The sequence below is a fragment of the Coregonus clupeaformis genome, chromosome 17 (genome assembly GCF_020615455.1).
Source record: "Coregonus clupeaformis isolate EN_2021a chromosome 17, ASM2061545v1, whole genome shotgun sequence".
In the NCBI taxonomy this organism is placed as follows: Eukaryota; Metazoa; Chordata; class Actinopteri; order Salmoniformes; family Salmonidae; genus Coregonus; species Coregonus clupeaformis.
The window spans coordinates 17,066,983-17,211,161 of NC_059208.1; the positions used below are offsets into that span (position 1 = coordinate 17,066,983).

Sequence of the window (144,179 nt, forward strand, 5' to 3'; positions counted from 1 at the left end):
TGTGAGGCATCCGTCTTGGAAAAGTATTTAGCTCCTGTCATTTCACTGAGTAGCTCTTCTATCTTAGGGATTTAGTAGTGTTCTCTTTTGATATTGGCATTGAGATCCTTGGGATCAATGCACACCCACAGTTTCTCAGTTTTCTTGGATTTTACACAGACCATGGAATTTACCCAGTCAGTGGGTTCCTCAAATGTTTTTATGACATTCAGTCCCTCCATGAGGCCTAGCTCTGTCCTCAGTTTCTCACGGAGCGCCACAGGAACTCTCCTGGGTGGGTGGATCACCGGTTGTGCATCTTCTCTCAGTTTGATGGAGTATGTAAAAGGTAGTGCTCCAAAACCCTGAAATACATCCGCACACTTGTGTGATATTTCCTCATGAGTCACATTTGTACTGTACTGGTGGGCACTTTGCATACAGCTTGTTTCATTGATAGTATAGACTTGTCTCACTAACCAAGTCCTCACATGCCTTATCTCCCAACAATGACTCACTATTACAAACACTAAGGGGTGAGTGCAATTGTTCACCTTAACATTCAGCCTACATGTTCCCTTTGTTTCAATGCTTTGACCATTGTATGCCTTCAATGGCACTGTCTTTTTTAGTATTTTAGGTCTCACTGAGATTCTGTAAATAACTCAGGCTTAAAAGGTTTGCTTTAGCACCTGTATGTAGCTTAAAGGGAACAATGGTGCCAGTCAACAGCAAGTGAGCTATCCAAGTTTCCGTCTGTAGGACATGCACCTCTTTTGCATTGTGCAGTTTTTGCTCACACTGAACTATTCCCACAACATGTTCCATGTTACTGATACTGAACATGCAGTGAATGAATCAGATGGCCTGTGTTTCTACCTCAATATTTGTCCTCTCAGAAGCACATTTTAGCTAAATGATTTCTGCCTTTGCATTTAGCACAGTTCTTTCAGTAGGCAGGACACACACTCTTAATTGGAGATGCCAATCGCGGTCAGGTACAGAAAAAAGCGTTGTTTGAAACCACGCCAATTTTCATCCACATTTCTGTCCAGTTGCAGGAAAGACGGCTGTGTTATTCCATCCATTACGTCCTGTTATGTGCTCCACTACTGGTACCATGTAATGTTATTTAGAAATAATCAGATTCTGACACAAGGTCATTGGAGTGTAACTTTACTGTGACCTGTCAACTACGACAACTGCCATAACACCTACTTGTTTATTAGCGGTCTTTATGACAGTTCCTGCATATCATTACAACTACTGTTTTCCATTCATCATCTCCATCTTTACGACGCGCTTCTCGATTCAATCTCGACATCCACTTCAACCATGATATCCCTCCCAGAATGCAGCTAGTTCCTTCTTTGTCAACAAAAAAAATGGTTGTTGATTTGCATGATTATCTGTGGAGCACCAGATAAGACAAGACAAGTGGACAATGACATTGAGACGAGACAATCAATCAATCAGCCAATCAGCCAATCAGTCACAACATAGCCTAGACATGAATAGGCCTGCCCTGAGTGCGCTCAAAACTTTCTAAAATGGGGAGCATGGTGAAACAGAGGAGTCCTGACCTCTAACTTGTGTAAACTGATGGAAAAGATGATAGTCAATAGATTGTCATATTTCCTGGAACATAGAGGTTTATTGAGTGAATGTCAAAGTGGATTCCGTAAAGGTAGATCTACTTTGGATTAGTAAAGGTGAGCAATGAAGTTGAAAAAAGTCTGGTCATGAAAGAAGTAATGGCTACTGTCTTTTTTGACATTGAAAAGGCTTATGACACTATGTGGAGAGAAGGCCTACTGATTAAGATGGAAAGACTTGGTATTGGTGGGAGATTATATAACTGGGTTTTGGCCTTCTCATTTAATCACTCTTTTCGAGTTAAAATAGGATCCATATTATCTGATGCCTATGGAGTTGACAATGGTATTCCTCAAAGCAGTGCTATCAGTCCTATTTTGATCAACATTATGATTAACGATGTGTGTTCGAATGTAGGTAGGGGTATTGGGGCTTCCCTATATGCTGATGATGGAGCTATTTGGAAGAGGGGAAGGTCTCTCATGTGATCAAATCTATTCAACAAGCTATAGTGGATGTTGAAAGATGGTCGAACGACTGGGGTTTTAAATTGTCAGTGGCGGTCTTGTTGTATGTTCTTCTCGAAGAAGAAAGTTGCAGATAATACAGTATATAGTTGTTTCTGTATGGACAGCATATGGGGAGGGTTTCTAAGTACAAATATTTGGGTATATGGTTCAATGAGCGATATACGTGGAAAGATCATGTCATAAATGTTGAAACAAAGTGTAAGAAGGCGGTGAATCTTATGCGCTCAGTCTGAATGGGGTGCTGACAGACAATCGTTGACATCCCCACAGCATGATGCTGCCACCACCATGCTTGACTGTGGGGATGGTGTTCTCGGGGTGATGAGAGGTGTTGGGTTTGCACCAGACATAGCGTCTTCCTTGATGGCCAAAAAGCTCAATTTTAGTCTCATCTGACCAGAATATCTTCTTCCATATGTTTGCTTATTTTTTTCTTAAAGCAATGGCTTTTTTCTGGCCACTCTTCCGTAAAGCCCAGCTCTGTGGAGTGTACTGCTTAAAGTGGTCCTATGGACAGATACTCCAATCTCCACTGTGGAGCTTTGCAGCTCCTTCAGGGTTATATTTGGTCTCTTTGTTGCCTCTCTGATTAATGCCCTCCTTGCCTGGTCCGTGAGTTTTGGTTGGCGGCCCTCTCTTGGCAGGTTTGTTGTGGTGCCATATTCTTTCAATTTTTTTAATAATGGATTTAATGGTGCTCCGTGGGATGTTCAAAGTTTCGGATATTTTTTTATAACCCAACCCTGATCTGTACTTCTCCACAACTTTGTCCCTGACCTGTTTGGAGAGCTCCTTGGTCTTCAAGGTGCCGCTTGCTTGGTGGTGCCCCTTGCTTAGTGGTGTTTTAGAATTTTCTGAAACAAGTTATTTTTTTCATTTCACTTCACCAATTTGGACTATTTTGTGTATGTCCATTACATGAAATCCAAATAAAAATCAATTTAAATTACAGGTTGTAATGCAACAAAATAGGAAAAACGCCAAGGGGAATGAATACTTTTGCAAGGCACTGTATATGCCTTCCAAAGAAAGGTCAGTGGACCTAGATTCAAAGGTTAGATAAGGAAGGATGAAGGGGTGTTTGCTCAATTGCGCTTAGGACATTGTACATTGAACTCATTATTACATCTGGTTGGCAAGCATGTGAATGGTTTGTGTCTGCAGTGAATGGTCGATGAAACGGTTAAGCATGTGTTGTTATACTGTTGTAAGAATGTTGAAGAGAGCGAAAGATTGAAGTGTAGGGTCATGGCGGTTGGACAGGGTTGGATGGGGGTTTGGAAGGGATTTGGGGAACGGGGGAGGGTCTATTAGAAGTTAGGAGGGCTCTTCTTTATTTTCTCAGAAGTACTGAGTTAGTAGGAGGATTTTGAAATTTTGGAAACTGTGATTGACCACACACTCCAGCACAGTAGGTGGCGGTATGCAGCTTTAATGTTGGTTTGTGGACCGTCATTATATCATAGAAGAACAAGAACAAGCAGAACAAGAACAAGAAACAGAGGAGTCACTTTCAGTCCTTTTGAGTTTTGAGTCAGTTTCTACCTGACAAAGTCATGTTAGGATATATCAGTTATCCTGTTAGAGCTTTTTTGTAGAATACACAGCAGTATGTAGCAGGGAGATTCCAAGATGTGGGAAGTGTGCAGGAGGGCATGGGACAGAGGATTGTGTAGTTTCAGGGGATAAAGTTGTGTGTGTCAACTGTAGGGCTGCTCATGTTGCTGGGGATCGGAAGTGTCTGGTGCGAGACAGGCAGGTTGAAGTGGCCGGAGTCAGAGTAATGCAGAAGGTGTTGCATGTTGAGGCAGTGAAGAAAGTAGAGGAGGATGGGTCAAGTATGAGGGATCCTGAGAGGATCCCAGTGAGTAGTAGATTTGTGCCAGCACAGAGGGATAGGGCAACGAGTGATTATATGCTTCAGTAAGGTTGGCTTCTTAGCATTCATAGTAATGGTTATCAACTGTACTGCAGAAATTGAACTTAAATCACAGAAAATATATGTTGTGGTGGCAGCTGCAGAGAAGTATTTGTGTATACAAGATTTGACTTCAGAAGAGTTACAGGGTGGGTTGAGGGATGGTGTCCAGTCCTCCCAGGCCGTTGGCATGGTGCAGGAGCAGATAGGGTCAAAGTAGTGGAATGGGTAGTGGGTTTTAATGTGTAGGTGGCAGCTGCAGAGAAGTACCTGGGTGTACGAGACTTTACTGCAGAAGAGTTAATGAGGTAGTGATTTTTATTTTTATGAAATAGTGGTGTATAGGTGTAGGGTTAGTTGTTGGTGCCATTTGTTATTATTTTTTTATTTTTTTTATTTTTGTAACAGGAATAATGAAGAGAAATTAATGTAGGTAGGCCGTGACTGGCCTCACACTTAAGTCGGATGCGATCCACCAACCCAATCCCGAAGAAGAAGAGCACTTTCTAAAACAATAACTGACATTGGAGTTAATTTGTATAGAGATTGTAGTGAGTGGTTGTCGGATGATATCTGTCACTTTTTTCCTAGTTATATGTACATATCTAGCTACCTCAATTACCTCGTATCCCTGCACATAGACACTGTACTTATTGTGTATCTATTATTACTTTTATTATTACGTGTTTTACTTTTCTATTATTTATCTTTTCCTTTCTCTCTGCATTATTGGGAAGGGCCCGTAAGTAAGCATTTCACTGTTAGTCCACACCTGTTGTGTATGAAGCATGTGACAAATAACATTTGTTTTGACTACCTAGCAGTTTTAGGTAGTCTAACATGCTTCATCCATGCAGTAGATGGCGCTAATAGGTGTAATTCCGAATGGTTTTACATTTTCGTTTGTGGCTGACACTGGCTGTCGTGATCAGAGGGAGCAGGCGCTCTGCGTTAAAAGAATGGGGGCAAGAGAATTGTTTTGCTCTCAAGAAAAGGGTGCCATTGAAATTAGTGATTACTGGGGTAGCGGTAAATGTGAAAGTTGACCAACTGAAGGGGAAGATTCCCAGTGTTTGTGATGCTCGTCGTTTGGTGCGACGCAGACAGGGGGGCATGAGTTTTGACACAGAAGAGTCGTTGTTCTGATGTTGAGTCTTTGCCCGACAAAGTGATGTTAGGATATATAAGTTCTCCCGTATGAGCTTTTGTGCCGAATACATTACGTTGTCAAGCTTATGGGAATGTGGCAGCAGTGTGTAGGAGGGAGGTGTGAGAAGTGTGCAGAAGTGCATGAGACAAAGAAATGTGTAGCATTGGGGAAAGTGGTTGTATGTGTTAATTGTAGGGGTTCCCATGGGGCTGGGGATCAGAAATGTCCAGTGCGAGAGAGGCAGGTTGAGGTTTCCAGGGTTAGAGTAGTGCAGGAGTTGTCATATGCTGAGGCAGTGAAGAAAGTAGAGGAAGATGGGTCAAGGGGGAGGGATCCTGAGAGGAGTAGTGTGAGTAGTAGATCTGTACCAGTACAGAGGGATAGGCCAACAAGTGATATTTGTTTCTGTAAGATTGGATTTTTAGCATTTATAGCAATGGTTATCAACTGTACTGCAGTAAATTGAGGTTGTGTTGGCAGCTGCAGAGAGGTATTTGGGTGTGCGAGACTTGACGTCAGAAGAGTTACAGGGTGTGTTAAGTGGTGGTGTCCCATCCTTTCAGGCTGTTGGCCTGAAGTAGAACTAAACAGATTTAAATAGTGGAGTAGGGTGGTGTATTTTTGGGGGGGGTGAGTGTAGTGTTAGATGGTAGGATATGTGTTTATTTACTTATTTCAAGCAAAGTATAAGGGAGTTATACTCCAATCTAGTAGGTGGCGGTAATGCAACATTTAGTGGAGGAGACTTTCCGCGGGAACTTCGTTGAGGAGAGGGATTTTTGAAATCGTTGAGAAACAAACAAACTTTACTCGGTGTGGCGGAGGTTCGGCACGGCCGTGCTGTGAATGGGTCAGAGATGGTAGGAGATAGTGATGGAGAGGAAAGGGAAGCAAGTATGGAACATAGTGGTACAAATAAAGGAGGGAGTAAGAAAGAGAAAAAGAAAGCGGGAGAGAAAGGGAGGAGGGGTATGAAGGGGAGCGAGAGTTCTATGGAACAACCTAGATTCCAACGATAGTGGAAGTTCGGAGACAGAAAGTGCAGAGGAAGGGCAAGATAAGACACGAGAGGAACATGGAGGTGAGGAGGAGCATAAAGTGATTATGAAGTTTAGGGAGGAAGGGGGGAGTTGGGGCGATGAGTCCGATAAGGTTGACGGCTGTGATAAAAGAGTTGATTGGGGAAGTTGTTAATGCTAAAGTGTTAAGAGATGGGAGCTTGTTGGTGTGCTGTAAGGACAGGGGGAAAAAGCTATCGGAGTGAAGCAAATAGGGAAGTGTAAGGTGGTGTCGAGCAGCTGGTCTGACCAAGCAGGGAAGCAGTGGAGTAAAGGGGTGATAACAGGAGTGCCTGTGAGTGTTAGCACTAAAGAGATAAGGGAACATTTGAGAGGAGGCGTTCTAGTGAATGCACAAAGATTGCAAGCAACAAGAGGTGGAGATAGGGTAGATAGCACGTCTATTCTGTTAAATTTTAAGGACCGGGTACTGCCAAATAAGGTAACAATAGGATATATGAGTTACTATGTGAGGGCTTATGTACCGAAACCTTTAAGATGTTATAAATGCCAGAGGTTTGGGCATGTGGCAACAGTCTGTAAAAAGAAAAAGAGGTGTGCCAGGTTTGGAGGGGAGCATGAGTATGGGAAGTGTGGAGATGGTGTACAACCAAAGTGCTGCAACTGTGGGGGTGCTCATAGTGTGGCATATAGTGGGTGTGAGGCTATGAAGAAGGCAGTGGAGGTGCAACAAGTGAGAGTGGAGAGAAGGGTATCATATGCTGAGGCAGTGAGGGTGGTCCAGGAGAGAAGGGTGTCATATGCTGAGGCAGTGTGTGTGGTCCAGGTCCAGGGAGATACAGGTTCAAGGGAGAGAAGGGTAGGAGCATCTAAACCGGGGATTACGGGGCAGGTGGGCAGCGATATGGTATACATAGAAAAGAGAAAGCTGGTGACGTTCATAGCAGGAGCTATCAATAGCACCGATAAAGTAGAGTCTAAAACGGAGAGGATTAAACTAATAGTGAAAGCTGCTGGGAGACATTTGAGTATGACAGGGTTGACATGGGAAGAGGTTGGAGATGACCTCAATCAGCTGATGGTGGAGTCATGTATTACTGGATCTTAGTTATGGTAGTAGTACTACAATGGAATGCTCGAAGCATGTTGGCTAATGGGCAGGAATTCAAGCAGTTCATTTATGATATGCTAGCTAAGCCAGATGTGATTTGTGTGCAGGAAACATGGCTCAAACCGAATGTGGAGTTTATTATACAGGGATATGTAGTGGTTCGTAGGTAATGAGATATAGGGGGAGGGGCGGGATGTGCCACCTTCATAAAACAAGGAATTCCCTACAGATGATAGGAAAAGGTATTGAACAGGAGTATGTGGTGGTGGAGGTGTGGCTGAGAGGAGGGGTGGTAGTGAATTACTATAATCTGTGTCAGATATTGGACGTGGAAGTGCTGGAGAGGGTGGAGGGCCAGGAAAGAAGTAAGGTAATGTGGTGTGGGGATTTTTAACGCCCACAACATGCTTTGGGGGGGAAACGGATGGATGGAAATGGACAAGTGATGGAAAATTTGATAGAAAATAAAGATCTGGTGTGCCTGAATGATGGCCGAGGGACCAGGATTGATGTAGCCACAGGGAAAGAGTCTGCCTTGGACCTCACTCTGGTATCTAGTGCGATGGCAGGAATATGTGAGTGGGAGGTATGGGAGGAGTTGACAGTAGGGAGTGATCATTACCCCATTCTATGCACAGAAGGCCGAAGGGAGGAGGTGTTAATGGAGGGAGTAGGCAGGTGGGTGTTTGGAAGGGCAAAGTGGGATCAGTTTCAGGAGCTGAGTGAGCAGGTGATGGCTCGGGTGGATATGAGAGGGGATGTAGATAGTATGAATAACTGGGTGAGAACAGCGTTAGTGGGGGCAGCTACTGAGGCTATACCTAAGAGTTCAGGGAGGAGGAGGAGGAGGAAAGCAGTCCCATGGTGGACGGAGGAATGTGGGGCAATGGTGAGGTTTAGAAACAGGGCATTTAGAGTACTGACAAGGACGCATAATTTCCAACATCTGATTCAATATAAGCAGGCCCAGGCCATGGTGAGGAGAACTATCCTTCAGGCAGAGGTCATGTTGGCATCGGTTCTGTGACACCATTGGAAGGGCGACACCTGTGGGAGAGGTGTGGGGGATGATTAAGAGGATGAGTGGGATCAGAAGGGAGTGGGATTATCCAGTGTTGACGAGTGGGGAGGATGTGGCAGTAACCGATGAGGAGAAAGAAGAGATAATGGCCAAAGCATTTGTTCAAGTGCATAGCTCAGCAAATCTGTCAGAGGAGGGGCAGAGGGGGAGAGAGAACACGAGAGAGGAGCATCCTGGAGTGCTGGAAAGGAGGGAGGATGTAAATGATGCGTTGAGTGCAGTATTTACCAGGGCAGAGGTGAAAAGAGCAATAGGTAAGGGAGGGGTTAACTTTACCTGGGAAAGATGAGGTGTGCTATGTTATGTTGGCCCATCTTAGTGATGAGGCACTGGATAAGGTATTGGTGTTGTACAACAGAGTGTGGGAGGAGGGGAAACTACCAGGCAGTTGGAAGGAGGCAGTAGTGGTACCAATCCGGAAGCCCGGGAAGGATCCAACGAAGCCAACAAGCTATCGGCCAATAGCTTTAACATCACATTTATGTAAGATTATGGAATGTATGATTACGGAGAGGCTAACTTACCTCCTGGAGAGCAGAGGGCTAGTAACGCCATATCAGAGTGGGTTCAGGAAGGGTAGAGGAACTATGGATCCAGTGCTCTGCTTAGAAGCAGAGGTTAGGAATGAACAAGGAGACTGTTGTAGCTGTCTTTTTGATGTGGAGAAGGCGTATGATATGATGTGGAAGGAGGGGTTGTTAATCAAGCTAGATATTATGGGGGTAGGAGGAAGAATGTACAACTGGATAAAGGATTTCCTGTTTGGAAGGTCTATCCAGGTGAGGGTGGGGAAGTCTTTATCAGGCAGCTACTTGGTGGATAATGGTACACCGCAGGCGAGCGTGATTAGTCCTCTGTTGTTCTCAATCATGATCAATGATGTTTACTCTCAGGTACGGCCGGATATAGGGAGGTCGTTATTTGCAGATGATGGTGCCTTATGGAAGAGGGGAAGAAATGTGCCATACATAGTCAGGAAGGTGCAGGAAGCAATTGATGAGGTAGAGTGGTGGGCACTAATGTGGGGATTCAGGTTCTCTGTAGAGAAAACTCAAACAGTGTTCTTTACCAGGAGGAAGGTGGGAGATGAGGTATGCTTGAGGTAATATGGGAGAAACCTGGAGAGGGTGGGGGCCTTCAGGTTCCTTGGGGTATACTTTGACACTAGACTGACCTGGGCAGAATACATTGAGAGAGTGGTGGGAAAGTGTAAGAAGGTGCTAAATGTGATGCGCTGTCTGACGGGCAAGGAGTGGGGGGCTGGGCGTTCCTCATTGAAGACCATGTATGTTGCATTGATCCGATCTGTAATAGACTATGGCAGTATAGCATATGGTTCGGCAGCCCGGACCTCACTGGAAAGGCTAGATGTCATACGGGGCAAGGACTCAGAATATGTAGTGGGGCGTTTCGGACGTCCCCAGTGGATGCATTACAGGTGGAGATGGGGGATATGCCATTGCAGATTAGGAGACAGCAGCTGGCAATTAAGTATTGGGTCAACCTACAGGGACATGGGGTGTCTCATCCTGGGAAAGGGATTTTACAAGCATGCTGGAACATGAGCAAAGACACAACATGAGCTTTGGGTGGATGGGAAATACCAGGCGAAGGAGATGGGACTGTATGGAAGGGAGTTTAGTCCAACGGTAGTTATTCCTGTAAATCCACCATGGTTACTCCCGCCTCCAGTAGTTGATCTACCTTCCCTTAAGTGTAATATTAAGGGAAGGCATTTATTTCAAGTACAGAGGAAAGGGGAGGGGAGGACGGCAGGAAGGGACAGAAGAGAGGAGGCAATATTTACAAGATTAAGGGTGGGACACAGCCAGTTGAATAAGACACTAAGCGTGATAGGAAAGCATCCATCAGGAAAATGTGATTATTGTCAGGAAATCGAGACTGTGTAGTCCCCTGTAGCTCAGTTGGTAGAGCATGGCGCTTGCAACGCCAGGGTTGTGGGTTCGTTTCCCACGGGGGGCCAATATGAAAAATGTATGCACTCACTAACTGTAAGTCGCTCTGGATAAGAGCGTCTGCTAAATGACTAAAATGTAAAATGAGCATGTATTGCTACAGTGTGGGCAGTATCAGAGGGAAATAGAGAGGATGAGATTAAGTATGAGGGAGAAGGGGATACAGGAAATTAGTTTAAAGAGTATATTGAGTAGAACCTCATTAGATATAGTATTTTACATTTTAGTCATTTAGCAGTCGCTCTTATCCAGAGCAACTTACAGTTAGTGAGTGCATACATTTTTCATACTGGCCCCCCGTTGGAAACGAACCCACAACCCTGGCGTTGCAAGTGCCATGCTCTATCAACTGAGCTACAGGAGGCCTGTATCACATATTTTGTTGTCTTTTTTAAGAGAAACTGGGTTGGCAGGTAGGATTTAGTTTATCCCTGTCTCTGGCCCACACTCCAGTACGGTAGGTGGCGGTAATGCACCATAACGTTGGATGCCAACCGCCGATAAACCCCCTGAAGAAAAAGAAGAAGAAGAATATTTATTGGATGCCAACCTCCGTTAACCCTCATCGAAGAAGAAGACTGGCTTCTAGATTACTTCCGTAATGACGTTCGAGTCGACAACAAATAAACAAACATGGCGGAATCCAGCTCGGCTATGTACTTTGCTGTTAGCAATATACCTACTGCCTTTCGATCTGCTAACCTAAGAAACTTTTTTAGCCAATTCATAGAAAGCAATGGTTTCTTGTGTTTCCATTACCGACATCGACCGGAAATTTTGAAGGAGCCCGAGGGCACCCAAGACAACATTTCAGACCATACAAGAAGAGAGACACAGACAACAGAAATGCCATCCACATACGTCGAGGCGGTCACTTCAAACTCTGCGGTGACAGAGGAGAGTGGTTCTTCGCCGAAGAGTATAAAAACATGTTGTTGCGTGGTCTCGGTACCTTCAAATGAGGCGGACAGATTGGTCAAAATGTACGCTGGGAATCAATGGATCGACTCGAAGGGCAACTGGCTTGCGAGGCGTTGTGTGATAAGAAAAGTAAAAGTATCACATCCCACAGGTTAGTATGTCTTTGGAGTCATTAACACTAGAAAAGTTGGGCCTCAAGGACTACCTTTCAGCCACATTCTAACAGTCTAATAAATAATGTCATATGCTATCGGAAAAATTGTTTTGGTTGTGTTTATGAAGGTCTTGGCTAACATCAGAATACGAAAAATCTATTTTGAAAAAGACAATAGAATGTATTAGTTTGTTGGTGTAGGCCAGGGATCAACTAGATTCAGCCGCCGGCCGATTTTTTTTTATTGAGCGGATGGTCAGGGTAGCCCAAAGGCCGGCAGATGGCGATATTGATCTGGTATTGATGGTTTCATTTTACCGTCCAAATGCATTGTATGCAGCCGGCAATACACTAGAATCCCCGTGGACCGGTTCTTACATAAAACATTTTCCATTCAGGCTGCAAAGTCGTCGATTTCCTCCTTAACTATATTTAATGGTGACATTTTCCACCCATGTTAGTGGCTTCTTTTCACCAATGGGTAAAATAATGTTAATTGTGTAGATAATTGGTCTACTCTAAGAAAACCAATGGTCCAAACCTCACCTCTCTATCATAATCCGTTAATTGATTGGAGTTTTTACCCTTGTAGGATGGTCAAAATTAGGGCGACTAAATCGCGTCAGCTAGGCTGGAGGCTGTGCGAGAATTATAAGGCGTTCGAAACAACTGGGAACTTGGAAAAATACTAACTCCGACTGGGAAAAATAGTTTAACTGTCATCCAACTCGGAATTCCAACTGCAGTCCAAACACAAAAGTAGACAGCCTTCCTTCTTCTTCGATGAGGTTTAAAGGCGGTTGGCATCCAATAAATGTTGCATTGCCGCAACCTACTATACTGGAGTATAACTCCCTTATACTTTGCTTTAAAAAAGACAACAAATACCCTACCATCTAACACTACACTCACATACTCCACAATCACTACCATACTCCACTATTTAAATCTATTTATTCCTACTTCAGACCAACAGCCTGAAAGGATGGGACACCACCACTTAACACACCCTGTAACTCTTCTGATGTCAAGTCTCGCACACCCAAATACCTCTCTGCAGCTGCCACCACAACCTTTATTTTCTGCGTCTTACGTTCCATCCCTGCAGTACAGTTGATAACCATTGCTATAAATGCCATAAATCCAATCTTACTGAAACATATCACTTGTTGGCCTATCCCTCTGTACTGGTACAGATCTACTATTCACACCACTCCTCTCAGGATCCCTCCCCCTTGACCCATCTTCCTCTACTTTCTTCACTGCCTCAGCATATTACAACTCCTGCACTACTCTAACCCTGGATAACTCAACCTGCCTCTCTCGAACCAGACATTTTGGATCCCCAGTCCCATGGGCACCCCTACAATTAACACATACCACTACTTTCCCCAATGGTACACATTCCTTTGTCTCATGCCCTTCTGCACACTTCTCACACCTAGGAACCTCCCTCCTACACACTGCTGCCACATGCCCATAAGCTTGACACCTGTAACAACGTAATGTATTCAGCACAAAAGCTCGTACCGGATAACTTATATATCCTAACATCACTTTGTCGGGCAAAGACTCAACGTCAAAACTCAAAAGAACAGACAATGACTCTTCTGTTTCTCCACTCACGCCACCCTGTCTGCGTCGCACCAAACAACGAGCATCACAAACACCGGGAATCTTCCCCTTCAGTTGTTCAGCTTTCACATTTACCCCAGTAATCACTCCTTTCAATGGCGCCCTTTTCTTGAGAGCAAAACAATTCACATCTCTTGCCCCCATTCGTTTAACACTGAGCGCCTCGTCCCTCTGACCAGTAGAAACACAAACAATTATCACTCGACCACTTCTGGTTACCCTCACCGATTCCACAGCACCCAACTCTGTTTTCACCCACCCTGAAACCACAAATGGATCAGCCAAAAGGCAAGGGTCCACTTTTTCCAAAAACTTCACTCCTACTGTGACAGACTTATCTTAATCCTGACCCTCGGTGCAAACCTCGGGCTCAGAGAACTTTACCACCCCTACCACCTCCTATACTTCGCCCTCATTCACTTCCATTTCTCCTCCTGTCTTCAGCTCACTCTGCTTACACTTTCTACCATTCTTCTTTTAACAAACATCTCCCTTTTTTCTGCCATTTTTAACCGACTCAAGCTCACCCTCTTCCTCCCTCTCTCTCTTAGACCTCTGCCTCTCTTTTTCCCTCCATTCCTCCTCTGTATTCCAAGTATAACGCTCCTTATGATAGTACTGCACTTCTCCTGACATACATCTTGTTCTTGCCTTGTCTAGGGACGCCATTTAACCGGCTTTCACAATCTCCGTACAATCAGCAAGAACCCCTCGGGATGTAGCGCTCAACAGTGCATCAATCAGCTGTTTCGTCTTGACGTTGTTCTTTATCAATAGCTACCACAACGCTTTTCCATTTCAAACTAGCGCGATCTCTTTCTTCCGGATTCCTCGACTCAAACCGTCACCTACAGCCCTCCGCCCTAAACCCTCAGCCCTTGAATTACATTTTACATAGTCTTCTTCTGTGGATTTTATATGGCGGTTGGCAACCAACTTTAAGGTGCATGACCGCCACCAACTGGACTGAATATTTCCCAAGCAGTTCACTTAATCCCGGCTCTTCAACCCCATTACTCCTCAAATGTAATAACAATCGCACCCTATCCCTCACATATTTCTGGCACTGAAATAGAACATGTTCCACTGTCTCCATCTCCTCCAGACAATGATCACACCTCCCAGTCAGATGTTTCCCCACCAATATCAATGTACTATTGAGCCTTGTGTGTCTCAGCCTTGTGACTACACTTTCCTCCCTGTTCTTTCGGCCTGAAGACCTCCCTGCCCCCACCTTTTCCTGGATCTTATACAGGTGTCTTCCCTTTCTCTTGACATTTGTTTTTAACCACTGTTCTTATTAACCCCTTGGCTTCTGCTTTACTGATTGACAATTACATCTCAACCTTTTACATCGTCACATCCGAGTGTACCTTAAAAGTCCCTTGCACAAGCGAGGGAGAGTGATGATCGTAGAGGCAACGTCCTTGAAGTTCTTGAAGTTGATCTTAAAAACAACCAACCTAAAGCTATTAATGTACCTAGCAATCTAACGTAGCTATCAAGCACTCCTGTCCCTGTCAGGTAGCTAGCTACCGACAGTTACCAATAGCTGGCTAGCTAGTTTTATAGTTTGGTCATTTATTCCAATACATTTCAGAATTCCCACAAAAATGTATGAAGCTAGCTACGTTTTATAGGCTCCTCACTACGAGACTAAGCCAATTTGAGCGTCATTTGCCAATGCAAAAATTAATGTCATCTATATATATTCTTTAGCAAGCTAGTTTCATAATTTTGTCTCACATGCTGAAAATGCAGCCATGTTGATTAAATTTGACACTTCGTGCCCATCGGAGTTTGACACGTCACTACAGTTTGCATTGAATTGTGGGTCATATCAACCCCACAAGTGGTCAAAATGTTCTCCACTCGCTCCCTCGAGCTAAATCGAGGGACGAGGGGGCAACGTTTGTAAATTGGACCTCGACTTAAGATGGCAATCAAACTGCATCTGGTTTCGACAGGGATTCTCCCGATGGGAGAGGGGGTAAAATGTAACGTGTTTGGACTGCAGCCCAAGTCGGGTACTCAAGCCTCTTTCTAAAGCTCCGACCTGAAGATCATAGATGTCATGATTTGACCTCTTTTTTTTTTTTCAGAGTTCCCAGTTGTCTTGAAAGCACCATTAAGGCTACCTGACAGGCTTAAAATCGATATCTATTTTACCTCTAATGTCCTCCGGATTTGAGAAAAGAGATGACGAGTTCAATAGTGAGACATGACATGTAGTATACGCTGTTCATATTAATGCGACGTTTCTGTTATTTTTCTAAAACTTCTCACAAAAACAAGCGTATCTCTGTGAAATACCAACCGAGCACTGAGCGCACCTCAAACTTTCAGCTTATGTCATTCTCATTTTGCTATTTGCGACCGGCGGAAACAACTTGGAAGACGACGACCACAAAATGAAAATCCACTAAAGTTTTTACAATAAAGCTGCACCGCTCTGTCAACAGAGCTTGGTGCTTATTATCGGATGTATTAGGTTACAAAATCAGACTTTTTGGATATAATGTTAATGATATGTTAGAGACCCCACTGAACGATTCAGAACATGAAGAATCATATTTGTCTTGGTAAAATTTATTTTATAACATAAGTAAGTGAAATGTCATCACCAAAGCGCGTTTTTACAGAGTGGGTGGACACACTAAGGGCTGGAAACATAATGACATATAACTTGTAGACTGCAAATTGACCGCAGGAAGCCCAAACATACTGTATATAATATTTGACAAAAAAAGTATCATTTCGAACCAAAATTACATTTGTATATGATCATATATATATATATATATATATATATATATATATATAGTGAGGGGGAAAAAAGTATTTGATCCCCTGCTGATTTTGTACGTTTGCCCACTGACAAAGACATGATCAGTCTATCATTTTAATGGTAGGTTTATTTGAACAGTGAGAGACAGAATAATAACAAAAAAATCCAGAAAAACACATGTCAAATGTTATCAATTGATTTGCATTTTAATGAGGGAAATAAGTATTTGACCCCTCTGCAAAACATGACTTAGTACTTGGTGGCAAAACCGTTGTTGGCAATCACAGAGGTCAGACGTTTCTTGTAGTTGGCCACCAGGTTTGCACACATCTCAAGAGGGATTTTGTCCAACTGCTCTTTGCAGATCTTCTCCAAGTCATTAAGGTTTCGAGCCTGATGTTTGGCAACTCGAACCTTCAGCTCCCTCCACAGATTTTCTATGGGATTAAGGTCTGGAGACTGGCTAGGCCACTCCAGGACCTTAATGTGCTTCTTCTTGAGCCACTCCTTTGTTGCCTTGGCCGTGTGTTTTGGGTCATTGTCATGCTGGAATACCCATCCACGACCCATTTTCAATGCCCTGGCTGAGGGAAGGAGGTTCTCACCCAAGATTTGACGGTACATGGCCCCGTCCATCGTCCCTTTGATGCGGTGAAGTTGTCCTGTCCCCTTAGCAGAAAAACACCCCCAAAGCATGATGTTTCCACCTCCATGTTTGAGGATGGGGATGGTGTTCTTGGGATCTTAGGCAGCATTCCTCCTCCTCCAAACACGGTGAGTTGAGTTGATGCTAAAGAGCTCGATTTTGGTCTCATCTGACCACAACACTGTCACCCAGTTCTCCTCTGAATCATTCAGATGTTCATTGGCAAACTTCAGACGGGCATGTACAGTGGGGAGAACAAGTATTTGATACACTGCTGATTTTGCAGGTTTTCCTACTTACAAAGCATGTAGAGGTCTGTAATTTTTATCATAGGTACACTTCAACTGTGAGAGACGGAATCTAAAACAAAAATCCAGAAAATCACATTGTATGATTTTTTATTTTATTTTATTGCATGACATAAGTATTTGATCACCTACCAACCAGTAAGAATTCCAGCTCTCACAGACCTGTTAGTTTTTCTTTAAGAAGCCCTCCTGTTCTCCACTCATTACCTGTATTAACTGCACCTGTTTGAACTCGTTACCTGTATAAAAGACACCTGTCCACACACTCAATCAAACAGACTCCAACCTCTCCACAATGGCCAAGACCAGAGAGCTGTATAAGGACATCAGGGATAAAATTGTAGACCTGCACAAGGCTGGGATGGGCTACAGGACAATAGGCAAGCAGCTTGGTGAGAAGGCAACAACTGTTGGCGCAATTATTAGAAAATGGAAGAAGTTCAAGATGACGGTCAATCACCCTCGGTCTGGGGCTCCATGCAAGATCTCACCTCGTGGGGCATCAATGATCATGAGGAAGGTGAGGGATCAGCGCAGAACTACACGGCAGGACCTGGTCAATGACCTGAAGAGAGCTGGGACCACAGTCTCAAAGAAAACCATTAGTACCACACTACGCCGTCATGGATTAAAATCCTGCAGCGCACGCAAGGTCCCCCTGCTCAAGCCAGCGCATGTCCAGGCCCGTCTGAAGTTTGCCAATGACCATCTGGATGATCCAGAGGAGGAATGGGAGAAGGTCATGTGGTCTGATGAGACAAAAATAGAGCTTTTTGGTCTAAACTCCACTCGCCGTGTTTGGAGGAAGAAGAAGGATGAGTACAACCCCAAGAACACCATCCCAACCGTGAAGCATGGAGGTGGAAACATCATTCTTTGGGGATGCTTTTCTGCAAAGGGGACAGGACGACTGCACCGTATTGAGGGGAGGACGGATGGGGCCATGTATCGCGAGATCTTGGCCAACAACCTCCTTACCTCAGTAAGATCATTGAAGATGGGTCGTGGCTGGGTCTTCCAGCATGACAACAACCCGAAACACACAGCCAGGGCAACTAAGGAGTGGCTCCGTAAGAAGCATCTCAAGGTCCTGGAGTGGCCTAGCCAGTCTCCAGACCTGAACCCAATAGAAAATCTTTGGAGGGAGCTGAAAGTCCGTATTGCCCAGCAACAGCCCCAAAACCTGAAGGATCTGGAGAAGGTCTGTATGGAGGAGTGGGCCAAAATCCCTGCTGCAGTGTGTGCAAGCCTGGTCAAGACCTACAGGAAACGTATGATCTCTGTAATTGCAAACAAAGGTTTCTGTACCAAATATTAAGTTCTGCTTTTCTGATGTATCATACTTATGTCATGCAATAAAATGCAAATTAATTACTTAAAAATCATACAATGTGATTTTCTGGATTTTTGTTTTAGATTCCGTCTCTCACAGTTGAAGTGTACCTATGATAAAAATTACAGACCTCTACATGCTTTGTAAGTAAGAAACGCTGCCGATTTTGCAGGTTATCAAATACTTTCTTGAGCAGGGGGACCTTGCGGGCGCTGCAGGATTTCAGTCCTGCAGCCAATTGTTTTCTTGGTGACTATGGTCCCAGCTGCCTTGAGATCATTGACAAGATCCTCCTGTGTAGTTCTGGGCTGATTCCTCACCGTTCTCATGATCATTGCAACTCCACGAGGTGAGATCTTGCATGGAGCCCCAGGCCGAGGGAGATTGACAGTTATTTTGTGTGTCTTCCAGATTGATTGATTTGCTTCTGTGGACAGGTGTCTTTTATACAGGTAACAAGCTGAGATTCGGAGCACTCCCTTTAAGAGTGTGCTCCTAATCTCAGCTCGTTACCTGTATAAAAGACACCTGGGAGCCAGAAATCTTTCTGATTGAGAGGGGGTCAAATACTTATTTCCCTCATTAAAATGCAAATCAATTTATAACATTTTTGACATTAGTTTTTCTGGATTATTCTGTCTCTCACTGTTTAAATAAACCTACCATTAAAACTATAGACTGATCATTTATTTTTCTTTGTCAGTGGGCAAACGTACAAAATCAGCAGGGGATCAAATACTTTTTTCCCTCACTGTATATATATGTATATGTTTTTTTGTTGTTGTTTTTTCAATCTAGTTAATGAGGAAATCACCCAATAGTAACTCCAAATACTTTCTGAAGGATTCAAATTAGGCTACAGTGCCTTCAGAAAGTGTTCACACCCCTCGACTTTTTCCATATTTTGTTACAGCCTGAATTTTAAAATGGATTAAATTGAGATTTTGTGTCACTAGCCTACACACAATACCCCATAAGTCAAAGTGGAATTATGTTTTTCATATTTTTTCCGAATTAATTAAAAATGAAAAGCTGAAATGTCTTGAGTCAATAAGTATTCAACCCTTTGTAATCGCAAGCCTAAATAAGTTAATGAGTAAAAATGTGCTTAACAAGTCACATAATAAAATGCATGGACTCAGTGTGAAAATAGTTTGACTAGAATGACTACCTCATCTCTGTACCCCACACATACAATTATCTTTAAGGTCCCTAAGTCGAGCAGTGAATTTCAAACAGATTCAACCACAAAGACCAGGGAGGTTTTCCAATGCCTCGCAAAAATGGCACCTATTTGTAGATGGGTAAAAAAAAGATGACATTGAATATCCCTTTGAGCATGGTGAAGGTACAGTATTAATTAAACTTTGGATTGTGTATCAAGACACCCAGATCCAGGAGTACTTCCTAACAGAGTTGCCAGAGAGGAAGGAAACTGCTGAGGCATTTCAGGCCAATGGTGACTTTAAAACCATTACAGAGTTTAATGGCTGAGGATGGATTAACAAAATTGTAGTTAGTCCACAATACTAACCTAAATGACAGTGAAAAGAAGGAAGCCTGTACAGAATACAAAATATTCCAAAACATGCATTATGTTTGCAATAAGGCACTGAAGTAAAAATGCAAATGTGGCAACAAAAAAAAATAACTTTATGTCCTGAATACAAAGCATTATGTTTGGGGCAAATCCAACGCAACACATTACTGAGTACCACTATTATTTTCAAGCATGGTGGTGGCTGCATCATGTTATGGGTATGCTTGTCATCGGCAAGGACAAGGGGATTTTTTTTTTTTTTTAGGATTTAAATAATCGGAATAGAGCTAAGCACTTTACAACAGACACTGGGAGACAAATTCACCTTTCAGCAGGACAATAACCTAAAACACAAGGCCAAATATACACTGGAGTTGCCTACCAAGATAACATTGAATGTTCCTGAGTGGCCTAGTTACAGTTTTGACTTAAATTGGCTTGAAACTCAATGGCTAGACTTGAACATGGCTGTCTAGCAATGATCAACAACCAACTTGACAGAGCTTGAATTTTAAAAAGAATAATGTACAAATATTTTACAATCCAGGTGTGCAAAGCTTTTGTAGAGACTTACCTAGAAAGACTCACAGCTGTAATCGCTGCCAAAGGTGATTCTAGCAAATATTGACTCTGGGGTTGAATACTTATGTTAGAATCAATTTTAATCCCACCTTGTAACACAACAATGTGGAAAAAGTCAAGGGGTGTTAATACTTTCTGAAGGCACTGTAACTTAACCATTACTCTAGTCTGGGCAATCTTGTCATGGGTTGTCAAGAGCCTGGGGACAAGGTCAGACATAAAACCATAAAATCTGCCTCTGTGTGCTATTCATAAAATGTAAGGAATCCACATTTTTGTTTCAGATGAGGATGGATTCCCCTACAAGACAAAGTCAGAGCACAGGCGCCACGTGGCACTAACAGAACGCTTCACAGAGGCGGATCTAAAGGGCTTGCCAGAGCTGAACCCGCCTTCTCTTATGCCAGCTGGTAATGTGGGTACAACAATAAAGGTATTCTTACAGCTTATTCAGTCATGCCGCCTACCCCCACGCCTCATACGCAAACTGGGCCTCTCCTTCCCCAAGACAAGCTGCAACCGGCGCTATGGTAATGTGCCCTTCCAGTACCATAACACCAGCTTGGCACCATCCACCGAGGAGAGTGTCTTCACAGCTGGTGGGCATGAAATATCAGGTCCTGGTAGTGTGGCCCCTCCCTCAGGAACCAAGGGGCCCACTGACTCAGGGGACCCTGAAATACCAGAAGTGGAAGAGGAGGATGCCCAGTCAAATGCAGATGATGTGAGTCTAAATGTGTTACTGTAAATATCCTATAACCTGTGAGCTACAGTACTTGCTGTGATTAGTTCATAAGGGAATCATGTTGAAAACTGGAAGGGCTTAAAGTGGTAAAAAGGCTGAGGCGCTGGTAAAGAAAAATACATCTCAAGGTAGAAACATCGGAGTTGGCTACATAACAATGGCTGGATTATTCTTGTTGCTGTGAACTCTGGCTTTACAGACGCATGGGCCATTTCTTTCATTGCATATGATCCCTGTGTTGTTCTGTGATGTAGGATGATGACCGCTGTGAGGAGTGGGAGCGCCATGAGGCCCTGCATGAGGACGTGACGAGCCAGGAGCGCAGCAAGGAGCGGCTCTACGAGGAGGAGATAGAGCTGAAGTGGGAGAAGGGAGGCTCAGGCCTGGTCTTCTACACAGATGCCCAGTACTGGCAAGAGGAGGAAGGAGGTATGGCGGGGGCCATAAAGATCTGCCATTCTGATTGAACATTTCTGTCTTGTAAAATTCATAATTATACATTTCCCTCCAGTCAAATAGTGATGTTGTTTTTTCTCTCCCCCTAGATTTTGATGAGCAAACGACAGATGATTGGGATGTGGACATGAGCGTTTACTATGACAAAGGTAACCTGATTTTGCATGTTTTCCTTCACAATTCAGGATCTATAGCTAGGTTTCCATCCAATTGGTGACAGATTTTAATGTGACTATTCTAAAATCTGCATAAAGAAAATATGCACATTTTCCCACCAGTGGTGTGTTTCCACCAAACGGACTTGTTGCAGATAAAAATCAGTTCAATGTGTTTCCATCGCATAGTTTTGTCACAAAAACTGTTGCGTTAAATAGCAAATGTGCCTACTCTGGTCTTGGCACGTGCGCTCTAGCCAACAGTTTGCAGATACAGTGTGGGTAGGCTGTGCTGGGAGGCTAGTCTACATGATGAGATTATGGATAAGAGCAAGAATATTTTTTTTTGTCAAAACGGCAGTCAAGCATCGATCATCATGTCAGCGGAATAAGACCCTCAACTTTTATTAGACAGGAGCATCAAGTTCATACCATGCACTTTCACCACCCTGTGAAGTTCATCGTAACTAATTTAATCTGTAACCTAATTTAAACTTCATGATTTCGAGCCGTAGTGGGAGGACCACACACCATGTCATCGTGTGACTCAAAGTTGACTTCAATATCAATATTTGCGCATAAAGGCGTTTCCACCGTCATTTCTCGCATAATACATTTTACCAACACAAAAAGATCCCACCATGTTGAACGAACAAATAATCTGTTGGCATTTTATAAAATTGTACTGAAACTTCCTGTTTCCATCACAGCTGTCAAGATAATTTTTTAAAATACGGTATGACTTTACTCGCATAAGAACTGGAGGGAAACGTGGTTGACTGATTTGAAATCCTAGTGAACTAGGTAGGCACAATGTCTTAAGACATTTGAAGGGACATTTTTTTAACCTTTTATTTAACTATGCAAGTCAATTAAGAACAGATTGTTATTTACAATGACGGCCTACCAAAAGGCAAAAGGCCTCCTACGGGGGCTGGGATTCAAAATTGAGGACAAAACACATTAAGACGAGAGACACCGCAACACTACAAAAAGAGACATAAGACAACAACACAACATGGTAGCAACACAACATGGCAGCAGCACAAACATGGTACAGACATTGTTAGGCACAGACATTTAACATTTTAGTCATTTAGCAGACACTCTTATCCAGAGCGACTTACAGTTACTGAGTGCATACATTATGTAAAAAAAATTCATACTGGCCCCCCGTGGGAATCGAACCCACAACCCTGGCGTTGCAAACACCATGCTCTACCAACTGAGCTACATCCCTGCCGGCCATTCCCTCCCCTACCCTGGACGACGCTGGGCCAATTGTGCAATTGACAGAGCCTGGATTTGAACCAGGATCTCTAGTGGCACAGCTAGCACTGTGATGCAGTGCCTTAGACCACTACGCCACTCTGGAGTAAAGACAACTGCATAAAGTGCAAAAAGGTAGTAATGGTGTACATAGAGAATTCATCTCATGGGGGCCACTCTCTCCACTCTCTCCACACAGACGGGGGTGACATGGACTCCCGTGACTACGTCCGCATGCGGTATGAGAAGAGGCTGAGGGAGGGGCTGGAGGACAGGTCTGGAGGACAAGATCAGCCAATCGGCAACTTTGAGAAGTTCACTAAGGTAGGGCAGTCCTTGTTCCAATCGTGTGAACTGAGCAGCCATGAAAATAAATAGCAGATCATATTAGATCCTCGTCCATTCTTCGGTCTTGCAGTCTGAGTCGACTGAGCAGTCACACACCAATACACATTTACCGGGAGCACTTTATAATAACTCCACTTAATGAAGCATTTATAATGGATTAGTAAATATTTTATTAATGATTACTCCATTCATAAGATGTTTAATGTAGGTTTACTAATCATTAGTTAAGTATTTTTTGCGTGGCCTTATCTAAAGTGTGGGCAATTTATACTATATAAATGTTTTGAGTGACCAGTGTAATTTCTCACCAAAAAATGGACATGCCATTGGTAGACATTTCAGCAGTACCTGATTCTCCTTAAGGTCTCAAAATAGCCTAGAGCATATCAATGGTAAAACACACAACACAGGATGTTTAAGGAAATACACTATATAACCAAAAGTATGTGGACACCTGCTCGTCGAAGATCTTATTCCAAAATCATGGGCATTAATATGGAGTTGGTCCCCCCTTTGCTGCTATAACAGCCTCCACTCTTCTGGGAAGGCTTTCCACTAGATGTTGGAACATTGCTGCGGGGACTTGCTTCCATTCAGCCACAAGAGCATTAGTGAGGTCAGGCACTGATGTTGGGCAATTAGGCCCGCAGTCGGCCTTCCAATTGAGGTCAGGGCTCTGTGCAGGCCAGTCAAGTTCTTCCACACCGATCTCGACAAACCATTTCTGTATGGACCTCGCTTTGTGCACGGGGGCATTGTATTGCTGACACAGGAAAGGGCCTTCCCCAAACTGTTTCCACAAAGTTGGAAGCACGGAATCGTCTAGAATGTCATTGTATGCCGTAGTGTTAAGATTTCCCTTCATTGGAACTAAGGGGCCTAGCCCGAACCATGAAAAACATCCCCAGACCATTATTCCTCCACCACCAAACTTTACAGTTGGCACTATGCATTGGGGAAGGTAGCATTCTCCTGGCATCCGCCAAACCCAGATTAGTCAGTCGAACTGCCAGATGGTGAAGCGTGATTCATCACTCCAGAGAACGCGTTTCCACTGCTCCAGAGTCCAATGGCGGTGAGCTGTACACCACTCCAGCCGACGCTTGGCATTGCGCATGGTGATCTTAGGCTTGTGTGCGACTGCTCGGCCATGGAAACCCATTTCATGAAGCTCCCGACGAACAGTTATTGTGCTGAAGTTGCTTCCAGAGGCAGTTTGGATCTCAGTAGTGAGTGTTGCAACCGAGGACAGATGATTTTTACGCGCTTCAGCACTCAGCAGTCCCTTTCTATGAGCTTGTGTGGCCTACCGCTTCGCTGTTGCTCCTAGACGTTTCCACTTCTAAATAACAGCACTTACCGTTGCAAGGCAGAAATCTGACGAACTGACTTGTTGGAAAGGTGGCATCCTATGACTGTCCACATACTTTTGTGTGTATATAGACCATTTAATTCACAGCTATTGTGAAAAAACTGTTGCAAGGACTTGAGGAAAGAGTTGTATTCTGAATGTTTTGCTGTTGTCAACTTCGCAAACGCAAACTAGTCATAAAACGGGGAGATGTAGCCTACACACACAGCTGGGCGGACCGGGCCAGTTTTTCTCAAGTGTATTTTTATTCCTTCATTATTACTGGTGTGATTGAGGTAGAAATGTTACATGTATGATTTGCAGGTATACATTTTACATGTATAACCTTTTTAAATGCTTCCAGTGCTAAATGCTTCCAGTGCATCTTTTAACCGCAGACTATTTTCACACGGGTTTGTTTGGCGACACCTTTACCGGGCCTTTAATGGGAGTAACTTTTTAAACATAATGGGATAGTTCAGCGAAAATATGTATTCAAATATTTGTTTCCTTACCTCGTAAGCAGTCTATGAACTGCTCTTAAACTCTGCCCGTTAACCGAATAATCTGTCACGACGGGATGGAATGCGTATGGTAACGAGCAGTAGTAGTTCCGGTGTTAGGGTTTTCATCACTGATTATTTGGATGTACCAAGATTGGGCGAAGGCGTTGTTTAAACTTCGAGTAACACTTTATTTGAATAAACCATTTATAAGGCATTTACAAACGGTTTGTTCACCATTTATTAATCATTACTTCCATATTTGTAAATGTTAGTAAGCTAGTTCTTCCCAAATATGTGTGTATATATATCCTGTGTTGTGTGCTTATTCTTTTACCAGGTACTGCTGGAATGTCTACCAATGGCATGCTCATCTTTTTCAGAGAAATTACGCTGGTCACTCAAAACAGAAATAGCGCTCACTTTAGATTGGTGCTGCAAAAAGTGTTTGTGTGTGTCTTTGGCTGAGAGTTTCCTTTTGCAAGGGTGGAAACTTCGCAAACCGGAACTCCGAAGTTCTAAAATGTATGGACCCAGAATTTAATCACTCAGATGATCAAATTACATGAGATTTTAGTTCTGGGCAAACCAAGATTAGACTTCTCTAAGGAATGACTGCAATCCACGCTTTGGTTTTGTTAGAAAAGTAATTGCCTAGAAAAGCTTATGTTAGCATTTTCGTTGTTTTACGTAGCATGGAGTGTCTGAAGCATAGGCGAAATTGCCAAGGGGGATTGCGGGGATATGTCCCCCCTAAATATTCAGGGGGGAGGGGGCTTTCCACTTATACTGTGTTTTCAAAATACCCCTCCATATACAGTGGGGAAAAAAGTATTTAGTCAGCCACCAATTGTGCAAGTTCTCCCACTTAAGATGAGAGGCCTGTAATTTTCACAAAAATAAAAATCACATTGTAGGATTTTTTATGAATTTATTTGCAAATAATGGTGGAAAATTAGTATTTGGTCACCTACAAACAAGCAAGATTTCTGGCTCTCACAGATCTGTAACTTCTTCTTTAAGAGGCTCCGCTGTCCTCCACTCGTTACCTGTATTAATGGCACCTGTTTGAACTTGTTATCAGTATAAAAGACACCTGTCCACAACCTCAAACAGTCACACTCCAAACTCCACTATGGCCAAGACCAAAGAGCTGTCAAAGGACACCAGAAACAAAATTGTAGACCTGCACCAGGCTGGGAAGACTGAATCTGCAATAGGTAAGCAGCTTGGCTTGAAGAAATCAACTGTGGGAGCAATTATTAGGAAATGGAAGACATACAAGACCACTGATAATCTCCCTCGATCTGGGGCTCCACGCAAGATCTCACCCCGTGGGGTCAAAATGATCACAAGAACGGTGAGCAAAAATCCCAGAACCACACGGGAGGACCTAGTGAATGACCTGCAGAGAGCTGGGACCAATGTAACAAAGCCTACCATCAGTAACACACTACGCCGCCAGGGACTCAAATCCTGCAGTGCCAGACGTGTCCCCCTGCTTAAGCCAGTACATGTCCAGGCCCGTCTGAAGTTTGCATGGGGGTGGAAACATCATGCTTTGGGGCTGTTTTTCTGCAAAGGGACAAGGACGACTGATCCGTGTAAAGGAAAGAATGAATGGGGCCATGTATTGTGAGATTTTGAGTGAAAACCTCCTTCCATCAGCAAGGGCATTGAAGATGAAACATGGCTGGGTCTTTCAGCTTGACAATGATCCCAAACACACCGCCCGGGCAACGAAGGAGTGGCTTCGTAAGAAGCATTTCAAGGTCCTGGAGTGGCCTAGCCAGTCTCCAGATCTCAACCCCATAGAAAATCTTTGGAGGGAGTTGAAAGTCCGTGTTGCCCAGCGACAGCCCCAAAACATCACTGCTCTAGAGGAGATCTGCATGGAGGAATGGGCCAAAATACCAGCAACAGTGTGTGAAAACCTTGTGAAGACTTACAGAAAACGTTTGACCTGTGTCATTGCCAACAAAGGGTATATAACAAAGTATTGAGAAACTTTTATTATTGACCAAATACTTATTTTCCACCATAATTTGCAAATAAATTCATAAAAAATCCTACAATGTGATTTTCTGGAAAAAATTCTCATTTTGTCTGTCATAGTTGACGTGTACCTATGATGAAAATTACAGGCCTCTCTCATCTTTTTAAGTGGGTGACTAAATACTTTTTTCCCCCACTGTACTCCTCAAGAGACATAATAAGTCATGTCAAACTGTGTAGAATTGCAGGAGATGCGTTTTAAAATGGGGAAGAAAAAAACATCTGCTTATTGTTTAACCATTATGTTCTAGGGGCCATTTTGAGACCTTAAGGAGCATCAGGTACTGCTGGAATGTCTACCAATGGCATGTAAAAAAGATAAATTACACTGGTCACTCTCTAAACATTTCTAAAGTATAAATAGCCCACTTTAGATGAGGCAACGCAAGAAGACTTAACTAATGATTTAGTAAATGGTTTATAAGGACCTATATTAAACATCTTATGAATGATCGTATGAATCATTATTAAATACTTTAAGTTGTTAAGTTTGTGAATAACTAACTAGGTTACTAACATTTACAGTGTGTGTAATGAATAATAAACTATTTACTAATCCATTATAAATGCTTTATTGCGTGGTACTAGGAGCAGTACTGATCTTTGTATGTTGTCGTTGTTTAGGGGGTTGGTCGCCGGGTGATGGAGAAGCAGGGCTGGAAGGAGGGAAAGGGCCTGGGTAACAGTCAGGCAGGGATTCCAGAAGCCCTGGAGAATGAAGGACAGCATCCCAAATGCAAGAGGGGCTTTGGGTGAGTGCGACATTTACTATCACAATAACTACAATGACAATTACATCTATGGCCTTTGTAACTTGGATATGTACAGGAAAGTTAAAGTATATTACAAGTTATTCTTGTTGACAAATAAAAACCCTGATTACAATATGCTGTTTGGTGCAGGTACCATGGAGAGAAGCTGAGCTCCTACTTTGTGAAAAAGGCCAAACCAGACTTCTACATATCCACGGTGTATGATAAACCCAAAGACATAGACCAAGGGGACCCCTTATTGCGACGCCATCCCAAAACCAGCATGAAGTACCGAGGCTGGCAGCCAGGTGGCAGCATTGGGCCAAAAAGATGACAACTGTATTTACATGTTTAAATAATTGTTCTTATTACTATTATGACCTATTTTCCCCTTTGGAATTCATGCTTTGTTTGTATTAAAGCGTTTTCATCATACAAGGGATTTATTTCAATTATTTTGTCTTGTCTCGTCTCCTAAATGAATTACACATTTTTGTAATTTTGATCATAGTATGTAAAGCATAGCTAGTGTGACAGTGGTAACTAATATTCTACATTAGTATAAGTAGACTTCTAATTTTCTCTTACAGCTGGTTTAATTTTTTTCACGACACAACTGTTTTTATATCTGCTTTTATTTATTTAAAACAATGATTGAACTTGAAGTAAATATTTTAGCCAGTAGTAGTTGGCTAGACCTGCGTTCCGCCAGCAAGAATAAGCAAGACCTAGCAAGAATAAGGCTGTGACCTCAGCGGTTTTCCTCCCAAATGAATGTCCTGCAATGATGGTTAAAAAAAATTATACCAATGGTCGAAATTCTTAACATTTTATGAGGAAATGTTGGCAGACTTAGAATTTTGTTTAACAATAGGAAAAAAGGAATAAAGGTAATCGCCTTTATAGCACCAATATTATAGCATTAACAGTATTAAAAGTAAGAATTACTAGATATCATGCTAACAGTAATACAAATAAGACATAATGCTATTAATAATATTATAATAATCAACTTTAATCTTTAAATCCCATTGTTAATTAATTTATTCAAATTGCACGATGTTCAGTACGTTTTTCATATTGGACATACTGCACCATAGTACACAATTTCCTGTACATTGTGTCGCAGTAAAAGAGAGGTCCATTCTACTCAGGAGCACCTCATATCTTCCAAATTCAGTGTACAACCCAAGGAGCGTCACTGCTCATTCTACGGCCCTTAAAGAATGGCCAATCAGTTTAAATGCAATACGTTTTTCATATTGGACATACATATTGCACCATACACAATTTCCTGTACGTTGCGGGGGGTCAATTCTACTCAGGAGCAGTTCTAGTTTCCAAATCCACAGAGTTTACACCCAGAGGACCATCGCTACTCATTTTATGATCCTTAGGGAGTGAACTTTATTTATAGTAAGGGAAAATCGGACCTCTGAAATAGAAATGCGAGATTTGGTTGGGGGTTGAGAGAGAAATGTACGTTTTAAAGTTCATTTCTTGCAATTCTACACATTTTGCCATGGAGCATAGAGAAAATGTTGCAGTTTTAAAGCTAATCTCCTGCAATTCTACACATTTTGTAATGACTTATGCCATGTTAATATGATATCTGAGTGAGAATGACTAACACAATCAATGGGGGCCCAATGGAGGGCACCTGACCTGCATGCCTGGTCGGTATTCGGCCATGATTACTACAAGTTTACATAGCTGGCTAGACTAACTAGCAATAAAACAAATGTTAGCTGACATGGCTAATTGAGTGACTGACAGACAGTAACGAGAAACTGCTGATGCACAAAAACATTTTGAAATTGCACCTGCTGTGTATTCTACTATTCTTACTCTCAATAGTAGGTTGAGACCCCGACTGAGTTCCCCCCTCCCCTCGCTACCTGCCCCAATACATAGTGCCAACTGTAAAGTTTGGTGGAGGAGGAATAATGGTCTGGGGCTATTTTTCATGGTTCGGGCTAGTGAAGGGAAATCTTAACGCTACAGCATACAATGACATTCTAGACAACATTTTCTGTCTAGATAGAACTGCCAAAGGGGGTGGAGTTGCAATCTACTGTAGAGAGCCTGCAGAGCTCTATCATACTATCCAGGTCTGTGCCCAAACAGTTTGAGCTTCTACTTCTAAAAATCCACCTTTCCAGAAATAAGTATCTCACTGTTGCCGCTTGCTACAGACCCCCCTCAGCCCCCAGCTGTGCCCTGGACACCATATGTGAATTGATTGCCCCCCATTTATCCTCAGAGTTCGTACTGCTTGGCGACCTAAATTGGGATATGCTTAACACCCCGGCCATCCTACAATCCAAACTAGATGCCCTCAATCTCACACAAATTATCAACGAACCTAGCAGGTACAACCCTAAATCCGTAAACATGGGCACCCTCATAGATATCATCCTGACTAACTTACCCTCTAAATACACCTCCGCTGTCTTCAACCAGGATCTCAGCGATTATTGCCTGCGTCCATAACGGGTCCGCAGTCAAACGACCACCCCTCATCACTGTCAAACGCTCCCTAAAACACTTTAGCGAGCAGGCCTTGCTAATTGTGGTCCTCTGTAGCTCAGCTGGTAGAGCACGGCGCTTGTAACGCCAAAGGTAGTGGGTTCGATCCCCGGGACCACCCATACACAAAAATGTATGCACGCACGACTGTAAGTCGCTTTGGATAAAAGCGTCTGCTAAATGGCATATTATTATTATTATTAATTGACCTGGCCCAGGTATCCTGGATGGATATCGATCTCATTCCGTCAGTAGAGGATGCCTGGTTGTTCTTTAAAAGTAATTTCCTCTCAATCTTAAATAAGCATGCCCCATTCAAAAAATACAGAACTAAGAACAGATATAGCCCCTGGTTCTCCTCAGACTTGACTGCCCTTGACCAGCACAAAAACATCCTGTGGCGTACTGCATTAGCATCGAATAGTCCCCGCGATATGCAACTTTTCAGGGAAGTTAGGAACCAATATACACAAGCAGTTAGGAAAGCAAAGGCTAGCTTTTCCAAACAGAAATTTGCATCCTGTAGCACTAACTCCAAAACGTTTTGGGACACTGTAAAGTCCATGGAGAATAAGAGCACCTCCTCCCAGCTGCCCACTGCACTGAGGCTAGGAAACACTATCACCACCGATAAATCTACAATAATCAAGAATTTCAACAAGCATTTTGCTACGGCTGGCCATGCTTTCCACCTGGCTACCACTACCCCGGCCACCAGCTCTGCACCCTCCGCTGCAACTTGCCCATGCCCCCCCGCTTCTCCTTCACACAAATTCAGACAGCTGATGTTCTGAAAGAGCTGCAAAATCTGGACCCCTACAAATCATCTGGGCTAAACAATCTGGACCCTTTCTTTCTAAAACTAGCCGCCAAAATTGTCGCAACCCCTATTACTAGCCTGTTCAACCTCTCTTTCGTAACGTCTGAGATCCCCAGAGATTGGAAAGCTGCCGCGGTCATCCCCCTCTTCAAAGGGGGTGACACTCTAAACTGTTACAGACCTATATCCATCCTGCCCTGCCTTTCGAAAGTTTTTGAAAGCCAAGTTAACAAACAGATCACCGACCATTTCGAATCCCGCCGTACCTTCTCCGCTATGCAATCCGGTTTCCGAGCTGGTCATGGGTGCACCTCAGCCACGCTCAAGGTCCTAAACGATATTATAACCGCCATCGATAATAGACAGTACTGTGCAGCCATCTTCATCGACCTGGCCAAGGCTTTCGACTCTGTCAACCACTGCATTCTTATTGGCAGACTAAATAGCCTTGGATTCTCAAATGACTGCCTCGCCTGGTTCACCAACTACTTCTCAGATAGAGTTCAATGTGTCAAATCGGAGGGCCTGTTGTCTGGACCTATGGCAGTCTCTATGGGGGTGCCACAGGGTTCAATTCTTGGACCGACTCTTTTCTCCGTGTATATCAATGATGTCGCTCTTGCTGCTGGTGACTCTCAGATCCACCTCTACGCAGACGACACCATTTTGTATACATCTGGCCCTTTATTGGACACTGTGTTAACAAACCTCCAAACGAGCTTCAATGCCATACAACACTCCTTCAGTAGCATCCAACTGCTCTTAAACACTAGTAAAACTAAATGCATGTTCTTCAATCGAACGCTGCTGGCACCCGCCCACCCGACTAGAATCACTACTCTCGACGGGTCTGACCTAGAGTATGTGGACAACTACAAATACCTAGGTGTCTGGTTAGACTGTAAACTCTCCTTCCAGACTCACATTAAGCATCTCCAATCCAAAGTTAAATCTAGAATCGGCTTCCTATTTCGCAACAAAGCCTCCTTCACTCATGCTGCCAAACATGCCCTCGTAAAACTGACTATCCTACCGATCCTTGACTTCTGCGATGTTATTTACAAAATAGCCTCCAACACTCTACTCAGCAAATTGGATGTAGTCTATCACAGTGCCATCCGTTTTGTCACCAAAGCCCCATATACTACCCACCACTGTGACCTGTACTCTCTTGTTGGCTGGTCCTCACTACATATTCGTCGCCAAACCCACTGGCACCAGGCCATCTATAAATCACTGCTAAGCAAATCCCCGCCTTATCTTAGCTCATTGGTCACCATAGCAACACCCACCCGTAGTATGCGCTCCAGCAGGTATATCTCACTGGTCATCCCCAAAGCCAACACCTCCTTTGGCCGCCATTCCTTCCAGTTGTCTGCTGCCAATGACTGGAACGAATTGCAAAAATCTCTGAAGCTGGAGACTCTTATCTCCCTTACTAACTTTAAGCATCAGTTGTCAGAGCACCTTACCGATCACTGCACCTGTACACAGCCCATCCACAGCCCATCTGAAATTAGCCCACCCAACTACCTCATCCCCATATTGTTATTTATTTTGCTCATTTGCACCCCAGTGTCTCTATTTGCACATCATCTCTTGTACATCTATCATTCCAGTGTTAATACTAATTGTAATTATTTTGCACTATGGCCTATTTATTGCCTTACCTCCATAACTTTCTACATTTACACACACTGTATATATATTTTCTGTTGCACCTGTGTAATGATCATGCTCTTTAATCAGCTTCTTGATATGCCACACCTGTCAGGTGGATGGATTATCTTGGCAAAGGAGAAATGCTCACTAACAGGGATGTAAAGAAATTTGTGCACAAAATTTGAGATAAATAAGCCTTTTGTGTGTATGGAACATTTCTGGGATCTTTTATTGCAGCTCGTGAAACATGTTACGTTTATATTTTTGTTCAGTGTAGTAGTAGCAGTAAGATATCAAAGTTGACCTCTGGTCTTCCTCATCTTCGCGCTCTCCTTCTCAAACTGAACAGAACATAGGCTATAGGCTTTTTTGGACTCGGCCTAATCAAAAATTATTTTCGGAAGAATTCTTTGACTCTCCTCCTGAACTGCCACTGTACTAGGCAGCACAAAAAAAGGTTTTGATCAGCAAGAGCAGAGCAGGCCGGTGCTCAGGATTGGAATATCCATTGCAGTGTGTAATGCAACCTAGTTTCATTTACACCATCCCAGCAGCTACCTTAGAAATATAACTTTGCTCTGTGCTTCTCCGAGCATGCACTTCGTAGCCTATAGGCTATGGATCATTTGATTGAGACCACACTAAATAGCCTATAGGCGCACTCATAGCCACGGGAAGTAGGGGTGCTGAAGCTCCCCTTGATAAATCGGAATAGGAAAAATATATATATATATACATATATATATATAATTTTTTCCCCCACAAAAGTAGTGCACTGGGCCTTTACTAGTCCTGTATTAGCAGACCGATATAGCTGTCTGTAGCACAGGCAAAAACAAATTGCAGCACCACCACCCCCAAACACCTTCCCGCGGCAATGGACGCACTTGATATTGTGCACCCAGCGGAGAATCAGCGATGAAGGGCAACATTGGGCACACATCGATATATAGCCTAATAAGCAACTCATTCTAAAACACTGAGAAGTATTGACATTTCATCAATTACAAATGACAGTGCTTTCGGAAAGTATTCAGACCCCTTTACTTTTTCCACATCTTGTTACGTTACAGCCTTATTCTAAAATGGATTAAATATTTTTTTCCTCTCATCAATCTACACACAATACCCCATAATTACAAAGTGAAAACGGGTTTTTAGATTTTTTTGCTAATTTATAAAAAATCTAAAACAGAAATACCTTATTTATATAAGTATTCAGACACTTTGCTATGAGACTCGAAATTGAGCTCAGGTGCATCCTTTTTCCATTGATCATCCTTGAGATGTTTCTACAACTTGGAGTCCACCTGTGGTAAATTCAAGTTGATTGGACATGATTTGGAAAGGCACACACCTGTCTATATAAGGTCCCACAATTGACAGTGCATGTCAGAGCAAAACCAAGCCATGAGGTCGAAGGAATTGTCTGTAGAGCTCAGAGAAAAACATTTCTGCAGCATTGAAGGTCCCCAAGAACACAGTGGCCTCCATCATTCTTAAATAGAAGAAGTTTGGAACCACCAAGCCTCTTCCTAGAGCTGGCCGCCCGGCCAAACTGAGCAATCGGAGGAGAAGAGCCTTGGTCTGGGAGGTGACCAACAACCCGATGGTCACTCTGACAGAGCTCTAGAGTTCCTCTGTGGAGATGGGAGAACCAGAAGGACAACCATCTCTGCAGTACTCCACCAATCAGGCCTTTATGGTAGAGTGGCCAGACGGAAGCCACTCCTCAGTAAAAGGCAAATGACAGCCCACTTGGAGTTTGCCAAAAGGCACCTAAAGTACTCTCAGACCATGAGAAACAAGATTCTCTGGTCTGATGAAACCAAGATTGAACTCTTTGGCCTGAATGCCAAGCGTCACGTCTGGAGGAAACCTTACACTATCCCTACAGTGAAGCGTGGTGGTGGCAGCGTCATACTGTGGGGATGTTTTTCAGCGGCAGGGACTCGAAGACTGGTCAGGATCGAGGGAAAGATGAACAGAGCAAAGTACAGAAAGTTCCTTGATGAAAACCTCAGGACCTCAGACTGGGGAGAAGGTTCACCTTCCAACAGGACAACGGCCCTAAGCACACAGCCAAGACAACGCAGGAGTGGGTTCGGGACAAGTCTCTGAATGTCCTTGAGTGGCCCAGCCAGAGCCCGGACTTGAACCCGATCGAACATCTCTGGAGAGACCTGAAAATAGCTGTGTAGCAACGCTCCCCATCCAACCTGACAGAGCTTGAGAGGATCTGCAGAGAAGGTGTACCAAGCTTGTAGCATCATACCCAAGAAGACTCAAGGCTGTAATCGCTGCCAAAGGTGCTTCAACAAAGTACTGAGTAAAGGGTCTGAATACTTATGTAAATGTAATTTTTTTAAATATATTTTGTATACTTTACGAATGCACTGTACATACTCCCCTGGAATATATCTTTTTTTTTTTTTAAAGCAAAACCCTCCCCTTGACTGAAATTGAAAAAGGTACTCCAGGTACCCATTCTGTAAATTTCGATCCATCCCTTATCCCTTAAAGAGGAGCCAATCAGCTTAAATCCAATGTTTTTTTCTTCATACTAGAAATACATATTGCACCTTACACAATTATCTGTACGTTGTGTCGCAGTAAAAGGGTCTATTCTACTCAGGAGCACTTCTCATTTCTAAATCCACAGTTTACACACAGAGGAGTTGCAATGCTCTTTTTGCGGCCCATCAGCTTAAATCCAATTGTTTTTCCATATTGGACATACATATTGCATGCACCATACACCATTTTCTGTACATTGTGTTGCAGTAAAAGGGGCGTCCATTCTACTCAGGAGCACCTGTAGTTTCCAAATCCACAGAGTTTACACCCGCAAGGTCATCATTGCTATTGTTGTGGCCCTTTAAGAGTGGGAAATCAGCTTACATCCAGATATTTGCATATTAGATAACTAGGTTTTATTTACACAAGTACATGTGCCACAATGGATCAATAACTAAACTATTTACGCGGAAGTGTACTTTAAAATACCTGTAAAAATAGTGACTTATTACAACAACAACAACAAAACTATTAACAGCGAAACCTACAACAATCAAATCAAATCAAATCAAATTGTATTGGCCACATGCGCCGAATACAACAGGTGCAGACATTACAGTGAAATGCTTACTTACAGCCCTTAACCAACAGTGCATTTATTTTAAATAAAAAAGTAAAATAAAACAACAACAAAAAAGTGTTGAGAAAAAAAGAGCAGAAGTAAAATAAAATAACAGTAGGGAGGCTATATATACGGGGGGTACCGGTGCAGAGTCAATGTGCGGGGGCACCGGCTAGTTGAGGTAGTTGAAGTAATATGTACATGTGGGTAGAGTTAAAGTGACTATGCATAAATAATTAACAGAGTAGCAGCAGCGTAAAAAGATGGGGTGGGGGGTGGGGGGGCAGTGCAAATAGTCTGTGATTTGCTGTTCAGGAGTCTTATGGCTTGGAGGTAGAAGCTGTTGAGAAGTCTTTTGGACCTAGACTTGGCACTCCGGTACCACTTGCCATGCGGTAGCAGAGAGAACAGTCTATGACTAGGGTGGCTGGAGTCTTTGACAATTTTGAGGGCCTTCCTCTGACACCGCCTGGTATAGAGGTCCTGGATGGCAGGAAGCTTGGCCCCATTGATGTACTGGGCCGTACGCACTACCCTCTGTAGTGCCTTGCGATCGGAGGCCAAGCAGTTGCCATACCAGGCGGTGATGCAACTAGTCAGGATGCTCTCGATGGTGCAGCTGTATAATTTTTTGAGGATCTGAGGACCCATGCCAAATCTTTTCAGTCTCCTGAGGGGGAATAGGCTTTGTCGTGCCCTCTTCACGACTGTCTTGGTGTGTTTGGACCATGATAGTTTGTTGGTGATGTGGACACCAAGGAACTTGAAGCTCTCAACCTGTTCCACTACAGCCCCGTCGATGAGAATGGGGGCGTGCTCAGTCCTCTTTTTTTTCCTGTAGTCCACAATCATCTCCTTTGTCTTGGTCACGTTGAGGGAGAGGTTGTTATCCTGGCACCACACGGCCAGGTCTCTGACCTCCTCCCTATAGGCTGTCTCATCGTTGTCGGTGATCAGGCCTACCACTGTTGTGTCATCTGCAAACTTAATGATGGTGTTGGAGTCGTCACTGGCCATGCAGTCATGGGTGAACAGGGAGTACAGGAGGGGACTGAGCACGCACCCCTGAGGGGCCCCCGTGTTGAGGATCAGTGTGGCAGATGTGTTGTTACCTACCCTTACCACCTGGGGGCGGCCCGTCAGGAAGTCCAGGATCCAGTTGCAGAGGGAGGTGTTTAGTCCCAGGATCCTTAGCTTAGTGATGAGCTTAGAGGGGACTATGGTGTTGAATGCTGAGCTGTAGTCAATGAATAGCATTCTCACGTAGGTGTTCCTCTTGTCCAGGTGGGAAAGGGCAGTGTGGAGTGCAATAGAGATTGCGTCATCTGTGGATCTGTTGGGGCGGTATGCAAATTGAAGTGGGTCTAGGGTTTCTGGGATAATGGTGTTGATGTGAGCCATGACCAGCCTTTCAAAGCACTTCATGGCTAGAGACGTCAGTGCTACGGGTCGGTAGTCATTTAGGCAGGTTATCTTAGTGTCCTTGGGCACGGGGACTATGGTGGTCTGCTTGAAACATGTTGGTATTACAGACTCAGTCAGGGACATGTTGAAAATGTCAGTGAAGACACTTGCCAGTTGGTCAGCACATGCTCGGAGTACACGTCCTGGTAATCCGTCTGGCCCTGCGGCCTTGTGAATGTTGACCTGCTTAAAAGTCTTACTCACATCGGCTACGGAGAGCGTGATCACATAGTCATCCGGAACAGCTGGTGCTCTCATGCATGCTTCAGTGTTGCTTGCCCTCGAAGTGAGCATAGAAGTGGTTTAGCTCGTCTGGAAGTATTGTGTCACTGGGCAGCTCGCGGCTGTGCTTCCCTTTGTAGTCTGTAATAGTTTTCAAGCCCTGCCACATCCGACGAGCGTCAGAGCCGGTGTAGTACGATTCAATCTTAGTCCTGTATTGACTCTTTGCCTGTTTGATGGTTCGTCGGAGGGCATAGCGGGATTTCTTATAAGCGTCCGGGTTAGAGTCCCGCTCCTTGAAAGCGGCAGCTCTACCCTTTAGCTCAGTGCGGATGTTTCCTGTAATCCATGGCTTCTGGTTGGGGTATGTACGTACGGTCACTGTGGGGACGACATGCACTTATTGATGAAGCCAGTGACTGATGTGGTGTACTCCTCAATGCCGAGTCACTGGCGCTTCCTGCTTTAGTTTTTACTTATAAGCAGGAATCAGGAGGATAGAGTTATGGTCAGATTTGCCAAATGGAGGGCGAGGGAGAGCTTTGTATGCGTCTCTGTGTGTGGAGTAAAGGTGATCTAGAGTTTTTTTCCCTCTGGACTTAGGAACTAGTACTTATTAATCAGGGCTGGTCCAACCTGCTCTTAAGGACCAACCGGGTGTGCAAGCCTTTGTTCAAGCCCAGTTCTACTAAAAAGCTGATTAGTAGAATCAGGTGTGGTAGAATGGGGCTTTAACATGAAGCCACCCCTGATACAAAATACTAACAGCACAAACTGCTGGGAAACACACATAAAAAGATGAGTCATTAGACAAGTCCAAATACACAAAAACAAAAAAAAACATTACACTAAAGAAAATGTATAGAATTACACAATTTGTACATTGAAAACTGTCCTGAAATCTATGCATTCAAACTTTTGCTAATATAAATGTCATAAATAATACTTTTAAACAATATATTTACAAGAAGATCAACAACTTCCACTTGGTTCTCTTTGTGATTTCAGCAAATGCCCTTGGCAAGGAACATCACGTCTCAAAGGTCCCAGGCTTTCAGTTCCTGAAAGACAAAATTAAATTTCTGAGAATCATGCACCATATAACATTTAACAGATGACTATTCTTTAACATCCAGTCTTGGAAAAATACATCAAATAATTATTTTCCAGTATCATCAAGTGCTGACTATAGAAACCCAAAACCTCAAAATACGTCCATAAAGATTGTCTTTCAATAAACCCTCCAGTACAATTGATAAGATGACTTAATTCATTTTATGAGTAATTCTTTACACATCAGGCATTTAATAAAATTTGACTGTCCTCAAATTCATGACTTCCTTGAACTCATTAGTAATACAAAATTAAAACAATGCTTTTAATAACTTATATAAAAACAATAATTCATAAGGTGACTTATTTTATGCAAGTCAATCAAAATGAATAAGTTTTCTTAAATTCATTTGAAAGTATAGAGCTTTCATTCATTATTCAGCTCCAACTTTCTAAGTACTTTGTTTTCTGTCAACTCATACAACAGACACTCTCTCATACCCTTGAGACAAAATTGATTAATACTTCCTCCAAAAAGGAATGCTTTGGAAAACAAACATACATAATTATCACCTACTGCTGCCATCTTTCTGTTTTATAAATGTAGGGCATCGATGACAGAATTCATAGTTGAGGCTAATATCCACCACAACTCCATGACATGCCAGGTATTTTTGCAGTCAGTACATAATGTCCTCAAGCTCCATTTCATATAGCTGTAAGGAGTCCATTATTCTACAACTTAATGTTATGGTTGTACCATTTGTTACTCTCTGTTTCATGTCAATTGCTATGGCTACCCAATGTGATGATTTCACATTCACAGGTATTATCACTACCTCAAAACACCACCAATTGAACACTGCTCCTGGGACCTTTGTCAGAACATCTGTTTGCCAATAGAGGTTATGCAATTCTTTGCTAACAAAAGAAGCAATAGCCATTAATACATTATTTTCATTCTTGTGAGATTTCACTTGATTGTTGTAAACATCTATAATCCCACCACTAAGCCACTTTCCATTTCTCATTGTATCATAATCCTCTCTAGTTAGTGGAGATGGTAGTCAGATGGACTGGGAATTTGCCCAGGTGAATGCTTGTCATTGCATTGGTCAGTGCACAAATGAGTGGTCTGTTTCCGATGGAAATTCAGTATGTTTGTGCTCTGTGTTCTTCTATATGCTACCACAACAAATGAAGCTTCAGAAAATAAATGTTTGACTAATTCAAAGGTATAGGCTACTGTAGATTCTGATCATTTGGTGTACATTTTCAAAAATGTATATTTATCTGAAAATGTGACTACACTAGACAATTCATATGTGTGCTTGCTATGTATGCTGGACAGAGTAAAATGTGTAGGTAAATTGCTTTCATAACCATCTTTACTAGTAGTGTCTGTGGTGCATGGATTACATAGCAAGATAGATTATATTGCTAGAAGTGCTCCTGAGTAGAATGGACCCCCTTTTACTGCAACACAATGTACAGATAATTTTGTATGGTGCAATATGTACAGTGAGGGAAAAAAGTATTTGATCCCCTGCTGATTTTGTACGTTTGCCCACTGACAAAGAAATTATCAGTCTATAATTTTAATGGTAGGTTTATTTGAACAGTGAGAGACAGAATAACAACAAAAAAGTCCAGAAAAACGCATGTCAAAAATGTTATAAATTGATTTGCATTCTAATGAGGGAAATAAGTATTTGACCCCCTCTCAAATCAGAAAGATGTCTGGCTCCCAGGTGTCTTTTATACAGGTAACGAGCTGAGATTAGGAGCACACTCTTAAAGGGAGTGCTCCTAATCTCAGCTTGTTACCTGTATAAATGACACCTGTGCACAGAAACAATCAATCAATCAGATTCCAAACTCTCCACCATGGCCAAGACCAAAGAGCTCTCCAAGGATGTCAGGGACAATATTGTAGACCGACACAAGGCTGGAATGGGCAACAAGACCATCGCCAAGCAGCTTGGTGCTATTATTCGCAAATGGAAGAAACACAAAATAACTGTCAATCTCCCTCGGCCTGGGGCTCCATGCAAGATCTCACCTCGTGGAGTTGCAATGATCATGAGAACGGTGAGGAATCAGCCCAGAACTACACGGGAGGATCTTGTCAATAATCTCAAGGCAGCTGGGACCATAGTCACCAAGAAAACAACTGGTAACACACTACGCCGTGAAGGACTGAAATCCTGCAGCGCCCGCAAGGTCCCCCTGCTCAAGAAAGCACATATACAGGCCCGTCTGAAGTTTGCCAATGAACATCTGAATGATTCAGAGGAGAACTGGGTGAAAGTGTTGTGGTCAGATGAGACCAAAATGGAGCTCTTTGGCATCAACTCAACTCACCGTGTTTGGAGGAGGAGGAATGCTGCCTATGACCCCAAGAACACCATCCCCACCGTCAAACATGGAGGTGGAAATATTATGCTTTGGGGGTGTTTTTCTGCTAAGGGGACAGGACAACTTCACTGCATCAAAGGGACGATGGATGGGGCCATGTACCGTCAAATCTCCAGAGTGGCGCAGTGGTCTAAGGCACTGTATTGCAGTGCTAGCTGTGCCACTAGAGATCCTGGTTCGAATCCAGGCTCTGTCGTAGCTGGCCGCGACCGGGAGACCCATGGGGCGGCGCACAATTGGCCCAGCGTCGTCCAGGATAGGGGAGGGAATGGCCGGCAGGGATGTAGCTCAGTTGGTTGAGCATAGCGTTTGCAACGCCAGGGTTTTGGGTTCAATTCCCACGGGGGGCCAGTAAAAAAATAAAAATAATAATAATAATAATAATAATAATATATATATAAAAAAGAATAATGTATGCACTCACTAACTGTAAGTCGCTCTGGATAAGAGCGTCTGCTAAATGACTAAAATGAAATCTTGGGTGAGAACCTCCTTCCCTCAGCCAGGGCATTGAAAATGGGTCGTGGGTGGGTATTCCAGCATGACAATGACCCAAAATACACGGCCAAGGCAACAAAGGAGTGGCTCAAGAAGAAGCACATTAAGGTCCTGGAGTGGCCTAGCCAGTCTCCAGACCATAATCCCATAGAAAATCTGTGGAGGGATCTGAAGGTTCGAGTTGCCAAACGTCAGCCTCGAAACCTTAGTGACTTGGAGAAGATCTGCAAAGAGGAGTGGGACAAAATCCCTCCTGAGATGTGTGCAAACCTGGTGGCCAACTACAAGAAACGTCTGACCTCTGTGATTGCCAACAAGGGTTTTGCCACCAAGTTCTAAGTAATGTTTTGCAGAGGGGTCAAATACTTATTCCCTCATTAAAATGCAAATCAATGTATAACATTTTTGACATGCGTTTTTATGGATTTTTTGTTGTTGTTATTCTGTCTCTCACTGTTCAAATAAACCTACCATTAAAATTATAGACTGATCATGTCTTTGTCAGTGGGCAAACGTACAAAATCAGCAGGGGATCAAATACTTTTTTCCCTCACTGTATGTCCAATATGAAAAGAAAATGGATTTAAGTTGATGGGCCACTCTATAAGGGCCACCAAATGAGCAAAGACGCTTCTCTAGGTGTAAACTCTGTGAATTTGGAAACTAGAAGTGCTCCTGAGTAGAATGGACCCCCCTTTTACTGCAACACAACGTACAGATAATTTTGTATGGTGCGATATGTATGTCCAATGTGAAAAAAAATATTGGATTTAAGTTGATGGGCCACTCTATAAGGGCCGCCAAATGAGAAACGACGCTCCTCTGGGTGTAAACTCTGTGAATTTGGAAACTAGAAGTGCTCCTAAGCAGAATGGACCCCCTTTTACAGCGACATAACAAACAGATCCTTTTGTATGGTACAATTAATGATAGGAGTACACACTTTTTTTTATTGTTGAACATTTAGGCTTGAAACATTTTTTAAATTACATATCTTATAGAAATACGTCATTCTTTGTATGATAAGTCAAATATATCGATAATTGGGCTCATTTTTGCCCTAATTATTCCTTCACTAAGTATACAGGACGGGACTTTTATTCTGAAGGATTCCAAAAAACCGTGACCCGGAAGTACTTAGTATATTCTTGCCTGTTTCACAGCGGCGTTGGCTAGGTTTTGGGTAACTTCTCCAACAACCAATTTTAACGGCGGCAGGTGGCGAAGTTAGTACATTTCACTCTTACCATAATGTAAAATTTACAACCCTTATTTGTTGTTATAACAAGTCTTTTGAGGAGCATTTTGGTAGCTATTTTAGCTACGCTGCAAATTAGCAAGCTAGCTGCAATATGGATAGCTAGCTAGCGCATCATCATTTCGCATGACATTGTGCATTGAATGCTCTGCTAACCGGTGGTGTAAAGTACTTAAGTAAAATTACTTTAAAGTAGTACCTAAGTAGTTTTGGGGGGTATCTGTACTTTACTTTTATTTCACTAACGTTACATTCCTAAAGAAAATAATGTACTTTTTACTGCATACATTTTTCCTGACACCCAAAAGTACTCGTTACATTTTGAATGCTTAACAGGACAGGAAAATTGTCCAATTCACACACTTATCAAGAGAACATCCCTGGTCATCTCTATTGCCTCTGATCTGGTTTGTAAATTATGTCTGAGTGTTGGAGTGTGTCCCTGGCTATCCGTAAATTTTAAAAACAATGTGCTGTCTGGTTTGTTTAATATAAGGAATTTGAAATAATTACTTTTGATACTTAAGTATATTTTAGCAATTACATTTACTTTTGATAATTAAGTATATTTAAAACCAAATACTTTAAGACTTTTACTCAATTAGTATATGTTACTGGGTGACTTTTGTGTCATTTTATATTAAGGTATCTTTACTTGTATTCAAGTATGACAATTGGGTAATTTTTCCACCACTGCTGCTGACTAGCAACACTATAAAATGTGCAGGTTAATTGAAAGACGTTAGTCAGTAAACAACATTGGATACACGTTTCTGTGCAAACCTGGCTAGTTTCCCAAAGTGTACATTTTGGTTTGTGTTTAACACTTCACAGCTGAATCAAATGATCAAAGCTTGATGATTATTTGAATCAGCTGTGTAGTGTTATGACAAAAACCAAAACGTGCACTTGGGGTCCCGAGGACCGAGTTTGGGAAACCCTGCGCTGGACCATAATAGCTGATGAACGCTGAACTCCGTTCTCTTAAATCGAGGTGGATGTTGTTGCTAGCAAAACAGTTATCAAAACTCAACTCCGCCTCGATATAAGAGAACGGAGTTGAACGTTCCTCAGCTATCCCAATAATGGACTAAATGAGCCTAATGTTACTCAGAGTCCAAGGATCTTAGCTAGATGTAAAATGTTCTGTTTAAATGCGAATTGGCTCTCATAGCAAAAACATCGATTCTCAATTGCGGTACTGTTCTAGAAACATAAAGCCCCTTACTTTCATATCACAAATTTAGTTAACAAATGAAAAATATATACATACTGTACACGGTTTTAACACAGATGCAGACTAAATAATTTTTCAGCGACAACACGTTTTTGGCGTCCATCTTGCGTTTACACACAGACGCAGATAGCAAATTAGCACAGATAGTCGCCTCTGTCTTTTCCGTGAACAAGCGCTGTAACATGGAAATATGGCCATGTGGGAACCCTAACCCTATAAAGGTGTGTAGTAATTTAACCTTTCGTTTTTTGAAAAATATTTATTGCTGATATGAAAGATATCTTCTGTTTAAGACCTTATGTTTCCAAAACCGTACCGTACATTATGCATGTTAACGTTGAGAACGAGCGTCCGGGCACCTAACAAAACTCACCCGGCCAGAATAAACTATCATTAATAGGCGCTAAATGTAGTTATCTTCTATGAATGGGCTAACCTGAGGCAAGGACCATAGGTGGTGGTTAGTGGCTAAGGACAGGGGTCAGTGATGGGCATGTACCGTTTGTTTTCTCCTCAGATGGGAACCTAACAGGTCAGAGTTTTGGAGAAGTAATCATGGCCACCCAGCCCTCGCAGCCTCCATCCTTACGCTTTGGCCAGGTGGTCATTGGACCTCCTGGCTCAGGTAAAACCACATACTGCCGGGGGATGCAGGAGTTCTTGAGTCACTTGGGACGGAAGGTAGTTGTGGTGAACATGGACCCTGCAAATGAAGGGCTCCCATACCCCTGTGCTGTGGATATTTCAGAGCTGGTCACCCTACATGACGTGATGGAGGGTTTGAAGCTGGGGCCCAATGGTGGACTCCTGTACTGCATGGAGTATCTGGAGGCCAATCTGGACTGGCTGGAAGCCAAGTTAGAGGAACATAGTGACTGTTACTTCCTGTTTGACTGTCCTGGTCAAGTGGAGCTGTACACCCACCAGAACTCAGTGAAAAACGTCTTTGCTCAGCTGGCCAAGTGGAACTTCAGGGTGAGATGCTTCAGGATTCTAAGATATTTGTGCTGGAATGTTGTGATTCCTAGTATTAATGATTCCCCAAAATAAAAACTCAGTGTAGTATGTCAATCCACATTCAGTATCATTTAGGCTAATTTAAGAGTAGTATCATTTAGGCTAATTGTTCGCCATATTGATGGAGAATTTGGGGCTTTGACAAGTAGGCCTAGCTATTTGTAATGGTGTTTATTGGCATGTGCTTTATTAGTGTTGAGTCATAGGTTGTGCTCATTATCACTGAGGGAGCTCCATTTTCCATAAAATATATGTTTGAATTTTCAAACTAGTTTTCATTGAGAAGGCAGATAAAGTGTTTTTGTTAAAAGCAATCAGTTTTGCATGTGAAAACACAGAAGCCTACTCATTACTCCACATGCTTAATCTAGCCTACGTCACTTTTGTTTTGAGACAACTTCACCGTGGGCTTTGAACAGGGCACCTGGCTCACGCCCGAGGGGGCAGCCCGGTTCCAAAACAAATGCAATCACTTTTCACCCAGTGCAAACTCCCCCCGCCGGGATAACCTGGGGATAACCTGGGCCAGATAATTCAATCCCCTCACTGTCTCACTAACACTCCCTCTTTAAACACTCTCAGCTGACTGCAGTGCACCTTGTGGACTCTCATTACTGCGCTGACCCAGCTAAGTTCATCTCAGTGCTGTGCACCTCCTTGTCCACCATGCTGCACGTGGAGCTACCCCACGTCAACGTCCTCTCCAAGATGGACCTCATCGAGCAGTACGGCAAACTAGGTGAGATGAGACGTCCTGGGTGATGATGAATATGGGCTTTGTATGGCTATATTCCCTCAGTTTCCCTCAGAAGTGTTTGATTTTACAGTTTGTCTTTAGCTGGGGCATTTGTTTCATTTTTGCACTTTGTCTGTCTCTGGGATAGCCTTCAACCTGGACTTCTACACAGAGGTTATGGACCTGACATATCTGCTGGATCACTTGGCTGCTGACCCTTTCTTTAGGAAGTTCCTCAAACTGAATGAGAAACTCGCAGGGGTCATACAAGACTACGGTCTTGTCTCTTTTGTGCCTCTCAATGTGCAGGTGAGACTCTGCTGCTGCCTTTAGAAGTTCACTGGTTCTTGGGCATCTACTGTTCCTGGGTCATATTTATTATGGGACATAAAGTTCAGTACCTCCCTGTTTCAGATCTTTTTCTCCGCTTCGTGCCTTCTAGTGAACACAACCTTGATAACACTTTGTCTAAACTCATAATAAATACTGGTCCATTTTAGAAGGTGAGGTAATGGTAAGACACTGTAGTCTCAACCTGGAGGATGAAGCCTGCATTTACATTTTTGCCACTTAACCACTGACATCCTACACTGTGCTTCATCTCCAGGACAGGGAGAGCATGATGCAGGTCCTGCGGACAGTGGACAAGGCCAACGGCTACTGCTTCGGTGACCTGGAGGAGAGGAACCTGCATGCAATGTTGTCAGCCGCTGTGGGAGCGGACTTCCAGTTCACCTCGTATCCTTTACTCACAGCTGCTATATTGATGTATGTGTTTGTTATTAAACAATCTATTTCACTAGCTCAACCTATGAAACAAAGCCATTTTAAATGTAAAAAGTGTTAAAGGCCCAGTTCAGTCCAAAACTAGATTTTCCTGTGTGTTATATATATATTTCCACTCTGAGTTTGGAATAATACTGTGAAATTATGATAATACCCTTTTCATGGAAGAGCTGTTTGAAAAGACCGGCTGAAATTTCAGCCTGTTTTGATGGGATGGAGTGTTGGCCTGCCTGGTGACATCACCAGGTGGTTAATTAGTTATTATACAACGGTTGGGTCTAATCCTGGACACTGATTGGTTAAAACTGCATTCCAGCCGGTGTCTATTCCACAAGTTACCACCGGCTAAAGCTATGATGTTGAAATGCCTATTTACTCTGTTCCATCTCACTGCGCAATCCACTGTCTCGTCAGCCCAGCCAGATAATTTATAAACTTGATCTCCACTGTAAAAAGCATCTAGACAATATCTCCCATTTCTTTTAGACTAGCAATTCGTTTTCAATGGTGGAGATTTGCTGTCTGTCTCTCTGACATTTGCAACATTGTTTCAATATTGAAATTCGAGCTCCAGCTGTCCCATAGTAATGAACTTGTAGGGGTCGGGACGAGACATGCAGGCAGCTTTTCTCAGGCAGTCGAAATCATGAATCAGCATAATTTGTATGGATATTTTCAAGTGTCAATAGAAAACAGGTGAAATGAAATGCAGTTTCCAGCTTCAGTTTGAAGTGATTGTGTTGTTGGCTAGCTCCTCTGAACAACAGTGTCCTGACGAGAGTGCACATTTTCTATGTCAGGTGAAATCGCGCATCATTAGGTCATTCTTATGAATGGATCCAAATGTCACTAGAAAACAGCTTAAGCAAAGGCAGCTAGCTACTTTGCTGTTATTATGGCTGCACTGTTTGACGTGACTGTAAGTTAGCTGTAGATGGCTAGCTAGCAAGCAAGGGATAAAAACGTTGTCAGCCAGTATGGCAATAGACCGACTGGGTCGCGTCCATAGATACAGAACAAAAATACTGAAGGACTGGGTCGCGTCTCTGGCAACCAACCCGAACGACCAGCCAGCAGGCTTGGGGAGCAAACCCTAGATTTGTGTCAGGACTATATCTCATGGAAGGATGAAATAGTATGAATAAATTAATCAAACCATTTTAATGAAAATATATCAATGATTATTTGAATATGTTGGTAACCCGTTGTATAAAAGTGATAATGCCCTCGAAGGCGGTGTTTGGAGGATATATTGGCACAGTTTGCCGACTTCGTCTTGGGTCTAACAACACTGTGCCAATATACTCTCCAAACACCGGCTTCTCTGGCATTTTCACTTAAATAGACCAATAAGAGAGTTCCCAACCTCTGCCAATAACAGCTCGTTTTCCCCTCCCCACTCAGACCATTCCCAGATAGTCCTAGCAAAATTCTTGCTTGAGAAATTGATCTTTGCTAAGAAGCAACTTTTTTCTTTTTTTTACCATTTTAAATGAAAACAATCTCAGTAAGGTACTTAATTGTTACCCAGAAATGATTTGATATTGAGATAAAAACTGCTGCATTTGAACCTTTTTAAGCAGTCTCAGCAAGTGATGAAAATTATTATTAGAGTTTGAATAGTGTGTTCTGTTCTAAACAGATCTGCCTGTGGAGTGCTGCTTACCATAGATTACTGGTCTACACTCCTAAGCATTTCACTGTTGGTCTACACCTGTTGTTTACGAATAGCATTTAGATTTGATTTTCTTAAAAAATTTACCCCTAGAACTCTAGGAGTGCAAGAGAGGTATGTTGGAGATGGTGAAAAGACCGTGGAGGAGGAGGTGATGGATCTGTAGATCACCAGACACTCATCAATGGATGCTGCTGACCTCCATGTTGCTTGCACTGGGCCAGCAAAGGACCGACAGTACAACATTTGTCCAGTGGAAGTGGTGTGTCAAACGCAGAAAATGCTATTCTTCTTTCCCTCTTTGACTGAACATGTAAATTATCACTTTTAACTTGATATGGCTGGCTCTGGGTATATAGAGAGGAGAGAAGGGTGGAGAAGGGGTTAGAAGCATCAGACTGCAAACAGATTCCAAGCCAACTGCTTCCTACCCCACAATCCAAGAATTTGGATCAATCTGGGTTAAGAGTTTGGATTGATATATCCTTGGCTTTGTGGCTGGGTTGTAATTCCAGTGTTAGTTGGATGCAAATGCTCATCTCTTATTCTGCCAGTGAAAAAAGATGGACAAATCCAGGAGCACTGGACTACAGATAATTATTTACATTTTGTAATGAGAAATACCCAGGTTTGTAGGGGCAGTTTGGTCAACCCTTCAGTCTATAAGATGTGTACATTGGGTACGAATCCCATTGCAAATTAGCAAAATAAACTGTTAATAAGTGTTGTTTTTTTCATGAATAAAGTTTGTGAAGAGTTGGTCTTACATGCATGTACAACAGACATTTACAGATGTGCCCTCTTGTGTGTTTGTATGGACCTATAGCTCTGTGTAATAGGTGCAGACCAGGAGAGGGTGAGGTGCCCTATCTCAAACTGAGCATCATCATCTCCCTATCTACCCCAGACCTGTGACACATATAGATGAGCAAGAGGCAGAGAGGGAGAATTCAGAGTGTAGCTTGATTCAGATCAGCAGCATAGGTACTGGTCCCTTGATGCAGCTGTTCCCTGAATTTCTCTCCAGAATCTATTCAGGTAATGTTTGTTCTCCATAGGTGGCAGCTGATAGCCAACAGAAAGAAGCTCACATGCAGATTAAAACAATAGACTTGTGCAACGTAGTAGGCAAGATTCTGATTGGATGCTCACTTTGAGGATGTAAAATGATAGATGGAGGTTTCAAATATACACTTATAACGACCTTGGTGTTTCATCTTTGTAGATGGAGGCCAGATTTTATGGAACAAACACGATAACCTTCAGAAGCATTGGCATAACTGAGTCAGTAATTCGCCTAGCGCATAGAGTAGAGCTGTTTTAAAAACATGGAATGGAGTTCTATCTCCAAAGTATTGGTCACACTTCAAGGTCTTGTCCTCAGTTGTTGTCTGCCAACCTTTCAAATATGTAGTTTAAATGGAACTAATGCTGCTATGCATCTAGAAAGGTAGAAGCAATCTTGACTTTCATATGCTCAGAAAACAGTTCATAGCAGCAGTGTCCAGAGGCTCGTTGGGAAACCAATAAATAGATGAATGTGCATATGTTTTATCTATGGAGAATTGCTTTCTTGTAAACCTGGACACTTTTCACATGGAATAAAGAACACTGTCAGTATATTGGCAGTCAAAACTAACCCTACTTAAAGAGTCTAAAACACATGGCTGGTGAAGGAGACTGGGCCAAGCATAACTCTTGTCTAATGAGGCAAAATATCAAATGAAAGCACATTTTATTTGTCACATGCGCCGAATACAACAGGTGTAGACCTTACCGTGAAATGCTTACTTACAAGCCCTTAACCAACAATGCAGTTTTAAGAAAAGGGAGTTAGGAAAATATTTACTAAATAAACTGAAGTAAAAAGTGAAAATGTATTTTTTAATTAAAAAGTAACACAAAATAACAATGAGGGGGGGTACCGGTACCGAGTCAATGTGCGGGGGTACAGGTTAGTTGAGGTAATTTGTACATGTAGGTAGGGGTAAAATGACTGCATAGCGAGTCAGCGAGTAGCAGCAGTGTAAAAACAAAGGGGGGTGTCAATGCAAATAGTCCGGGTGGCCATTTGATTAATTGTTCAACAGTCTATGACTTGGGTGACTGGAGTCTTTTACCATTCCTCTGACACCATCTATTATATAGGTCCTGGATGGCAGGAAGCTTGGCCACAGTGATGTACTGGGCCGTACGCACTACACTCTGTAGCGCAGTACCCTCCGAGCAGTTGCCATACCTTTATTTACAGTATTATGTATACTGAACAAAAATATAAACGCAACATGCAACAATTTCAACGATTTTACTGAGTTACAGTTCATATAAGGAAATCCGTCTGCTAAATGACTTAAATGTAAATGTAAATAAATTCATTAGGCCCTAATCTATGGATTTCACATGACTGGGCAGGGGCACAGCCATGGGTGGGCCTTCCCAGGCCCACCCACTGGGATGCCAGGCCCAGCCAATCAGAATGAGTTTTTCCCCACAAAAGGTCTTTATTACAGACAGAAATACTCCTCAGTGGGGTCTCCCGAGTGGGGTCTCAGACGATCCCTGTAGGTGAAGAAGCCGGATGTGGAGGTCCTGGGTTGGCGTGGTTACACGTGATCTGCGGTTGTGAGGCCGGTTGGACGTACTACCAAATTCTCTAAAACAATGTTGAAGGCGGCTTATGGTAGAGAACTGAACATTATATTCTCTGGAAACAGTTCTGGTGGACATTCCGTCAGTCAGCATGCCAATTGCACGCTCCTTCAAAACTTGAGACATCTGTGGCATTGTGTTGTGAGAAAACTGCACATTTTAGAGTAGCCTTATATTGTCCCCAGCACAAAGTGCACCTGTGTAATGAGCATGCTGTTTAATCAGCTTCTTGATATGCCACACCTGTGAGGTGGATGGATTATCTTTGCAAAGGAGAAATGTTAACTAACAGGGATGTAAACACATTTGTGCACAATTTGAGAGAAATAAGCTTTTTGTGCGTATGGAAAAATTCTGGGGTCTTTTATTTCAGCTCATGAAACCAACACTTTACATGTTGCATTTATATTTTTGTTCATTAAAAATAGGAGATCTATTTAGGGTACTGTATTTGTTTTAAGTTTCTTTCTGACCAGGAGATGGCACCAGTGTATCCAAATCCCCTTCCTTAGATCCCTTTAAAAATTCTACTCCAGCTTTTACAGGTGGCCAAAGCATTAAAAAAAACGAAGTCAGGAGAGGAAGCTACATTAAATCTGTGTTTCTGCACAACTGGCCCTGTGTCTGTTCTCTGGGATGGGAAGGCCCTGCATGTCTTCCAAAGCGGCAAAAACTCCTGCCTCTTCCCTTATGTATATATAGTATAGTGGCTTTGAGAGAATGGGGACAATTATTTACATATCTCCTCTGAGACCTTTTGTCCTTAGTGAAAGGTCAAAATCCTTACAGGCTTTTCTGCTACATTTACCTTGTATTAAAAAATGGCTGTTTAAGATTGATATTTAGTATGGACCTCTAGATAGATGCTTCTTCTCATCTCAATTGGGGATGTAGGCTAGGTGCAGACACAGATGGTGCTAACATAGGAAAAATAATGGCAGGCTGTAGTACCTTGAAAGGCCATATCCTGACTGCCATTATACAAATCTAGATGTTGTTTTATTGTCAAATACACCGGATAGGTGCAGTGAATTGTGTTGTTTTACAGGATCAGCCATAGTAGAATGCCAACCCAGGAGCAAATTAGGATTATGTGCCTTGCTCAAGGGCACATCAACATATTTTGTTATAGTTTTAGAGCACTGGGCAAAGAACCATCATTCATGAAGAGTGTTGTCGATGTGTTCTTGTCTGTGAAAGGGTTACCGAGTAGCACTTCTGTCGAGCATTCCCTAGTGTGTGTATCATAGAGTGGCACCTCCTTCCTCAGCACACTCCAGACAATGTGTGTGTTTACGTGTGTATGTGATTGTCTGGGACTGATCATCACTCTCAGGCTATGAGTGGGTGTGTCAGGGAGAATGTGAGGTTGAGTTGTGAATGTTTATACATGTGAGTGTGCCTCCTGACTGGCACTTCCTGCCTTTTTCCTTATTGCCCCCTGTACAACTGTGTGTGTGTATGGGGGGGGGGACTGTAGATTTATCTCACATTGATCAGAATATGGCTTCAATGCAACCACACACACACAAAAAGTGGGCTCTAACAAAAATAGTTGAACGAACAGAATGAATTTTAGATTAAGGATTTTTAATACACCCAAAGAACATGGTACAAAATGTTAATTAAAAAAACATACAAAATTTACTCTGAGTAGCTATTGATGTGAGTGGGGCAAGGTCAGGGTTGGCCAGCGTAGTTCAATGTTGGCGGTTGAGAAAGCTGTGTTCACTGCCCATCCCCCACACTCACAAGAGGAGTGTTTCTGCTAGCGCGGCTGCTGTTAGGAGCGAGAGACAGAGGGGGTGGGTAGGGAGAGGGCGGGGGAATTAGTGAGAGGGGACATTAGTAGTCTCGTTCAGGCAAGGTTTTCCCTCTAAAATTCTGAGCTAATATCCATTTTAGGGCCCAACTGAATTTTGATATTTATAACATGCTATAACATGACCATATTGTAGCTGATTTGTGTGACTATCTTATTTATTTTTTATTTTCACTTCCTCATTCATTCTTGCGGCCTCATCCCGTATTGCGCTCCGCAGTTCGCACACGATGACACATCGACACTGGTGAAATGCTACCCCCTCACACTCAGTCCTTGCCCAGAGCAGGAGTCTTTCAACCAAACGACATTCGTTGAACGTGGATACATCATAATGAAACAACGTAAATAATAGTTATTATTATTCAGACTTCCAAATCATGAAACATGACCACTCAATCATCAGGTTCCTGCTTGGCCTGTCTCATGTTGAATTGTTCAAAAACAGTCGATAAAATGGAACAAAGCAAAGACGCATGTTTTGAGAATAGTTGCATTTAAAACCCAAACATCACTTTATAAATGCAACCACTCGTGTGCCCTTATACAATGTAAAAATGAACGAATCCACTCCGTGTTCCCACTGAGTCTAATCCGTACTTTACTTATGTCTATACGGCTCAGTAAAATGGCTGTATCTCGCGGAGCCTCGTGCTGGTTCGCTCGGTTCCTTGCCTACACTCACGCTCAGTAAAAGAGCCCCCAGAATATTTGTCTGTTTTTATGCATCCTTGAGATTTATTATTACGTGTCCAATTATTTTCACATCGGAATCGGGAGACAAAACCGGATTTGGTCCGGTGAAAGGGGTGGGAATGAATCGGGACAAGGATAAATGGTTATAAACAATTATTTATATTCAATGCTAGCGTTTGATTGTGACTGACTCGCGGAGAGAGGGGGGTATTATGGCCGCTCAGGTCGCCAGCGCCGCCACTCTCAACACAAGCCCGCCTTCCGAACTAAAGAAGCCGGATCGAGACCCAAAGGAGGATTCTATACTGGGGGAAAAGCAGCAGGAAAACAAGCAGCCGGGATTAGAGCGCGGATCTCCGGGCCGGGGGGATCTGCACGACGGGGCCGATGTTGGAAATGCAGGGGGAGGAGGGGAACCTGAGATGAAGAACGGGAACGGGAACCCGTCCAGGACTAATAATAATCAGAATGATTCCATTGGATCCGAGGGGAATAACCATCCCGGGATGGTACACCACCACGGGTCTGGTTTTCCTCCACCTTCTTATGGATATAGTCAACACTACGGCCGGGCCCCTTTTCATCAACATGGCGGACAACAAAGCCCTGGCATGGCAGCTGCTGCAGGTCCAGCCGTGCAATCGAGCAATATGATGGACCCATATCAACCCAATTCGCACGACCATGGCTTTTCTAACCACCAGTTTAACAATTACAATCCATTCCCGAACAGAACTCCCTATTCTGGCCAAGGATACGGCATGAACCCCTCGCGTAATACCCAGGCTCCGGCAGCTGGGGGACAACCAGCTAACGTTAAGCAGCAACCAGCAGGAGGACCCACAGCAATGTCTGCATCGTACAACAATCAGAGATATAATATGGGGAATCCACAGCCAACGTCTACCCCAACCCTCAACCAGCTCCTAACCTCCCCAAGCTCCACGCGGGTATATCCAAATTACCCATCTACTGAATATAGTAATCAGGAAGGAGCTAGTAAGGGACCAACAGACACGGGCAGTAGCGGTCAGTATGGAGGGGGGAATCCGGGTTGGCAACAAAGGACCCATCATCCACCGCCTATGAGCCCTGGAAGTACAGGGCAACCCCTAGGTAGAAGCCAGGTAAAGGCCCATGTTCCACTGAACCTTTATTACTGTACATTTGGTGTAATCTTATGTATGTAGTTCACAACGTAGCAGGCCAGCCATTGTTACTAGCCAGTTTGCTTGTAAAGACACTCTAAAATGGCTGCCTCTCGTTTTTCCAACATCACCTCATTAAACAGTATTTGTTTGGTTGGTATGAAATGTGTCACGTTCAGGCAACTATTCTTCGGTAATCCTCCTTATGAAATGGAACTTTGAACGTTAAGAGAATGAAGGAGGCCCGAATCTTGAAAGAGGTGAAAAAGCTCTAAAGGCGTATATTCATTACCCAGACTTGTTTCTCGGCAGGGCGGTATATAACGTAATTAAACAGTTATTCCATAGTAGGGCTATTTATTTTGTTTGCACTGCTAACGTCAGTCGTTTTGGAATACAATTTTAATGTTTTATGAATAGACTATACATTTTTATGTCGACGAGTCTGTTTTGATCATTGTGGAAATTGTGAAGGAAATGCACAACATTAGCAAGGCCAGAACACTGATGTTGCCGAGACTCAAGTGTACGTGTGTTTTGAAAGTGATTTGACGTGGACTGCACGAGTAACTAAATTATGTAAAATGTTACATTTTAATCATCACACACTGACCTATTTATTTCTGAAACTGTCATTTGGGGCCTCTGTTGCCAGGAACCGCTTCCCCCACCGCATTCTGCTTATAAACATTAGCCTAGTGATTTGAGTGGCTGACTGCAGATTGCTTTGCTCTGGGATTTGAATTGCGGAGGTAAAAATCCTGCTGTCAAAGCCAGTAGACAGTTGGTCTTGGTTTGACATGCTAGCTGAGATCTGATTGGCTCCTCATCCTGCTCTTGGCCATTTATAATTACATATGATGTAAAGCAACAACAGTTCCTGATAAGTGCACACCCCCACACTGCACAAATCCATGATTGCTCATACTAAACATATTTTTGGCAATTTCTCTAAATTACTACTTTTCAATCATGTTTCCCAGACCTATGACATGCCTGTTTGCACTATTCCACATGCATTCTATAATAAGGAGAAATGGTCAGAGTTTGGCCCATTGACCAAGTTAATCACGTTTAACCTTTGTTAATCCAGTTTGATATTGTGTGCCATTTTCTGTGCCAGCAAGTTTTTCAGCTAATGTTTATTTTTTTTACATGGTATAACCTGTTGAATTTCTAGATTCATGAACAAAACAGCAACCGTGGCCAACATGGTAAATAGAAGGGTTTACGGAACTCTATAGCCTACATGTATAAGTAAAGAACTGTATTTGCACCATCCTATAAAGAAAAGCAGATGAAAATGGCTATAGTATCTTGAGGGTATCTTTACCCTCATTGTTAAGCACCCACTATTTCCTCTCATTTTTGATCAAAGATCCATTTAAATAGCTTTTGTATCTGCACCATGCATTTAAAAGCTACAAATATAAAACAAAATTTTTCTTAGTGGTTGAGATGTGTAAACAAGATGCCAGATGAGCAATCCATCACAAACAATCCATATCACAAAAATGTTAACATTTATCCCAATAACAATTTGAAGGACCATAATACTGTGTGGGTGTGATATGAATTTGAAATACAGACAGTGCTAAATTAACATGATTATTTGACAAGTTCAGGTTGCACAGCCTTTATTTTGTCAGGGTTTTTCACATTTGGAAGCAACTGAATTTGACCAATGTAAGCCAGGGTTTTCCAAACTCGGTCCTGGGGCACCCCTGGGTGCGCTTTTTGGCCTTGAACAACACAGCTGATTTCAAATAATCTGCTTGATGGTGAGTTGGTTATTTGAATCAGCTGTTTAGTGCTAGGGCAAAAACCAAAACGTGCACCCAGGGGGGGGGGCCTTAGGACCAAGTTTGGGAAACCCTTATGTAGGTAACAACAAGAACTTGCTGCAGTACCTGATAACACAATTTGGCGCAATCATATTTGGGCATGACCACTGACCAATGTAAATATCATATAAAGATGAAATCTGCTCTGACTACATATCTAATCCATGAATATCGCCCAGAACTAACCCAACTGTCTTGAAATGTATGTACATGCTTCGAGACTACAGTGTGGCCTGTCTGATGTATGCCCAGCTGACTTTGGTTACATGTCATAACTCACCAGCATAGTAAAGCAGTAATACTCACACACCTTTACTTCTTCCCTAACAAACTTCTACCTGACAATGTTTTGGTCATCAATAGGATCTTTGTTAGGTTTGTGATGGTAATGCATGCCAATGGTAATGTGTTAGGGAGACATCATCCACTATGTACCATTTGATGGGTTCATCTATCAATGACATACAGATGTATTCCTGAGGCAAGGTTAGGTGTTGACACTGCATAGCGAGGTGAACATGAGCCGTGTGTGTGTGATATGAGTAGCTGCTGTAGCTCATGTGCCACTGTCTCTGTGTGTGACTAAGAATTCCTTCTAACCCCCCCTGGGCCAATCACAGAGACAGTCCAGCGGCCTCTCCCCCGCCTAGGGAGTCTCCACTCTGTCTTATGCAGATTAGCCATGTGCTGCTTTTATTTCTTTCAATTCATTATCTGGAAGCTGGGAAATGTCAAGAAAGGCTTTTTGCCCTACCATTTCTAAAGGCCTTTGTTTAGCAGTGAGGTTCCAGAGCTCTCTCAAGTCTCAGAGCAGTGTGCATTGACAAGGGTACAGATAAAGAAACCAAACCCATAAGAATCCACTGTGGTAAATTAATGCTTATGTTTTCATTAGCTTGTCCATTGGTTGTTATTAACGTTGTTATCGACATGAAATGTTTTGACGACCGTTGTTTAGGTTGTTTTGAGTTGAGCAAGTTAAACTGATAGGCCTATGGGTTAGCCATTTACATAGAGTGAAATTATAATGTTGAGGAGAGGGAGGCCTAGAGATTTAAGAAAACATTCTCCATTGAAAGGATACCTGACTCATAGTTAGTGGTGTTCACATCATAACAGAGTAGAGTGAGTAGGCTACTTCTCCCTCCGTTTGATGTCATTCATTCAGAGCCAGAATTGCCTTCTTCCCAAAAAGGGAAACCGGCTTGGCCCCGGACCAAACAGGAGCACAGCTGGGATGGGTTTAAGATTGGGCAGACTGCCCTCCATTTGAGATGAGATATATAGCTCTGTTGACTTCTGTAACTATGGCACAGAAAGGTAAAAGTCAGGTTAATGACCGTGGGAAATGTGAGAGGAAAAAAAAAAACTCCCCTCGTTCCCTTTGCTCTAGTAATGCTCTCGTGTGTTCTGTGGACTTGCCTTCTGTCATGTTTTTTTATTTGTGCCTATCAGGATAGGAAAAGGCCTCCCTATAGCGCTTGCTGTGTTGGGAAGCTTGAAATGTGTGAGTTTGCTTGCTTGCATGAGAGACCCCTGCTAGATAATTAAAGTGCCTATAAACTATAGTATAGTCATCTGCCCGTATCCAAGTCTTTTGTGATCTATGGTACATCCTGTCACCCGTACCGCTCAGTATTTTTTTATAGTGTTCATGTTATGAAGTGTTGTTCATGTATTTGATCTTTGTTTCTGCTCCACAGCCCCCAGGTGCAATGGATCCGATGGCTAAAATGAGAGGCCAGCCGTACGGAGGAGGCAGTCCATACTCCCAACAGCCTGGGCAGGGGCCTCCCCCAGGAGCCCAGCAGGGTCATGCATACCCGGGCCAAGGCTACGGTCCCCTTGGTTCCCAGAGATACCCGGTGGGCATGCAGGGCCGCACCCCTGGGGCTATGGGGGGCATGCAGTACGGGCAGCAGGTCAGTGGTGTCATCGATCTGATTTATTCCTACATTAATCTCACACCTGAATCAGCCCTCCTCTTCACACACTACTATATGGCTTGCTTGTCATATCCCTACCCATTTGCTTGTTTTCTAACTCTGGGGTCTGTATTTGTGTATAGATGCCATCTTATGGACAGCAGGGACCAGGAGGCTATGGGCCTCAGGGCCAAGGGCCCTACTACGGCCAACAGGGCCAGGCTTCACACCCAGGCCAGCAGCAAGGGCCCTACCCCCAGGCACCACCGGGTCAGCAGGGTGGTCAGACATCCTACCCTCAGCAGTCCCACCCTCCCCAGACATCAGCCTCACACGCCCAGGGTGGGCCACCCTATCCACAGCCCCACATGCCCCCCCAGTCCCAGGGCCCGCAGCCAGGTCCATCCCAAGGGCCCCCGCAGTCTCAGCCGCCCTACTCCCAGGGTCCGGCCCAGGCTCAGGCCCAGTCTGGTCAGCCTCCTTATCCCCAGCTGCAGGGGCCTCCCAGCCAGCCTCCACAGCAGGCCAGCTCCCAGGTCCCAGCAGGGTCGCAGCCCCAGCCTAGCTATCCACCCACGCAGGGCCCACAGCAGCAGCAGCAACCCCAGACACCCTCTCAACCCCCTCAGCAAGCACCAGGTCACAGCCAGCATCCACAGGGCCAGCCTGCATCCTACTCCCAGAATCCTCCACAGCAACAACAAGAGCTGCAACAACAACAGTCACAACAGTCACCTTACCAACGCTTCCCTCCTCCACCACAGCAGGTACAACTGAGTGTGCAATTTATGTTTTATGATTGAGGTACCTTTTGATATAGTCATTGAACGTGCAGTACCGGTTGCCATACTTGCTCTGCAGATGGAAGGCATTGGTATTGTCACGTTGTGTATTCTCATGTCCGCATATATGTGAATGCTCTTCAATATTGATTGTCTCGTTCTCTCCCCCAGGAGATATCCCAGGACTCGTTCAGTTCCCAGTCTAGCGCCCCTCCCTCCAACCAGCCCAAAAGTGGCTCAGAGGACGTCAGCCTGCAAGGCCGGCCGTCCAGCCTACCGGTGAGTCCTCACCCAACCTGTGCAAAGGTATGCTATACATTTATAAATCAAATGATTACATTGTTCTGAAATCATAATGCATTGAAACATGTTTGCATGCTTCCATGTGACCCATTTTAGTCTTCACATAGTAAAACCATTGTGTGGGCTGTTGTGGTTAATTAATGCTACCCCTGTTTATTGTGTGTGTGTGTCTGTAGATGTCATTGGGCATGTGTAGTGTTTCTTGTGTTGTGGACTTGCAGAAATGTTGTGTGGGAGTCTGGGAGATGAATATTAGTGAATTTGAGCAGAGCTCGGGCCTGGGTAAAACGAGAGCGAAAGCGCACGCGCCGCTCGTGTGTGTGAGAGCGTGTATCAGATTCACATGGCAGGGTTGCTCTGCGCTGAGTCGGCATACATCCACCGTAACCATGACAACCCCCTGCTCTAATATGCTCTCTCTTCCTCGACAAGATAAATAAGGATAACTGTGTGTGTGTCACGTCTCCAATCCTAGTAGAAAGTGTGCTATCATGCTTTCCAAGACTGAGGAGATTAAATTGTGCTTGCATCCTGTATGTGCTTCTGTTGTGCTAGTAGACAGAGCTACGGGAAATGCATGGAGTTGTTATCAAGACGACTCACTGCTAACTGTACAGTCAGCTAATGGCTGTCATGTCGATTCTATCAGGCCAGCGTTTTTCCACAGCGTCTCCTCACCATAGGTCCCGCTCTCTCCTGTCTTGTGTGTCTGCAGGATCTCTCAGGCTCCATCGATGACCTACCCACGGGCACGGATGGCGCTCTGAGTCCTGGCGTGAGCACTTCAGGTGTGTCAAGCAGCCAGGGCGAGCAGAGCAACCTGGCCCAGTCGCCCTTCTCGCCCCACACCTCTCCCCACCTGCCAGGCATCCGAGGGCCCTCGCCGTCACCCGCCGGCTCCCCCGCCAGTGCCACCACTTCCCGCACGGGGCCCCTCTCACCCGCCACAATGCCAGGTGAGCACACGTACACAAGTATGCGCGCACATGGGTTTTTCTGACATGTACTAGGACACATGTAATTTGTTATACAAATACACAATGACAACAAAATGGCCATGGATTGAAACACTGGAGCTACTGCAGCCTAGCACCTTTTAAAACCATAAAGCTGCTTGGCTGCATTAGCTCCAGTGTTTCAATCTAATGTCATTTTGATTAACAATATTTTAAGGGACATTAGTGGCCTTGTTCCTACTCAGACGTCTTATTTACATACTGAGATAACATTTCTGTTGTTTAGGGACCCAGATGCCCCCCAGGCCATCGAGTGTGCAGTCTGACGGGAGTCTGCACCCCGCCATGAGCCAGTCTCCCATGGCCCAGGACAGAGGTGAGTTCACCCTGACTGAGAATCCCCTCACACAGTACCACCCTGCTCTGCAGAGACCACTGACAGTGTGCTGTTTTAAAGAAACTTTGGTTGCACTTTCTTTTATGGTACCACTGGTATTTACCTGGTACTTACTAGAAAATTGTGTGGTAACAATGGGTACTTTCTGGTACTTACTTCAAATAATTTTACACAGTGTATAATTGGTTAATACTTTGTAATTGCCATTTTACTATGTACTTTCTAACTAAATACTAGCTATTTTCTGTACCAAGGCGTTCTGATGTGTCTTATGAGAGATTTCCAGTGTTTTGTTGGAGGATTAACATCTCTTTCACTCTCTCTTCTTTGACCCTGCCAGGGTTCATGCAGAGAAACCCCCAGATGCCCCCCTACAGCTCACCACAGTCTGCCTCTCCCCTGTCACCCCGACAGTCCTCTGGAGGCCAGATGCACCCTGGGATGGGGCCTTATCAGCAGCAGAACAACTCGATGGGGGGCTATGGACCTCAGGGTGGGCAGTATGGCCCACAAGGTGAGTTCTGTGGGTTACACTGCAACAAAGTAGAGGGTCTCGTGGCAATTAGTTAAAGGATCCTTTGGTTTAGTTTTGCATTAAGAGAAGTAAGTTCTATTTTATGTTAAAATTTAAACATTTGGTAGACTTGAAAAATAATAACTCTGTTGAAATACCAAATAGACTTTTAATCATTTTGAGCTTTAACATTTTGGTTGTCCTCTGACTGCCAATGTATAAATAAATGCTTCCCACTTAATTATCTCACCATCCTGTCAAGTTGCTTCTTGTGTGTTCCCCCAGCCAAACCCATGGAATATGTATTTTTTGCCTCATAGGAATTCCATCCTATCAGCTCATCCCTCCCTCTCTGAGTCTAGCACAGCTATTTTTAACCATGGAGAATAGTCAGCTGACATAGCAGACACCCCCCTGTCAGTAGCGCTGCCACTGTGATGGCAGGCTCAGCGCTCAGTGTGCACAGCTCCCACTGCCAGCTCCCTGTAGTGCCTTGTACAACTTCAACTGACATTTGCAGTCAAGTCCACCTTTTACAATAGAACCCCAAGTTGATTAAAGATTTAGTTTGATGTTTTGCGCATATAACTAGTCTTCCCAATGTCACCTGAGCAGTGTTTTTTTGTTACACATACATTTTTTACACACACTGTTTTTATCCATTCTACTACAGGTTACCCCCGGCAACCTGGCTACAACAACATGCCCAATGCCAACTACCCCGGCCCTGGCATGGGCAACCCCATGAACCCCGGCCCTGGCATTGGCAACCCCATGAACCCCATGTCTGGGCAAGGGGGGCCACCGTACGCGGGCATCCCCCCTGGTAGAATGCCTCCGGGCCAGATGGGAGTGCGTCCCTATGGCCCCAACATGGGGCCCAACATGCCACCCAACATGGGCAACATGCCACCTCAGGTGGGCTCAGGGATGTGCCCTCCCCCCGGCCTCAACCGGAAGGCCCAGGAGGCTGCAGCCGTAGTCATGCAGCACACTGCTACCAACTCCATACACAGCAGGTACACTATGCTCTTTACTAACCCATATTACACATGTACAGTGCACTCTGAAAGTATTCAGACCCACATTTTGTTACGCCTTATTCTAAAATTAATGAAATATTTCCCCCCCCCTCATCCATCTACACACAATACCCCATAATGACGAAGCAAAAACAGGTTTTTAGAATTTATTACAAATTTATTAAAAATAAGAACTGAAATTTGACATTTGCATAAGTATTCAGACCCTTTACTCAGTACTTTGTTCAAGCACCTTTGGCAGAGATTACAGCCTCGAGTCTTCTTGGGTATGACGCTACAAGCTTGGCACACCTGTAATTGGGGAGTTTCTCCCATTCTTCTCTGCAGATCCTCTCCAGCTCTGTCAGGTTGGATGGGGAGCGTCGCTGCACAGCTATTTTCAGGTTTCTCCAGAGATGTTAAATCGGGTTCAAGTCCGGGCTCTTGCTGAGCCACTCAAGGACATTCAGAGACTTGTCCCGGAGCCACTCCTGCGTTGTCTTGGGTGTGTGCTTAGGGTCATTGTCCTGTTGGAAGGTGAACCTTGGCCCCCAGTCTGAGGTCCTGAACGCCCTGGAGCAGGTTTTCATCAAGGATCTCTCTGTACATTGCTCTGTTCATCTTTCCCTCGATCCTGACTAGTCTCCCAGTCCCTGCCGCTGAAAAGCATCCCCACAGCTTCACCGTAGAGATGGTGACACGTTTCTTCCAGACGTAACGCTTGGCATTCAGGCCAAAGAGTTCAATCTTGGTTCCATCAGACTAGAGAATCTTGGTCTCATGGTCTGACAGTCCTTTAGGTGCCTTTTGGCAAACTCCAAGAGGGCTGTCATGTGCCTTTTACTTAGGAGTGGCTTCTGTCTGGCCACTCTACCATAAAGGCCTGATTGGTGGAGTGCTGCGAAGATGGTTGTCCTTCTGGAAGGTTCTCCCATCTCCACAGAGGAACTCTAGAGCTCTGTCAGAGTGACCATCGGGTTCTTGGTCACCTCCCTGACCAAGGCCCTTCTCCCCCGATTGCTCAGTTTGGCCGGGCGGCCAGCTCTAGGAAGAGTCTTGGTGGTTCCAAACTTCTTCCATTTAAGAATGATGGAGGCCACTGTGTTCTTGGGGACCTTCAATGCTGCAGACATTTATTGGTACCCTTCCCCAGATCTGTGCCTCGACACAATCCTTTCTCGGAGCTCTACGGACAATTCCTTTGACCTCATGGCTTGGTTTTTGCTCTGACATGCACTGTCAACTGTGGGACCTTATATAGACAGGTGTGTGCCTCCACCCAATATAATGTTCTTTTTTTATCATTGTTAATGTGTTGAGTATGCGTTATCTGGTCCTAACTAGCAGGTTTTCCTCTACGTTGAAGGTCCAGTGAAGGTAGTGAGAGGAGGAGTGATTAGAGCAGCGGGAAATAAAGAACAGAGGAGAGAACCGATGAGATGAGGACAGACTCACTGAGAGGTAGACAGGGGAGAGGCAGATGAGATGTTCTCCAGACCCTGTCACTACGAGGAATACCTGGCTCTCACATTACATCTAAACACATGAAATGCATTGGAGAATTCAGATGCAGAGTCAGGATATTTTCCGTCTTTAGTCTTTACAGTCTTCACAGGTGTACAAAGTCACTAGCCATTTTCGTATCAAGAACTCAAGGAATTCCCCCTTGCAATGGCACTCATAACACACTCTTTCTTATTTAGTGATATAGTTGCATAACTGATTGTTTTTCAGCATAAGAGATGAATTTCTCTATAGGAGAGGAATGTTTTTTACTCTGATATCATGCTACATGCTAAAAGTGTGGTTGTCCCTCATCGTTCAGGATGCCTGGCTACCCCAACATGTCCCCTGGCATGATGGGCTCTGGTGCCCCCTATGGCCCTCCCATGAACAACATGCCTGGCATGATGAACGCGCAGGTTGGCCCGCCTTTCCCTATGGGGCCCAACATGGCCAATAACTCCAGTGGTGAGTACTGTAGTCCAATACTGTTGCACCATGGTGCCCCAGGTATTTCTGATATGGTAGGATTACTTTGGTTGGGACAGTGGCCAGTAAGTAAGGCCTGATGCAATTTGTCTGCAGTGTTTTCACAATAGACCTTTTTCTCATCTGAAAGTTCTAGCATAGACTGATAGTGCAGGTAGCTAAGCATGAGTTTTCCAAAACAAAGATTGTTTTAGTGCAGTGGTTGTTAATCTACAGGTCACACTTGAGGAAAGTTTTTGCATTGGTTTCACCAGAGCATTTCCTATCCTGTTAGAAGATAACTTTGGTCAATGAACAATGGCCGCGGTATGAATAAGTTCTATAAGGGAAACTTTGTTGTTAGTCTGTATTGCTCTGAAATTAGAATGTAAAAAAATGTCAGCTGCCTCTTATGGTCGTTCAGCAGTTGTTTGGTATATGTCCTAATCCAGAGAATTGTTGTTCAAAAGCCGTTGAACAGTTCTCAACCCCTCAATGTACCCTTGTACCTAGGTATGGCCCCGAGTCCAAAGTTTGGTATGGATGGGAAAATGAACCAGGGCCAAAAGATGAACAACAAAGTGGACGGAACACCGAAAGCGGAACCGACTAAATCCAAGGTGATAAGATAATGATGACTTTGTCTGTCCACTTGGGACAATTTTGTTTGCGGGCTTGTGTGTATGTTAAAATAAACGACGTTATAAACCATATTGTTTGTAAACTGTTAACACGCGTGTGACAATCATACTTTTGACTTTATTCCGTGGTTATTACAGTTGCCAATGAGCTAGCTATTAAAGGGGAATAAGACCAATGGGTTTATTACTCCTGAGTGGCGCAGTGGTCTAAGGCACTGCATCGCAGTGCTAACTGTGTCACTAGAGACCCTGGTTCGAATCCAGGCTCTGTCGCAGCCGGCCGCGACCGGGAGACTCATGGGCGGCGCACAATTGGCCCAGCGTCGTCCAGGGTAGGGGAGGGAATGGCCGGCCGGGATGTAGCTCAGTTGATAGAGCATGGCGTTTGCAACGCCAGGGTTGTGGGTTCGATTCCCACGGGGGGCCAGTATAAAAAAATATGTATTCACTAACTGTAAGTCGCTCTGGATAAGAGCGTCTGCTAAATGACTAAAAATTTAAAAGAAATGTAAAATAACCCAACCCTTTCCCTCGCGACGGCTCTCTCTTGACGTCTTGTGTATTCTCTTGACGCCTTCCAGAAGTCGAGCTCTTCCACGACAACCAACGAGAAGATCACGCGTCTGTACGAGCTGGGCCCCGAGCTCGAGAGGAAGATGTGGGTGGACCGCTACCTGGGCTTTATCGAGGAGAAAGCCATGGGCATGACCAACCTGCCTGCTGTGGGCCGCAAGCCCCTGGACCTCTTCAGACTCTACGTCTCGGTCAAGGAGATTGGAGGCTTCGCACAGGTCAGTGTAGGTTTGTGCTGTACTATGCATGCATGCACTGTAGTGTGTTTGATCTATGTGTTTTCCTATTGAGCTGCCCTCTTGGCCAGGTCTCCCCTGTAAAAGAGGTCTTCTGACCTCAATGGGAATTCCTGGATAAATATAGGTTTAATAAATAAGTAGAACACACGCACAAACACACCTTAGAACAAACACACCTCATCCCCTTATCTCTGGTCCCTGTTTTAATGTCCCTGTCTTCATGCTCTATGTCCAGGTGAACAAGAACAAGAAGTGGCGTGAGCTGTCCACCAACCTGAACGTTGGCACGTCGAGCAGCGCCGCCAGCTCCTTGAAGAAGCAGTACATCCAGTGTCTATACGCCTTTGAGTGCAAGATCGAACGCGGGGAGGACCCCCCTCCTGAGATCATCACTGACAACAAGAAGGCCAACCAGGCCAAGGTCCAGCCACCCTCCCCAGGTCAGTGCCAGACGGTTATCCACACTATGCTGGGTCGTAATTATTAGGCATCAAACGGACTGCGGACTGAAACTGGTTGGGACTACCTGGTCTTGTCCAATATGAAACCCTAATTTTCGTAGCAAAAATATGAAACATGTATTTCCGTTGTGAAGTTAAGTTTTAACAGGGAGTCCCATTGAGACCAAGGTCTCTTCCACAAGGGAGCCCTGCATACGCATAATTTACAAAATACAATATAATACAAATATATATTTTTATAAAAAATAACAATCGCATTCATCAGCAAAGAGGTCAACATTTTGAACTGCCCGAGAGGCACCAGAACATCCAGTTGTAGGGAAAAGCAGATTTACCTAACTCTGAGGAGACTGAAGAGATTTCATGTGTTAGCCATCCCTGAGACCGGGGTATGGTAACTCATACTTATTATTAGTTATTAACGAAGTTAGGTATGGTGGCTGTTTTTTTTTTTAAAGAGAGCTTTATGAATAAAAAGAAAGCGATGAATCGACCTACTTGAATTCAAAGAGGGCCAGCTTACTTTCTGGTAAAGAATGCAGTGATGTGTACTGAACCTGACGGCGTAATAAAACGACGTGCACTATGTTAACTGTATCTAACGGCTTTAATGAAGTGGCAGCTGCATTCATATAGATAATGTCGCCCCAGTCTAGTGCCGGTAGAAATGTCGATTGAAGGACCTGTATAATTAAGCAATAAGGCCCGAGAAGGTGTGGTATATGGCCAATATACCACAGCTAAGGGCTGTTCTTAGGCACGACGCAACGCGTAGCCTTAGTATATTAGCCATATACCACAAACCCCCAAGGTGCCTTATTGATATTATAAACTGCTCACCAATGTAATTAGACCAGTAAATAGTAATTATTGTCATACCTGTGGTATACGGTTTGATATGCCACGGCTTTCAGACAATCAGCATTCAGGTCTTGAACCACCCGGTGAAAGTTATGTATACCCAACTCTCTCTAACTGAAATGTCCCTCTTTTGTTCCGGTAGCTGGGTCAGGCTCTCTCCAGGGCCCTCAGACCCCCCAGTCCACCAGCAGCTCCATGGCCGAGGGCAGCGACCTCAAGCCCCCCACACCCGCCTCCACCCCACACCCCACCCAGATGCCACCCGGGGCCAGGTGAGTCGCAGTGCTTCAATCTCATCCTCTTTGAGTTATCCATTGCATTCAGGAGATTCAATTCTTCAATTAGAATTTTAATTTACTTATTGAATTTAAATGGAATTCACCCCAACTCTGTTTTTAGCTGCTTTGTTAAACCCCTATTTACTCACTAAACGTCCCTCTATCTTTTAGGAGCAATGTGGCGCTGCAGGACCCATTTGCTGACGGTAGTGACCCTGCTTTCCCCAGAAGGAACTCCATGACCCCTAACTCTGGCTACCAGTCTGGCATGAGTACCCCAGAGATGCCAGCTCGCATGGGTCCAGGGCCCTACGAGGGTCCAGGGCCTAACAAAGACCCCTTTGGTGCCATGCGGAAAGGTGGGTAGAAGAGGGCTGCAAGAAAGATCCCTAGAAACTGATGGTGCTGGGAAGCTGGGTCCCTTGCTGACGGAGTGTGTATTTCTTTCCAGTTGGGGAGCAGTTCTTGCCTGCCAGTCAGGGTCCTAACAGTGGGATTGCTGAGCAGCAGCAGTTTAACCGCGGGCCTCCACCAGGTGCTATGGGGAACATGTCGATGGCTCAGAGACAGCAGTACGGACCAGGACCTTACGGACAAGGCTACGAGAGGAGGTAAGACCCTACCCACGCTTACAGACCATAGAAATATAATTACTTAGAAAGGACATCCAAATTCAAGTCAGTGTGTCTATGATGGGTGGACTGGCGGCCATATTGAGTATATTTCTATTTCTATACAGACACCATCTTTGACTGCATAGTGAATGTGTAGAAGTCTGCTCATTTCCTTTTTTAATGGAAATTATTTGTACTAAGTATGGTCAACCAACCTTGTCCTGTATGGTGTTGTTTACCAGGCCAGAGCAGGGGATGGGCCCAGAGGGCAGCATGGGATCTGTTGCACCGCAGCCAAACCTGATGCCCGCCAACACCGACACAGGGATGTACTCGCCAAACCGCTACCCACCACAGCAGCAGCCACGGTCAGTTCACAACCCAGCAACCCTCTATCTCAGGAGAGGGCTGGCACAGACTTGTGCAGACACACACCATGCACTGACTGTCCCAGCATTTATAGTCTTGCAATATTTTAAAGATTGGGTTGTTTTTCACAATGAGGGTTTATTGGCATACTAGCAGTATACTGTAGCAATATTAGGTATATAGGCACTCGGCTAATGTGGAATGTCTTGCTGATGTGTTGTGGTTGTTTACAGGAATGATTCCTATGGTAATCAATATCCTGGCCATGGTACTCCCCCTGGAGGTTCCTATCCCAATCAGCAGCCAGGAATGTACCCACAGCAACAACAGGTGAAGGCTCCAACTCACTGCATATGCACTGGAAGTGTGACGTCACTGTAAATAACAAACTGTAATGTAGTAACCACTAGCCAATGTAATAACACCGTCTAACTAAGCGTCTTTGCTCTGTGCAGAACTACAAGCGTCCCGTGGAAGGGGGCTACCCACCAGCGAAGCGTCACGAGGGGGAGATGTACAGCGGGCCCTTCAGTGGAGGTGCACAGCAGCAGCAGCAGCAGCAGCAACAACCGCAGCAGCAGCCAGCAGCGGCCTCTGCACCCCCTGCTGGCCAGCCAGAGATGTACCAACCCCAGTACAGTGGCGGCTCCTTCCCCGGCACTGATCGCCGCGTATCTGGTCCCCAGGGCCAGTTCCCCTTCCCCTTCAACAGGGAGCGCATGCAGGCCGCCACGGGGCTCAACGCCCAGCCCTCCATGCCCCCTCAGATGATGCAGCCAGGCCCTGACGGCCCCCAGGGTGGCATGTGGCAGGGCCGCGGGGAGATGAACTATCCCGGCAACTACCCCAACCGGCAGGGTGGTCCACCAGGGGGCTCAGCCCAGGGACCCGGCCTGAACCGCGGTTCGGAGGAAATGATGTCATCGGAGCAGCGCATGAACCACGAGGGCCAATGGGGGCCAGGTCAGATGGGCCCTCGGCAGCCCCCCTACGGCCCTGGAGGGACGGGCCCGCCCATGACCCGCACCCTACAGTCCAACTACCAATCCGCTCAGGCCATGCAGAACCACATTCCACAGGTGTCCAGTCCCTCCCCCATGCCTCGTGGGGGCCCCATGGAGAGCCGGACGTCGCCCAGTAAATCTCCCTACATGCACAGTGGCATCAAGATGCAAAAGGCGGGGCCCCCGGTTCCTGCCTCTCACATAGTGCCCCAGTCTGTGCAGTCCCCTCTGATCCGTAGAGACATGCCCTTTTCCCCAGGCTCAGTGGAGGCCACCCACCCCGTCCTAAAACCACGCCGACGCCTCACCACGAAAGATATCGGTATGGCCATTACAACCCACAACACCACCCACAATCACAAAATTATTATACATGCAATATTCACTATTTAGGGATCACATTTGGACACTACAATGATAGGTTGCTTCGGATCTCTATGAAAGTTTGTGTATTGTGTGGTCCATCAGCTCTGTGAAGGGTATCAGCTTGAGTTAAAATATTGTATTTGTATATCTCCATAGGGACCCCAGAGGCTTGGAGGGTGATGATGTCCCTAAAGTCTGGCCTGCTGGCTGAGAGCACGTGGGCCCTGGACACTATCAACATCCTCCTGTATGATGACAACAGCATCTCCACCTTCAACCTCAATACGGTGAGCTAACAGGACAGGTAGCCTAGCGCTTACAGCTTTGGGCCAGTAACCGAAAGGTCGCTAGTTCGAATCCCAGACCGACAAGGTGAAAAATCTGTCAGTGCCCTTGAGTAAGGCACTTAACCCTAATTGCACCAGACCCTGGCCGTGACCCCACTCGCCGAGGGTGTTTTGGGGAGAGTCGGATATGCAAAGAAACAATTTACACATAATATTAATACACGCAAATAGGACAAATATAAGCACCCACCAAATTATTATTATTATTATTATTATTATGGTGGTCCTCTGTAGCTCAGCTGGTAGAGCGCGGCGCTTGTAACGCCAAGGTAGTGGGTTCGATCCCCGGGACCACCCCATACACAAAACATTTATGCACGCATGACTGTAAGTCGCTTTGGATAAAAGCGTCTGCTAAATGGCATATTATTTATTTATTTATTTATTATTACACTGGCCACAATGTGGGATAAGAGGTTTTAATAAAACCCCTACATGGTTAACCTATACAATCAGGAATGTCATATTTTCTGATTTAGTAGGGCTTTTTCTTTTTACATTTATCCTTTCACATATTATTAAATTCCCAAACCCTTTTCCAGATTTTCTGTCGTCCATATCATACAATGCAAACTATTCATCTTCTCCTCCATTTCCTCCTCCTCAGCTGCCTGGCCTGCTGGAGCTGGTGGTGGAGTACTTCCGGCGCTGTCTCATCGAGATCTTCGGCATCCTGCGCGAGTACGAGGTGGGCGACCCCGGCCAGAGGACTCTACTGGACCCTGAAGCCCTGGACCGAGACTGGAGCTGCACGGAAGATGAGGACATGGAGGTGGAGGGAGAGGAGGATGATGACAATGAGGAAGAAGAGGAGGAGGAGGAGGTGGTGCAGCGTTCAAACCAACCGGCCGGGACGACATTCGAGGGACAGGCTCAGGTGAAGCAAGAGGATGAGCAGGAGTCGTGCTCGGAACAGGACACTCTGAAAGAGAAGGACGCTGAAGATGAGGAGAAGAGGGGGAAGAGCTCCTCTTCATTTGAGCAGCCCAGCTCTTCATCGGACCCCCCTGCCCTGGGCCCGGCTACCCCCCAGGAGAGACCCAAACAGGCTAGCAAGTTCGACAAGCTCCCCCTCAAGATGGTACGGAAGAAGGACCCGTTTGCAGCAGGCAGGGCAAGCCAGAGAGGCAAAGTGCAGGAGTTTGACAGTGGGCTGCTCCACTGGAGCGCCGGCGGGGGAGACAGCACGGAACACATCCAGACCCACTTTGAGAGGAGGGAGGACTTCCTGGAGCCACGAGAACGGGTGCTGGTCGTCCCCACAGCCAGGAGGAAAAGGCCAGAACCAGAGATGGTGGGGGACAAGGACAATGCTACCACCACAGAGAAAGACAAGGAGAAGGGGGAGGAAGATCGGAGGCCCTCCCAGCCATCATCCACAGAGAAGGCCTCAACATCAACCGGCACCTCAGCCGACAGTAAGGAGGGGAAGTCCGAGCGCTCGGAAGCTGAGACAGAGGAAACATCACAGACGGAAGAGCCCCAGAGCCAGCAGGAGAACGACAAACCGAGCGGCCCTCCTGGTCAGCAGGTCCCCCAGCGTGTGGTGGAGGACGAGCCTCACAGCAAAGACGAGGGCCCACTGGTTACGCTGGCCAACTGGCAGGACGCTCTGGCCCGCCGCTGCATCTGCGTCTCCAACATTGTCGCAGCCTCTCCTTCGTGCCTGGCAATGACCAGGAGATGTCCAAACACCCGGGCCTCATGCTGCTGCTGGGTCGCCTAGTGCTGCTGCACCACCGCCACCCTGAGAGGAAGCAGGCCCCGCTCACTCTACGAAAGGAGGAGGAGTCTGATGACAGCCTTGGCCAGAGGGACGAATGGTGGTGGGACTGCCTGTCGCTGCTGAGGGAGAACGGCCTGGTCACTCTGGCCAACATCTCTGGCCAGCTGGACCTCTCCATCTACCCCGAGAGCATCTGCCTTCCGCTGCTGGACGGCCTCCTCCACTGGGCCGTGTGCCCCTCGGCTGAGGCCCAGGACCCCTTCCCCACGTTGGGGCCCCACAGCGCAATGTCACCCCAGAGACTGGTCCTGGAGACCCTCAGCAAGCTGAGCATCCAAGACAACAATGTGGACCTGGTCCTGGCCACGCCGCCGTTGGGTCGGTTAGAGAAGCTGTATGGGACCTTGGTGCGGCTGGTTGGGGAGAGAAAGGTGGCCGTCTGCAGGGAGATGTCGGTGGTGTTGCTGGCCAACCTGGCCCAGGGAGACAGCATGGCAGCGCGTGCCATCGCTGTGCAGAAGGGAAGCGTGGGTAACCTCCTGGGCTTCTTGGAGGATAGCCTGGCGGCCACCCAGCTACAGCAGAGCCAGAGCTCTCTGCTGCACCTGCAGGGGATGCACTTCGAGCCCACCAGTAATGACATGATGCGGCGGGCGGCCCGGGCCCTGCACGCCTTAGCCAAGGTGGAGGAGAACCACTCAGAGTTCACACTGTACGAGTCGCGCCTCCTCGACCTCTCTGTGTCACCGCTCATGAACTCGGTGGTGTCTCACGTCATCTGCGATGTACTCTTTCTGATTGGCCAGTCATGACAGCTGTAGGGAGCTATGGCTCCACCTCCTCTGGGTTTCACCCCCTGGTTACAACCTGGCTTGTATGTGTGTCGGGGGCAGGGAAAGTTCAAGTGACTGTTTTTAATTTATGCAAACCCTTCAGATTCCACTCTCTGAGCCCGCTCTTGCTGTTCTCACTCAAGGAGAAGGGACATCACGAAGCTGCAGTGGTGGATTTACAAACCTTAGACTCCACAAACTGACACAACTTGTAACATTAATTCCAACTAGATGACATGGAGTGGAGAACCCGGGTTTAGGAGTGTTCCACACGTTGGGGGGAGGGGGTATTTTTAATAAAGATAAATAAATAGCTGAAAAACAAATTGTAACCAAAGTTGCTGTCTCGTTTACAGTAAGTTTGGGGATAATGTGTGCCCTTTCTCTCCCCTCGAGAGCACAGTGAGTGAGTCAGACTCTGGTTCATGTTTGGAGGTAAAGCAGACTGAGGAACGGACTGGTCTGATGGTATAGTTGCTGTAATTGGATGCTAACCAGTCAGCCTACAACTTTGTAGGCTGTTGACAGACACCTTCACTGGGGAGGCCTGTGCAGTAGATTGTAGGGCATTTTCTGTGCCGTACTGCTCTTGAGTGTCAAGCATTCTGTAAACAAGTTTCATACAGAAAAACGTTGACAATGCAGCTGTACTAGAGTTTTAAAAGGTCATTTTAGTTTGGACGTTAAAAGCTAAAAAGGCTTTCCCCAAAGTACCGAGAACCTACTACAACACCCTTACCTCCTCTCTTTAGCCCTTGATTGTATGAATTGACCCTTGTAAAAGAAATCACCTCCTAGGACTGGTTTTCAACTTCAGATGCAGCTTTGCTGTGGTGTATATATGATGTTGTACATTACACTTCCTTTCTCTGTGTCTGTCTCTGTCCGTGTCACTATTCCCACACTTTTTGTTGATGAGGAATGAAGGTGACCCATGACTTTGGTTCCTGTCATCCAGTCCCTGCTGATAGACCCTCTCTCCTCCGGCCTCTCACTCCACGGCTCCTTAGTACGGCAGACTCGGGTCAAATCTGTTATCTCCTCCTGGTACAACAAAAAAACTCTAGATGAAGAAACACACATTTGACAGTTATTTTCTCCAGTGATATGGATTCTGCATATTTGTATTTCAGACTATGTAGCTAAAAACATGTAAATTCCTCCTTTTCCCATTTTTTGGCTCAATGAATATCATTTATTCAGTATGAAATCTTTATACTATATGTTCCACGTGGTAAGAATAAATGTACATGAAATCTTCGTAAGATGTTTGATGGTTTTGTTCCATTGGACTTGAAGTGTCTTTTTCTCAGATGTACAATTTATTAAAAAGCAGTTTGTTTTTATTCCAGCCCAGTACTAGAACACTTGATTCAACTAATGGCCAAGCTTGATAAGCTGAATCAGGTTATTATGTTAGTACTGGGCTGGGATAAAAGCCTGCTCACTAGTGTGCAATCCCCCATGATCAAAGAAGCACCCTTGTCTCTGCTTCTTTGGTTATGACTACTTTCTACGGTTTGAATCAAGACAAACTAGTCTTGTTGATAAATGATGAATCTATACTTTATATGGTATCGGAATTAGTATATTTATGAAAGGTCATAAAAGTTATTGTAGTATTTCATTATGCAACAATGATAACTGAACATCATTCAAATCAAATATTATTCCACTCTGTTTAACAGCTGGATACAATGTCCCTTTTTCACTCGAACCTTTATTTTGAAATAGAGAAAATACCACCGGAAGTAAATATTTAGCGGACCAACCGGTTCCAATAATAGAATGTGAAGGTTTCCGAGCTTAATGTCTATGGTTCTGACCTGGCTTCTCTAATCAAAAGGTAAAGATATGTGTGACGTTTAATTTTTTTAAAGCAAAAAATGGACCGTGTGTAAATGAATGTCAACGTTTCGTCCAAATTGCCGCCGTCTAGTTCGAGTATTTGTAGAGGCGGAATATTGTGTTGCCTTCGTTCCAACGACAGCAGGCTAGCTCGCGCTAGCTATTGTTATGGGTAAGGCTGTTCATTGAAATGACAGATGGACGTGAAGACGGTACTGCAATTCGCCGCCACCACAAGAGGCTTGTCACTACTAATACAGGTCAGTAATAATAATAATGTATTTATTTACAATAGTTGCTGGTTAACTACAGTATGACGTCCACAGATTGAAGGACTTGGATGTTAATCAATTTGAAAAGTGTAATTGGTGTGTGCTTGTCATCTCGTTTGCTGTGCCTCCCTTTCAGGCTCTCCTAAATGCTGCAATCCCAGATCACGAAGCTGATGCATTCACTCCTCCACCTGCAGAGGTGGAGCCTCGGCTTCTGGATCCTGCAGTGCAATGGTTTCTGGGTGGCCTTTCCCACTGGGATGCAGAGCATTTCCTCTTCATCGCTGAGAGGGGTTACCTGTATGAGCACAACTACGCCTTCTTCCCCCTGTTCCCTGTCATACTGCGGGGGCTTGCAGAGACTATACTACGGCCCCTCAGTGGCTGTCTTACACTGCGTGGACGCCTGCTACTGGCTGTTGCGTTGGGTAACAGCGCTCTCTTCCTGCTGAGTGTGGTAGCACTGTATGGACTTGGCCGCGTGGTGCTGCAGGACCGGCGTCTTGCTCTAGTCTCCAGTTTGCTTTACTGTCTCACCCCTGCCAATGTCTTCATGATGGCTGGTTACTCAGAGAGCCTGTTTGCTGCACTGACCTTCGGTGGCCTCTTTCTCCTGGAGAGAGGATACACACTCAGAGCCTGCCTGGCTCTGAGTATAGCTACTGCTGCGCGAGCCAATGGACTTGTGAACGTAGGATTCTTGCTGTATCTGCCCCTGCAACAGGCCCTGTCCAAGATCTGGGCACTGCATAAGGACAATAACAGGCACAACAAATGCTTCCACTACACCTGGATCGTCGCTCGTCTCCTGTTCACGGCTGCATTGGGCACAGCAGTTATTGCGCTCCCCTTCTTGGTCTTCCAGTACTATGGGTACAGGGCGTTCTGTACACCCTCCCTCTCCTTGGAGCAGGTTTCCCCTGCCCTCATCCAGCTGGCTGAGGATAAAGGCTACAGGGTCCCTGACGAAAACGCACCCCCACCCCTCTGGTGCCTGCGACCCCTCCCCCTGCTCTACTCTCATATCCAGGATGTGTATTGGGATGTGGGCTTCCTGCGCTACTTCCAGCTTAAGCAGATACCCAACTTCCTGCTGGCGCTGCCCATGGCAACTCTGGGCATGGCGGCGGCCTACATGTACTATAGTGATAACCCAGCCAGGTGGCTGAGACTGGGGCTATGGGACGGAGGGGCAAACAAACGGCCAGACAAACCCACACCTGGATTTTACAGCCCCAGGGTGTTTTTGTATGTGGTGCATGCTACAATGCTCCTGGGATTTGGAACATTCTGCATGCATGTGCAGGTAAGGAACTAATCAGTGGAAAAGTTTATGTACGGGGATTTTAATACAGGTCTAGTGGGGGAACAACGGTCACATAATGTTAAACAAATTGCAGTGTTTGAAGATTTTTATGAAATACAGGCAGCTCATTTAGTCCATTCATGTTTTTCTCTTTTGCTGATTTCTCCAGGTTTTGACCCGGTTTCTGTCTTCCTCCTCCCCTGTACCTTTCTGGATCAGTGCCCACCTGCTCTTACTCTATGAGCCCCTCCTTCAGCGAAGGTCACCACCCACATCCAATAAGGGGCAGCAGCGGGGGACACCCAGGACTGTCTTCTTGTACTTACCCCAAAACCCCATTGTTCATCTACTGTCCCGCTGGAAGACATGCTCTATCCCCACGCGATGGATTCTAGGGTACTTCATCTCCTATTGGCTTATGGGCCTGGCACTGCACTGTAACTTCTTACCATGGACTTGATCTGACACTTTCTACTAAAGACCTGATGTGTGCACAAAATACTATTTGAGGGCAATAATAATAGCTCTGAATCGTGTCATATTTTCTGCCTGCTGCATAAATAGACATTGCCGTTTTAGATAGTAACTGGCTACTCACCTCTGTTAGTGTTAGGCAATAAGGTTCAAGTGTTTTATTTGTACTCCATCTCATTTTCAGAAAATAGCTTATTTTAATATTTCCCTAACAAAAAACGTTGGATTGATTCGCAATCCAGCATTGATGCACTGATTATTCCATTCACTTGAAACGTTCCATTATATAAAATTGTCTCTGAAAATGTGCATTCCAGTGCATCTGTTTTTGTTGACATTTTATTGTATTTTTTGTTTACTAAAGAGATACTGTGTAATAAAGCATTGCTGTGTTTTTTTAAGAACCTGACAATTAAAATAGTATGCATCACAATAAATGTATCGTTTTTTTGGGTGGGGGGGTAGATTCTACTTGCAGCATTTCAGCACCACGGACAGCGAGCCTTCTATTTCTAGTTGAAACACCTAGAAAGTTATGATCAAAAGTAAACGAAGCTAGCTAGCGAACTTGCTGAATTTATACAGACAATGCATGGCTAGCTACTGTAGTTGACCTTCTGATAAAACCTGCATCATTACAAGCAAATGACATTGAAACTTGAAAAGGTGAGCTGTGCGAGTTGTGTGTGTGATTTTTATTTTAGAATATACAGTGAGGGGAAAAAAGTATTTGATCCCCTGCTGATTTTGTATGTTTGCCCACTGACAAATAAATTATCAGTCTATAATTTGAATGGTAGGTTTATTTGAACAGTGAGAGACAGAAAAACAACAACAAAATCCAGAATAACGCATGTCAAAAATGTTATATATTGATTTGCATTTTAATGAGGGAAATAAGTATTTGACCCCCTCTCAATCAGAAAGATTTCTGGCTCCCAGGTGTCTTTTATATATACACTTAAAGGGAGTGCTCCTAATCTCAGTTTGTTACCTGTATAAAAGACACCTGTCCATAGAACCAATCAATCAATCAGATTCCAAACTCTCCACCATGGCCAAGACCAAAGAGCTCTCCAAGGATGTCAGGGACAAGATTGTAGACCTACACAAGGCTGGAATGGGCTACAAGACCATTGCCAAGCAGCTTGGTGAGAAGGTGACAACAGTTGGTGTGATTATTCGCAAATGGAAGAAACACAAAAGACCTGTCAATCTCCCTCGGCCTGAGGCTCCATGCAAGATCTCACCTTGTGGAGTAGCAATGATCATGAGAACGGTTAGGAATCACCCCAGAACTACATGGGAGGATCTTGTCAATGATCTCAAGGCAGCTGGGACCATAGTCACCAAGAAAACAATTGGTAACACACTACGCCGTGAAGGACTGAAATCCTGCAGCGCCCGCAAGGTCCCCCTGCTCAAGAAAGCACATATACAGGGCCGTCTGAAGTTTTGAATGATTCAGAGGAGAACTGGGTGAAAGTGTTGTGGTCAGATGAGACCAGAATCAAGCTCTTTGGCGTCAACTCAACTCGCTGTGTTTGGAGGAGGAGGAATGCTGTTTTTCTGCTAAGGGGACAGGACAACTTCACCGCATCAAAGGGACGATGGATGGGGCCATGTACCGTCAAATCTTGGGTGAGAACCTCCTTCCCTCAGCCAGGGCATTGAAAATGGGTCGTGGATGGGTATTCCAGCATGACAATGACCAAAAACACACGGCCAAGGCAACAAAGGAGTGTCTTAAGAAGAAACACATGAAGGTCCTGGAGTGGCCTAGCCAGTCTCCAGACCTTAATCCCATAGAAAATCTGTGGAGGGAGCTGAAGGTTCGAGTTGCCAAACGTCAGCCTCGAAACCTTAATGACTTGGAGAAGATCTGCAAAGAGGAGTGGAACAAAATCCCTCCTGAGATGTGTGCAAACCTGGTGGCCAACTACAAGAAACGTCTGACCTCTGTGATTGCCAACAAGGGTTTTGCCACTAAGTACTAAGTCATGTTTTGCAGAGTGGTCAAATACTTATTTCCCTCATTAAAATGCAAATCAATTTATAACATTTTTGACATGCGTTTTTCAGGATTGTTTTGTTGTTATTTTGTCTCTCACTGTTCAAATAAACCTACCATTAAAATTATAGACTGATCATGTCTTTGTCAGTGGGCAAATGTACAAAATCAGCAGGGGATGAAATACTTTTTTCCCTCACTGTATTGTTTTGAATTATAATGACCCAACCGAATCCGGGCGGGCGGGTTGTCCGCTTTGACGCCTCACTCAATTAGAACGTGTCTCTATATTTGCGTTGGCGCTATAGTCACACAAAACAAAAATGTAATTCACTTTTTTGGAGCTTATTTGAATTGGAAGTGGTAGCTGTCTGGGGAGTATGGTGATGGGGGCGGATGAATGGCACGACAATGGGCCTCAGGATCTCGTCACGGTATCTCTGTGCATTCAAATTGCCATCAATAAAATGCAGTTGTGTTCATTGTCCGTAGCTTATGCCTTCCCATACCATAACCCCACCGCCACCATGAAGCACTCTGTTCACAGTGTTGACATCAGCAAACTGCTCACCCACACGACGCCATACATGCTGTCTGCCCGGTACATTTGAAACCGGGATTCATCCGTGAAGAGCGCACTTCTCCAGCGTGCCAGTGGCCATCGAAGGTGAGCGTTTGCCCACGGAAATCGGTCAAGATCCTGCTGAGGATGGCGAGCACGCAGATGAGCTTCCCTGAGACGGTTTCTGACAGTTTGTGCAGAAATTGTTTGGTTGTGCAAACCCACACTTTCATCAGCTGTCCGGGTGGCTGGTCTCAGACGATCCCGCAGGTGATGAAGACAGATGTGGAGGTTCTGGGCTGGCATGGTTACACGTAGTCTGAGGTTGTGAGGCCGGTTAAGCATCCTGACAAATTCTCTAAAACGGCATCATGGTAGAGAAATTCATATTAAATTATCTGGCAACAGCTCTGGTGGACATTTCTGCAGTCATGCCAATTGCACGCACCCTCAAAACCTGAGAAATCTGTGGCATTGTGTTGTGTCAAAACGGAACATTTTAGAGTGGCCATTTATTGTCCCCAGCACAAGGTGCACCTGTGTAATGATCATGCTGTTTTTTCCAGATTGGCAACTACCACCTTCAGAGACTACGGTGAACGTTTCATCCCATGCAGGAGCTGCACCTATTTTGCACATTTCCGGGATAATATTTAACGGCCAAATTTCCAATGTGGAAACTCAGCTTATTGAGGAATATGTCTGAGCTGGACATCCTAATGACCAACAGTTTCGCCCACCTGCTTCCAGAGATTCTTGCTCCTTCATCCTCTACCCTGTGTCCTGAGGGTCCAGCTCAGGGGGTTTCTAACACATGCCTCTACCCCCGGGTTCCCTCTCACATCAGGCCTCGAGGGTGTCTGAGACTCCAGCATCCCACCCTGCTCTGAGGGTTTCTATTGATGGTGTGGGTCCTCCGTCCCCCATCTCCTGTCAGTCCTCAAGGAGGCACAGAAAAGACCGGACATCCACGACCATTCACCTTCCTCCAGCCATCATCATTGGTAGCTCCATGGTGAGGCACATCTCAGTTACAGTCTACAGTCAAGGATATCACAGGATTTCTTCCGTCCGTACAGTCCAGGGATATTTTAGCCCCGATCTTGATAAGGAATGACCATACCAGAAGATTTTATATTAAAGACAGTTGTACTTAATGGATTACACCACAGATTTGCCGTGGTAAACAAGGTTGTACTTTATTTGTTGTTGTATGGAATAATTGTCAAACAGATAAATCACCCTTAGTCTACTTAAAAAGTAGGACTACGTTTTTCTTATACCCACCAGAGGGCGAACATATCTTGAAAGTCTTTGGTAGCAAGCAGGACTAAGGTAACACCGACGTCAGCTTTTAGGGAGCGTTAATAAGGTGACCAATAACAGTTGCAATTGAGATCAGCTGTGCGGGTTAATTTAGCCCATATTGATGGTTTAACGAGAGATCAGCTGGCGATAATCTGGTGGTCATCGATGGATGCAATAGGCTCATAAAGTGCAACTTTACACCACAGAAGTTAAACTTTTGGCACTAATATAAAACTAGAACAGAGGCAGACCAAAACACAAAGAACAGGAGGGCATGTTTATAGACAAGCAAGTCCCCCCAGCAATGTTCCAACATCTAGTGGATAGCCTTGCCAGAAGAGTGGAGGCTGTTATAGCAGCAAAGGGGTGTCGTGACGTGAATTTAACATTAATCTGAAGATTTATCTCTAATTAACTATGTTTATTCTTACCCGATTTAAATTAATCATGTAACAATTAACTCATTAGGATCTGGGGCACCACGAGAGGAGTTCTTTAAAGAGTTACCATCTCCTGAATTAAACTCTAAAATGTCTTTACCTATCACGTCTATAAACAGTCAACTTATTAATCATAACCTCGTATCATATCATCATTCTGAAAGTCGTAACCTCCTTGCATCTGCTAAAACCTGAGCCGTACATATGATTCAGTAATACACAAATTGGTTTAATTATTTATTTACTAGCTAATTAAATGGGAACACAGGATAAACATACACACTCTGCACCGGTTATTGACTGGAGAAAACATGTCCCTAGCGGAATGACAACAACATGGCTGCTTGTTAAAAAGAAGAGAGAGAGAGGGACAGAGAGACTTAACCTTGATACATTCAGAAACTACGCTCACCTACAGTACCCATATACTTTGCACACGAACCGCCGCCCGCTTTGAGTAAGAAATCATGAATTTATTTATGTGAAATGCCTTTGTTCGCCGGGAATCTCTCGGTGAACCGGACCGCCTTGAAATGGGGGTGGGCCTTTTCACGGCACGCTTGTAAGTCTCTTATTGTCCGAAATGGTACCAACAGTCTTCTACTGTTGTCTTTCTTCGTAGTTGTCAGGTCTCCGATAACTTGTCATGTAGTCCTAAACAGAACTACAGAATTGATTTTCCTTCCATTCTCTCTTGAAGTTGGTTCTTTGAAGATAGGCTACCCAGCCGTATCGATGGTTCCCCAGTGGGGTGATGAGAGTAGCGTAATACGATAGTTTGAGCAGAGTAGCAGATGGTCCTACTTAAATTAGCTTTCGAAGATACCTTACTTAGGGCAGCTAATCAGCCGTACCAGTGATTGTCCGGGAAGTGAGTTTATTTTCTTCACCTCATGTTGAGATTCAAAGTTCCAACCATTTTAAACGTGTAGCTGCCGCTTCACGTTTTTCTGGTCTGGTATGTTAATTTCTTTACCCATCATTTATACACTCTGCTCGAAAAGGGGCAGTTCCGGCCGGCTGACACGCTCTCTGACCTCACTTCAGGCGGTGACTACTAACTGTGCAAAGTTATGAAAAACATCTCTTGACTTCTCAAATCACATCCCTCTATTAACAATTATATTCTTTCCACATTCCTCTACGGGTGAGAGGGGGTCAGATTGAAGTTATTCATTGCAAACCTGATCTGACCTATTTGGATTATTGTGGACAATCATGACAGGGGGGACCAACTCCATATTAATGCCCATGATTTTGGAATGAGATGAATTTGTATAGCGCTTTTCATTACAGAGTTATCTCAAAGCTCTACTGAGGAAAACAAAATGACCAATTATATACAATAAAACACATTTAGAATCAAGGCAGGTAAAATAGCAATAGTGGGATTGTGCTAAATACATTTCAGATTGGGACTAGGACTATGAGAAAGACAGTCTGTAGAAGTGGGCTTTAAGGCCCGTTTTAAAAGTTCAGATGGACAGGGAGAGCATTCCAAAGGCGAGGGGAAAGGGAGCAGATGGCCCTGTTCTCCATAGTTCGGAGACGTGTCTTGTGGACTTGAAGCAGTAGGGATTGGCTGTAACGGAGAGTGCGAGGTGGCTCGCTGATTGAGGTGAGATCGCTGATGTAGGTGGGGCTCAATCCGTTCAAGGCTCTAAATACAATGTGGTCCTCTGTAGCTCAGCTGGTAGAGCACGGCGCTTGTAACGCCAAGGTAGTGGGTTCGATCCCCGGGACCACCCATACACAAAAAAAAAAAAAAAATGTATGCACGCATGACTGTAAGTCGCTTTGGATAAAAGCGTCTGCTAAATGGCATATTATTACAAGCAGGAGGAGTTGGACCAGGATCGGGGTAATGTGGTCTGACTTCTTGGTCCTAGTCAGGACTGTTCTTGATTAGTTGGAGCCTCTGTAGTGAGGCCCCCCAAAACAGCGCATTGCTTTAGTCGTTCCGAGAGAAGATGAAGGCATGGATGACTTTCTCTGCATCTGGCTGGGAGAGTGATGGTATGACCCGTGTAATGTTTTTTAGAAGGAAAAAGTATGTTTTACATGTGGGCATCGAAGGACAGAAAAGGATCAAACTTGACTCCCAGGTTGGAGAGGACAGATAGATGGCCTGGCCGTTGATTGTAGGGCAGATGTTTCCAGCACTGGTGACCTGCTTGGGTGTCCCAATAAGCATAGCCTCAGTCTTGCTAATGTTCAACTGGAGGAAGTTCTCTTTCATCCATGCTCTGATGTCCTCTAGGCAGCTGCTGAGTTTTACTGGTGCAGAGATGGTGTCCAGTTTGGTGTTAATGTAAACCTGGGCATCGTTAGCGTAGCAGTTGATGTTATAGTCTCTGAGGTTTTGGCCGAGAGGGAGCATGTAAATTAAAAACAGGATAGGCCCCAGCACTGACCCCTGTGGGATTCCGCATGTCTGCAGACTCCTCCGATCTGGACTCTCCAATAGTGATGTATTGCTTCCTATTGGAGAGCTAGGAGGAGAACCAGTTCAGAGTTGTTCCGGAGACAGCATTGTGCTCTCAGACACCGCAGGAGGGTATTGTGGTCTACGGTGTCAAAAGCAGCACTAAGATCTAAGAGGAGGAGGATGCTAGGAGATCCAGAATCAGCAGCCATCAGTAGGTCGTTGGTAAATTTAACCAGAGCCGCTTCGGTGCTGTTTAATGGCAAGAAGCCAAACTGGAAACCTTCTACAACTGATTAGATGACAGATGCGATTGAAGCTGGTTTGCAACCACTTTCTCCAGCACGTTTGATAGGAAGGGATAGGATATCCTGGTCAAGGTTGGGTTTCTTCAGTAAGGACGTGACTGCTGTTTTGAAGATCGATGGTACCTCTCCGGTCAGCAGGGACTTGTTCATCAGGGTGGTGACAAACATAAGCAGGCTAGATGAGAGGTATTTGTCTTGGGGATAAACAAGAATAACAGTGAGAGGATTTGGTTGTTTACATTTAAAAGCAAGGCACTCAAAAGACTGAAAATCAGCAACAGTCAATGGGTTTAAAATAAAGCAGTCTCTGTATAAAACAGCAAGGCCTCCACCGCGGCCGTGGCTGTGCGCCTTTTCAATGTATTTGTATTCAGGCGGAGTTTCTTAATTAAGATGGTGAAGGTCACTGTCTCTGTGCCATGTTTCAGTGAGACAGATGTCAAAGTCATTGTCAGAGAAACTCTTACAGAAGAAGAGACTTATTCGTTAAGGATTGTAGAGTGCAAAACGTGTGGACGTATTGGTGGAAACAGATTCATTGCATTGTGGTTGGTCCACTGCGCTCTGTATGGACTGTATTGGCTTGGAGTAGGTGATGTCAATTGCCTGAGGGTTAGCCTGCAGAACTGGCAAGTGATCATTATTGTCCAACTTCGGTGTGCATGTTGTACTGCTCACATTGTGAGTGCGCACAATAGACTTTAATTCCTCGCCGTCTGCATGTTTTATGTAGGATCCCGTATTGCATAAGGCTGTTCTTGAGCTCCTTGCTCAGGGTTGTTTTAATCTGTTCAAAACTTCTGAGGAATCCTTGTAGTGGAGGAAAGTTGTTGCCATTTCTTAATCTTTGGTCCAGCCTTCGGTCCAGGAGATGTGAGGAAGATCTAGGCTAGTTTTCGAATCCAAACAATTAGCTAGTTGATTGGAGAAGTATGCTAATATCTTGTCAAGTTTAATGTCAGTTTAGATGACTAGATTTCTGTATTCAGTGTGTTACGAAACCGATTAACTAGCCTGTTAATATTGTTGCACTCGCAAAGTCTAGGGGTCTTAGGCCTAGTTCACTGGTCTGTAACCTGATTTAAGATGTGCATCTATGTGAGAAATCAGCACCTAGGTGTTGAAAGTACATGTGCCCAGGGAGACAGCAACCTTACCTTGGTCCAGAGGCAGCTCTGTCTCTTGACCTCTTTTGGGTCAGCCGAGCCCAAGCGGATTATTATGTTCAGATGGTGACGGAAACCGATATTTACAAAAAGGAAAACTAAAAACAGGCATGCCTAAACTAAAGATTTAAAATCCAAATGAAAGGCCTCATGGCCACCAAATGAACCAGCAGCCTCACGGCTCGCAAGTAGGGACACTGACTGACAATCCTTAATTAGCTGCATCTGATGTGCTTATCAACCAGGCTCACCACCAAGACAAGGTTGCTGCTTGCCCCTGGGGGAATGGAGTGTGGAAGTGGTAGTGAGCTGTAGTGTGCTGTCTAAACTACCTAACCTATTCCCTAACAAGTACTTGATTAGCTTTAAAAAAAAAGAAAAGCTGATCATTGAAAATAATGCACATAAAAAACACTTAAAACAAATTTGTCACTAAGCGCCATGGCAACCAGGTAAAAAAAGTAGTCATTAGATAATGGGCTACTAAAATCAACTAAATGCTCCCTTGTTATTGTTTCATAAACTTTGATTTGCTGTTATATTTCAGTGACGAGGAGCCAATAGAGGTGCATCAAAAGAGATGTGTAAGGATGATTTATATTATTTACATACTTGGCATTTGAAGCCATTTTCATTGATTCATCTGAAAATATGTGTCTCAGAACTAACTTCCAGTTAGTATTAATACTTAAAGTTATTGTCCTCATACAGTCATGAGAGGCAGTTAGTTCATTGACTCTCTAATGTGTTTCATTTCTACATAGATTACTATGTACCCCATTCTCGGGAATATTGTGGCATTTTTTTGTATTTATTTGTATTTATTAGGGATCCCCATTAGCTGCTGCCAAGGCAGCAGCTACTCTGCCTGGGGTCCAAACACATTAAGGCACTTACATTTCATATTTAAAAAAAAAGATAAAACAGTACATCATATAACATTATTACACCACTACATATTTACAATACAAAATGTATAATACCACCAGACAACAATTTTACAATGCATGTGTGTGTAGAGTGCGTGTGCGTGTATCTGTACCTTTGTGTGTGTCCCCACTGTTCCAAAAGGTATATTTGTATCTGTTTTTTAAATCTGATTCTACTGCTTGCATCAGTTACCTGATGTGGAATAGAGTTCCATGTAGTCATGGCTCTATGTAGTACTGTGTGCCTCACATAGTCTGTTCTGGGCTTGGGGATTGTGAAGAGACCTCTGGTGGCATGTCTTGTGGGGTATTTTATTTATTTATTTTACCTTTATTTAACTAGGCAAGTCAGTTAAGAACAAATTCTTATTTACAATGATGCCTACACCGGGCCAATTGTGCGCCGCCCTATGGGACTCCCAATCACAGCCGGTTGTGATACAGCCTGGAATCGAACCAGGGGGTCTGTAGTGACGCCTCAAGCACTGAGATGCAGTGCCTTAGACCACTGCGCCACTCGGGAGCCCGAGTATGCATGGGTGTCCGAGTTTACACAGACAGCTCGGTGCATTCAGCTTGTCAACACTTCTTACAAAAATAAGTAGTGATGAAGTCAATCTCTCCTCCACTTTGAGCCATGAGAGATTGACATGCATATAATTAATGTTAGCTCCCCGTGTACTTTTAAGGGCCAGCCTTGCTGCCCTGTTCTGAGCCAATGTGGCACCTGACCACACAACTGAACAGTAGTCCAGGTACGACAAAACTAGGACCTGTAGGATCTGCCTTGTTGATAGTGTTGTTAAGAAGGCAGAGCAGCGCTTTATTATGGACAGACTTCTCCCCATCTTAGCTACTGTTGAATCAATATGTTTTGACCATGACAGTTTACAATCCACTCTAAGCAGTTTAGTCACCTCAACTAGCTCAATTTCCACATTATTCATTACAAGATTTAGTTGAGGTTTAGAGTTTAGTGAATGATTTGTCCCAAATACAATGCTTAGGCATTAGTGATGAAGGAAGTGAATGGGAATTCGATCTCCGCCATGCAGAGTTATGAGTGCAAGCATAGTACGCTGCCTAACACTTGTGTATCAGGTGGCCAGGCCCACCAAATATAGAGGGCAGGGGAGGACTCCAGCTCTGCTGCAAGCTTCTGGGTGGACATTCCTCCCATATGACCTCTCCTACACCCCTAGCATTGAAAGAAGAACTGAGACTCGGTGAGATTGACCCTTATACTGATGAAATCAGTGTTATCTTGCAGAACATTGAGGAAAATACTGAGGAGGAAGGTGTAAGTGAAGAATGACAAGTGGATGTACAGTGGGGAAAAAAAGTATTTAGTCAGCCACCAATTGTGCAAGTTCTCCCACTTAAAAAGATGAGAGAGGCCTGTAATTTTCATCATAGGTACACGTCAACTATGACAGACAAAATGAGAAAAAAAATCCAGAAAATCACATTGTAGGATTTTTTATGAATTTATTTGCAAATTATGGTGGAAAATAAGTATTTGGTCAATAACAAAAGTTTCTCAATACTTTGTTATATACCCTTTGTTGGCAATGACACAGGTCAAACGTTTTCTGTAAGTCTTCACAAGGTTTTCACACACTGGTGCTGGTATTTTGGCCCATTCTTCCATGCAGATCTCCTCTAGAGCAGTGAGGTTTTGGGGCTGTCGCTGGGCAACACAGACTTTCAACTCCCTCCAAAGATTTTCTATGGGGTTGAGATCTGGAGACTGGCTAGGCCACTCCAGGACCTTGAAATGCTTCTTACGAAGCCACTCCTTTGTTCCCCGGGCGGTGTGTTTGGGATCATTGTCATGCTGAAAGACCCAGCCACGTTTCATCTTCAATGCCCATGCTGATGGAAGGAGGTTTTCACTCAAAATCTCACGATACATGGCCCCATTCATTTTTTCCTTTACACGGATCAGTCGTCCTGGTCCCTTTGCAGAAAAACAGCCCCAAAGCATGATGTTTCCACCCCCATGCTTCACAGTAGGTATGGTGTTCTTTTGATGCAACTCAGCATTCTTTGTCCTCCCAACACGACAAGTTGAGTTTTTACCAAAAAGTTATATTTTGGTTTCATCTGACCATATGACATTCTCCCAATCCTCTTCTGGATCATCCAAATGCACTCTAGCAAACTTCAGACGGGCCTGGACATGTACTGGCTTAAGCAGGGGGGACACGTCTGGCACTGCAGGATTTGAGTCCCTGGCGGCGTAGTGTGTTACTGATGGTAGGCTTTGTTACTTTGGTCCCAGCTCTCTGCAGGTCATTCACTAGGTCCCCCCCGTGTGGTTCTGGGATTTTTGCTCACCGTTCTTGTGATCATTTTGACCCCACGGGGTGAGATCTTGCGTGGAGCCCCAGATCGAGGGAGATTATCAGTGGTCTTGTATGTCTTCCATTTCCTAATAATTGCTCCCACAGTTGATTTCTTCAAACCAAGCTGCTTACCTATTGCAGATTCAGTCTTCCCAGCCTGGTGCAGGTCTACAATTTTGTTTCTGGTGTCCTTTGACAGCTCTTTGGTCTTGGCCATAGTGGAGTTTGGAGTGTGACTGTTTGAGGTTGTGGACAGGTGTCTTTTATACTGATAACAAGTTCAAACAGGTGCCATTAATACAGGTAACGGGTGGAGGACAGAGGAGCCTTTTAAAGAAGAAGTTACAGGTCTGTGAGAGCCAGAAATTGTGCTTGTTTGTAGGTGACCAAATACTTATTTTCCATCATAATTTGCAAATCAATTCATTAAAAATCCTACAATGTGATTTTCTGGATTTTTTTCTCAATTTGTCTGTCATAGTTGACGTATACCTATGATGAAAATTACAGGCCTCTCTCATCTTTTTAAGTGGGAGAACTTGCACAATTGGTGGCTGACTAAATACTTTTTTTCCCCCCCACTGTATAACAAAGCCAATCCCAGTCACAAAACTAAATCAGACAAGTGACACCACACAGACATTGGTAGCCGATCCTCAGTGTTGTCAGACTTCCAAATACGCCATCGGGCAGTCAAGGTAGCTCACAGTATATTCCAGAAGATCAAAATGCAGCTTGGCAAGATAGATCAGGGCGATATCCAGATGGAGGTGGACAGCAAAGAGCAGGTGGAGGGCATCCTTGTTCTAGAGATTGTTGAAACTGCCTTGGAGAAGCTGGATGATCATGTGATTCCTCTGAGACGCTTCTAATAAGAGTCAAGGAATATCAGAGAGCTTCAAACTAAAGATGAAAAGGATCTCAATTAAACCAGTCAGGGCTGTCCTCGAAAAGGTTGTTGCAAAATTTGGCAGCTCCAGTGAAGACATCCCATTGCTGAACTTAACATCCAACCACTGCAGCCCAAAAGTTTCCATGTGTGCAGTAAGGAGTCGGAGAGTGCTCTCTTCTTTAGCTACAGACATCATATATGTGGTCCTGCATAAGCTGGTGGAGACCTCTGGTGGTAAAACAGCTGCTTGCTCAAGTCACATGGAGATCAAGAACCTTGTCCGAGCATTGTCGTCCAAAAACCCAGAATCTCTTCCGACAGACTTATCAGGGTCTCAAATTGAATTGGTGTCCGAGGAAATACTCCAAACCAAGCTAAAAAAAGATCATCAGTCAGGAGTTTTTGAGTAATTCAGGGGAACAAATAGAGTTTGGTTTTCCATGTGAAGCTCAGGATGTTGTTGAATAAATCTTACAGACACTCAAAGGTCAAGGGTCAGACATTAGTCAGTATGGATACATGGCTATTGACCATGTATCCTCCTCTATATCTTAGACCTTATTCAAACACACAAGTGAGACTCACCTCAATAAAGACAATGCAAAAATACCTAGTAAAACATCACATCACCATTGGGAATGAGACCCTGGTCTCAGTTGGGCTACCCTGAATAAATAAAAGTTTATAAATAAAACAGCTCACCTGTTCTCTAATCCCCTGCATCTCTAGTACAGAGCTGGCCAAGTTCCGTGGTTCGCTCTCAAAGTCAGCTATGTCTCTTCTGAAGGAGACATATGGTGAGCGATCCACAAACCTCAAGATGGAAAGGGAACTTCCAGCCTGCATCTCATATCCAAGATATGAGAACCTGGTGATACAGCCTTACATGTATATAAAATAACCTAGTGATACAGCCTTATGTAAATAGCATAGACATCATTTTACATAGAGTTACAGCAGAGGTGTTGTCTCCTATTGCACATGGACACACAAAGGAGTGTAACCAGGAAGCAAAACATTATTTGTCTGAAGTCAAGCCGAAGACAATACCTCAAACAATGCAGTGGCCCCTGAGAACAGAAACAGACCTTGGTCCTTGACACTGACTGCAGTCGTACCACAGATACCTGTCAGCGAAACTACATGCAAAAGCTGTCAATACCCTCCATGCACTTACTCAAGTCCACAGTGGAGACGTTTGTGAAGGTGATGGATCAGTGCAAGCTATCCTCATGTCATTCAGAGCAGGGAGTGCTTTGAACGAAATGCAGCCTTCCTAGAGTGGTGACGCCGAGCTGTTGAAACAGTCTGGACTTCAGACATCAGGGGAGGAGCTGAAGATGAACACAAAGAGCTGTGATGATTTGGCAACTTCACTCTGTGATGTTGTGACCAAGTCTGTGATGAATTCTTTGCTGTGGGATAACTCTCCCCAGGCCTCAACAAGCAACACAGGTAAGTCTGCAGCTATCATCTTATTTAAAAGGTAAAAAGTTAGAGCGCCTCTATTGGCGAGTCAATTTCTGACCAACCAAATTATATTATTACATAGGCCTACCACAGCTTCAGTTTTTGCGAAGTAAATGTATCCTTTATGGAGTGGGATGGTGGGTACTTATATTTTCCTATTTCACACATGTACAAGTGTGTATTAATACGCATGTGTGAATTCGATTTTTTATTTTTTTTGCATATCCCAACTCCCCCTGAGACAGAGTGGGGTCATGGCCTTGAGCATATTTACTCACATTTAACCTTTACTAATTTACTAATATGTACAGAATTAAATCCCTCAATAGAAATTAGATATCATGTAAGCATGAGAATAAAATATCTATTAGCGCCTGTTCCATGTTAATAATTTGTAGTCTATGCTTTTATGATTAATGTTATGTAGCTGTCAAAATAGGCTGCTTTTATGGAATGGAAGTTAACTGAAAAACATCAAACACGCCGTGAGCATTGAGCAGTAATTGGTCACACAAAAAAGCATGTAGGCATTGATCAGTAGTAATTACATTTTTATTACATAAAAAAAAAAAGCCTACAATGTTATTTCCTATAAACTATTTGATTAATCAAAAATGTACTTATAAAAAATACAACTAGTAGTTTATTTGAAAGTGACCAAAGAGATTTGGACAGATACTGACGCATTATTGCATCATGTGCACTGTTACCATAGAAATAGGGACTGTTACATCAGTATTACATCATAGAAACGGTTTGTCAGTGTGGCATTTTTATAACAGAGAGTGATGGTTATCAATCACTGGATCATTTTTTCCTGAGGGTCTTCCCTGGCACGGTAAGGCTGCCAGCACTATGAGAAGGTATTTTAGGAAGACGTCACCAGTCAAGACAGCCGTGCACACTGAAGAGGAGCCTCACATCAGAGCCACCCAGGCAGACTGGAATGAGGGAAAATCCAGCCAGTCACAGGCCAAACACCATGAGGCACCCGTCTGGGCCCAGACAGCCAAGGAGCAAATGAAAAGTGCATTGAAGCCCCTGGAATCTCCAGCTAATAAGGAGCCAACCTTAACAACTGCACCACAAACACCTGGGAGTAGCAACAAGGCAGGATGGTTTAATGTACTTGAGAACCAACCCAGGACAAAGTCAGCCCGGCAGAGTGTGAGGGCCCGACAGATGACACCAGATGACAGTCTATTTTATTTTCTTGAGAATCTGCACGCTCAGCAAGTTGAAACAATTGAGGATATTGTGACCCGCTTAATAGGCGAAATCTACTACGATGAGACAGGTACCCAACCAGACACCCCCATTCCTGGCCTGAGTGAAACAGCTTTGGACCTCATTGATAATGTGGTTGATGAGCTAAAGAACACCCCAAGTGGCCTGTTTGCTTTACATACAGATGAGCCTCTGGTCCTCCCATCTAGTTATAAACGTCAGGTGGCCAAGAGTGTTCACAAAGAATTGCTTTCCTGCACTGGTTCCCAAGAAAGCTTATGGAAGGCTGTATCCTCGGGCCACATGGTGAAAGAGATTGCCAGCTCAATCTCTCAGGAGGTGTCCAAAGTAACCAGCAAGATTGGGGCTATCTATCACACCAATAGTGTCAATCACACTGATAGTCCAATCTCACCCGGCCCCAGAACGGACACGAATGCTTCTTGGGTGTCCTGTGCAGCCTCAGACATCTCTGAAGATCTTGTCCTCAGAATCCTAGACTTCATATCATACTGTCGGTCACCAGACAGCACCTGGAATGGGCCACAGAGCCGATGCTCCACTGACATGACCGGAGATCTCATGGATGCAGTCATGGTGGAGCTCTTCACTAACACAGCCATGCTGACGACTCCAGAATATGAGCACCAGCAACAATGGGGCAAACCCTCCCTTACAGATCTGGAGAAAGCTGCCAGATTAGTGTATGAGAAGATGGTGAAGGAAACTGGCTCAGCTGAGGCATTGCAAGACGCTCTCAAGCTCAGAAGGAAGCTTGTAGTCACAGCACTGGCTGATGTAGTGGCAAAGCAAGTGTACAAGCACTTCTCAGAACAGGAGTCAGACTCCACATATCTCCCAGACCAAACCAGCCACAAAGATGACTGCCCTGTTACGAGCCACAGTAACAGACAGCTCACACCTGAGCTTGCTGCTGTTCAATCTGCCAGTGAGTGCATAGTGAACTGCAAGGCTGTGTGGGAGATCATCTCCAGACTGCTGCAGGAGATTTCTCCTAACGTGCCCATGGAAGAGAAGCGCCACCTTTATGCTCAGGATCTTTTTCATTGTGCTATAAATCAACTGTCTGAGTCTCCAGGGGTAACAATATGTGCTGATGAGACTATCTGTGACGTCTGCCGCCATCCACAGGTCATTGAGTTAATCCGCGGCCGTGTTCTGGAGTGCCTGCAATTTCAGATGAACCTCATGGGCTACAACTTAAGCTCTGCCCTGGATGCCCAAGATGAGGCTCTCAGCTACTTCATTGTTGCTCACCTTGTGCAAGAGACCCTGCTGTTGATCTCAAGTCAGACCAATGGCAGCTCCCCTGAAGTAGACTCAGGTTCCCACCATCAACCTGAGAGTCAAACACCACTATATGTAGTGAGCAGCAAAGTAAATTATGAAGATTGGCCCACTTGTCAGTCAAAAATCACTGTACCAAAGGGCCATTCCACAATTTCTGCAACCAAAGGCTTGTCACCTAGGGCTTGCCTTTCCACTGTTTCTGCAACCAAGGGCCTATCACAGATGCCAGGTCAAACGCCACCATATGTAGTGAGCAGCAAAGTAAATTATGAAGAATGGCCCACGTGGCAGTCAAACATCACTGTATCAAAGGGCCTTTCCACCATTTCTGCAACCAAGGGCTTGTCACCAAGGGCTTGCCTTTCCACTGTTTCTGCAACAAAGGGCCTATCACAGATGCCAGGTCAAACATACACTGGCAAAAGGGGGCCCACAGTCCTGAGTGTGAAAATAAAAAAGGTACAGTAGGTGCTTATGCAGTAACAGATTGGAAATCCCCCAAACTCTGGCGAATTCAAATATCAATTTTAATGTTTGACTTAAAATGTCATACACATTATTTTATGCAGTTTTGTAGACATTCTTTCACAGCTGAAGGATTTAACCATGCGTTTGTATGTCAATACAGCACTCGCACAGAGGAATTCATATCACACCGTCAGAAAGGATAATTCGGTTGAAGGAGATGCAGAGGGAGTCATCTTCTGAGGTCTCATCAGGTTTGAACCATGCATTTGCGTTCAACAAGTGTATCTCTACTTCTTAAGGGATTCTACTCTGGTAAATTGTTGTGGAAAGTATTGACTGTCTAATTATATTCTCCGTCTCAGTGGAGATGACGTCTGAAAGCCATGGACACAGAAGAGGAGGTTTTGGATGGTTCCTCTCTAAGCTGATGTGCGCTGAAGACATCCACTGGTTTGAGTAATGTTTGAGTGTAACCAAACATTCAAACCCAAGCTGAATGACTAATACAAGTTGAAGGGTGGAGGAATGTCAATAAATCAAAGCAAGCCTACTTTGACCTATTATTGTGATTCAGTAATAGGTGATTCACCATGGTTTTAGTAAGTCATATAATTTCCATGATATGTATAGTCATTTTAGCTGCCAACCTTCCATAGCTAGCTAAGAATATGACGCAAAGATTGTTTGCTGGTTTGACTGATGCCTGAACAGCAGCATAGCCTATTATGAACACAGTGCCAGAAACATTCCATTAAAAAATATACAGTGCCTTCAGAAAGTATTCTCACTTGGACAATAACCTAAAATGCACGGCCAAATCTACACCAGAGTTGCTTGCCAAGAAGACAGTGAATGTTCATGAGTGGCAGAGTTACAGTTTATACTTAAAGCTGCTTGAAAATCTATGGCAAGACCTAAAAATTGTTATCTAGCAATGATCAACAACCAATTTGACAGAGCTTGAAGAATTTTTTAAAGAATAATGAGCAAATGTTGTACAATCCAGGTGTGGAAAGCTCTTAAGAGACTTACCCAGAAAGACTCAGAGCTGTAATTGCTGCCAAAGTTGCTTCTACAATGTATTTACTCAGGGATGTGAATACTTATGTAAATGAGATATTTCTGTACTTCATTTTCATAAAATTTGCTAAAAGAATTCTAAACATGTTTTCACTTTGTCATTATGGGGTATTGTGTGTAGATGGGTGAGGAAAAACAACAACAATTTCATCAATTTCGAATTCAGGTTTTAACACAACAAAATGTGAAATAAGTCAAGGGGTATGAATACTTTCAGAAGGCACTGTATATTTTGAAATGCTATAAAAGGAAGAGTAATTAGTGTGACAGAAAAAAAATACTTATTTTCTTAGTAGTACAGTAGCTGCCACTCAAATGTGTGTCACGTTCGTTGAAGGACGGGTCAGACCAAGGCGCAGCGTGAAATGCGTACATGTTTATTTCACCTATAAACACACTAACAAAACAACAAACCAACGAAATGTCCGAAGTTCTAAGGCTAAACACCAAACAAGCCTACTCACGGAACAAGATCCCACAACCCATGATTGCCAATAGGCTGCCTAAGTATGATCCCCAATCAGAGACAACGAGCGACAGCTGCCTCTGATTGGGAATCACACCCGGCCAAACATAGAACTAACCAACCTAGAATATAAACATAGAACAACTAACATAGAATATCCACACCCTGACTCAACATACAAGAGTCCCCTGAGTCAGGGCGTGACAGTACCCCTCCCCCAAAGGTGCGGACTCCGACCGCACCAACCTGACATGACAGGGAAGGGTCCGGGTGGGCATTCCGTCTCGGAGGCGGATCCGGCTCCGGGCGTGACGACCACATTCTCTCCGCCTCCCCGTTATGCCCCTGGTCTGGTCTGGACCTCGGCGCGCTGCTTCCCCTCTCCTTCCTCCCACGATGTACCAAGCCCTGTCTGGACCCTGGTGTGGGAGACCCCGAACCTGGAGAGGGGCTGACGTCTGGACTGGAGCCGCTGACCGGAGCTGGACCGGGCACCGGTGGAGCGGATTGCTCTGGCTCCGGAGTGGAGCCGCTGACCGGAGCTGGACTGGGCACCGGTGGAGCGGACTGCTCTTGCTCCGGAGTGGAGCAGCTGACCGGAGCTGGATCAGGCACCGGTGGAGCGGACTGCTCTGGCTCCGGAGTGGAGCAGCTGACCGGAGCTGGATCAGGCACCGGTGGAGCGGGCATGGGCCGTGCCGGACTGGACACACGCACCACTGGTCTGGTGCGAGGAGCAGGCACGGGCCGAACCGAACTAGGAACACGCACCACTGGCTTGGTGCGAGGAGCACGAACGGGCCGGGCCGGACTGGCGACATGCACCACTGGCTTGGTGCGGGGAGCATGGACGGGCCGGGCCGGACTGGTAACACGCACCACTTGCTTGGTGCGGGGAGCAGGAACGGGCCGGGCCGGACTGGTAACACGCACCACTGGCTTGGTGCGGGGAGCAGGAACGGGCCGGGCCAGACTGGGAACCCGCACCACTGGCTTGGTGCGGGGAGCAGGAACGGGCCGGGCCAGACTGGGAACACGCACCACTGGCTTGGTGCGAGGAGCAGGAACGGGCCGGACTGGTAACACGCACCACTGGCTTGGTGCGGGGAGCACGAACGGGCCGGGCCGGACTGGGAACACGCACCACTGGCTTGGTGCGGGGAGCAGGAACGGGCCGTACCGGACTGGGAACACGCCCCTTCTGTTGCCTGACCAGCTCCTCTCTCCTTGCCTCCACTATTTCCTTCTCCCTTTGAGCCTCCTGTAGCGCCTCCCTCTGACCGGATAACTCCTGCTCCCTCTGAACTAACAGCCCCTGTAACATGGTGGCCTCCTCTCTTAACCTGCAGATCCGCCCTTTCACGGCCTCCTGCTGCCTCGTCGTCCACCCCGTGTGCCCCCCCACAACATTTTTATTGGGGTTTCCTCTCGGGTCTCCGTTGTCGGCACTGTTGGCGCCGTTTCTCCTCTCCTACCCGGGCTTCCTCCTTCACCCAGGATCCTTTATCGGCTACACTCTCCTTCATCGCTTCCCGATAACGGACGGCCTCCTCCTCTGTAATTCTCCCCCAACCGAGGAGGACATCTACTAAGGTTACCTCCTGTTGAGTCCCAGGCGTTTGCTCCTTCTGGGCACGCTGCTTGGTCCTTGTTTGGTGGGATCTTCTGTCACGTTCGTTGAAGGACGGGTCAGACCAAGGCGCAGCGTGAAATGCGTACATGTTTATTTCACCAATAAACACACGAACAAAACAACAAACCAACGAAACGTGAAGTCCTAAGGCTAAACACCAAACAAGCCTACTCACGGAACAAGATCCCACAACCCATGGTTGCCAATAGGCTGCCTAAGTATGATCCCCAATCAGAGACAACGAGCGACAGCTGCCTCTGATTGGGAATCACACCCGGCCAAACATAGAACTAACCAACCTAGAATATAAACATAGAACAACTAACATAGAATATCCACACCCTGACTCAATATATAAGAGTCCTGAGTCAGGGCGTGACAATTTGATTTATTTTTATATAATTATTACGAGATAAGGTCGTCAAAAGTGACACTGACTCTTACTAAACTAGAGACTGACATTATTTTTATATTACGTATCAGCAGGGCTTATTATTTTATATCATGCCTATTTAGGAGTGCCTTTTAATCACTTGTGCTGTGTGTTGTTTACAACGATTGCCTTTTGAATTGCATTAACTATTTATTTGCTTGCATGGTGTGCTGTGATCCCCAGATTGGCATGGACTACATTGACTTGAGACAGCTGTTGCCAATTCCCTATCACCGCCTCCCTCCCCAAACTAATAGCTAAACACGCCCCAGAAACAGTTTTGCCAATTTAGCGACTTTGTCGTTCTATTTAGCGCGTTTTCAGACCCCTCTAGCGACACATTTTCAGAAAAGCGACTAGCGACAAATCTAGCGACTTTTTCTGGTGTTATTGGAGACTTTTGGAGACTGACGTGAAAGCACGTATCGTTCTTACTCTTCTCAACGAGCAGCAGGTGCTGCCGTGGGCCCCACCCCCGTCCCAAAGCACTCACAGGAGGCCCAGTCCTCGCGCAGCAGTCCCTCCCAGCTGCAGTCAGAGCAGGAGATGTTCACCCCTCCGTGTCCAGACTGCAAATGAATTGCGCATGCGGGAAGCCGCCGCTGGCTGATCCCGCCCTGGCTTACATTCAGGGCGGGATGTAAATGTAGGGTGTTTTTTACTCACTTTTTGTCTCTCCCACGACGTTATTCCTCTCTCCTACAGCGTCCATCACAATTACATGCACATGACGTCATTTAGCGACTTCTAGCGACTTTTAGGACAGCCAATAGCTACTTTCCTTACTGAGGAGTTGGCAACACTGCCCATAAAAGGCATAGATGGAGAGACAGCCCAGCAAGCAGCCACTAACAACCGAACCAGCCATCAACTAACAACCCCTGCTCGGGAGGAATAGCCGAACCCTACTCGGGTACAGCCGAACAAACAAACCCTGCTCGGGTAGCGCCAAACAAACAAACCAACCCTGCTCGGGTAGAGCCAAACGAACATTGGCCACCGCTCTGAGTGAATCAACTGCTGTTAGTTCATAGTTAGCCTTTAGCCCTAAATCCTAGCCTTTTTATACGTTCTAATCGGGCCATAGTAATACTGTGTTTGTCATTGTTGTAAAACCTGAATTTATAATACAGAACTTTTGATTGTACTTTGGCCTCTCTTTGTGGTTGTGTTTGCCGTGGGATTATAGAACTCTGTGTTTGAAATAACGTTATTAGGAAATAATTCAATAACTCATTATAGCGAAATAATCCATTCTCATTATTACGAGAAAGATAACGTTATAAGAAGAAAGAGCTCAATTGTTATGAGAAAGATCACGTTATAATGAGAATGACAATAATCCGGTTGCACGTTATTATGAGAAATAGCCTTTATTATGCTGAAACATTAGCATAGGCTATGCAAGCTTGGCTTCCTCTCATGCACAGGTTGACATTATGGCCGGTTTGCTAGAGTTGATCAATTTTTATTTTCTCCTCGGTTTGAGGCATTGGGAGATATTAGTGTCATTGGGCAATATAGATTGTGTTGTCATCAGTTTATGTCCTTGACATAGCGTTATTCCTTCTTGATCAACTGGGCCGACATTGAAAGCTTCATGGATACAAACGAATACATCTTAAATAAGTCCAAGCAGGATGTGGTGACCCAAAAGAGTCAGGTGGTTACTTCACATTCTAGTCCCTTATGGAGTGCGCATTTTGGGCGGAAGTCTCAGGGAACAAGATTAGCTAGCTAGCTACATTACCTTCACAACCAAGATGACATAGAAGAACAGCTGAAGTAAGTTTCCTTTTTGTCTTGTAATTTCACATTTGGAAGGTGCATTGAAACAATTAGCCAGCTTGCTAGCTATATGAATGATGCATTGAAATTAGCTACTCTCGAGGGGATCACTATGTTAGCTAGCTATGGCTGTTCTCAAGAACAAGCAAGCCCCTATCTGAGAAGCATGTCCGACTGATCGAGCATTCTACTCAATGCATTGTAAATGAGCGCTGATTTAATCAAAAGTGCATTACAGTGGCTTGGAAATACAATGACATTGGAAAAGGAGGCAAATAATTAGTAGGAAAGTCTTTTGTCATTTTGATGTCTCCAGATCGACTTTAGATGCAGTATAACGTTAGCTAGCTAGCTAAGATTAAGGGGAGATCACCGGATTTTAGATAGTTAATGTTAACATTGCTAGCTAGCTATTTTTATGAACTTTGCTAGCTAGACAACATTGCCGTCTTGACGACATGATAATGATGGCAAAGTTGTTTCCTACTAAACATTTGCCTACTTTAGCAATGTCATCAAATTTCCAGGCCACTATAACATTCCCAGAAGACATGATATAAAATATTTCAAATCAAAATGTTGTGAAGTTGCATGTATTTGAAAATATCTACATTGGTCATTCCAAAATAGTTTTTTAATGTTGTCATGGAAATAAATGTATTTCCTATTACCAAGTCATTTACGGTTTCTATGCCTTTAGTTTTCCATGTGGACCAATTTATCTGTGAATTCTGAAAATCTATCTAAGGATTGTTCCATAGGGTTGTGTTTTTAGGGAGTGATATTGGTTCTTGTAGAATACGTTTAATTTTCTTCCATGTTGATGTAGTGTTCTTAATTATGAAGTTGTTAATGTTCTTAAGCTTTATCCTTTGAAAATAGACACATGAACATATTCCGGGGATGAGCATGCGCATCTTCAATATGTACCCATTGTTCCTCTTTAGTGCATTTAACTATATGTTGCAAGTAAAAGTTTTGGGTGGCGAGTTAATACAATTCCAAGTCTGGAAGGTTAAAACCACCTTCAGACTTAGGAAGATGTAAAACCTTCCTTTTTATCCTATGTGTTTTATTTGCCCATATAAAGTATTTTATGACCAAGTACACTTTTTTTTTTTTTTTTTCGGTGGGGTAATTGGTATCACTTATTAAGCATCCTAAGTATTTTATATTAAAGGATTGCTGTAGATCATGAGTTATTCTTTTTCCTATTGCCATTATTAAAAATTTTTCCACGTGAATTTTATATCCTGAGATTTGAGTAATCTGAAAATATTTTTAGCAGGGGGGGCATTGACTTTTCAATATTGGTCAGGTATATCAGGAGATCGTCTGCAAATAAGTTTAGCTTATATTCATGTTTACCAATAAGGATACCTGTTACATTTGGGTCCTAAATCTTTCTGCAAGCGGTTCAATTGCCAGTGCAAACAGGAGGGGGGAGAGAGGACATCCCTGTCTCGTGCCCCTTTCTAAAGCAATTTCTCCGATAATGTATTTGTGTGTATTTTTGCTTTAGGACATTTATATATTTTTTACATGTATTATTTCAGCTGGAAAGTTGAAAGCTTCCAAAGTTTTGAATAGAAAATGCCATTCAAGAGGCCTTTTCGGCATCAACAGCCATTTATTGATAAATCTATATCTTGTTTTTTAGCGTATTAAACTGAAACATGTTCTTGTATTTGTTTGTAAGTGTCTATTTTTAATAAACCCTGTCTGGTAAAACTTATGCTATTCTATCACTTTTGAGCTTTGTTATAGTTTTATTGTCACAATTGATTAAACTTATGGGGCTGTAATCAGCAGGGGACTCGCTGAAGTTTCAAACATGGAACTAGGAAGCAATGAATGTGTGTTGTCATTTGTGTAAATACTTTTCCCCAAAATGTTAAATATGATTCTATGGGAAATAGGAAATACATTTATTTCCATGACAGAATTAAAAAGCAATTTTGGACTGAAAATGTAGATATTTTCAAATACATGCAAATTAAAAGTTTCATATCAAGAAATTTCAATTTGAAATCTTTTGGACATCAGAGCAATCTTGAGAGAATCCTGTTTGAGTCAGAAAATGATATTCATATGATAGGTAAGATATACAAAACCTTGCAGAGAGCCTAACCAACTGACAATCTCTTAGAAAAAAAATTATACTTATACTGAACAAAAATATAACATGTAAAGTGTTTCATGAGCTGAAATAAAAGATCCCAGAAATGTTCCATACATACAAAAAGCTTATTTAGCTCAAATTGTGTGCACAAATGTGTTTACATCCCTGTTAGTGAGCATACAGTATCTCCTTTGCAAAGATAATCCATCCACCTGACAGGTGTGGCATATCAGGAAGTTGATCAAACAGCATGATCATTACACAGGTGCCACTCTAAAATGTGCAGTTTTGTCATACAACACAATGCCACAGATGTTTTAAGTTTTGAAGGAGCGTGCAATTGGCATGCTGACTCCAGGAATGTCCACCAGAGCTGTTGGCAGAGAATTGAATGTTAATTTCTCTACCATAAGCCTCCTCCAACGTTGTTTTAGAGAATTTGGCAGTACGTCCAACCGGCCTCACAACCTGGCTCCCCACTAGGTGCGCCTGGCTCCCAAGTGAGTGGGCCTATGCCCTACCAGGCCCACCCATGGCTACGCCCCTGCCCAGTCATGTGAAATCCATAGATTAGGGGCTAATGAATACATTTCAATTGACTGATTTCCTTATATGAACTGTAACTCAGTAAAATCGTTAAAATTGTTGCATCTTGCGTTTATATTTTTGTTCAGTATAAAAATAACTGATATTGGCTCAAGATGGAGGGAATGTTGGAACATAACTACCGAAATGACAGTTTAAAAAATGTATGCTTAATCCAGTATAAATTAATGTACTATAGAATTTATTACACGAGACAAAATTCACAAATTCTAAAGTGTCTTAAGTGTAAAACCATCAATGACTCAATAATCCATGCCTTCTGGCAATGCTATAAAGACCAAAAGTTATGGGTGGAGTTAGAAATGTGGCTGTCAGAAGTATTACAATGTAAATGTACTTTTAATCCATCGGTCATATGAGGTGCAGTGAGATACCCGATGGGTTGGACTTTTCTCGTCAATCATCTTGAAAAAAAAACGTATAGCCTACTTAACTGGAAATCAACCAATCCTCCATCATTAACACAGTGGAAAGGCCAAATGCTTTATTATCTAAATGTTGAAAGTGAGTAGGAGACAGAGAGAAACAAAACGGTGCAGTTTGAGGCCATGTGGTGGAGTGATGGAGACACTAACAGCTTACAGATAGTAGGCAATTAAGGTCACAGTTATGAAAACTAAAGAAGCCTTTCTACTGACTCTGAAAATCACCAAAAGAAAGATGCCCAGGGTCCCTGCTCATCTGCGTGAATGTCCCTTAGGCATGCTGCAAGGAGGCATGAGGACTGCAGATGTGGCCAGGGCAATAAATTGCAATGTCCGTACTGTGAGACGCCTAAGACAGCGCTACAGGGAGACAGGACGGACAGCTGATCGTCCTTGCAGTGGCAGACCACGTGTAACAACACCTGCACAGGATCGGTACATCCGAACATCACACCTGCGGGACAGGTACAGGATGGCAACAACAACTGCCCGAGTTACACCAGGAACGCACAATCCCTCCATCAGTGCTCAGACTGTCCGCAATAGGCTGAGAGAGGCTGGACTGAGGGCTTGTAGGCCTCACCAGACATCACCGGCAACAACGTCGCCTATGGGCACAAACCCACCGTTGCTGGACCAGACAGGATTGGCAAAAAGTGCGCTTCACTGACGAGTCGTGGTTTTGTCTCACCAGGGGTGATGGTCGGATTAGCGTTTATCGTCGAAGGAATGAGCGTTACACCGAGGGTCCGTCATGGTCTGGGGCGATGTGTCACAGCATCATCGGACTGAGCTCGTTGTCATTGCAGGCAATCTCAACGCTGGGCGTTATAGGGAAGACATCCTCCCCCCTCATGTGGTACCCTTCCAGCAGGCACATCTTGACATGACCCTCCAGCATGACAATGCCACCAGCCATACTGCTCGTTCTGTGCGTGATTTCCTGCAAGACGGGAATGTCAGTGTTCTGCCATGGCCAGCGAAGAGCCCGAATCTCAATCCCATTGAGCACGTCTGGGACCTGTTGGATCGGAGGGTGAGGGCTAGGGCCATTCCCCCCAGAAATGTCTGGGAACTTGCAGGTGCCTTGGTGGAAGAGTGGGGTAACATCTCACAGCAAGAACTGACAAATCTGGTGCAGTCCATGAGGATGATATGCACTGCAGTACTTAATGCAGCTGGTGGCCACACCAGATACTGACTGTTACTTTTGATTTTGACCCCCCCTCTTTGTTCAGGGGCACATTATTCAATTTCTGTTAGTCACATGTCTGTGGAACTTGTTCAATTTTTCTCAGTTGTTGAATCTTGTTATGTTCATACAAATATTTACACATGTTAAGTTTGCTGAAAATAAACGCAGTTGACAGTGAGAGGACATTAATTTTTTTGCTGAGTTTATGTATTGATGTGTGCCATTTTTAAATTGATGTACAGTACCAGTTAAAGGTTTGGACACACCTACTCATTCAAGGGTTTTTCTTAATTTTTACATTGTAGAATAATAGTGAAGACATCAAAACTATGAAATAACACATGGAATACTGTACTGTAGTAACCAAAAAAGTGTTAAACAAATCAAAAAATATTTTATATTTGAGATTCTTCAAATAGCCACCCTTTGCCTTGATGACAGCTTTGCACACTCTTGGCATTCTCTCAACCAGCTTCAGCTGGAATGCTTTTCCAACAATCTTTGAAGGAGTTCCCACATATGCTGAGCACTTGTTGGCTGCTTTTCCTTCACTCTGCCGTCTGACTCATCCCAAGCCATCTCAATTGGGTTGAGGTCGGGGGATTGTGGAGGCCAGGTCATCTGATGCAGCATTCCATCACTCTCCTTCTTGGTAAAATAGCCCTTACACAGCCTGGAGGTGTGTTGGGTCATTGTCCTGTTGAAAAACAAAATATAGTCCCACTAAGCGCAAACCAGATGGGATGTCGTGTAGCTGCAGAATGCTGTGGTAGCCATGCTGGTTAAGTGTGCCTTGAATTCTAAATAAATCACAGACAGTGTCACCAGCAAAGCACCCCCACACCATAACACCTCCTCCTCCATGCTTTATGGTGGAAACTACACATGTGGAGATCATCCGTTCACCCACACCGCGTCTCACAAAGACACTGTGGTTTGAACCAAAAATCTCCAATTTGGACTCCAGACCAAAGGACACATTTCCTCTGGTCTAATGTCCATTGCTCGTGTTTCTTGGCCCAAGCAGGTGTCTTCTTCTTATTGATGTCCTTTAGTAGTGGTTTCTTTGCAGCAATTTGACCATGAAGGCCTGATTCACACAGTCCCCTCTGAACAGTTGATGTTGAGATGTGTCTGTTACTTGAACTCTGTGAAGCATTTATTTGGGCTGCAATTTCTGAGGCTGGTAACTCTAATGAACTTATCCTTTGCAGCAGAGGTAACTCTGGGTCTTCCATTCCTGTGGCGGTCCTCATGAGAGCCAGGTTCATCATAGTGCTTGATGGTTTTTGCGACTGCACTTGAAGAAACTTTCAAAGTTCTTGACATTTTCCGGATTGACTGACCTTCATGTCTTAAAGTAATGATGTACTGTTGTTTCTCTTTGCTTATTTGAGCAGTTCTTGGACATGGTCTTTTACCAAATAGGGCTATCTTCTGTATACCCCCCCCCTACCTTGTCACAACACAACTGATTGGCTCAAACGCATTAAGAAGGAAAGAAACTTCACAAATTAACTTTTAAGAAGACACACCTGTTAATTGAAATGCATTCCAGGTGACTATCTCATGAAGCTGTTTGATAGAATGCCAAGAGTGTGCAAAGCTGACATCAAGGCAAAGGTTGGCTATTTGAAGAATCTCAAATATAAAATATTTGTTGATTTGTTTAACACTTTTTTGGTTACTACATGATTCCATATGTGTTCTTTCATAGTTTGTCTTCACTATTATTCTACAATGTAAAAAATAAAGAAAAACCCTTGAATGAGTAGGTGTGTCCAAACTTTTGACTGGTTGTGTAGTTCTGTCCTTGAGCTGTTCTTGTCTATTAATGTTCTGTATTATGTAATGTATAATGTTTTATGTGGACCCCAGGAAGAGTAGCTGCTGCTTTCGCAAAAATGTGACCATGTGGGTCTGGGCACGGGTGATGTTGTGGATGTTTGTGTGCCTCTGTATGTTGTCGTTTGTATGTGGATGTTTTGTATTGTTAAAATAAAATATATAAGGACATCTTACAACAACAACAAAAAATAACCGAACATTGAGCAGGTTGGTCAGCGATTCACATGTTTTATATACAGTACATTCGGATAGTATTCAGACCCCTTGACTTTTTCCACATCTTGTTACGTTACAGCCTTATTCTAAAATTGATCAAATAAATATTTTCCTCATCAATCTACACACAATACCCCATAATGACAAAGCAGGTTTTTAGAAATGTTAGAAAAACAGAAATACCTTATTTACATAAGTATTCAGACCCTTTGCTATGAGACACGAAATTGAGCTCAGGTGCATCCTGTTTCCAGTGATCATCCTTGATATTTCTACAACTTTATTGGAGTCCACCTGTGGTAAATTGAATTGATTGGACATGATATGGAAAGGCTCACACCTGTGTATATAAGGTCCCACAGTTGACAGTGCATGTCAGAGCAAAAACCAAGCCATGAGGTCGAAGGAATTGTCCGTAGAGCTCCGAGACAGGATTGTGTCGAGGCACAGATCTGGGGAAGGGTACCAACACATTTCTGCAGCATTGAAGGTCCCCAAGAACACAGTGGCCTCCATCATTCTTAAATGGAAGAAGTTTGGAACCACCAAGACTCTTCCTAGAGCTGGCCGCCCGGCCAAACTGAGCAATCGGGGGAGAAGGGCCTTGGTCAGGGAGGTGACCAAGAACCCGATGGTCACTCTGACAGAGCTCCAGAATTCCTCTGTGGAAATGGGAGAACCTTCCAGAAAGACAACCATATCTGCAGCACTCCACTAATCAGGCCTTTATGGTACAGTGGCGAGACGGAAGCCACTCCTCAGTAAAAGGCACATGACAGCCCTCTTGGAATTTGCCAAAAGGCACCTAAAGGACTCTCAGATCATGAGAAAGGATTCTCTGGTCTGATGAAACCAAGATTGAACTCTTTGGCCTGAATGCCAAGCTTCAAGTCTGGAGGAAACCTGGCACCATCCCTAAGGTGAAGAACGGAGTGCTCAGGACCTCAGACTGGGGCGAAGGTTCACCTTGAAACAGGACAACAACCCTAACCACACAGCCAAGACAACGCAGGAGTGGCTTCGGGACAAGTCTCTGAATGTCCTTGAGTGGCCCAGCCAGAGCCCAGACTTGAAGCTGATCGAACATCTCTGGAGAAACCTGAAAATAGCTGTGCAGCGACGCTCCCCATTCAACTTGACAGACCTTGAGAGGATCTGCAGAGAAGAATGGGAGAAACTCCCCAAATACAGGTGTACCAAGCTTGAAGCGTCATACCCAAGAACACTCGAGGCTGTAATCGCTGCCAAAGGTGCTTCAACAAAGTACTGAGTAAAGGGTCTGAATACTTATGTAAATGTGATATTTCCTTTTTTTTTACATTTTTAAAAACTGTTTTTGCTTTGTTATTATGGGGTATTTATTGTGTGTAGATTGTTGAGGGGAAAAAAACAATTTAATCGATTTTAGAATAAGTCTGAAAAGTAACAAATTGTGGAAAATGTCAAGGGGTTTGAATACTTTCCGAATGCACTGTAATTTCAAAGTGTACAAGTAAGCGAACTAATTTGTAAACGTTAGACATTTTAGAAGGCTATTACTACTAAAGCATAATTTCTAGAATAAATAAATAAGTCAATACCAGAGGTGGGCAACCTTGCTCCACTGATCCCTGATCTACTGGGTGAGCAGACTTACATTCCAGCCCAGCAATAGCACACTTGATTATTAACTAATTAGGTTTGATACATTGAATCAGGCTCTATCACAACCGGCCGTGATTGGGAGTCCCATAGGGCGGCGCACAATTGGCCCAGCGTCGTCCGGGTTTGGCCGGTGTAGGCCGTCATTGTAAATAAGAATTTGTTCTTAACTGACTTGCCTAGTTAAATAAAGGTAAAATTCCAGGTGTGTTAGTGCTGGGCTGGAACAGAAGTGTGCACACCCAGCAGGGTTGGCCTTTTTTGTTCACAGAATTTGCCAACATAGGTACACATATAATCCATGGTATACAAGGATGTACCCTTATTCTCTTGGTACATTTATTGAGACCTCTTCATCTGCAGACAGGGTTTCACAGCTCTCTATCTGAGGACAGAAAGCATCACAAAGAAACAGGCTGCATTATACAAAAATTAGACAGCCCTGAATATTATGTTGCTATCTCTCTGTCCTCAGGTTTTTCTCGCTAGGGACTGGAGAATTATTTCATAATGTCCTCCCACAAAGGTAACTGCCCTTTCCAGAGTAGTTAGCTTGCTACCAACCTAGCTACAAATGCATTTAGTTACAACGATAAATACATTAAGATAGCTAGCTAATTAGCTAATATGAAGTTAAGCAAGCTGGTGATATTTAATTCACTTAGCTAACTTTACATACTGTATAGCTAGCTAACAATGGTAGCAAACATTACATTAGCAGCTCATTTAAGTTAGCCTGCACACAACGTTTCTCTAGCAAGCTAGCTAATAATACATTGTTTTTGATAATTTTCTAAATATATTTACTTACTTGAATAGGTTCTCCCACTGCCTCAGTTTTCTGTGTCCTTAGAATTTTTGTAATAATGGCAATCTTCCCGAAGTTTCCAGTGGCAGCAGAACGCAGCCAGCCATGTGGACGATTGGAGGCATCCAACACACTGACTGTGGTCTTCCAACATGGCGCCTGGTGCGGTTGCTAGGTGATTTGTGACACAACTGCAAGCCCTCTATAGTCTATTTAGCGAGTTCAGACCCCTTCAGCGATTTTGTTGGGGGGGGTTAAAGATTCTAGTGACAAATTCAGCTACGTTTCAGGCTGCCCTTAGGGAGTGTTGACACCAATGATTTAATTTAGCAACTTTTCCCACTCAATTCTGTCACAAACGAGAGCGGGAGAAGCTGTCTCTGCAACAGAAGTAACATAAATGGTGCATGGAAGCACAAGGGGAGGGAGGTGTTGTGCGGCGGGAGAGGGGGCAAAACCGCTATGTCGGGGACCGCAGCTGTGCCAAAGCAAAGTAAATTGGTGCTGTGATGTCATCTAGCAACAAATCAAGGAGCGGATCTCACTGAAAAATAGTTGGCAACACGGCCTGCAGATGGAGTATGGAGAGGACTATCCTCACCATGGCAAACAGATCTCTTTGTCCAAACCTCCAGTTTTGTTACCGGTAAGTTAATAGTTTTTAAGAAAGGTGCTGAAGAAACTGGGTGATATGTTTTGAATACAGGACAGTCTTGTGTTATGATGACTATGATAATTTCCTTTTCTATCGTGGTGTTCCAGTATTAGTAGTGAACAGCTGTAGGAAATTGTGAACACATCTTGTGCTGCTTTTACCTTTTGCACAGATTGTACCGCAAAGTGTTCAGGCAGGAGTATGGGGAACAGAATGGGCCTCAGATGCTCTCAGCCCTAGAGAGGCAGGTTGGGGAGTATAATCTTAGATGCGGTGAGATCTGCGCCAAGATTGAGAAATCTTCTGGAGGAACCCCCTTGGGGATATCCTGACTCAGTCTGAGGATGAGGCCACAATCCTAGAGGGCCTTCAACTGTTGAAGGACATCCTGAGGGAGGATGCCTTTGCAGGGATAGGTCAGGCTGGTCCTCGCCTCATCATTACAGATGGCTGCAAGGGGAGCATTAGGCAGGGCATTTCCAGGGGCCAAACTGCTCCTCTGCACCTTCCAGCTATTCCAGGCAGTGTGGAGGTGGCTGTGGAGTAGATATGAGAGACAGGCAGGCCCTCTTTGCTGTCGTCAAAGACATCATGTATGCCGCCGTGAGTAGATTGCGTTGAAAACAACGGTCGGCCATCTTGGAGGCTGTCTAGTTCTTATTGAGCCAGAAGAACGTGTATTAATCCTGCTGTAGAATTCATTGCGGCCAGCAGGTAAAACTAACGACTGAAATTAACGAGTCACTCAGAAAGAATGAATCATGACTTTCGAATCATGACTGGATTGATAAGGTAATGTTAGCCAAACGTGTGCTTAGTGTGGGGATCTATTTTCTTACAACTAGATGTGATGCCTAGCTTAGAAAGAATACATGAATGATTAAACATAATAGGTTTGTGCTGTACTGATATAGATTGTTTAACATAACAAGCTGTGATTAATGTGAGGAACCGTTAGGGGGTAGGCTGAGACAGACTTGTGACACACACACACTGCCTCTTTGTTAAACCGCTCAAGGACATGTGTTCTGCTACAATGAAGAAGAACAAACTATGTCTGAGGTTGCTGACTCGAGACAAGTTGTAAAGAAAACAACTAATGCCCGGCAACAGTGAAGCGCCAAGGGGCTGGGACCAGCCTGTGCGCCATTGATAGGTTGGGTAAGTTTAAACCACACCCAGCCTCTACTCTGACAGGCCCAGCATGGAGCGGGAACTATCTCTGTCAGAGTATTTAAAGAAGAACTTATAACAATGGTTCAGTTCTCTGACTGCCCTGCGTGGTTTTTCAGTGGGCCCGTATATACGAACATAATATTTACCATTCAAGTGTTTGCATTAATTAAAATACTAGTCTATTTTAGAAGACGTGTATTGACCTCTTTTTGTTCCTATACCAGATTTGAATGGACGCAACTTGACATTAGCAAACGTAATTTACATTTTATAACAATAGCTGCTAATTATTTGAATTTTAAGACACAGCTGCAGTGTAATGATTTGATCGTTTCTCCAAATATTTTGTTTGATCAGCTTGGTTGCAAACTTGTTTACCACAATACTAGAAAACTTATCAGCAAAAACAAACTACCGTAGCTAGCTAGCTAGTTAGCAGCACCAGCACATGAACTGCGTTTTGCTTGCTTTGACACTTTTCGTGTTTTTTTAAATAGCACCCACTCTAACCATCAGATTACTCAGGTCAGGTCTAAACTTCTATAACTCACTACACTGTTTTTGTTTTGTTTGCAGTAAATAATGACCAAGCCAAAAATTACTCAGTGCCCCACTGCCCTGCCCTCAATCCACTGGCCAGGAAAACATGCCAGGCATTCAGGCTGGGCATTGGGCGGTCAATACGGTCAAGCATCGTAATTCGTCCAGGTTAAGCGAGCCCAGGTTGTGGTAAGTGAGAACCTTCCTGTTTTACCCATTTCACACTATTGAACTGAGCTGAGCTATACTGGGCTGGCCTGGTTATACGTGCATCCACCATAGTTGCTGGAACCGTGCTGTAAAGGACAATGTTAAAAGAGAATATCTGCTTTAAAACAACTACAGAGTCAAGTCAGAGACCAGGGGCCATATGTACCAAGCATCTCAGAGTTGGAGTGCTGATTTAGGATCAGCTTTTTCCTTTTAGATCACAACAAATAAGATTATATGGATAGGGGGATATCTAGTCCTAACGTGATGATGCTATCCCTTGCCTGGACAGCAGTGGCACACATTTTTACATAGACGAAAAGCTAAATGTCCCTTGTCTATCACGTATGTTGAATACAATTATATTTGAACTTACTCTACCAATTGTCCGTGGGGTTGGTCCTTATACTTTACTTATTCTTCCTCATTCCTGGCCTGTAAGTACGCACAACTGCACACACAACCCCCAACCTGGATGACCAGGGACTGTTTTGTCTGCCTCCTACCCTTTGACATGTCCGGCTTGGTTGCACCTGCCGGGGGTATACACCCCCTTCGGCATAGCTTTCAGGGTCATTGGAGTACGCAAGTCTCTCCACCGCAGCAAGTTGACAGTCCAGGAGAGGGTTGGTCCTTATACCTCAATGAATTTGAGACAAAATATCCAAATGAACGTATTATTAAACAGACTTTTGAAACAAGAGTCTGTTGTATACCCACTTCCTCATGTACAAATAAAAGTCCCCCACATGTTACGCTTGTTTGTGCACATATGGGGGTGCATATGCAGGACTTCTATTTTGACACGAGGAAAGCAGAGGCAGTGGGACTACCAGGCACGTGATGGCATTGTCACATCGGGACTAGGGGACCTGATGGACTCGGGGACCTCATGGACGGGGGAGCCTGATCCTAGATCAGCACTCCTACTCTAAGATGCGTGATACATATGGTACATATTCCCCCTGATCTCTGACTTGACTCAATTTGTGACCATAGAAGTTAACTGGAACGAGTACAAATGTGTCCAAGACGAGACCAAGACACCCAAAATGCGGACTCGAAAGTAGACAGAGACCAGTTTCAATACTGTGGCGCAGTGGTCTAAGGCACTGCATCGCAGTGTTAACTGTGCCACTAGAGATCCTGGTTCGAATCCAGGCTCTGTCGCAGCCGGCCGCGACCGGGAGACTCATGGCCCAGCGTCGTCCAGGGTAGGGGAGGGAATGGCCGGCAGGGATGTAGCTCAGTTGATAGAGCATGGCGTTTGCAACGCCAGGGTTGCGGGTTCGATTCCCACGGGGGGACAGTATACAAAAAGATGTATTCACTAACTGTAAGTCGCTCTGGATAAGAGCGTCTGCTAAATGACTAAAATGTAAATGTAGTATGTGTCATGATATTTATTTATGCATGAACTATACATTCAAGAACATATAGCCTATAATTCTGCAATTTTTAGATGGCAGTTTTTGAGATGGGTTGTTTTAATATCTTCTTATTTAAATATGTATCATTTGATGTTACCATAATGTGTTGTAATAAAAAGAAAGATACAGCATCTAATACAGATACAGTAGGGCACCAGGGCCATATGAAATGGAATAATTCAGGAGTATAATTTAACAAAGGGCAAATGGACAGCTTTGTCATCATTGGACAGATAGAAGTAGGCTTACAGTTGGAGCATACTGTTCTAGTGCTTTACTTTTGTGTTCTCTGTAAAGATCAGAAATGTAGTGTTGATGTTTGTGTTTCAGGTGCAGGAGTTGCATGAACTGGGTTATAAACCCTTCCTGCTAATGGGGAAGGAGACCAGGAAGGCCAATCAGCTGTGGGCTGCTGACATTGTCACAACCTTGGGTCCTGTTGAAGAGGGCCCACACAAATAAGTTTGAAAGAAGATGGTCTATCTCTATGAGTACCTTCTTAAAAGTAATTCAGATTCTGTATATTGCAATTAAAGAAATCAAGAGTTTGACACCCTGCTTGGAAAAGATTAAGGTATCAATTTCATTTGTGTAGTTCTGGGCTGATTCCTCACCGTTCTCATGATCATTGCAACTCCACGAGGTGAGATCTTGCATGGAGCCCCAGGCCGAGGGAGATTGACAGTTCTTTTGTGTTTCTTCCATTTGCGAATAATCGCACCAACTGTTGTCACCTTCTCACCAAGCTGCTTGGCGATGGTCTTGTAGCCCATTCCAGCCTTGTGTAGGTCTACAATCTTGTCCCTGACATCCTTGGAGAGCTCTTTGGTCTTGGCCATGGTGTAGAGTTTGGAATCTGATTGATTGATTGCTTCTGTGGACAGGTGTCTTTTATACAGGTAACAAGCTGAGATTAGGAGCACTCCCTTTAAGAGTGTGCTCCTAATCTCAGCTCGTTACCTGTATAAAAGACACCTGGGAGCCAGAAATCTTTCTGATTGAGAGGGGGTCAAATACTTATTTCCCTCATTAAAATGCAAATCAATTTATAACATTTTTGACATGCGTTTTTCTGGATTTTTTTGTTGTTATTCTGTCTCTCACTGTTCAAATAAACCTACCATTAAAATTATAGACTGATCATTTCTTTGTCAGTGGGCAAACGTACAAAATCAGCAGGGGATCAAATACTTTTTTCCCTCACTGTATGAAGGAGACAGGTTAAAGCCTTAAGACATGGATTGTGTATGTGTGCCATTCAGAGGGTGAATGTGCAAGACAAAAGGTTTAATCAATTGAAACACACACAATATACCTGTTAGTGCTGAATGCATTTGTTTATTTACACCTTTAATATAATTTAACATATTGTGATATGGAATCAAATTGTAAAATACACTGGACAAAAATAAACATGTTAAGTGTTGGTCCCATACACACAAAATGCTTCTTTCTCTCAAATTTGGTGCACAAATTTGTTTACATCCCTGTTAATGAGCATTTCTCCTTTGCCAAGTTAATCCATCCACCTGACAGGTGTGACATATCAAAAAGCTGATTAAAGAGTATGATCGTTACACAGGTGCACCTTGTGCTGGGGACATTAAAATGCCACTAAAATGTGCAGTTTTGTCACAACACAATGCCAGAGATGTCTCAAGTTGAGGGAGCATTTCATTGGCATGCTGACTGCAGGAATGTCTACCAGACCTGTTGCCAGAGAATTGAATGTTAATTTCTTTACCATAAGCCACCTCCAACGTCATTTTAGAGAATTGGCAGTACGTCCAACCGGCCTCACAACCGCACACCACATATGGCGTCGTGTGGGCGAGCGGTTTGCTGATGTCAACGTTGTGAACAGAGTGCTGCATGGTGGAGATGGGTTATGGTATGCCCAGGCAGGCATAAGCTATGGACAACGAACACAATTGCATTTTATCGATGGCAATTTGAATGCACAGAGATACTGTGACGAGATCCTGAGGCTCATTGTTGTGCCATTCATCCGTCCCCATCACCTCATGTTTCAGCATGATAATGCACAGCCCCATGTCGCAAGGATCTGTCCACAATTCCTAAAAGCTGAAAATGTCCCAGTTCTTCCAAGGTCTGCATACTCACCACACGTCACCCATTGAGCATGTTTGGGCTACTCTGGATCGACGTGTACGGCAGCGTGTTCCAGTTCCCGCCAATATCCAGCGACTTCGCACAGCCATTGAAGAGGAGTGGGACAACATTCCACAGGCCACAATCAAAAGCCTGATCAACTATGTGAAGGAGATGTGTTGCGCTGCATGGGGCAAATGGTGGTCACACCAGATACTGTGGTTTTCTGATCCACGCCCCTACCATTTTTTAAAGGTATCTGTGACCAACAGATGCATATCTGTATTCCCAGTCATGTGGAATCCATTAATTTCATTAATTTTCCTTATATGAACTGTAACTCAATAAAATCTTTGAAATTGTTGCACGTGTGTTTATATTTTTGTTCAGTATAGATACAGTGTCAGATATATCCATCATAGATAGGGGATCATTCCTTTGGGTATCGTTTTGCCAAAGTATGGCCCATGTTATGCAGGTTTCTGTCGTTCCAATCCATCGACTGCAGGGTCAGCATGTCTGTGCATGCTTGAAGAAAACAAATATAAAACAGGGCCATCAATCCAATCATAATTGACGCTATAAAAACACTTTTAAAAACTCTACTAACCTGCTTTTGACATGTACTTGGTAGTAATAGCAATCCTCGACAGGAAGCTATTGACCTGCTCCACCTTAGGGGTAAATGAGACATGGGTAATGTAATGTTTGATATGAAACAAACAACACTTATCTGCCATTGTTTGTAGCCACTACCATTGCTGCCTAACCTTGCCGCCCCCCTCCCCCCTAAAAGGACCACAATGTGATTTTTAATTGTATGTGGGGGCGTCTCTGGCTGGAGCGCTCTTATGTACGTTTTTAAAATTGTCTAATAAATAAAATCAATCACCTCCTCGCCTTTGGTGGATCCGGCCCCTTCCTGATATGATCCTCCCCATTTGACCTAGAGTTAACGAGGAATAATTAATTTTTAAAAAACTCTTAAAGTATACAACATCTCTCATACATAAGTTAAAGAGTTGCGTTGTTCACATAATTAAACTAAATCAATTCAAATAAGCATTCTCACTGTGAAGAAAAAAAACGTTATTTTTTTAAATTATAACTGCAGTTTACCTCGCATTTCCACTGGTGTGCTTTCGCGTGCATGACAGACAGAAAGGGCCGTATATTCAGAAGGTCCCGTAGCTCTGGGCTCTTTTGGGCTACCTTCTGGACATAGGGGAAATACTTGCACGCCACATCTGAACACAGGTATATGATGTTCCCAGCAGATTTGGAGGCTTGCTTGTGTTGGCGGAAAAGGGGGTAAGTATAGATCTCCCCCCAGTAGATGTTCAATGCACCAAGGAGAAGTCCGTGTCGGCAGACTGCCAGCTCAAGTCCCTCCATCAAGCTTGCCGTTGGATTTGTTTGCGCACTCCCTGGCACCTGTCCACATCGAAGCTCCACATATACCCTTCCCAGACACCTATACCACACCAGTACAAATGTGTTAATTAATTCTTATAAATGGTATACATAACTGCGGTAATGTGATGAGCACTAGAAACAAACTTAAATATCAATACACTGACTGTGCATGGACACACTTTCGCTCTCACACATGCGCACACACGCATCCAAAAACACACAATATTAGGAGATATTACAAGTTTTGTGTACGTAGTCCACAAAACTTGACACCTCCTCGTCTTTGTGGATGAAGACCCTTTCAAAGTAGCCACGTTCATCTGTCCTAAACAGCAAAAATATGAACAACATTTTCAGCAATAACATGACGCTTGGGAGGCAGTGGCTGTAGGAAGCCTTTCACCATGGCATCCTGACTGTGGAGCACAACAAGGGAATGCCTGGCTGTGTCACATTCAGCACAGAAGAAGGGAGACGGAACACGACAGCTGGGTTGGTACCGCACTGGTTGATGAGGTGACATCCTCCACTGCCAGCCAGTTGTCAATGAGATATGGTCTCGCCTCCCTCCACCTTTCTGAAGACATTTGCTGTCTGGTAGCCCAGTCTGATGAGGCCGTGAGCGGTGGTGGTGAGGCCTCATCGTGGATATTGGAACTGTCCAATAGCTCCTGGAGATCTTGGAGTAGGGCATCTGTCCAAGAAATAGCCAAAAGATTAAGAAAGTGTTTAAAAGTGACAGATTTAGGTAGTATGCACTTGAATCATCATATTGAATCAACTAATTGAAAGCAAACACAAAATAAACATCCATCTCTGCATCCACCACACAGCTGATATTCAAACCAATTAAAGAAAATGTTTTATGCACTACAAATGTATTCTATTGTAACTACAAATGTATTTCTCTTGAGTTATTTCAAGAAGCAGCATCAGACAACTGTTGACAGTAGGCCCATAAGCATGGCATAATGGCTAGGCACAGCACTGGGGGAAAACTGCTCTTAGATTTTCGTCATTTAGCAGACGCTCTTATCCAGAGCGACTTACAAATTGGTGCATTCACCTTATGATAGCTAGTGGGACAACCACTTTACAATAGTTTATTTTTTATTTTTATTATTATTTTTTATTTTTTTTTGGGGGGGGTAGAAGGATTACTTTATCCTATCCCAGGTATTCCTTAAAGAGGTGGGGTTTCAAGTGTCTCTGGAAGGTGGTGAGTGACTCCGCTGTCCTGGCGTCGTGAGGGAGCTTGTTCCACCATTGGGGTGCCAGAGCAGCGAACTGTTTTGACTGGGCTGAGCGGGAACTGTGCTTCCGCAGAGGTAGGGGGGCCAGCAGGCCAGAGGTGGATGAACGCAATACCCTCGATTGGGTGTAGGGACTGATCAGAGCCTGAAGGTACGGAGGTGCCGTTCCCCTCACAGCTCCGTAGGCAAGCACCATGGTCTTGTAGCAGATGCGAGCTTCAACTGGAAGCCAGTGGAGTGTGCGGAGGAGCGGGGTGACGTGAGAGAACTTGGGAAGGTTGAACACCAGACGGGCTGTGGCGTTCTGGATGAGTTGTAGGGGTTTAATGGCACAGGCAGGGAGCCCAGCCAACAGCGAGTTGCAGTAATCCAGACGGGAAAGTGCCTGGATTAGGATCTGTGCCGCTTCCTGTGTAAGGCAGGGTCGTACTCTGCGAATGTTGTAGAGCATGAACCTACAGGATCGGGTCACCGCCTTGATGTTAGCGGAGAACGACAGGGTGTTTGTTGTCCAGGGTCACGCCAAGGCTCTTTGCACTCTGGTGATACTAAAGCACTCATCCGATTTCAAGTTTATTACATCTACTGTATGATCATGAATTGTTCCTGACTGCTGATGATCACACAAATCAGTGTATGAGCACCCTAGCCAACTATTATAATTTAAGTTTGTCAAGAAAATTTGTAAAGACAGTAAATGTTATACAGTACATACCAACTGTCTTGGGAACACTGGTCCAGTCGGTGGTGGTATTGAAAATATCTGTAAATAAAACAAGTTTTAATAGATGTGTCCGAATTGAACCATATATATTAAAAAGTCAAATGTACATTTTTTACTACAGTGTGCATCTCTTCACATGTACACTTGAGGACCAAAATACTGCTGGCTCTCATTCCCTCCTTCTAATCAGGAAAATGGGACACCAGGTGTGTGGACTCTGGCCAATCAGTGACATATTTTAATCTTTACATCCAGGTAGAAAACTTGTCTAAATTGAAAACCCTCATCCAAGTACTTGAGGGCAATGGGCAGATTTAATAGCAGAATTTTGGGGTTTTCCTGGATCAGGCCCAACTCTAAATTAGGGATTGAGGGTAGAAGTCCTGCATATGTTTGTTGGGAGTAGATAGGATTGGTGAGATCCGGCAGGTCGCACTCCTGGCTGTCTACTTTTAAGACACCTGACAGATCTAACAACATCTGGATAGGTATTTAACATATCAGCTAACCACATCATATGATTTAGTAGTCTGATGCCTAATTGTGCAGTCGAAGATGTGGCACACAAGTCCATTGATTGATGTAATCCAACGTTATGGTGCATTACCGCCACCTACTGTACTGGAGTGTGGGCCAGAGACAGGGAGAAACTAAATCCTACCTGCCAGGCCCTTTGCTCTTAAAAAAGAGAACAAAATATTTGAGACTATATCTAATGACGTTCTACTCAATATACTCTTTAAACTAATTTCCTGTAGCCCCTTCTCCCTCATACTAGATCTCATCCTCTCTCTTTCCCTCTGATACTGCCCACACTGTAGCAAAACATGCTCCACGGTCTCTGTTTCCTGACAATAATCACACTTTCCTGTTGGATGCTTTCCTATCACATTTATTGTCTTATTCAACTGGCTGTGTCCCACCCTTAATCTTGTAAAAATAGCCTCCTCTCTTCTGTCCCTTCCTGCCGTCCTCCCCTCCCCGACTTTCCTCTTTACTTGAAATAAATGCCTTCCCTTATTATCTCTATTCCACTGCTCCTGCCATCTCTCCACCATCACTGTATATATCAGTCTTTTTGCCTCTGCCTTGCTCATTTAAACTTCAACATCAACATCCCCACTACTAAGTGCTTGTTAGCCTGTTCATCTACTGCCTCGTTCCCCTCCACCCCCACATGGGCTGGGACCCAAGTAAATCTTATCTGTATATCCATCTTTTTAATTCTGCCATGGGTTTGTAGCACCTCATAAAGCAGGTCTTGCTTGCTACGAGAGCTATAGGACTGGAGACTCATTAACACTGCACATGAATCAGAGCAAATAACTACTCTGTCTTGTTTGACTTCCTCCACCCACTGCAAGGCCAACAGTATGGCCATCAGCTCCGCCGTATATACAGCCAGATGATCTGTAATACGTTTCCTGACTTCCACCCCACATTCCTGCACTACAAATGCTGACCCAGTACGTCCTGTCCTTGGATCTTTTGAACCATCTGTGTAAATGGCCACAAAATCCTGATACACAGTATCCAGACGTCTCTTAAACAAATCAGATGGATCAACACCCTCCCTATCTTTCTGTAGTCTCTCCAACACTTCAACTACTGGAGGCGGGAGTAGCCATGGTGGATTTACAGGAATAACTACCGTTGGACTAAACTCCCTTCCATACAGTCCCATCTCCTTCGCCTGGGTATTACACACCCACCCAAAGCTTGTGTTCTGTCTTCGCTCATGTTCCCAGCATGCCTGTAAAATCCCTTTCGCAGGATGAGACACCCCATGTCCTTGTAGGTTGACCCAATAATTCATTGCCAGCTGCTGTCTCCTAATCTGCAATGTCATATCCCCATCTCCACCTGTAATGCAGCCACTGGTGATGTCTGAAACGCCCCACTACATATTCTGAGTCATTGCCCCTGTATGACATCTAGCCTTTCCAGTGAGGTCCGGGCTGCCGAACCATATGCTATACTGCCATAGTCTATTACAGATCGGATCAATGCAACATACATGGTCTTCAATGAGGAACGCCCAGCCCCCCACTCCTTCCCTGTCAGACAGCGCATCACATTTAGCACCTTCTTACACTTTACCACCACTCTCTCAATGTGTTCTGCCCAGGTCAGTCTAGTGTCAAAGTATACCCCAAGGAACCTGAAGGCCCCCACCCTCTCCAAGTTTCTCCCATATAACCTCAAGCATACCTCATCTCCCACCTTCCTCCTGGTAAAGAACACTGTTTGAGTTTTCTCTACAGAGAACCTGAATCCCCACATTAATGCCCACCGCTCTACCTCATCAATTGCTTCCTGTACCTTCCTGACTATGTATGGCACATTTCTTCCCCTCTTCCATAAGGCCCCATCATCTGCAAATAACGACCTCCCTATATCCGGCTGTACCTGAGAGTAAACATAATTGATCATGATTGAGAACAACAGAGGACTAATCACGCTCCCCTGCGGTGTACCATTATCCACCAGGTAGCTGCCTGATAAAGACTTCACCTGGATAGACCTTCCAAACAGGAAATCCTTTATCCAGTTGTACGTTCTTCCTCCTACCCCCATAATATCAAGCTTGATTAACAACCCCTCCTTCCACATCATATCATATGCCTTCTCCACATCAAAAAGACAGCTACAACAGTCTCCTTGTTCACCTGAGCCTTCCTGACCTCTGCTTCTAGGCAGAGCACTGGATCTATAGTTCCCCTACCCTTCCTGAACCCACTCTGATGTGGCGATACTAGCCCTCTGCTCTCCAGGAAGTAAGTTAGCCTCTCCGTAATCATACGTTCCATAATCTTACATACATGTGATGTTAAAGCTATTGGCCGATAGCTTTGTGGCCTCGTTGGATCCTTCCCGGGCTTCCAGATTGGTACCACTACTGCCTCCTTCCAACTGCCTGGTAGTTTCCCCTCCTCCCACACTCTGTTGTACAACACCAATACCTTATCCACTGCCTCATCACTAAGATGGGCCAACATAACATAGCACATCTCGTCTTTCCCATGTGAAGTTAACCCAGCCTTACCTATTGCTCCTTTCACCTCTGCCCTGGTAAATGGTGCATTCAACGCATCATTTACATCTTCCCTCCTATCCAGCGCTCCAGGATGCTCCTCTCTCATGTTCTCTCTCCCCCTCTGCCCCTCCTCTGACAGATTTGCAGAGCTATGCACTTGGACAAATGCTTTCACCATCATCTCTGCCTTCTCCTCATCTGTTACTGCCAAATCCTTCCCACACGTCATCCTCCCCACTCGTCAACACTGGATAATCCCACTCTCTTCTGACCCAACTCATCCTCTTAATCATCCCCCACACTTCTCCCACAGGTGTCGCCCTTCCAATGGTGTCACAGAACCGATGCCAACATGACCTGACGGATAGTTCTCCTCACCATGGCCTGGGCCTGCTTATATTGAATCAGATGTTGGAAGTTATGCATCCTTTTCAGTACTCTAAATGCCCTGTTCCTACTCCTCACCATTGCCCCACATTCCTCCATCCACAATGGGACTACTTTCCTCCTCCTCCCTGAACTCTTAGGTATAGCCTCAGTAGTTGCCCAAAACTCAGATAATACTTGTATTTCCCTTTTGACCCACATTCTTCTTCTTCTTCAATAAGGTTTAACGGCGGTTGGCATCCAATAAATGTTGCATTACCGCCACCTACTAGACTGGAGTATAACGCCCTTATACTTTGCTTTAAAAATAATAATAATAAAACATATACACTACCGGTCAAAAGTTTCAGAACACCTACTCATTCAAGGGTTTTTCTTTATTTTTACTATTTTCTACATTGTAGAATAATAGTGAAGACATCAAAACTATGAAATAACACATATGGAATAATGTAGTAACCAAAAAAGTGTTAAACAAATCAAAATATATTTTATATTTGAGATTCTACAAATAGCCACCCTTTGCCTTGATGACAGCTTTGCACACGCTTGGCATTCTCTCAACCAGCTTCATGAGGTAGTCACCTGAAATGCATTTCAATTAACAGGTGTGCCTTCTTAAAAGTTAATTTGTGGAATTTGTTTCCTTCTGAATGCGTTTGAGCCAATCAGTTGTGATGTGACAAGGATGGGGGGTACAGAAGACAGCCCTATTTGGCAAGAACAGCTCAAATAAGCAAAGAGAAACGACAGTCCATCATTACTTTAAGACATGAAGGTCAGTCAATACGGAACATTTCAAGTTTTGAAAGTTTCTTCAAGAGCAGTCGCAAAAACCATCAAGCGTTATGATGAAACTGGCTCTTATGAGGACCACCACAGGAATGGAAGACCCAGAGTTACCTCTGCTGCAGAGGATAAGTTCATTAGAGTTACCAGCCTCAGAAATTGCAGCCCACATAAGTGCTTCACAGAGTTCAAGTCACAGACACATCTCAACATCAACTGTTCAGAGGAGACTGTGTGAATCAGGCCTTCATGGTCGAATTGCTGCAAAGAAACCACTACTAAAGGACACCAATAAGAAGAAGAGACCTGCTTGGGCCAAGAAACACGAGCAACGGACATTAGACCAGTGGAAATGTGTCCTTTAGTCTGGATTCCAAATTTGAGTTTTTTTGTTCCAACTGCAGTGTCTTTGTGAGATGCAGTGTGGGTGAACGGATGATCTCTGCATGTGTATTTCCCATCGTAAATCATGGAGGAGGAGGTGTTATGGTGTGGGGGTGCTTTGCTGGTGACACTGTTTGTGTTTAATTTAGAATTCAAGGCACACTTAACCAGCATGGCTACCACAGCATTCTGCAGCGATACGCCATCCCATCTGGTTTGGGCTTAGTGGGACTATCATTTGTTTTTCAACAGGACAATGACCCAACACACCTCCAGGCTGTGTAAGGGCTATTTTACCAGGAAGGAGAGTGATGGAGTGCTGCATCAGATGACCTGGCCTCCACAATCCCCTGACCTCAACCAAATTGATATGGTTTGGGATGAGTCGGACCGCAGAGTGAAGGAAAACCAGCCAACGAGTGCTCAGCATATGTGGGAACTCCTTCAAGACTGTTGGAAAAGCATTCCAGTTGAAGCTGGTTGAGAGAATGCCAAAAGTGTGCAAAGCTGTCACCAAGGCAAAGGGTGGCTATTTGAAGAATCTCAAATATAAAATATATTTTGATTTGTTTAACACTTTCTTGGTTACTACATGATTTCATATGTGTTATTTCATAGTTTTGATGTCTTCACTATTATTCTACAATGTAGAAAATAGTAAAAATAAAGAAAAACCCTTGAATGAGTAGGTGTTCTAAAACGTTTGACCGGTAGTGTATATATATACTATACTAATACTAATACTAATACCCTACCATCTAACCCCACACTCACAAAACATAAAAAATCATAATAAATACCATACAAATCTATTTAGTACAACTTCATGCCAACAGCCTGAAAGGATGTGTCACCGCCATTGTGACAGTAGGAGCGAAGTTTTTGGAAAAAGTGGATCCTTGCCTTTTGGCTGATCCATTTGTGGTTTCAGGTTGGGTGAAAAAATAGTTGGGAGTTGTGAAATCGGTGAGGGTAACCAGAAGTGGTCTAGTGATAATTGTTTGTGTTTCTGCTGGTCAGAGGGAGCAGGTGCTCCGTGTTAAACGAATGGGTGCAAGAGATGTGGGCGCCATTGAAAGGAGTGATTACTGGGCTAGCGGTAAATGTGAAAGCTGACCAACTGAAGAGGTAGATTCCCGGTGTTTGGGATGCTCGTCGTTTGGTACGACCCAGACAGGGTGGCGTGAGTGGAGAAACAGAAGAGTCATTGTCTATTCTTTTGAGTTTTGATGTTGAGTCTTTGCCTGACAAAGTTATGTTAGGATATATAAGTTATACTGTACGCGCTTTTGTGCTGAATACATTACGTTGTTACAGGTGTCAAGCTTATGGGAATATGGCAGCAGTGTGTAGGAGGGAGGTTCCTAGGTGTGAGAAGTGTGCAGAAGGGCATGAGACAAAGGAATGTGTACCATTGGGGAAAGTAGTGGTATGTGTTAATTGTAGGGGTGCCCATGGGACTGGGGATCAAAAATGTCCCATGCGAGAGAGGCAGGTTGAGGTTTCCAGGGTTAGAGTAGTGCAGAAGTTGTCATATGCTGAGGCAGTGAAGAAAGTAGAGGAAGATGGGTCAAGGGGAAGGGATCCTGAAAGGAGTGGTGTGAGTAGTAGATCTGTACCAGTACAGACGGATAAACCAACAAGTGATATATGTTTCAGTAAGATTGGATTTTTGGCGTTTATAGCAATGGTTATCAACTGTACTGCAGGGATGGAACATAAGTCGCAGAAAATCGAGGTTGTGGTGGCAGCTGCAGAGAGGTATTTGGGTGTGCAAGACTTGACATCAGAAGTGTTACAGGGTGTGTTAAGTGGCGGTGTCCCATCCTTTCAGGCTGTTGGCCTGAAGTAGGACTTAATAGATTTAAATATTGGAGTATGGTATTATTATTATTTTGTAATGTTTTGTGAGTGTAGTGTTAGATGGTAGGTGATTAGTATTATTATTTATTATTATTTTTATTTTTAAAGCAAGGTATAAGGGAGTTATGCTCCAGTCTAGTAGGTGGCGGTAATGCAACATTTATTGGATGCCAACCGCCGTTAAACCTCTTCGAAGAAGAAGCTCGAGGTCTGCAGGAACGCCTCGAATTGCAGGCTGCAGTTGCACATTATTATATTTTTTGGCGGAAGGCAAAGACGGCCACACAACACTTGTTGAGCGTTTAGTTAGCTAGAACATTTTTTTGTCGTGAATTGTGAAACAAAGGTCTAAATAGTGCAGTCCGGCAGTAGCATACAACGAACGAGTTCATCTGTGTGTGAGTCGTGGGACAGTCAGAAGCTGTCTGTCTAGCTACATTTTGGTGGAGTGTAGATGGCTTGCTAGTAGTTGTCAAAGCTAGCTTACTATGAATGGGAACGCTGTCGCTGTTTTGGCTGCAATGAGCTTGATACTTGGCTAAAAAATTGCTAGAAGAATAGTGATAGGTAGCTACCTAACTGGGTTGCTTGCATGGTCGCTTAATGATTTCGTAGCTAGCAGCACAGCAGAAACATTCGATTAACGTTAGATAAATAACTAGCTAGCTAGCCCGGTGGTTAGTATGCTAGTCTAGCTAACGATGTAAACAGCTAATTTAGCTAGCTAGCTAACATTTATTAACTAGTTAACTTTGAGCAGAGGGTCAGTCCCTCTCATTTGAGCACCGGATCCTTTTACATTATGAAAAACTGTGAATACCAGCAAATCGACCCACGGGGACTTTCAACACCCTCGTCAACGCAACCCTGTAACGTTACCGAAAAGAATGTGCAGAGCAGGCCTCGAAGAAAATGGGAAGTATTTCCAGGGAAAAATCGCTTTTATTGCGATGGACGGATTATTCTGGCCAGACAAAGTGGTATCCTGCCTCTGACACTCGGCCTTATCATTGTCACAAGTGGCCTTTTCTTTGCATTCGAGTAAGTGGCTATGCCTTATAATATTGCTTTGCTTTTGTTTAACCTAACGTTACCAGTATAGACAGCCATCTAACGTTAGCTGCTATAGACAGCCATCTAACAGTGAAGCTCAGGGCAATACATACCTACCTGTCTGTTTTTTCTTCTTTGAAAAAAATGCAATCTCTGTTTTTGCTTTTGTTTATTTTGTGTATAATTTGTAAGTCGCTCTGGATAAAATAAATGTAATGTAAATGTGTATTTGAATTGAGCTTGTCTCTGGTTCAGGTAGATTTTACAGAGTTGTACAGTAGGCCTATTAGAATGGGTGTCTCAACCACTCAAGGCCAGGGACAGACAAAAGCTCTCATGTCCACTTTTGTCCTCTTGCAGCTGCCCATTCCTGGTGACTCACCTGACCGTCTGCATACCTGTGATTGGTGGAGCGTTGTTTGTGTTTGTGGTCACCTCCCTACTGCAGACCAGCTTTACAGACCCTGGCATCCTGCCTAGGGCCCTGCCAGATGAGGCTGCAGACATTGAGAAGCAGATAGGTAAGATAGACTTAGGATATGGTGTAACAGACTGGGGTAATGGCTAGACCAGCTGGGGTATATCTGGGCTCAACTGTTTCAGTGGCGGTCATAGTAGATTAAAATCCTTCAGCAGTATCAGTGTATTCAGTTAAGATTTTGTTTCATATGTGATCATTTTGATGTTTACAACATTATTGTATTGACGTCAGAGAATCAATCCCTCCCTCTAACCCTCCCCTGATTCAAGACACCTCAGGTTCCTCCACGTACCGCCCCCCTCCGCGCACTAAAGAAATCCTCATTAACCAGCAGGTGGTGAAGCTTAAGTATTGCTTCACCTGCAAGATGTTCCGCCCTCCTCGGACCTCACACTGCAGTATGTGTGACAACTGTGTGGGTAAGGACTCTATGGGTAAGGACTGTGTTGTTCAAAGTGTCCAAATATGGCATATCTCTAATTTGTAAATGGCCTGCCCTCAGAGCGGTTCGATCACCATTGCCCGTGGGTGGGGAACTGTGTGGGCAAGCGCAACTACCGCTTCTTCTACAGCTTCATAGTTTCTCTCTCCTTCCACACCTCCTTCATCTTCGGTTGTGTCGTCACACACCTCATGCTGCGTACGTATGCTCACTCGCAAACAAACATGAATGTACTTTGTTGTCTCCTTCCCTGCTGTTCTGTGACAATATTGACCATGGAGTGTTAGTATTGGGTTGCTGACTTTTTACCTTTCTGTTTTTCAGGATCCCAAGGAGGGAATGGCTTAGTCCTGGCCTTACAGGAGAGTCCTGCCAGATATCCTTTTCACACCAAACATTCTCTCTATCTCATTACAATCCCTATAGTGGCTTAGATGCCCACAGTGCTGCTCTTGCTCTTAGCCCAGAGATACAAGGTGACAAGGCTTTAGTTCCTGGTGCTAAGACTTTGGCCTAAGCCTACTCATTCCTAATACGATCAGTTCCCTGGAGCCCATTCTTCACACACTTGCAATCGTGTAAGCCTGTGGCCTTTATGAAAATGTATGCACTCACTAACTGTAAGTCGCTCTGGATAAGAGCGTCTGCTAAATGACTAAAATGTAAAAATGTAAATGTTTTAGACAGATGGCAAAACTTTAGAGGCAGGTGTGCACCCTAATGTTGTCACACTGGCTAGACACATTATGTGGTTTACAATAGAGGCTTTTGTGATTTCTTCTAAACCCAGGACATGGTGAGCAGTACAGTTAGAAATATGGTATAATTGCAGTTCAGGGGAACCAGTAGTTAGACCTTCATTGCTCTAATATTGTGATTCTGATTGTGATTCCCTAAGATTAACACAATAAGGCCTTGTGATGATCATGTAGTTCTTGTTCTTGATAATCATTGTTGATAACCTTTGCTAGCGTATGTTGAAGCCTTGACAAGCCTTCTCTCACTGTGGTTGAGCTAGTTATTTGCTTCTTCTCCATCTGGTCTATTCTGGGCCTCTCAGGTTTCCATACATACTTGGTGGCCTTCAACCTCACAACAAATGAAGATGTAAGTACCAACCATAGACATTTAAAATAGTAGATAGTGATAGCGCTGACGTCATCCACGTATTCCTATGGAAAACTCCCGATGGCATAAGAGGCCGGAAGTATTTTAATATGAAGCGCCCCATATTGCTGAGTAGGGCTGAATGGCACCAAAAATCGCTAAGGATCATGGTCGATGTAGTCGTTTTCACCCTGCCTGATAGTCAACCCGGAGCCTCATAGCCTGCCGGCCCATGAATGGTCTGTGTCAGCACGTGGTCCTGTGTGATGACAAATGTAGTAGTCAGAATGGATTACTATTTAATTAAATGTCTCGATTTGTAGCTAACTTGAAAATAATTCACAGTGGGGATTGAACTTGATCATAATAAACACATTTTAGAGGCCAAAACGGCGGTCTAAAAAAATTTGTTTGGCCTAGTCTGGCGATCGTAATTTACATAGGCTTTCTAGGGCAGACCAGGGCTTTTGGCACCACTAGGTTGCTACTCAGAACAGGACTCATTACTGCATTGGAGAAATTAGAGGCTTCACGAGTAACTGAAGATAAGCTACCTATAAGATGTTTTGTTTCGTACTCTACACATTCTTTTTTTTAAGGATTGTTTCTAAAATGTTATTGAACAGATGGTGAGAGAGACAGAGGTCGAAGATGGAGAGTGGTTGTGTGAAAGGGCAGGCGGATGATTTGAACCTATGCTGACACGATAGACATTGTGCCGGAGGAAGCAGTATTGCTGCTAGACCACCAAGGCCACACTACACATTCCAAGTACCCAAGTATACAGTACTTGAATGTTTGATCCTGCTAAGTCTCCAGACTGCTTCTTACCTTTGTCTTTCCTGTGCAGATAAAAGGCTCCTGGTCGAGTAAAAGAGGTGCAGAGGACTCTGGGAATCCCTACACTTACGACAACATCTTTACCAACTGCTGTGCAACGCTGTGTGGGCCCATGCCCCCCAGGTCAGTACGAATGGCTAAACCGCCACGTCAGTCAAAGTTGCTACTGCCGTATGAAATGGTCTATTTATGTATCTTTTTTAACATCATCTTTTCCCCTCATGTTTTTCAGTCTAATTGACAGAAGAGGCTTTTTGACCCCTGAAGACATTCCACCTGCTGTTGCAGTGGACATGGAGCGTCCCCCTTTCCTGTCCAAGAATGACACAAACATGGTAGGGGCGCCATCTAGTGGCTACTTGTCCTGACTGTACTGGAGCTCCAAAGTTCCAACCCTGACCCTCGGAGAATCTCAATTGCATACTCTTCACGTCCTCTCTCCGCGAGGAGTATGTAATTGAGATTCTGCCCCTGTGTGCCTGTCCTGCATGAGCCCACTATATCCCCTTCAGACCCCCCCCACACACATATTGTGTCATAAGAGGGAGGATGGTTTGTAAGTCGCTCTGGATAAGAGCGTCTGCTAAATGACGTAAATGTAATGTAAATGATGGTGCATATTTTATTATTATTATGCACATTAGGGATAGGACACTGCATCCATGAACTTTACGTGTATTGCTTTTAGTGTAATTTTTTTTTTAAAGCTGATTTAAATCATTGTTATTTGCCTGAATCGGAACTACCTCTTAGCTGTACTCCTATGTTTTTTGTTGCAAGTTCAGATATTTGTATAGTTCAAAGGTTTCCACACTCATGTTTATTGCACCTGTGTGGACCAGGCTATAAGTGTAGATATCCACAAGGGAAATTAAATGGCTGAGGTTTGTATAAGCTAATTTCTTGCAACAGTGATGCCTTCAGCAATCGGTTGAAAGTTTGGGTTTACTTGGGTGAACTCTGGGTTTACATACAGTACCAGTCAAAAGTTTGGACACACCTACTCATTCAAGGGTTTTTCTTTATTTTTACTATTTTCTACATTGTAGAATAATAGTGAAGACATCAAAATATTGAAATAACACATGGAATCATGTAGTAACCAAAGAAGTGTTAAACAAATCAAAATATATTTTATATTTGAGATTCTTCAAATAGCCACGCTTTGCACACTCTTGGCATTCTCTCAACCACCTGGAATGCTTTTCCAACAGTCTTGAAGGAGTTCCCACATATACTTAGCACTTGTTGGCTGCTTTTCCTTCACTCTGCCGTCTGACTCATCCCAAACCATCTCAATTGAGTTGAGGTCAGGGGATTGTGGAGGCCAGGTCATCTGATGCAGCGCTCTATCACTCTCCTTCTTGGTAAAATAGCCCTTACACAGCCTGGAGGTGTGTTGGGTCATAGTCCTGTTGAAAAACAAATGATAGTCCCACTAAGCCCAAACCAGATGGGATTGCTACAGAATGCTGTGGTGGCCATGCTGGTTAAGTGTGCCTTGAATTCTAAATAAATCACAGACAGTGTCACCAGCAAAGCACCCCCACACCATAACACCACCTCCTCCTCCATGCTTTACGGTGGGAACTACATATGCGGAGATCATCCGTTCATCCACACCGCGTTTCACAAAGACACAGCGGTTGGAACCAAAAATCTCCAATTTGGACTCCAGACCAAAGGACACATTTCTACCGGTCTAATGCCCATTGCTTGTTTCTTGGCCCAAGCAGGTCTCTTCTTCTTATTGGTGTCCTTTAGTAGTGATTTCTTTGCAGCAATTCGACCATGAAGGCCTGATTCAAACAGTACCCTCTGAACAGTTGATGTGTCTGTGACTTGAACTCTGAAGCATTTATTTGGGCTGCAGTTTCTGAGGCTGGTAACTCGAATTAACTTATCCTTTGCAGCAGAGGTAACTCTGGGTCTTCCATTCCTTTGGTGGTCCTCATGAGAGCCAGTTTCATCGTAGCGCTTGGTTTTTGCGACTGCTCTTGAAGAAACTTTCAAAGTTCTTGAAATGTTCCGTATTGACTGACCTTCATGTCTTAAAGTAATGATGGACTGTCGTTTCTCTTTGCTTATTTGAGCTGTTCTTGACATAATATTGACTTGGTCTTTCACCAAATAGGGCTATCTTCTGTATTCCCCCCCCATCCTTGTCACATCACAACTGATTGGCTCAAACGCATTCAGAAGGAAAGAAATTCCACAAATTAACTTTTGTGACTATCTCATGAAGTGTGCAAAGCTGTCATCAAGGCAAAGGGTGGCTATTTTGAAGAATTTCAAATATAAAATATATTTTGATTTGTTTAACACTTTTTTGGTTACTACATGATTCCATATGTTATTTCAATGTGTTGATGTCTTCACTATTATTCTACAATGTAGAAAATAGTAAAAATAAAGAAAAACCCTTGAATGAGTAGGTGTGTCCAAACTTTTGACTGGTAGTGTAGATTTCAGGTATGTTTTTTTAATTAAGTACTTTATCACCAATCATATTGTATTCACTTACAGGCAGGTCTTTGAAAATCCAGGTCACTTTATATTGTGTCTTGTTGTTCAGACACTATAAAGTTGTCTGAAATAGGGCTGTGGCAGTCATGAAATCTTGTCAGCTTGTGATTGTCATGCAAATAACTGCCGGTTTTACTGTAATTGACCATTTCATTAACATTTTTAGCATCTCCTGGCTTCCATGCACAGCCTACAAGCCTACAAGTATAATAAATCCATAGCCTACACCATCACAATAAATCCATTATTTATTTTAGACAGGTCTAAAGAAACATGATATGAAGAAAATGTAGTCTATTTCAGGAGAACAGAATGGCATATTGTGAATTGTCCTTATCTTAGGCCCTGATCTGGCTATGCCATATGGCTGTGGGCTACACTAGTTCATTTAGCAGACAAGATTTGCTTGGAATTCCGTGGCATTATTTTATAGTGTGAAGAATACAATTGAACATATCTGAATAAAATAGAAAGGATATTTTCTCCAAACAATTTACGAGGGAGTTTTTCGGCTATTCTGTGTCGAGCAGTTATCGAAGAAACCGGTCCTCCTATATGCTTAATTTACAGTTATTTATGCAACTTTAGTTGTGATACAAATGTTAGGCTATATGTTTTAATTTTTAATACATTCTATGGCTGCATTATGCGACTAACAATGATTTTGAAAAAAGTTGCATGAAAGGCATGAGCTCTTCTCTGTTTCTTGCGCAGGCTGCAGACACTTCAGTCTCATTCACAATTTGACAAGCACTTGATATAATATTCTCACCCATCAGACTATTCTTAATTTAATCTGGTCTTTACATATAGCCGATGGGTGAAATTATTTTTGATTTATAATATTCCATGAATAGCGAATGGAGGTTAAACGTGCTGTTACGTTTTTAATGTGCAGGAATGGGCAGCGCGTCCATAAGGCTAGGGGAAGCTTTTCCTAAAGTAAATTGAATGAAATTGCCAAAATTATTTTGCCTAATTAGCCTATTCCTGTCTATACAGAAATAAATAAAAAATTCAAAATAGACTACTAAATCATGATTTGGCCACAGAGGATCATTAGCTTCTTAAAAATATATATATATATATATATATATATAATTGTGGAATGTTATAAATCATATTGCCTACAGTTGGAAGGAAAGGCAGCGTGCGCAATTTGGGCAGATTATTGTTGAGTTGCGACTGTCTGTGAAAAGTAGAGGCCAGGCATATCGCAATATTTCAAAATACAATCACAGGATAACATAGTTTGGAAAGCAAATGGTTATTGCTGTAAAGAGAAGACAATGAAAATACTAATCTGTCTTTTAGTTATCAAACTTCTCAACTTAATTGATTGAACGGTATAGCGTATCTTATTGGCACAAGTGGAGAGCATTGGCCATATCCCCGGTGAGTGTGCTCTGTGCATATTCACTATTTATCATTGTTGGGTCAGTGCTACTTAAATGTTATGGCTATCCAATCTACTCATCACATTACAAATAGTAGGCTATCTTACATAAGTCTGCAAATGCGATGATGCATGGAATGCTTTATTATAAAGGTGCATTTCTATGGTGACAATTAGCTTCCCCAAACTTGAAACTCACGCGCCGCCTATTTATGCCAGGTTGTAAAACAGGTTAATGTGCTTCATTTTAAGAATTGAGCAATAAATATAGCAGCACAAGAAAGCTGCGATCCTCTTTTTAAATAGTTGCCAGTCAACTCTGTTTTCACATGCGATTGTGCGGTGACTGTGCTTATAAGAACACGTTTCACTAGGCTCTGTAGGCTATGGGCTTTCTAACTGTGTTCCAGGGGTCCTAGGCCTAAAGGCTACGTTTGGAGTTATTTGGCCATTTTTATTTGTAATACAAACCTTATCAAAACATATAGGCCTATGGGCTAGGCTACATAATGTGTGTGACTATGATTTGAAAAAGTCACAAAAAAAGTTGTGCTGTTTGTTGCCTTACTGCACATGCTGGGCATCATTCACCAGTGATAATATTGTCACCCATCAGACTGTTCTTAATTTAATCTTGTCTTTACATATACTAAATAATATATGTGTGAAATTAGTTTTGATTTAGAATGGACCATTATCTATGCACTACATCATCTACACACTTAAATAGCGAATGGAGGACGCTTTTCCTGCGGTTCATTCCCGCCAGGTAGGCTATACTCCTGTTGTAAAGCAAAGCAATGTGCTTAATATTAGGAAAGTTTAGAAATAAAATATAGTAGGCCTAGCCTATAGAAAGCTGATGGGATCCCCCTCTTTTTAATAGAGGCCATCACTCTGTTTTCTCACGCAATTTGAATAGCCTATAGAAATGTTCCGCAACATGAGCTCATGGGCTCTCATTAAGTGTTTGATTAGATTTTTGATAGCTTTGCATTGATGTCCGAGTGATTTAGAGGGACAATAAATCGCTGAGTACCAGGCCATTAGTAGGTAGGCTACTAATGACCATCAGCAGCATCAGAGCGCAGTTTTGGTGTCCACATCACCAACAAACTATTATGGTCCAAACACACCAAGACATTTTACATTTACGTCATTTAGCAGACGCTCTTATCCAGAGCGACTTACAAATTGGTGCAAAGACAGTCGTGAAGAGGGCACGACAAAGCCCATTTCCCCTCAGGAGACTGAAAAGATTTGGCATGGGTCCTTAGATCCTCAAAAAGTTCTACAGTGAGAGCATCCTGACTGGTTGCCTGGTATGGCAACTGCTTGGCCTCCGACTGCAAGGCACTACAGAGGGTAGTGCGTACGACCCAGTAAATCACTGGGGCCAAGCTTCCTGCCATCCAGGACCTCTATACCAGGCGGTGTCAGAGGAAGGCCCTAAAAATTGTCAAAGACTCCAGCCACCCTAGTAATAGACTGGCAAGCGGTACCGGAGCGCCAAGTCTAGGTCCAAAAGGCTTCTTAACAGCTTCTACCCCCAAGCCATAAGACAAGCTAATAAAATGGCTACCCGGACTATTTGCATTGTCCCCACCCCCACCCCCAACCCCCTCTTTTACGCTGCTGCTACTCTCGGTTTATTATCTATGGATAGTCACTTTAACTCTATCTACCTGTACATATTACCTCGACTAACCTGTTACCCCACACATTGACTCTGTACCAGTACCCCCTGTATATAGCCTCGCTACTGTTATTTTACTGCTGCTCTTTAATTCAGCTTGTGTCATGCTAATTTTGCTATTTTCGGCCCTCGGAAACAACTTGTAAGACACCAGCCACAAAATGTAAAACCCTTAAGTTTCATCGAAAGCTGCACCGCTCTGTCAACTGAGCTCGGTGCTTATTATCGGATGCATTAGCTTACGAAATCCGACATTTTTGATATAATGTTGGTGATATGTTAGAGAAAGACCCCACTGAACGATTCAGAACATGAGGAATCATATTTGTCTTGGTAAAATTGATTTTATAACCTAAGGAAGTGAAATGTCATAACCAAAGTGCGTTTTCACCCACTCTGGGCACCCTACTGAATTATTATATATATTTCTATCCTATAATATGGAGCGTTGTAGAGGCGTAATTGTCAAGTGTTCCTATCTTAAATAAATATTTTTAAGGTTGGCCTCTGGTTTAAAGTTTCCTTCATCTTGGCTTTGTAATGATCTTTACCTGTTTTATGAAATTATTTTCTGTTTTTTTATCTGTTTGAGTAACTCCATATTACCATCAGTTTATCCTGCAGTCCTGAGGCCTTTTCTCCCTTAGTAACTATTTACAATTTGAGTGATTCTTCTTTTATACCAGGACTAAACTGACAGATCTCTGTACTCCACAGCGTGTAACACTTAACTCCCAGTTTTGTAATGTGTCCTTCCCACCACTATAGGAGGAGAATTGTCAAGATTTTGCTCTGTCCTGCACAGCCTGAAGTGTAACTTCCGCATGTAGAGGGTCGATGGTAAGAGTAGGGCTCAAGCTCCAACCCATCACCACACGTTTATTTTTGCTGTCATCTGTTCGGTTTGCATGTTCATCATGTGTGGCTGCTATCATAAGTAACTGTGAAATGACATCACAATTTGTGAGAAATATCTCTGTTTGGATACTGGCTTATCACCCATCCAATTTTGAGTTGGTTTTAATTTCAGTTAGTACATTGTATTCATCACTCAGTAGAACAAGTGTCACTGTTGACTCTCACAAGGTCAAGTGGAAAGGTGTGGTGAATTGAGCCATGGTATGTTGTGGGGCATCATGATGTACCTTACCTCTGGAACTGCATGCTACTCTGCCACTATTTGAGCCATAACTTATCCTTCATCTCCCTCTTCATGAATCTGCTTTTTTCTCTCAGGCCATTCTAGGCATGTGGATGTCATGCTGATGACTTGATGTAGAACACACAGCTTAGAACAACCGCAGCATCATATTGTCAAACTTGGGCCATATCAATCATTGTCTCTTATGCCCTGGGGCAGCTGAGCACATGTGGTGAGGTCAGAGGTTACAGTAGCCTAAATCCTAAACACTCATCTGTTGTTCATGTCACTTATCCAGTTTGATAAGGAAAGGTACTTACTTTCCTCCCCAATTGCATATGGGTATCATATACCCCAGTATAATGAGGATATTTCATGATAGATGATAGTGGACTGACAAAGAACACACACCCTATTCTTATTTACTGTATTTGTATTGTATTTATTCACTAGGAATGGTGAATAGTAACAGCAGCCAAACTAAAGTAGGCTAACTGTAACTCATGCTTCTCGAATGACATTCTACCCCCTACTACTACAGTATTGCCTTCCTTGCTGTTGCTAATAATGGATACTTTCCCTGGTATAAACGAGCCTTGTCAACCCCGGTGACCCAAGGGAAACCATACAGCTTGTCCTGTCCTACATATCCTCACTCCCCTAACAGAGGAGGGAAGGGAAGCTTCCCCAAGCTTTGTGTCTGATCGTCTCTTTTGTCTTTGTTCCTCCCTGTCCTGTGCTAACTGGATTGCCTGCAGCGACTCACTCTTTCTCCGCAATGCCATGCTGTCACACCTAACCTGGCCATTGCTCTTATGTCAATCTCACTGTGCTGCTCCAAACTAATGCTTGTTTTCAGCTCCTGTGCATTTCCCCTCATTAACTGTGTTCTGCCATACCATTGTCGTCCGTCTCTCACTTCCTCATATCCCTTCGTCTTTTTCCTCCTCTTGCATTTCCTTTTCTCACTTTTCCCTTTTTCTTGACTTCTCTGTCTTCCTCCTTTCTTCACACAGTGCACTCAGAGGACTAAGGACCTTCTGGAGAGGGTGATCCGCTCTTTTGAGCTCCAGGGCCTGTGGCCCCCCGGCACCCCCAAGACCGTCCCTGGCCAGGAGTTGAGAGCCAGCCCAGAGTCCAGGTCCCCAGCCCCCTCCTCCTCCGCTGGGCCTCCCTCCACGGGCTGCTCAGGGTCCACCGATGGTCCTCCCCCCTCAAGCTGCTCAGGGTCTGCTGATGGGCCTCACCCCACCGGCTGCTCTAGGTCCGCCAATGGGTTTCCCGCCACGGGCTGCTCTGGGTCTGCCAATGGGCCTCCCCCAACGGGGTGCTCAGGGCGCCAGGCCTCGCCCATGGATTGTCCCCCTGTGAGCAGCAGCAAGAGACCCTCACTGCACTCCAACAACCCGGCCTTCCGCCTGGCCAGCCCCTCTCCCTCCTTCACCCACAATACCATCATCCTGGGAGACGCTCCTGACATGGGCTTCATCCAACTGCACTGAGCACGCTCAGTGGCTCCAGTAGGACTGCTTAAGAGAACATTCCCCTTCCACACAGCTCCCTGGAACTAATTAGTGGCTACACTGCCTTGAACCTTTGCCATCACATTTTTTTTAAACCATTAACTTTTTCATGGAACTTACTGCGTCTTCTTCTAAACTCAGGACTTAAGCCAGTGTTTTCCCCTGTCCTGTTGGTGATGCCTTAGCTGGTAAACATTATTTTCATAGAATGTTTTATTCCTCAAAGGAAAGATCATCCTACAGGCAGAAAGTTAAACTTGGTAACACTGACAAGCACAAATAGTTTCTAAAAGTTTATACACTGATTGATAGAACATTTGTTTCACAAAGCTTCAAGCCATATGTACTCACTTACTTGGCAGGTGTTCCAGCATAGTTAACTAAGGAAGCAGCCTCTTTGCCTTTTTATGTACTCTGTTCTATTACCTCTTATGCAAATCATTCATACACACACCCTTATTCTGCCATAGGTGAGAGGGCTTTTGTTAGTGGATAAGTAGGGCTTTGGTCTAACTGGCTTCCTATGCTGTTTGTCTCAGCTGTAGTGAAAACACCCAAGGTCTCCCAGTGTAAAGGGCTCTGTGAAGTTACCTCGTTCTACTCTACTGACTTTTGGATCGGCCATGCCGTGGATATTGTTATGTATGTTTAGTCCTTGGCTGCAGTTGAGACAGTGACTCACTTTGATTGGACGGGACAAGTGCTGTAGTGGGCTGTTTCCCAAGGTTGCTGACGACTGACATCGTAATCTGTTGAACCTCTTTTTCTTAGGCTGAAAAGGTGTTCAGATTGATTGTTAGATTTAAACTCAGACTTGCTTTTGTATATTTATTTGTCGCTGTGTTTAAGAGATGGTGTCAGTGAGGCAGAGAGAGAGTGTAGGTGTAAATGTAAAAATGCTTGTGAATTTATTCTGGTATTCTGTGTTTGAACTGACTGGGACTAGACTTTATTGACTGTCCAAGCTAAATGAACATGTGCTTTAGGAGAAGAGTTCATCGTGAGCTTGCATTTTTGATTGTCCTTTGAATGTTCCTTTTACATTTATTCTCATTTAAGCACTGAGACTTGATCCAAATACAAATTCAATACTGCCTGCTGAATTTCTTCTGTCTTTTGGAGGCCAGTTAATACATTTGACACAATGTTAACTGTTCAATTAACTTGCTAGGGATTTTGAAATGTGATGCCTGGTTTCCTCATGTATATTTACTGTAATGGCACATGTTCAAACTGTTGTTTTTTTCGTAGTGAAGGTAGGAACAGATGAATGTGATATGTAACAGTTTACATCATGTTTGAAGCACAGAACTTCTAGAAGTGTAAGATGATACCGCTTGCAGGCAATGCAAGTCGTCATTTTGACTTGAAGTGACCTTTGCCTGTGCTGCTAGTGGCATGAAACCATATCCCTTGGACTGGTCGTTTATCATAGACTACTATCTGTAACATGACATTAGACTGAAGGTAATGCTGTTGGCCACAAGGGGGCGTTATCTACTTCCACATAACACCATTAGTACATTCTAGAGCCCTTTATAGACCAGAGCAATTGATGCCTACTTTTCTTTCAATATGCTTAAATGAACTGCATGTAGCGTGTGTGATTGTGGAGGACTGTTGTGTGGTAGTCAACCATTTGAAACCTATAGCTAGGTCAGTTGAATCAAAGATGTTTAGCGCTCCTACAACTGGTATTATGACTATAAGCTGTGCTTGTACTGTTATGGGCTGTTTGATTTTGTTTTGTAGTCTAGATCATTCCTGTGAGGATTAAACGGAGGAACTGTACCATTGCTCATTAAAAGTCATTAGCTTTCTACTCTGTCTGTTAGTTTTTTTTCCCATGCCTTTGCTCCGTCGCTGCTCAGAGGAGTTTCGTTCAGATCATTTTTCACTTCAGTTGTCATTTGAGAGGTTTTGCAGTAGCAACACTGACATGACAATTCTACTCAGTGGAGGCTGGTGGGAGGCACTATAGGAGGACAGGCTCATTGTAATGGCTGGAATGGAATGGTATGAAACGCATCAAACATATGGAAACCACATCTGGCTTCGTTCTTTTTATTCCATTCCAGCCGTTACAATGAGCTTGTCGTCCTATAGCGCCTCCAACCTGCCTCCACTGCTTCTACTATATACTCAGGCTTTCTATGACCGCACACAATCTCTGACCAAATGGGTCAGACCACAATGCTCACGAACTGGGACATGGCCGCTTTTAATTAAATAATAGGAGGGTTCCCTCTTATGAAGAACAGCTGATGGAAATGATGAGAAAGTGTGTGATAACCACATGTGCTTGCTTGGGGAACATCCAATAATGAAAAGGGTCTGTCTTTCTGTGTGTGCGTGTGTGATACCCTGGCCTGACCACAGACTACCAAGTCTCTGACAAGATATGGAGAGGGGGTTGCGCAACAATGTTTTGTCACTCTGCTACTGATCCATGCTCTCTCTGAGCAGTTTTGAGCTGTGTGTGTGTTTGTATATAATTTTTTTAAATCTATTTTTGAAACTACTCTTTTCTATCCGCCCATACATGTTTGCCATGCCTTTATACAGTGCCTTCAGAAAGTATTCACAGCCCTTTACTTTTTCCACCTTTTGGTGTTACAGCCTGAATTTAAAATAGTTAAAAGTGAGATTTTTTTGTCACTGGCCTACACACAATACCCCATAATGTCAAAGTGGAATTATGTTCTACGAAATATTTACAAATGAATTAAAAATAAAAGCGGAAATGTCTTAAGTCAATAAGTATTCAACCCTTTTGTTAATATTGACTCGGGTGTGAATACTTATGTAGACAATCTGTGAGTCTTTCTGGTTAAGTCTCTAAGAGCGTTCCACATTCCACCTTGTGTTTTAGGTTACTGTCCTGCTGAAAGGTGAATTCATCTCCCAGTGTCTGGTGGAAAGCAGGCTGAACCAGGTTTTCCTCTAGGATTTTGCCTGAGCTTAGCTCCATTCGGTTTGTTTTTTATCCTGAAAACCTCCCCAGTTCTTAATGATTACAAGTCCTGTATTTAATTTTTTCCCAAAATATTTCTAAAAACATTTGTCATGATGGGGTATTGTGTGTAGATGGGTGAGAAAAAATATAAATGTAATCCATTTTGAATTCAGGCTGTAACACAACATAATGTGGAATAAGTCAAGGGGGATGAATACTTTCTGACACTGTATTTCCTCCATTATATTATTTAAGAGGCTGTAAGTGAGAGCCTGAATTGTAGGTTCTGTGTGTGTCCTTTTCCTGAGTCATTCAGCATGTACACACAACAGAGAAACTGGAGCATGAACAAACAGATCTTAAACTAGTTACTGGTACAAAACTCCCTCTAAAACTCTATGTTGTATCTCATCCCACATCAAAGTCCTCCTCAGTGCAGCATGTAAATGTTATAATACATATCCTATCCTAACTTCAAATGGCTGGTCAGAACTCAAATAGATGCGCCTCACAAAAATGTTGTTCTATTTTGCCCTTACTATTAAACAGAATCAGACAGTGGTTTAAGAACACTCAGAGTAACACCTAGTTGTTTCATTGTGGATATGGCAAGTCATACTGTAGATGACATCTGGACTAGAACACAAATAGTTAACCAGTAGATGACTTGTTTCATTGCTGTTTATAGCTGACTCGGTTTGGATGGCGTGGCTGAGGCGTACTATCGTGCATGTTAACCCCAAATATTCTATGGGACAGAGGCCAGCTCAGGCCACCCAGAGTATTGTGAGTGCATGGCCTGCCTTACCACTGAGGGTTGAGCTGGAGGGCATGTTTGGAGCTGAGAGAGAGCACGTGGGGATATAAGGAGTGAGCAGATCAGAAGGAAGGGGCAGCATTTACAAGTAGGTGTCCAGGCCAATGATAGGGGTGAGAAACCAGATGTGTCTAATGTGTTTCAGATTATCTGATCCACCTCCAGGGCTCAGAGGAATGTAGGCCTGGGCGATATACTGACGGTATGATTTTCAATGCGTGCTACGCCACTGTTTATAACTAGCTATAAGTTAAGTATAACTATAAGAAATCTTAAGATGTGTCAAATATATTATGTCCAGCTCAGGGCTCCAGCTATGCATTTGGTTTGCCAACTTGCTAGCTAAGTGGCTAGATGTCAAGATCAAGCTGCTTGTTTACAGTAGAGACATTCAATACCTTCCTGGATCAAAATAGTTTTTTGGTATATATATTTTGAAATAGTACCCCTTGTGTGCACTTATGGTAATACCGTATATCCATGTATCGTACAGAAACGGTATGACAATATGAAAATCTTGATACCGCCCAACCTTACGGGTGGCAGGTAGCCTAGCGGTTAAGAGTACTGGGTCAGTAACTGAAATGTCGCTGGTTCGAATCCCTTAGCCAACTAGGTGAACAATCTGCCGATGTGCCCTTGAGCAAGGCACCTAACCGTAATTGCGCTTGTAATTCGCTATGGATAAGAGCGTCTGCTAAATTACTAAAATGTAAAAATGTAGAGGAATGGATGGCAGAGTTTAGGCTTGCTCTACGACTGGCTCTGTTTTCGTGACACTTCCAACTGCAGTAGATTGATTTGGCAACAGCATTGTCTTTAGTAGGCTCGGAATGGGAGAAGGTGTTTTGAAATGGAGTGAAATGAGGAGGTACTAGGCTTAACTTGTCAATCAAGAAACGCTTAGGCTTATTTAAAAAAATATATATATTTTGTCTAGGGATTTCCCATTTAAAAGGATCTGCTGGCACCAATATCTGAATGGAATGACATTAGTTTAATGCAGATAGTGTTTTTCAGAGTTTGATAGTAATGGTTTGAGGTCATTCACATTTGTTTGTCTTCAAATTTCAGAGATTCACATTTACAATGAGAAATGAGCAAGGTTAAAGCCGAAAAGTCTTTAATTTTTAAAGGCTGTGCCTCCCTTGGATAAATAAATATGTGTTTGGTGAAATTGAAGCTAGGGTTATGGCTTTGAACACAGAGAAATTCCACAGTAATTTAACTGGATTGCTGTAATATTTTGTATTGATTTCGCATCATATGTACTTTATGAATTTACACAACATGGTTCATATACATATAGAGAGAGAGAGAGAGAGAGAGAGAGAGAGAGAGAGAGAGAGAGAGAGAGAGAGAGAGAGAGAGAAAGAAAAGGGGAGAGAGAGAGAGAGAGAGAGAGAGAGAGAGAGAGAGAAGAGAGAGAGAGAGAGAGAGAGAGAGAGAGAGAGAGAGAGAGAGAGAAGAGAGAGAGAGAGAGAGAGAGAGAGAGAGAGAGAGAGAGAGAGAGAGAGAGAGAGAGAGAGAGAGAGAGAGAGAGAGAGAGAGAGAGAACCAGTCAAAAGTTTGGACACATCTACTCATTCAAGGGTTTTGCTTTATTTGTACTATTTTCTACGTTGTAGAATAATAGTGAAGACATCAAAACTACGAAAAAACACATATGGAATCATGTAGTAACCAAAAAAGTGTTAAACAAATCAAAATATATTTTATATTTGAGATTCTTCCAAGTAGCCACTCTTTGCCTTGATGACAGCTTTGCACACTCTTGACATTCTCTCAACCAGCTGGAATGCTTTTCCAACAGTCTTGAAGGAGTTCTCAAATATGCTGAGCACTTGTTGGCTGCTTTTCCTTCACTCTGTGGTCCAACTCATCCCAAACCATTTCAATTTGGTTGAGGTCGGGTGATTGTGGAGGCCAGGTCATCTGATGCAGCACTCCATCACTCTCCTTGGTCAAAATAGCCCTTACACAGCCTGGAAGTGTTTTGGGTAATTGTCCTATTGAAAAACAAATGATAGTCCCATTAAGCGCAAACCAGATGGGATGGCGTATCGCTGCAGAATGCTGTGGTAGCCATGCTGGTTAAGTGTGCCTTGAATTCTAAATAAATCAATGACAGTGTTACCAGCAAAGCACCCCCACACCATCACACCTCCTCCTCCATGCTTCCTGGTGGGAACCACACATGCAGAGATCATCCGTTCACCTACTCTGCGTCTTACAAAGACACAGCGGTTGGAACCAAAAATCTAAAGTCTGGACTCATCAGACCAAAGGACAGATTTCCACCGGTCTAATGTCCATTGCTTGTGTTTCTTGGCCCAAGCAGGTCTCCTTCTTATTGGTGTCATTTAGTAGTGGTTTCTTTGCAGCAATTCGACCATGAAGGCCTGATTCACGCAGTCTCCTATGAACAGTTGATGTTGATGTGTCTGTGACTTGAACTCTGTGAAGCATTTATTTGGGCTGCAATCTGAGGCTGGTAACTCTACTGAACTTATCCTCTGCAGCAGAGGTAATTCTGTGTCTTCCTTTCCTGTGGTGGTCCTCATGAGAGCCAGTTTCATCATAGCGCTTGATGGTTTTTGCGACTGCAGTTCTTGACATTTTCCAGATGGACTGACCTTCATGTCTTAAAGTAATGATGACTTTCGTTTCTCTTTGCTTATTTTAGCTGTTCTTGCCATAATATGGACTTGCTCTTTTATCAAATAGGGATATTTTCTGTATACCACCCCTACCTTGTCACAACACAACTGATTGGCTCAAACACATTAAGAAGGAAAGAAATTCCACAAATTAACTTTTAACAAGGCACACCTGTAAATTGAAATGCATTCCAGGTGACTACCTCATGAAGCTGGTTGAGAGAATGCCAAAAGTGTGCAAAGCTGTCATCAAGGCAAAGGGTGGCTATTTGAAGAATCTCAAATATAAAATATATTTTGATTTGTTTAACACTTGTTTGGTTACTACATGATTCATATGTGTTATTTCATAGTTTTGATTTCTTCACTATTATTCTACAATGTAGAAAATATTAAAAATAAAGAAAAACCGTTGAATAAGTAGCTGTGTCCAAACTTTTGACTGGTACTATATATATATATATATATATATATATATATATATACAGTGAGGGAAAAAAGTATTTGGTCCCCTGCTGATTTTGTAAGTTTGCCCACTGACAAAGACATGATAGAGGTCTGCAATTTTAATCGTAGGTTTACTTGAACAGTGAGAGACAGAATAACAACAACAAAATCTAGGAAATCGCATTGTCATGATTTTAAGTAAATTGATTTGCATTTTAATGAGGGAAATAAGTATTTGACCCCTCTGCAAAACATGACTTAGTACTTGGTGGCAAAACCCTTGTTGGCAATCACAGAGGTCAGACGTTTCTTGTGGTTGGCCACCAGGTTTTCACACATCTCAGGAGGGATTTTGTCCCACTCCTCATTGCAGATCTTCTCCAAGTCATTAAGGTTTCGAGCCTGACGTTTGGCAACTCGAACCTTCACCTCCCTCCACAGATTTTCTATGGGATTAAGGTCTGGATACTGGCTAGGTCACTCCAGGACCTTAATGTGCTTCTTCTTGAGGCACTCCTTTGTTGCCTTGGCCGTGTGTTTTGGGTCATTGTCATGCTGGATTACCCATCCACGACCCATTTTCAATGCCCTGGCTGAGGGAAGGAGGTTCTCACCCAAGATTTGACGGTACGTGGCCCCGTCCATCGTCCCTTTGATGCGGTGAAGTTGTCCTGTCCCCTTAGCAGAAAAACACCCCAAAAGCATAATCTTTCCACCTCCATGTTTGACGGTGGGGATGGTGTTCTTGGGGTCATAGGCAGCATTCCTCCTCCTCCAAACACGGCGAGTTGAGTTGATGCCAAAGAGCTCCATTTTGGTCTCATCTGACCACAACAATTTCACCCAGTTCTCCTCTGAATCATTCAGATGTTCATTGGCAAACTTCAGAAGGGCATGTATATGTGCTTTCTTGAGCAGGGGGACCTTGCGGGCGCTGCAGGATTTCAGTCCTTCACGGCGTAGTGTGTTACCAATTGTTTTATTTGTGACTATGGTCCCAGCTGCCTTGAGATCATTGACAAGATCCTTCCGTGTAGTTCTGGGCTGATTCCTCACCGTTCTCATGATCATTGCAACTCCACAAGGTGAGATCTTGCATGGAGCCCCAGGCCGAGGGAGATTGACAGTTATTTTGTGTTTCTTCCATTTGCAAATAATCGCACCAACTGTTGTCACCTTCTCACCAAGCTGCTTGGCGATGGTCTTGTAGCCCATTCAGCCTTGTGTAGGTCTACAATCTTGTCCCTGACATCCTTAGGGAGCTCTTTGGTCTTGACCATGTTGGAGAGTTTGGAATCTGATTGATTGATTGCTTCTGTGGACAGGTGCTCTTCCT

The 144,179-nt window shown here is 43.9% G+C and overlaps 6 protein-coding genes and 1 long non-coding RNA gene across 12 annotated transcripts; all 7 read left to right on the forward strand.

Moving 5' to 3' along the window:
• Positions 1 to 10,937: 10,937 nt before the first annotated feature.
• On the forward strand, positions 10,938 to 28,336 carry LOC121585909 (G patch domain-containing protein 3). The gene is made up of 7 exons (XM_041902226.2): positions 10,938 to 11,432; positions 20,552 to 20,991; positions 21,267 to 21,441; positions 21,558 to 21,617; positions 23,092 to 23,216; positions 27,774 to 27,901; positions 28,052 to 28,336. The coding sequence occupies exons 1-7, from the start codon at positions 10,994 to 10,996 to the stop codon at positions 28,233 to 28,235; spliced, it is 1,551 nt and encodes a 516-aa protein (XP_041758160.1). The 5' UTR covers positions 10,938 to 10,993; the 3' UTR covers positions 28,236 to 28,336.
• Positions 28,337 to 42,847: 14,511 nt separating this feature from the next.
• Positions 42,848 to 49,181, forward strand: LOC121585910 (GPN-loop GTPase 2). Of its 3 annotated transcripts, XM_041902229.2 has the most exons (7): positions 42,848 to 42,932; positions 44,719 to 44,826; positions 44,950 to 45,176; positions 45,801 to 45,957; positions 46,103 to 46,263; positions 46,562 to 46,692; positions 48,509 to 49,181. In XM_041902229.2, the coding sequence occupies exons 2-7, from the start codon at positions 44,757 to 44,759 to the stop codon at positions 48,579 to 48,581; spliced, it is 819 nt and encodes a 272-aa protein (XP_041758163.1). In that variant the 5' UTR covers positions 42,848 to 42,932; positions 44,719 to 44,756; the 3' UTR covers positions 48,582 to 49,181. The 3 variants fall into 3 exon arrangements, with proteins under 3 accessions (XP_041758163.1, XP_041758161.1, XP_041758162.1); XM_041902227.2 differs by having other exon boundaries at positions 44,719 to 45,176; XM_041902228.2 differs by lacking the exon at positions 42,848 to 42,932 and adding an exon at positions 43,975 to 44,422 and having other exon boundaries at positions 44,719 to 45,176.
• A 4,148-nt stretch (positions 49,182 to 53,329) lies between these two features.
• LOC121585912 (AT-rich interactive domain-containing protein 1A) lies at positions 53,330 to 74,016 on the forward strand. The gene is given in 21 exon segments (XM_041902231.2): positions 53,330 to 54,709; positions 58,278 to 58,496; positions 58,643 to 59,266; positions 59,453 to 59,587; positions 60,300 to 60,540; positions 60,827 to 60,916; positions 61,278 to 61,451; positions 62,125 to 62,470; positions 64,299 to 64,444; positions 64,958 to 65,064; positions 65,667 to 65,876; positions 66,133 to 66,337; positions 67,362 to 67,491; positions 67,669 to 67,856; positions 67,949 to 68,108; positions 68,354 to 68,479; positions 68,714 to 68,810; positions 68,936 to 69,806; positions 70,007 to 70,137; positions 70,805 to 71,840; positions 71,843 to 74,016. Coding segments are annotated over 21 exon segments (7,044 nt in total). The 5' UTR covers positions 53,330 to 53,794; the 3' UTR covers positions 72,736 to 74,016.
• Positions 74,017 to 74,530: 514 nt separating this feature from the next.
• Positions 74,531 to 77,074, forward strand: LOC121585421 (GPI mannosyltransferase 2). Of its 2 annotated transcripts, none has more exons than XM_041901767.2 (3): positions 74,531 to 74,864; positions 75,013 to 76,182; positions 76,352 to 77,074. In XM_041901767.2, exons 1-3 carry the CDS (start codon positions 74,802 to 74,804, stop codon positions 76,640 to 76,642), a joined length of 1,524 nt encoding a protein of 507 aa, XP_041757701.2. In that variant the 5' UTR covers positions 74,531 to 74,801; the 3' UTR covers positions 76,643 to 77,074. The 2 variants fall into 2 exon arrangements, with proteins under 2 accessions (XP_041757701.2, XP_041757702.2); XM_041901768.2 differs by having other exon boundaries at positions 76,402 to 76,523.
• A 13,363-nt stretch (positions 77,075 to 90,437) lies between these two features.
• Positions 90,438 to 112,448, forward strand: LOC121585914. Of its 3 annotated transcripts, none has more exons than XR_006003899.2 (3): positions 90,438 to 90,500; positions 110,190 to 110,342; positions 112,124 to 112,448. It is a non-coding gene; the product is annotated as an uncharacterized LOC121585914 (long non-coding RNA). The 3 variants fall into 3 exon arrangements; XR_006661927.1 differs by lacking the exon at positions 90,438 to 90,500 and adding an exon at positions 98,667 to 98,918; XR_006003900.2 differs by lacking the exon at positions 90,438 to 90,500 and adding an exon at positions 108,343 to 108,428.
• Positions 91,316 to 94,061, forward strand: LOC121585913. Its single transcript, XM_041902232.2, has 3 exons — positions 91,316 to 93,512; positions 93,682 to 93,772; positions 93,884 to 94,061. The coding sequence occupies exons 1-3, from the start codon at positions 91,371 to 91,373 to the stop codon at positions 93,979 to 93,981; spliced, it is 2,331 nt and encodes a 776-aa protein (XP_041758166.2). The 5' UTR covers positions 91,316 to 91,370; the 3' UTR covers positions 93,982 to 94,061.
• Positions 112,449 to 123,939: 11,491 nt separating the features above from the next.
• LOC121585915 (palmitoyltransferase ZDHHC18-B) lies at positions 123,940 to 137,785 on the forward strand. The gene is made up of 9 exons (XM_041902234.2): positions 123,940 to 124,799; positions 125,172 to 125,332; positions 125,562 to 125,711; positions 125,795 to 125,932; positions 126,059 to 126,110; positions 126,739 to 126,841; positions 127,692 to 127,804; positions 127,914 to 128,016; positions 135,457 to 137,785. Exons 1-9 carry the CDS (start codon positions 124,561 to 124,563, stop codon positions 135,940 to 135,942), a joined length of 1,545 nt encoding a protein of 514 aa, XP_041758168.2. The 5' UTR covers positions 123,940 to 124,560; the 3' UTR covers positions 135,943 to 137,785.
• The last annotated feature ends 6,394 nt before the right edge of the window (positions 137,786 to 144,179 follow it).

Bases quoted from the DNA above. Each gene is read 5' to 3' on its own strand.
- LOC121585915 (XM_041902234.2), top strand. From the start codon at position 124,561: ATGAAAAACTGTGAATACCAGCAAATCGACCCACGGGGACTTTCAACA. The intron at 124,800-125,171 runs GTAAGTGGCTAT...GTCCTCTTGCAG, and splicing joins GGCCTTTTCTTTGCATTCGA to CTGCCCATTCCTGGTGACTC. The intron at 127,805-127,913 runs GTCAGTACGAAT...CATGTTTTTCAG, and splicing joins TGTGGGCCCATGCCCCCCAG to TCTAATTGACAGAAGAGGCT.
- LOC121585913 (XM_041902232.2), top strand. From the start codon at position 91,371: ATGAGAAGGTATTTTAGGAAGACGTCACCAGTCAAGACAGCCGTGCAC. The intron at 93,513-93,681 runs GTACAGTAGGTG...ATGTCAATACAG, and splicing joins TGAGTGTGAAAATAAAAAAG to CACTCGCACAGAGGAATTCA. The intron at 93,773-93,883 runs GTTTGAACCATG...TCTCCGTCTCAG, and splicing joins ATCTTCTGAGGTCTCATCAG to TGGAGATGACGTCTGAAAGC.
- LOC121585909 (XM_041902226.2), top strand. From the start codon at position 10,994: ATGGCGGAATCCAGCTCGGCTATGTACTTTGCTGTTAGCAATATACCT. The intron at 21,442-21,557 runs GTATGGCGGGGG...CTCTCCCCCTAG, and splicing joins CTGGCAAGAGGAGGAAGGAG to ATTTTGATGAGCAAACGACA. The intron at 21,618-23,091 runs GTAACCTGATTT...CTCTCCACACAG, and splicing joins GAGCGTTTACTATGACAAAG to ACGGGGGTGACATGGACTCC.
- LOC121585910 (XM_041902227.2), top strand. From the start codon at position 44,757: ATGGCCACCCAGCCCTCGCAGCCTCCATCCTTACGCTTTGGCCAGGTG. The intron at 45,177-45,800 runs GTGAGATGCTTC...AAACACTCTCAG, and splicing joins TGGCCAAGTGGAACTTCAGG to CTGACTGCAGTGCACCTTGT. The intron at 46,693-48,508 runs GTATCCTTTACT...ATTTACCCCTAG, and splicing joins GCGGACTTCCAGTTCACCTC to AACTCTAGGAGTGCAAGAGA.
- LOC121585421 (XM_041901767.2), top strand. From the start codon at position 74,802: ATGGACGTGAAGACGGTACTGCAATTCGCCGCCACCACAAGAGGCTTG. The intron at 74,865-75,012 runs GTCAGTAATAAT...CCTCCCTTTCAG, and splicing joins GCTTGTCACTACTAATACAG to GCTCTCCTAAATGCTGCAAT. The intron at 76,183-76,351 runs GTAAGGAACTAA...TGATTTCTCCAG, and splicing joins CATTCTGCATGCATGTGCAG to GTTTTGACCCGGTTTCTGTC.